This window comes from Arachis hypogaea, chromosome 7, assembly GCF_003086295.3.
Source record: "Arachis hypogaea cultivar Tifrunner chromosome 7, arahy.Tifrunner.gnm2.J5K5, whole genome shotgun sequence".
In the NCBI taxonomy this organism is placed as follows: domain Eukaryota; kingdom Viridiplantae; phylum Streptophyta; class Magnoliopsida; order Fabales; family Fabaceae; genus Arachis; species Arachis hypogaea.
The window spans coordinates 1,763,580-1,907,758 of NC_092042.1; the positions used below are offsets into that span (position 1 = coordinate 1,763,580).

Here is a 144,179-nt window from a genome sequence, read left to right on the forward strand (position 1 = left end):
TTACAATATAAGAGTGATCATAAAGCTTTAGACTTAATTATGAAAAGTTGTGATTCGTATTTAGTTTTATTTTAACGTGGATATATATAATAATATTGTTGGAATTTTTTATTTAGCTAGGCATACATGTTGTTTCGTTGACCAGATACAAGAGAAATATCAAAGAGTTGATTTTTTAATAAAAATTAATTATTAAATATTTATGTTTTTTTTCAACAATACATACATACAAAATAATAAAAATATATAAAAAATAAATTAAACAATACAATAATTAGTTCTTATATCAATTTTTTTATGAAAGATTAACAGAAATTACTAATATATCATTTATTTGGGATTGATTAGCTCTTTTCTGATAAAATTATATATATATTACAATTTAAATGCATTAAAAGTTTTGACTATTTAATTTTTTATAATTTTTTCTTTATACTAATAAGATTATTAACTCCTTTAACATGTTTGTTAGCAAAACCTTTATTATAATTAATTCATTTGCAGGATATATTTGCTGGTGGTGGAGAAACATCTTCAGCAGTTGTGGATTGGGCAATGGCTGAAATGACTAAGAAACCAAAAGTGATGGAAGCTGCTCAAGCTGAAATTAGAAGAGTTTATGGTAGCAAAGGGTATGTGGATGAATCAAAATTGCACCAATTGACATACCTTAAGTCTATCATCAAAGAAACCTTAAGGTTACATCCATCTTTGCCATTGTTAATTCCTAGAGAGAACAAAGAACCATGCCAAATCAATGGATATCAAATTCCAGCCAATTCTAGAATTATTATCAATGCTTGGGCAATTGGAAGAGATCCAAGGTATTGGGTTGATGCCATGGATTTTAAGCCTGAGAGGTTTGTTGATAATTATTCAATTGATAATAGAGGCACAAACTTTGAGTTTATTCCATTTGGTGGTGGAAGAAGAATGTGTCCCGGAATTGCACTTGCTACACCAAACATGGAGTTGCCACTTGCTCAGTTGCTTTACTATTTTGATTGGAAGCTTCCCAATGGAATCAAGAATGAGGAACTTGATATGAGTGAGTTGTTTGGGATCACTATAAGAAGAAAAAATGATCTCTGCTTAATTCCCATTATTCATCATCAACCATAATTAATATAAATTATCCCTAGAGTGAGAAAATTAAAAGAGTGATTTTATATAAGAAAAATATAAGTAGACAATAAAAATACTAAATAATGTAAACAATAGATATATCAGATGTTTAATTTACTAAGTGTGCGGATGATTATTCTAATATTAAGATTTAGGTGGATAATTTGGGGTATAGTGTATTTTTACTTTATTGAGCTAATTTTAGAGTCCATTGTTCACAAAAATCATTGTCTACCTAACAAACTCTTTTTATATATTATGTTTTATTTATCACATTTGATCATTTTTCTATTACAAATTCTATAACCCTAAAGATAAAGCCTATAAATAATTCAAAAATATAAAATATCTCTCATTTCATAAATTAATTAATTTTGAAGTTGAGTTAAGTCTATTAAATTTTAATTTTGATAACTTATAAGCCCATTGTTATTACACTATTTTAAAGTGGAGTATATACTCAACAAACACTACAACAAAAATTGCAAGCGACGGCGATTTTTCAGTCAAGTCATGACGGCTTAATTTAAACTACCGTTAAATGTCATCCATGACGATTTAAAAAATGATAACAGATAAATTATCGGCATAGAAGTGGCAGCGATTTTATATATAACCGTTAGAATAACTACTATATTAGGCACATAGCAAACAATCGTAGTTTGAAATTGTCATTATATATGGTTTAAAATTACAAATTAAAGTTCTTTGTCATGGTTTGTAAAAGCTGTCAAAAAATATTCAAAAAATGGGTATAAAAATATTAAGGTAAACATATATTTACATATAAGTATATTCATATGAAATTAATAATTAAAAATTATTAGATAATAATTTAATTAAATTTATCAAATTATCTATCGAATGTCAAATATAAATTTCACATTTGCATGTAATAAATTTTCACCAAATATTTTATATATATGCATGGGTTATGGAGAAGCAGAAAAATCAAAGAATGCATCATCTATACATTACTATACCAAAGTCAGAAGTTAGGTATAATTAAGTAACCATCTTAACTAATTGGCAGCTAACAACTTTAACATATAACGTGTAAAGGCTTATAGTTTGAAATTTTTTTTAAATATATCTAAAATAATGATATTTTAATAATTTTAATTAATATATATTATATAAAATTTTTATAGTTGAGATCAACGGTTAAAATTATTAAAATATTGATGTTCAAAAAATATTTAACATTCTTGCGTGTGACACAATATATGTATGAATTCCATTAGAAAAATAATGAAAAATTTTGACATTGTGTACAATAAACTTATTATTTAGCCCAATAAGAATAAATAATAAAAATCACTCCATAAATTATCCAAATTCAAAAACTTTCGTATAATTATTTTACATTAAATTTCAAATTTTAAATCTCCCAATTTCAAATTTCAAAATTTTAAAAAATTTAGTTAGTTATTTTTAACCATCCGAAATCCTAATTTAACAAAGCATTTCATTTCAATATTCTCTTCTTTTTCAACCAACAACTACCCCACATTCATCAATAATCATCCCACTTTATCATCGCTGCTTGACTTGCCACACGTCACTCACTTTTAGTAAAAATAACTATCTACTTACGGATAAAAATAATCATCATACCTAATGAATTGAACATCCAACATATTTTAATTATATAGAATTAAATCCAATCCAATCAAAATAATTATCTACATAAAAATTAAAATAACCATCCGCATACCTACTAAAATGACCATCCTAAATTCACCATTAAAATAGAAGAAAAAGAGATGAATAAACAGAAAAAGCAACTATGATCATCCAACAATTTAATTTTTATTAAAAAAAATGTATAATTTGACACATAAATCTTATGATTTGATGTAACCATAAAACTGAAAAAGTAAAAAATGAAAAAAAGCTTGAACAGATGAAGGGAGATGAGTGAGAATCAAAAGTAAGCAATTGAGTGTTTGATTTGATATTGCGTGTTTGATGAAGGGAGATGAGTGAGAATCAAAAGTAAGCAATTGAGTGTTTGATTTGATATTGCGTTCAAACACGCGTGTGTTACATCTACTATACTCACGGTTAATTCAAACAGCGACATTGTTAAACTTTTGGCGGTGTATGCGAGAACCCGTGGTGGTGTCAGCTGGATTCTGCGGTAGCGTCGGCGACACGGTCGACCGAGAGGGATTACAACAACGTAAGTGAGGCTGCGGCAGCAAAAGAGGCACCGAAAACTAGGAACATATGATGAGAATAGGAGTAACTATCCGTATTGTGAATGAGTTTAATTGTTATGGGCGACGGCAGAGCTATGGGCAACGGTAGTTGCTGTCGGTAGTGGTGTGACACCAATAAAATAAAAAGAAACTGGACAAAAAAAAATCACGTCATATGAGAGAAAAAATTATCATTTTTGCAGTATACATAACTATTACAAATCTTTATTTATTTTAAATTTTAAATTATAAATTATTAAAAATTAATAATTTAATTATCATTTGATATTAATTTTAATTTTATCTCTATTATATATATATTGTATACTAAATTTATTCGCTCTCACGCTTTCTCTATATGTATACATCTAGCTCGGTCTAAAATATTTTTACATGATCAATAAAATTCTATAACATTTATATTTTAACCCAGTCTCGATAACTGATAGTATATTTTTAATTTTATTAGGGATACTTTTTAAAATCTCCTAACAAATATCTTAAACGTACTAGTAGTCAAGAGTACTATATAAAAAGACAAAGTTTACTAATTATTATATATTATTAAAAAGGTAAAATTGTTATATTTTAATACATTAAACACATAAACATTTGCAAATAATTTCTATCATTATCTTTTTACATAATGTTATTAAAGGACCTTTTAGCTAAATCTTAACTTTTTTCTCAAAATATTTTTATATTAATTACTTTGAACAATAAAAATTAATAATTTAATTTAAAATCATCTGATATAATTGATGCATATATAGGTTTTGTTAACCTTTCTAAGTTGATGTGGAGAAACAGCAGTAGCACTAACCAAGAGGTTTTAAAAGGCTCTACTTATATCCAAACAATTTCACTAGCTAGAGAACGGGTCAAAACAGTAAGTTCAATTGGTTCTTAATAAATGTCCATATCTAATAAGTGGGGCCTGGATTAATTATCAGTGGAAATTAAGAGAATTCAGCATACCAAGCAATCTCATCAGTGCCCGACTCACTCCGCCGATATATCTAGTCACCACCAATCTTTAACTGCATAAATATTTTAGCAACAAAATACGGCTTAGTTTGGTAAAACTTTTGCTTTTTAAAAGTAACTTATAAAAGCTATCTTTTAAAAGACAGCTTTTTAAAAGCTGCAGCACTTACATTTGGTAAAATCAAATTAAAAATGACTTTTAATAAGTACAAGCACCATAATTGTGTTTGGTAAAACAATTTTTAAAAGTTGAAAAAATTATAATAAACATGTTTATAACAAAAAAATAATTTTTTTTTTCAAATTCTTTAAAATTTTATATAATATTTTAAAATAAAATAATGTTAAAATAAAAAATTCATAATAAACATAAATATAATAAATAAATTCTTCTATTTTTTAACTTTAAAATTTTATATAAGTATCATAAAAATTTATTTTATCCTAAACATCATTACTAAAAATATTAAATTACCTAAATTACTATAATCTAATTTTTTTCACCAATCAAACTTAATGCTATATTATTTCGAACCATCTCCATAGTAGGCTAATAATAACACGGAAATCGGATATATTATAAAAACAAAAGAATCATAGAATAATTAATTAACATTACTTGAAAAAAAATCACAAGAAACAATAAACTGATAATATGATTCATGAATCAAATTTTGGAGTTCTAATTGAATCAATTAACACTTTATTTTGATACTAACTCAAATTTTAGAGACTAATAATTAACATATTTACTTGATTTATTCTCTGTACTAATATAAATAGATTTATCATTAGTCAATAATAAAATTTGTATGTAATCCAATGTTAGTACTGGGTACGTCCATTACCCACCTATGTATATTGGCTCACCTTTACAGATCATAAAAAATGGGACACATATCTCAAATAAACTACTCTTATGATTATATATCTATATTTACATATGGATATACATGTTGTTATTATAATTTGGACTAATGCTCATACAAAAAAAATTTTATGATTGGTTTTCATCAACCTCTTCCCGTTTCAAAGAACAGAAAAAAACAAACAAACATAATAGATCTACTGAAAAAATACAAAATTAACGCAAAAAAAATAATATAAATAGATAGAAGTTCATACCTAATATGTGATAGAGATGTATTTGTGTTGAAATTTGTGAAGATTAGGTTGAAAAATAAAAAATATATGAAGATTGTGTTAGATTTTATGAAGGTTAGGAAGAGAAGTTAGAAATATATGAAGATTTTAATGGCAATATAATAGCGGGAAATCGCAAGCACAAGCACTTGAGCTTTTTAATTTACCAAACGCAAAATGACGTGAAGCACCTCCTGAAAAAACTTTACCAAACCCAGCCTACATTTGATTTGTTTCGTTAATTTATTTATATATAACACTTTATGTTGCCACTAGCAAGAATTATCTACAGTAAAAAAATTTATAAAAAAATATAATAAATATATAATCGATCAATATTAAATTTATAACTTTTATATATAAATTTTATTATCCTAATTTAGAAATAATTAAATTTTTATTTTTTAAATATAATAAAATTAATCCTCTTTAATAATTTTAATATTATTAATTTTTTTTAATAATTAAATTTTTCTAACAATCATTTAGAAGAATTTTTCTATTATATAATGGTAGGCAAATATATCATTCTACCAAGCATATCATGGATCTTGGAAACCTTTTGTTTATTCTCACCACCTTCCTGTTTCTCTTTGTACTATTCAATTTAGTTATTAAGAAATCCACTTGTAATAAGACGAATTTACCCCCAGGGCCATGGAAACTACCACTCATAGGAAATATCCACCAATTTGTTGGTTCTTCACAACTCCATGAAACCCTAAGAAACTTAGCATCCAAATATGGACCCTTAATGTACCTTAAACTAGGAGAAGTCTCCCACATCATAGTTACATCACCTGAAATGGCACAAGAGATTTTGAAGACTCAAGATCTCAACTTTTGTGATAGGCCAAACCTTCTCTTTGCAAGAGTCATGACTTACAATTGCACAAACATTGCCTTTGGCCCCTATGGAGATTATTGGAGGCATGTACGAAAGATATGCACCATGGAGTTATTAACAACAAAGCGTGTTCAATCTTTTAGGCACATAAGAGAAGCAGAGGTTTTAGAGTTGGTCAAAACAATATCTCAAAGTCAAGGCTCCATTTTCAATCTCTCTCACAAGATTTTATCAACAACCTATGGAATAACGGCTAGAATAGCATTTGGTACAAAAATAAAATTATGCTCTCATCATATACGTATTATCTTATATTCTTTTGTTTATAATTAACTACTATAGGCTTGTTTGGGTGAGCTTTTAATAAAAGATCTTTTTTCGAGTTATCTTTTTTTAAAAGATCTTATAAAAAAGTAAAAATAATTTTATATTTGGATATCTCATCTAAAAAGGTCTTTTTATCTATCAATTATGTTTGGGTATAACAATATAAAAGTATTTTTTTGTTTATTTATTACATGAAAAACATCTTTTTTTTTAAGAAAAAAAGATCTTTTAAAAAAAGATATAAATTACAGCTTCTCAAAAAAGATCTTTTTTTTATTTTATTAGTGCTTTTACTTTTACTACTAGAAATTTGCCAAACACGTTAAAAAATTAAAAAAGATTTTTTTTATTAAAAAAAATCTTTTTTAACAAAATAATGGCGCCCAAACATGCACATATTTGATAAAAATGTTGAGTAAAAAAAATAGATAAAAACAGTTAAAATTTATCTTATTTAATATTTATTAATTATTTAATAAATTAATAAATATTAAATAAATAAATTTAAATATTTTTTATCTTTCTAACATTATTGATATTTTAAGATTGTTTAATTAATCTGCCAAAAAAATAGTTTGTTCATCCTATATATCTATATTTGTATATATATAAGCTACATGCTATGCCGGTGGTTATTATATTACGAAAGATACAATAGTTATATAGTTTTGATAATATTTAAAAATTATTATTAAAATAAGGATTATATTCTATTTATATTTTTATAACTCTTTTATTTTTATTTTTAAATTTAAAAGTATTTTAAATATGTAAAAGATTTTATTTTGATTTTAAAAATATTAAAAGTGTTTTAAAGTTATATAACTATCATAATTACTGTAATAATAGTCATCGTTGATACATGTCATGCTGGCAAAACTATTATTTACTTTAGGGGCATATTTCTAAAGGTGAAAATTAACTGTACTTAACTTCACGTCAAATTGATAATTTTAAATAATTTGACAAATTTAATTAAATTATCATCTAACAACTCTCATTATCAACATCGTATAAAATTAACTGTGCATTTGAGTTTTTAACTTTTTTAAAACTACTGAAAAAAAACCTCGTAATTTGTTGGAATTATTGTGGTGTCATTCCAAATATAATTATTAAGAAAATTTCTTATAACTTAATACATATTTTAATATTTGTATTTTATATTTAATTTTTATTGTTATTTTATTGTACTCTATCATATTTACTATCTAATAATTATATGTTTTTTATTTGACAATATAGGTAAAAAATATAGCTACCAGAAAGATTTTATATCATGTGTTGAGGAAGCAACACAAATAGGAGAAGGAAATTGTATAATGACCCTCAGTTTTAAAAATATAAATATAAATAAATTATAATTTATTTTATAAAATTAGAATCTCCTTATTTTAAAAAAAAATTAAAAATTATTCAATTATCAGAAATCGAACTAATAATTTTAATTTAATCAAATTCATATTATTATTATTATTATTATTATTATTATTATTATTATTATTATTATTATTATTATTATTATTATTATTATTATTATTATTATTATCTTCTGACTTTCCTATTTTGATTACCTATGCTTTCGTTTATATATATATATAATATACCTTATTATTATTCACTAAAGTTCGTTCCTGTATTATTATTATTATTATTCACTATTTAACCTAATACTTCAATCATTATATATATATATATATATATATATATATATATATATATATATATCCACTAAAATTTATCATTATCGATATGTATACATATACATATAATATTAAGCTTTGTAATATAAATTATGCTATTATAATTCATTCTTAGCTTCCTTCTATATAAGTATAATTTATTATTACAATTCCCTTTCATAAAGTGTGTATATAATATAAAGGAAGCTAAGGCGGCGTACTAATTATACATATATATATCATTAACGCATGCGAGGGGAAAGAACAGAAAGAAAACGGAGAGAGAAGACCAAGAGAGAACGTAAAATTCTTCTGAACCTCCGGCTTCGATTTTTTTGTAATCCGTAACTCCAATCAAAAATCTAATCCGGAGGCATAAACGATTCTGGACATTTTCTTCTTCAATAGCTCAGCCAAAAAGCTTCTCCGGAGCTTTGAATATTTTGATTCCGTACGAAGGTATAGTTTTGGTTTCTCGTAGTTAATGTTTAATGTTACGTGAAAACTTAGGCTAGAAGACCTTAAGATAGGAATGAACTGAGTGAATAATTGATGGATTGTGTATATGGTATAAAATGTGAGGTTTAGCTGTTGTCAATAATTTGTTGTTGAGGTTGGTCGGTTTGGAAAAAGATTTAATATTGGTATTTGTTTGATTATGAAATAATTTGTTACTGGAAATGATTTGAGTGACTGAGAGGTGTTTGGTTTGATAGTTGGGACCCTTGAAGGGTGGCAGAAATTTGAGTCTTAGAGGAGGTATTGCCAAAATTTCTTTAAGAATTGGAGTTTGATTTGAGGTAATATTTTAAAAGAGAAAGAGATTATTATGTGGCTTGTATATTTGAGACTATTTGTTGACCCTCTGTCGCAAGATGTGACCGGGCACTTTAACTCCCCGGATTCCCCCATGGGCATGCATAAATATGAATATTGAATATTATTGAGCTTGGAGTTTAACTCCATGGAATACTATATTATTGAGCTTGGAGTTTAACTCCATGGAATACTATACTATTGAGCTTGGAGTGTGACTCCATGGAATATTATATTTGAGCTTGGAGTTTGACTCCATGGAATATTATCGAGCTTGGGGATGCGCGCACAGAGGGACTGTCCAATGGTTAACTACCAGGACTTGTCGGGTTGGCTGTATAACCGACAGATGAGACTCATCAGCCATAGGACAGGCATACATCATATGCATTTGTTTGCTTTGTTTGGGTGTGCATTGCTTTAGTTTGCTTAACTGTTAAATTCTGTTTATCTGCTACTTGTTCTACTTGCTGTAAATGTTTCTCTATTTGTGTTTTCCTTGTCTGTAATGTTTGTCTATGTAATTAAGAGGCCCCTCGTCTGGCGAAGGAATGACGAGGGTTGTTCCACCAGTGATTCAGAGGATTAGAAGTGACAGAAAGTAGAATGTTGGGTTAAAGTTAGATTCAGAACTAGAATACCTTAGACAATTTACCTAACTTTCGGTTTAGTTGAATTCTTAAGCTGAAATCTGAGTGTCGAAGTTCTAGGAATGCCTCTGGCTTTCCCGAGACCTTTTATATTAACTATGCGGGCACCTTTACCATACTGAGAACCTCCGGTTCTCATCCCATACTATGTTGTTGTTTTTCAGATGCAGGTGGAGACACACCTCGATGAGCATTTGGGTATCCTCCTTACGAGCGAAGAACTGTCTTTTGGACTGTCATATTTTGTTTTAGGCTATGTATATATGTTTATAGAATCTCCGCATGTATATTTTGTGTTTTGTCCCTCCTAGAGGTCGACTTGGAGATACAGGGGTTTATTTTGTGGTTTGAGTTTTATTTTGGGTTGTATATATACATAATTATATACTCTGGTCGGCCTTAGCTTCGCAGGTCGAGTCTGGAGCTTGCTATCTGAGTTTTGGAACTCTGATATGTATATATATGTGTTCAGTTATCTTTCGATTTTACCTATCCGTTTTACGAATATCCATGCGAGTGTGTCACGATCTTTCTGTTTATCAATTTGTTTAGCTTGTTCTTCAAGGCTCCTAGATATGATTTCATTTAACTATATCTATGTACATATCCTTTTCTTTTAGAAGTCGTAATACCTTGCCACCTCTGCTTTACGACTTAAGCGTAAGGCCCTGTGTGGTAGGGTGTTACAAATTGTATTGCTGATCTGTATCCTTCAATTAGAGTGCTGCTTGAAATGATGAGTAGAGGCAAGACTAAGCTTGAAAAAGTGCACAGAAAGTCTGATAAGATATTGCAAGACATTATAGATGATCATAGAAATAGTGGCAAATGTGACAAAGAAGGAGAAGATCTAGTTGATGTTCTTCTTAAATTTCAACAAAAAGATTCCGAATATCTTTTGACTGATGACAATATCAAAGCAGTTATTTTGGTTAGTCTGTTAATTATATATAGATTGATCTTATTAGGAAAAATTATATAATTAAAAAAAGTACAATTTAACATTGTTAGAGATATAATTATTTATATTACTTCTTTATATCAGCTAAATTTTTTGAAAAAAAAGGTTATACAGTATAAATACATTAAAAGTTTTAACCATCATTATTTTTTCATGAAAACTTTTTCTATTAATAAACACATAAATTAATGTCATTAAAATATTTTTGTTAACAAAATAATTTTCATAATTAATCCATTTGCAGGACATGTTTGCTGGTGGTGGAGAAACATCTTCAGCAGTTGTGGAATGGGTAATGGCTGAAATGATAAAGAAACCAAGTGTGATGGAAAGAGCACAATCTGAAGTTAGAAGTGTTTATGGTAATAAAGGGTATGTGGATGAATCAGAATTGCACCAATTGAAATACCTTAAGTGTATCATCAAAGAAACCTTAAGATTACATCCATCTGTGCCATTGTTAGTTCCAAGAGAGAACAAAGTACCATGCCAAATCAATGGATACCAAATTCCAGCCAATTCTAGAATTGTTATCAATGCTTGGGCAATTGGAAGAGATCCAAGGTATTGGGTTGATGCTATGGATTTTAAGCCTGAGAGGTTTGTTGATAATTTTTCAATTGATAATAGAGGTACAAACTTTGAGTTTATTCCATTTGGTGGTGGAAGAAGAATGTGTCCCGGGATTGCATTTGCTACACCAAACATGGAGTTGTCACTTGCTCAATTTCTTTACCATTTTGATTGGAAGCTTTCCAATGGAATCAAGAATGATGAACTTGACATGACTGAGTTGTTTGGGAACACTGTAAGAAGAAGAAATGATCTCTGCCTGATTCCCATTATTGTCAAGGATATGCATAAAAATAACAATGTAATCAGCAGTTAGGATTATTAGTTACATGTAGTTAGCCTTGGTGGTCTTATTAGGTAATTCTGCTAGTAATTCTATTTGATTCTGTTTTCATTCTAATATTGTGAGTAACCTATATAAGCTCTTTATAAGGCTAAACATATGATCAAATAGTTCTTTCTCTCTAAGCCTTCACTTATTTCTTATACACACTGCATATTCTTTAAGATCACTTTATGATATCAAGATCATAGGTTTAGATCCGAACAGCACTTCAGAGAAACAGGGCTTAATTGCATAGGAATATATCTCCAAGATTAAATAAGTTGCAGATATTTTTACTTTTCTTGGTATCTCTGCCACCTCTGAAGAAGACATCGATGCAATCTTGAGAGATTGAATATGGATTAACAGATGCTTATCACTACAATCATGTATGATTAAACAAATCTCCCTTCTTGCTTGAATAGATATTCTTTATATAGCTAAAATCACTAAATACCTTCATTATGAAATATTAAAAAATTAACATAATTAATTATTTTTATTCATCAGTTAGTCAATAATATTTAAAAATATAGACTAAAATATATCATTAAATTATTATATTAAAAAAGTTAAATTGAGATAGTTAACAATACTAATAAAAAATAAAAATTTTTACTGATTCTTAAACTTTTTTCAATTTTATTAGTGATCCAAAAATTTTAAATTTTTTTAACAAATATTTAAAAGATACATTAAGAGTACTATATGAAAAGACAGTTTACTTAATATTATTAAAATAATAAAATTATGACTTTTTGAATAATACAAATTAACCATTTGATTCATAAACATCATATATATCTAAAGGATCCCGCTAGGAAAACAATGAAATTTGTATACAATAGCTACAATGGGCTCTTTATTAGGCCCAAATTAATATTAAAGCAGAAAATTAATCCTAATCCTATTATGGTTGTTTACTTTAACATACTACCATATTTTTACTATTTACAATTTTCTCCCAAATCTTCAATCCCCTTTATTTCGCTGATTGTTTTCCTATATCCCCAATCCCTTTAGTTTCGCTGATTGTTTCCCCATATTCCCATTTGCCGTTTTTTCTCCCACTATTCAAACCCTCCTAATTCCTTGCAGAGACCCGTGAGAAAGTTAGAACCCTGAGCCCCGCAACCTGCAAGCAAGGAAGGTCACAGGCGAGCAAGTGACCTGTTCGTTGCCCACCAACACGGCGCCGTCGCTGAACAACCTGCATTCGCTGCAACCCACCTGCCGGGCGAGAAGCCGTCGATCAGAACAGTGGCGTGGGAGATCTCACCGCTGAACTAAACATCTTCTGAGTATTCCACGACCGGGCCCCGTTGTCTCTGAGCAAAGAAGCAACCGACCTTCAAGAAATACCCGCCTGCTACTGAACGGGTCACCGGAAAGACATCAAACATCTTGACCGGAAGAATCCTAACCATCCAAGGTAAGTGGGTGAGGTTGTTCAGTTTCTGATTAGTAATTGTGGTTCCATGTTTGATTAGTGATAGATTTTGTTGATGAAATACGTGATTAGCCATGGTGGTATAGCAGTAGGAGCCATTTTTGTATTTAGTTTATGTTGTTGAATTTCTTCATGATTTTATTTTAGCGCGGGAAAGGTCAGAAAAGTTTGGAATCGTGTTTATATATGAGTTAATTTTGAATATTTTTTGTCTTTTTCCGTATGGACCATGTACATGTAACGTGACGTATAATGGCTGACCATCGTTGAATATTGGTTGATATTTGTTAGATGGTTACTTTAATAGAAATTTGGATGGTTAGTTTTGCAAATTTTTTCCATCTTTTGATCAGGATTAATGTTATTTTTATATATGAATGAGTGGAGATTACTGTAATGGTTTATTCCAATTTTATCAACTTTGACAACAATACCAATAAATGCTAATTTAAAATTTCAAAATGTGAAATTGTACTGGGGAGTGGCTTTGATAAAAGTAGTATTAGTATTGGGAAAATGCAATAAGAATAAAGCACGTATAACCAAAAATTAAAGGATAGAAATTGTGAGTTGGTCTAATTGCATTTTGGATAAAAAAATATTTGTGATGAATAATACAAATTGTGTCTATTTATTAGATAGTAGTGGTCTTTATATATTAGTTAGTTTTGTTTTAATTGATTTAATTGTGAGTGTTTTCCTAATTTTTAATTTTGTGTTCGCTTCCTAGAAATGGATGCCAATTTGTTAGTTGTAACCCACTTTGATTATTGTGCCCTCTTTGTTCTTTATCTCGCTAAACTCTATCATTTTCTCTCTAGTTTCTAAATCAATAAAATGGTGTGCCATATACTAGTCTTGTATCTAGAGAATCCAACAATAGAGAATCATTCATTATTGTTTTGGAGATTTTACTTTCTTTTATTAAGATTTTGTGAATTGTGAATGCTGTGGTTAAATGGGGTCTGATGAAGCACTGCCAAACTGAAATAATGTGATGGGAGTTTCTTGTGGATATATATATATATATATATATATATATATATATATATATATATATATATATATTTGGGAGTGTTAGGGAATGTTATATCAGCCCATTGATTTTTGTTGCTCATGATTCACTATATACCAGAACTACCACTTCATGAGAGTCATTATTTGATCATGTGATTGACTCTTGAGAATTGTGTGGTGTATATGTTTACTATATACTTGCTCCTTCATATTACCTAATCTTATTCTTATGATCATTTTGTATGCTGTTGATCTTATTTATTTATTTATTTATTTATTTGTTTTTTCATATTCATTGGTCCTGGTTATTGGATAAAATTAATGTGGCTGGCCTTGTTACTTACTTTGGATGAACAATCAGTGTGTGATCTTACATGGCGACTTTGGTATAATTTTTTTCACAATGTGAATTCAGCACGACAGAGCACTACTAGATGCTGGCATATTAAATTACATGGCTTGCATTATAAACAGAATTGTTTTCTTTTCTGCAATACGAAAAATTATATATGTATTTTTTTTATGGCTTTCTGAAGTTAAATTTTATCCGCAAATTTATAAATTTGTTGGTGTGCTTGATATAATTAATGATCAGTCTATGCATAAATTTAACCAGTGTTATCCATATATGCCACTATACCAAACATTTAGAGAATGTCTACCAATTCAGTTTGCTTGGAATTCGGTTATCTCTGTATCAGGACTTCACATTTCTTAGTTCACTCCCTGTATACCATGTTCTTAATTCGGTTATCCTTATTACATGGCGACTTTGGTAGAATTTTTCTAATGGAATTCTATCAATTGTGTAACTTTATTCATATAAAACAGGTTGAATGTTTAATATCATTTGGTCCATAAAATAATTGAGTGCTCATCTTTGAATTTTTTTATGTCACTATATATATAGTATTAACCATTTTTTTATTATTAACTGCCCTTGGAATTGATTTTGAGACCATCTTAGATTGTTGCTCGAATTGAGGGTAGAACGAGAGTCGAGTGTTAGAAGTGAGGGAATTTTGTTTTATTTCTTTTCCTGTAAGTAATTAGTGATTGCAATAATGCAACAAGTTGAAAACAGCAACTATAGCTGACCAAGCAAAAGACAAACCTATCTCTAAACCGGCCGAAGACAAAATCAGATGGGTAAAAAGGTATCCCGTTGATTACAAGATTAAATGACCATATATGGGTATTTATTACCACCTTCTGCTGATCCATATTTGTTTTGCTCAACAGAAACTAGTGGAGACGCGTTGCTCATCTTGCTACATTAACAACTTATTTACCCAAGGGGCAATGCGCAAAGGCAGGAAGAAGTTGCTTACTTAGGATTAGTTTCAATGAATTGAACTACCACATTATACTGAGTTTACCTACTGCTGAGATGCTTAGGGATTTGTTTTTGTTAAATTAGAAAGACTTGATTCCAAGACATCTTTTGTTTTTCTACAGTACAATGATTTATTGGTTATGTTACCTAAAAATTATCTATCTTTTTCTATATATTAGAATCCCGAATTTATCAAGGTTTTTTGGTACAGTTGGCATAATTGTGCATGTTGAAATAGGTGACAACTAACCATCCACCAATATAGCTAAACTGAACATCCCATACCTTACTATACTGAACATCCAGTTTAACTAGATAAAATTCAAAACATAACAACCAAGTGCAACATAGACAAGTACTAACGGGTAACTATCCATGCTTAGAGTAAAAATGAACATCTGATTACCTATGGGAATGAACATCCACTTTGGATCATTAAAAATACTTGTAAACAGTGTATATAACAAACAACTACGCACCGAAAAACTATACAGTGAAGCATGTAGAAATAAGGTACAACTTTATTAAACTATCTGGTATATTACAAAATAACCACCAAATATACTCGTTATGCATTAAGTATACACGAAATAAAAATAGTAAAATGGTTTGTTCTAACTAATGAAAAAAGGGTTCTTGCAATTAATAACATATGGACTTTTGCAACAGCTGCCTTAGAACCTTGAAACTAACATGAATCCTAAAAACACAGAGATGAGAAAATATACAATCTCACAACCTCGTCCAACTAATCCCACTTTTTGTTGAAGGAGCTTAACAAAGATATGAAACCACCGGCTTGTTCGGGACCATTCAGGCCAGAAACAGCACAATGGTTTATATCTTGAAGTGTGTGCGGACGAACCACCTGCCAAAAAAAAAAGAAAAAGTCCAAATAGTTATGTTCTAGGATAGTACTATACCAAATAAACAATGAACGTTGAGATTAAGCCAAAGATATACCGGGGGTGAATTCTTTTGTTTTCTCCGTCTTGAATTCTTGATGGACTTCTCAAGGGCAGAGTCAAGCCTCTTACTCTTTGGTTGCAAATGCAGCTTTCTTTGCATAGGTCACATAAAAGTCATGCGCCATCTGTAACTGAGCAAACCGCATTTCAACTCTTGGTATCTCGTCTTCTTGTAGGTTACCATGATCTGGTAACTGTATTTTATATTAATCCAAAAGAAAAATTAAATACCATTAGTTATCAAATCAAACATGAACATTATAACTACACAAAAGTAAGCTATTTTACAATACCTCATCTCCAAGCTCCTTCTCTTCACTTCCAACATCTGTAACATCCGACAACTGCGTGGCCTAAAATTCCAAAACAAACAGAGTAACCAAAAGGAGGAAGATCCTTATCAAAACTCATTTCAATAAAATCTCTAAAATAATCACCGAAAACACATCAACAGCTACAAATCCAGCTAAGAGAATTATTTTTTCATTTCATGTATTATTTAATTAATTTCTCCCCTTTATTTGTTTTTTTCTTTATCCAATGAAAATCATGAGGAATTATTTACTCCATTTTGGCTATTATTTAAAGGCTTTAATCACCTTTTAGTGGCTTCTTTTTTCACTCCATAAACAAAATTATTTTAATGTATATTTACATACACACACTCTTTTCTTCGGATGCAGGAAGAACATAAGCACATCATTCATTATAAACCACTCAAATAACTTCATAATTAGTTAATCTATGCAAATTTAGCATAAACATAACCATATAATCCCATAAGCATAAAAAATATTAAAATAACATGCAGGAAGCATATGAGCATATAACTAAAAAATATGTAGTGAGCATATAACCATATCATTAAATGATTATAACACTCATATAAGCATTCCATGGTTAGCATGTTGCAAATACAAGTAGCATTCACTTCAATTCAGTAAACAAATTTAGCCACTGCATCACCCTATGGTTATCTATTTTATATACTTGCATGATCATCATGTAGGGATAATATACGCACACTTTAGATAAAAATGAATTCATATAAGCATACCAAAAAATTAAATTATGATATCCCATCATCTATATAAGCACATAAGTCCCAGATAGAATGATTAGCAAATAAAGATGCCATTTAACATGAAGACAGCTACATTCATATAAAAAAACACGTACGAAAATATGCTTCCTGGATATAATCATATAAACATGCAATAATTAATTAATTTCATCTAATCCTTAATGCATGTAATGATACCATTAAATATAAAACAAACATAAATTTCTTTGCATCTCAACTCATCGATTACACTTGCATGTTTCAATAACCATACAATTAAAGAACTCATTTACATTGTGACTAAACATAAAAATTACACTCAAAATAAACATCCATGGCAGAATTTGAGGATCCTAATTGCTCACCTTGTTCGACTTGTGACCGTGGCCTGCGACATCATCAGCTAAATTTTCTAGTTCGTCTGATAAATTTTCTGAAATGTCAGAGGCTACACAAACTAACGGTTCAACTATATCGACCTCCATTAATGAATTTTGGCAAGGTGATGTGCATAAAGGAGGACCCTCGCTTGAAACACGTTCTTCTTGCGATTCTGCCATTCTGAAGGAGTCAAAACCGGGTGCATTCTGTGCGGAGGAGAGGGCGGCGTTGGTTGTGGACTGTTTGATGGTAGACGAAGGAGAAAGCCAATCAAAGGGACGCAGTGTTGGGCAGTGGACTGCTATGGGAGCTGGAAAGATATGTATAGGGCAGCCGCTTGATTAAGGAGGAGATGACGCGGGGAGAGAGATTCTCGTTCTAACCTAATTATCTGATTTGTTTCTATAATTAAGAGTAATTCTATTAATTTCAAATTTCAAATAAAAGATAATATAAAATTAATTAATAACCCATAATTTATTTTTAATTTCAATTAAACCCCATTGTATGCATTGTACAATAAGTCTATTGTTTCCTCATACTTTTCCATATCTAAAACAGTAGAGTAGTGTGATCATTATTGTATTCATATGGAATTATTCCGCACGCCAAGCAATCTCATCAATGCGTCACCCATCACTACGGTGATATATCGAGTCACGTATCTTTAATTACCACATAAATATTTTAGGAACGAAATACTTTTGATTTGTTTCATTAATTTATTTATAACACCTTAAGTCACAACTGAAAAAAAAATTATGTAAATTCTAAAGTTTGAATATTTATAAAGAAATAAAATAAGAATTAACGGTTATCGAATTTATAATTTTTATAATGTATAAATTTTATTATCTTAATTTAAGAATTTAGACACTCGTTTTATTACTTTTTCTATTTTTACTTTAAATGAGTCTAATCGATTGTAAGTATATTTTGAATTTATTATAAATTTTAAGATAATTCACATTCGTCCAATAATTTTATGTGAATCACCTAAAATAAAAAATATCATGTGTATCACGCCAATTACATTTCTATACAAATCGAACAAGTTAAATTAGTTTTAGCTCTCTATATAATTAAATCGAAAAGGTTTGGTTCGATTTATACATCTTTACATGATGTCCTAGTAAATCTAATCAATATATTTCAATTTATGCATGCATGCATGTTATCCTAATAAATCTAAGCACACTGTTTCGATTTAGCCATGCATGTGAGCCCATAGTAATTCGAAACAATCTATTTCAAATTACACCCTGATATTGTCCTTATATATTCTAATAGGACTGATGATTAGATTTACTGTAAGGCCAACCTATATAAATATGATATGAACGTTAATTATGTATGAGAGTAAAACACAATGGCTAGTGAGGATGGCATAGACGATGTACTATGGGATGATGATGAGGATGACGATGTGGAGCCAAACATAATTGCCAATGATAGTGATGATGACATAGCACAGAATAATCCAATTGAGGGTGGTGCAGCGTCTAGTTCAGGGACTCAGCAGTATCCCCTAGACTTTTCAAATTTAGACTTGGATGCCATGAGATAACAGGGGGTTCCTGGGGAACCTTTTGAATTTAGTGCCAGAGACACACAAGATGCTGAAGGACTAGTGAAGTTTCAGGTTGGTTAGCAGTTTTAGGATAAAGAGGAGGTCGTGTTAAGCGTGAAGACTTATAACATCCGACGCGGTGTTCAGTACAAAGTGGTGGAGTCTGATTATCGCAAGTACTACGGAAAGTGTAAGGAATTTGGCAACGGGTGCGCATGGTTGATTCGGATCAGTCTCCGCCAGCGTAGAGGTATTTTGAAGGTAAAATGGTACAATAGACTTCATACTACCGTGCATTTTGTATTCGACATGTGGCCGCTAATTTTGCCTTAAACTTTAAGGGCAAGGATGCACGAAGACTTTTGATAAATGCGGCTTATGCCAAGACTGAGGTTGAATTTGACTACTGGTTTGATATTCTCCATTCCGAAGATCCTGCCATGAATGATTGGGCTAAAAGGATTGACTATGTAATGTGTATAGAAATAGTTTTGAAACTTCATCATTAGATATACAGTGTTGCCAAGCTGACATTAGATATTAACTATTTAGATTTGACAAATTGTGACATCCCTAATCTGTAGGAGATCTATCCTAAGCTTACAATGAGCAACTCGAGGTCCTTTCTCACTCGCAGTTAGGTTGTGACTTGACCACCTGCACCCCAAACACACGTTATCACTAAATGAAAATAACTCCAAATAATAAAAGAGAAAGATAGTACATAAATAGAACATCACCTCAAGGCCAAAGGCCAGCCAAAAGTATCATATCCTGCGGGCCTGAAACCAGAAAACTGTTAGAAGATCCATGACTGAAGCAGCTGTAATGGACCAGCTAACTTCACAACGTTTCTGTTTGCCACACGGCACATGCACCATTATAACTATGACAGAGCAGTTAATCCCCAACTGTACCCATTCATGTCCTCAAGCTTGGCTACGTATGGCAGCCATTGAATGTGCAGGTGAGTACCGGACTTGTCACCAAATAGCAGAGTTTCCAAAAGCATCACGATATAGGCCCAGGCATATCTCCTAATAGTGGCGTCGTCAGTGCCATCAGGAATCTCTCCGAATGTGTCCTGCATCCAACTACATCTCATTGTAAACTTGTCGATGCAGTTCGCATGAGGCAAAACACCCAGCAGCTCCTGGAACCACATCCAAACTGGGCGACCACCCTCGATGTATTGCTCAAACTCCATCAGGCATCCAGTGACGTACTGTCCAACAATCGGTAGCCCTAATTGGTACGCCACGTCCTGCAGTGTAATCGTGTACTTTCCGAACGGCATATGAAACATGTGCGTTTCCGGATGCCATCTTTCCACGAATGCATTCACTAACGGCTCATCCAACTTAAATCAAGTTTCGTTCAGCCTCGTAAGATGGTATAAATCGGCCATCTACAAGTACGAAACGATCCTCTCATCCAGGTACATACCTTACTATCATCTCATGCTACCGATACATCGGTGGGGCTATATAAACAACATAACAAATTGTCTCTTACGACCACATCAAAACATATCTATTCTATCTATTCTATTATATAAAAATCGGATTTCTGCACTTAATGATGGAGCTGACGTGACATGCTTCTAAGAGTGTTTCCCAATTTATTTCTTTTAACTCATTAAATACAAGTTATTACGATAAACTAACTATATCAACTAATTAATTTGATTAGATATTTAAATATCATATAATTTATTATAATTTATATCAATTTGATTTGGTAATATTTCTTAATTCATTTATTTTAATTTTCTATTAGTATTTTTTAATTTGATTCTTTTAATTTATTAAACCAAATTTATTGTGTGTACTAATTAATTAATTTGATTAATTTATTAGTCATTAAATAATAAATTTATGAATAAAATAGACAATTGAGATATTTTCAACTAATAATTAAATCAAATTAAATCAAATAATATATATTAAGCTAAATTCAAATCATGTGAATTAAAGACTAAATATGTTAAAAAAGTAATTTATAATAATAATGTGATTTACATATTAATTTTTTTGAGTAAATTCATTTCAAAATGTAGAAATTAGACTCAATTATGCTAAAATTTTAAAGGAAATATAGAATTTGACAATAAATTTAACACTCATTAAGGAAATAAATTTATTTATGGCTATTTCCTAATTATAAATAATAACAAGACTTATGAAAAAATATTAATGCCATCATTCTTATTAATTAAATCATAATATTAGGTAAATGGTAGTTTCATGACCCGACAAAAAAAGGGGAGTTTGGCTGAAAATTTGAGACTGTCAAACTTAAAAAGCCCGCCTATCCCGCATCGCCTAATCCATGAGCTTTGGCGGGCTTCGGTGGGACGGTGCAGGTTTTTCCACTGGGCCAAGCTTTTATTTTGTCAAGACCATTTTTTTACAAATTTCTACGATGTTATTAATCTATAAGAGGATGAAGATGATAATTGAAGATGTTCTAAGTTATATTTTAGATTATGTTTTTATGTTTGATTGATTATAAACTTGAAGATGTTTAATTATATATTTTGGACAATATTTGCTTTGCTTTGGACAATATTGATTTTATTATTTTATTTCAAAAAATTTGGTTTATAATTATATTTATTACATATTTATAATTATAATATCTTTTTATTTTTTTAGAAATTATAAATTTATTGAAATTAGTGTGAAATTATATATATTGTTTAATATTTAATGATTTATAAAAAAAAAGGGCCTGCCAACCCGCCAGCCTACCATTAGGCAGGGTGGGGGAGAAATTTAAGATCACCTTACTAGGCGGGGCGGGGCAGGCTACCCCACCAGATCGCGAGTTTTTTGCGAGACAGGGCGGGTTTTCCTCTTTGCCAACCCTAATGGGGACACAGACATAAGTACCCGCCCCATGGAATAAAATTATTAATTTATGCTAATTTATATATACATAAATTCATTTTTTGAATTTAGTAACCCTAATTTCTGCCTCTAATTCGAATTCTTCCTTTTTCTTTCAGACTCATTCTCAGCCTCGATCCCCTCTCTCTAACTCACTTTCTCTGCCTCTCAAGTCCGCCACTACGTCGCTCAGTATCGTCCCAAAAAATTATGATATTATGTTGGAATATGTTTTTATGTTTTCTCCTTTTGAAATGTTATTTTTCATAACAAATATATTATAAATTGTGTTGAATTATATTGAACTGATTATTTTATGATTATTATATTATGTCTATTTGTGTTAATTTTTTCCAAAAGTTTACCGAGAAGATCTGCAATCCCTAAAGGGTAATTAAACAAGAACTTGCAATGACAGAGAAGGAATAGTGACATTTTTTTTTTAAATAGGAGTGAGAGATGGGAAGGGGACTTCTCACTCTTCTTTGAGTACTCGTTACCATATCTAACTAGCAATAGAGATCTAATCTGAGTCGATTTAAGAGGGAACGCGTGGATTTCATCTGTATTGGGCCTTTAAGATAATGAACATAAACCGGATTTGGGACCTAACAATGGATTTTAGTTGATTTTTCTTGCATTGAAGTTTTACTAGGCCCAAATATATGTTGGATTAATATTTTGAGTCATTATTATAGCAAATACTATACTATTTAATATTATAATACTTAGTATATGTAAAAGTTGAATATATTTACAAGACATTTTTTTAATTCAAATTAAAAAATTAATTATCTCTTTTTTAGTTTTAAATATTATTTTTTAATGTAACAAAAAGGTAAAAATAACAATAATAACTCACATAATTAAAATAGATAATTTTAATATATACATGACACTATATATATCAATGATTATTATATACGATATATAATTTTTTTTTCTGTGATGACTATTTATATAATTTATTGAACATTTTTTATCTTAATATTTAATAAATTAACATACAAAATATTATTTAACATACAAAATAAGTAACTTAAGTTATTATCTAGGACAATAAATATAATAGGGTAAATATTTATTTATTTATTTATTAGTAATAAAAAATATGTAAATAGTATAAACTGATATTTTTTTAGTATAAAAGCAATAATAAAGATTATTAATTAAGTTAATTACCTAATTAAAAATTATGAAAAATTGTTTAAATAATAATAACAAATAAGATCACTATTTTTACATATTACAAGGTTGATGAAAAAAATTTTGGATAATAAATCAATCCTCAATAGATTATTCATTAATTCTGTCAAAAAAAAAATAACTAATACATTAAATATTATTATTTACGTACTAATATAATATATATTATCGATTATTAAGTTTATAATTAATTGTTAATCCAATTTTTGGTAATTAAAATTTAAATGATTAAAATTATTAAATGCTAAATATTTTACGTTTAACCAATTTTATTTATTGAAATTTAAAAAATGAGTCATTAATCAATTCTAAATTTAAATTTAAATTTGAGTAAGAAAATAAAAAATATTTTAAATTTTATCTCACTAACCAGAATTAATTTCAAGACAAAAAATTATTTTGCACATCATATATATATATATATATATATATATATATATATATATATATATATATATATATATTATGGGATAGTATGGTCATTTGTTATTTTTTAATAGTAAATATTGTCAAATAAAATGAATATATATATTATGGGATAGTATGGTCATTTGTTATTTTTTAATAGTAAATATTGTCAAATAAAATGATGTAAGAAATTAGAAGAAAATGTATTTATAAATTTAGGAAATATTAATTTATTTTTTAATAGAATAAATTATATATTGAATAACAAAAGTTATTATTGGTTTCTCTTCACAGTAGTTAATACTCAACGATAATGTTTCGATACACCATATTATCAAGAAATATTAATCAATCTAATAATTTTTGTAATGACATAAGTTTATGAATTTGAAAATTTAAAAATTATTTCATAAAATGTGAAATTTTAACAAGTTACAATGATGATCATACTATTTTGACTTTAAGAACGAATACGATACCAACAAATAAAATTGTCCTAAGTAAATTTTAACAAAGACAAAAGTCCATAAGTATTGCTATTAATAAAAAATTAATCTATTTTAAAGACAAATACAATTTTTCTCTACGGATTTTCTAACTCGACAAGTCGATGATTAATCAACCACATATTGATGCTCTATTTATTAAGGGTGAGATTCGAACTCCAAATACTTGCTTAAACAGACAAATAAAATAACCATTCAATCAATTTAAATTGATTAAAATAAATATTAATTATTTTTAATATTTTTAAATTATAAAATATTTCTAATAATAATTAATATATATATTTTTCATTTAATTTTTAATAATTTTTTTTATATAATTTTATGTTTTAATTTATCCCGTACAGAGTACGGGAACATATACTAGTTTACATAACAATATCAACTAATGCATATTTTAATCTAAATAATGCCATAAATACAACTAAATAATGTTACAAGTACAAACACAAAATAAATTTATATATTCATCAAACTGGCCGAATAAAAATAAGTTTAATACTAATAAAACATTTTTACTAACAACCTAAATCACAACATCAAATTCATTGACTAGTCTTACTCTAACTAAGTTTCACTACACATTATCTTCACTACTCATATTCTTCTACTTATTTGTAACTACTATCCAAATTAAAACTTGCTCGGTCAAACCTTTAGAGATTATCAAGCGACTAATCTAACCACTCTATTTAGTTTAACAATTGTAATAATGACCAACATTAAAAAAGACAAAAAAGCATTAACGTAAAACATTATACTATTTTTGAAAAAAAAAATTGTATACACCAACCTTTTTATTGATGATATATATACCAGTAATATGGACAACTCTGTCCAAACAATAAAGACGATCTGAGTTATCTCTCATCACGTTATTTATCAAATGTTGGAGTGTTTGGGCTCAGGCTTCTCTGAGCGTTTTGGATTCGTGGTTCGAATGAGTCCAATTCGAACTCTATTTATAAAGATCCTCCTAGTAAATCTAATTAGATTCATTCAAATTATCATGGCACAAAACCGTGGATAATTCGAAACAGCCATAATCGAATTACTATGGGCTTTCCAATGCTCGTAAATTGAAGGTTTGTTTTGAATTACTATGGGCAAACGTCCAAGGCTAAATCGAAACAGTGTGCTTAGATTTACTAGGATAGCATACATGCATATATAAATCGAAACATGGTGATTAGATTTACTAGAACAGCATACAAATATGTGTAAATCGAACTAGATTGTTTTGATTTATATAGAAAGTTAAATCTAGTCTAGACTTCTGGTTAATTCGATTTGTATAGAGATATAATTGGGGTGATTCACGTTACGTTTTTCATTTTGGGTGATTCACATCAAATTGAACGAATGTTGGTTTATTAATGTGAATTACCTTAAATTTTATATCGCTTTAAAATATCATTTTTAAAGTGCTTATAAATAAAAATTTCATCCACTTATTTTTTAAATTAATTTTTAAAATTGAATTAAATCTACTTAATTATTAATCTGGAACTAAAGTTTATACAATTTAATATTGTTGGACCAGAGTGTATATATATATATATATATATATATATATATATATATATATATATATATATATAATCTAACGGTAATACTAAAAAAAATTATTTAATTATATATATAACATCTATATTGATGTATTTATTATATTTAAAATTAACTAATTATTCCAACCGTTAAATTTGAGCTATTTTGGTCGATTGCTGAATCATGTAAACTACTTGAGTTTTTGTTAGTGTTGATGCACCCTTACTAAGTTGTTGTTTTCGTAAATGACAACTTATAATCAATTATTGAGCAACATATAATAGTTATTAATTTATAGATTTTGTTAAATAAATAATAATTTTTGTGAATAATATGAACAATTGACTCTAAAATTAGCTTAATAAAATAAAAATATACTATATTCTCAAATTATCTACCTAAATCTTAATATTAAGATAATCATTTGCACACTTAATAAATTAAATATCTGATATATTCATTATTCACATTATTTATTATTTTTATTGTCTACTTAAATACTTTTTTTAATTTATTATATAATGGTACGCAAATACAACCTTCTACCATGCATATCATCATGGATCTTCAAAACCTTATCTCTATCTTCACCACCTTCCTCTTTCTCTTTATGCTATTGAAAATAGCCATTAAGAAATTTAGTTCTTCGAAGGATATTACCAATTTACCCCCAGGGCCAAGAAAACTACCCATCATAGGAAACATGCACAACCTTGTAGGATCAATGCCCCATGAATGCCTAAGAAACTTAGCATCCAAATATGGACCCTTAATGCACCTTAAACTTGGAGAAGTGTCCCACATCATAGTTACATCACCTGAAATGGCACAAGAGATTATGAAGACTCAAGATCTCAACTTTTGTGATAGGCCAAACGTTCTCTTTGCAAGAGTCTTGAATTACAATGGAACAGGCATTGCTTTTGCCCCCTATGGAGAGTATTGGAGGCATGTACGAAAGATATGCACCATGGAGTTATTAACAGTAAAGCGTGTTCAATCTTTTAGGCACATAAGAGAAGCAGAGGTTTTAGAGTTGGTCAAAGCAATATCTCAAAGTCAAGGCTCCATTTTCAATCTCTCTCAAAAGATTTTATCAATGACCTATGGAATCTCGGCTAGAATAGCATTTGGTAAAAAGAAATTTATTCACAGCGCAAATACTTTTTTTAGGAACAAGGTTCAAGTCTACCGGTCTGTTAGGATGCCTCAGCTGCATACATCACTGCACTTTCACTTGACACTTATCGTTAATAAGAAACGGCTCGTCTCGCCGTGACCTTCTCTTGAATTCTCAAAGCTTCTTTCGCTCCATCTCCGCAGGGGCAGAGAACCCATCGCTGTGTATTGTCAAGAATATCATGGTAAAAAAATCCTAGGGAAGCCACTATATATTAAAAATAAATTTATAAGATCTTAGATTCTTTCATCATAATAGTTAATTTTTGTGGTGATAATTTTTTAATATTTACTCTTAAAAATATACTATACATGTTAGGAGTCTCATAAGAGAAATATTAAAAAAAAAAGTCTTATATTAAAAATTAGGGTAAAATATAATTTTTATTTCTAAAATTTGACACATTTTAAAAATATTTTTAAGTTTTATTTTGTTTTAATTTTGTTCGAAAAATTTTTAATTTGTATCAAATATATCATAAACAGCTAAATTTTTAAAAAATTTAAGACCAATCTAATAATAATGCATCAAAATGATGCTTGATTTGTTTATGTTGAGTGTTGTTCTTATGAAATTATTGTTGAATTGATCTTAAATTTTTGAAAAACTAACCATCAAAGATATATTTAATGCAAATAATAAATTTTTAAGACAAAATTAGAAAAAAAGATAAAATTTAAGAATATTTTTAAAATTTTTATCAAATTTTAAGGACAAAAAATATACTTTACTCTAAAAATTAACAAATAAATAATGTTGTAAGATTTTAGACTCTTTTAATATAATAATTAATTTTTACTATGATAATTCTATCAGGATTTTACATCTCATTACATATAACTTTAACATATTTGTTATTTAATAATTGTATTTTTTTATTTGACAATATAGGTAAAAAATATAGTTACTTGCAGGAAGTTTTTATATCATCTTTTGAAAAAGCATTACAAATAGCAGGAGAAAATTATATTGCTGATCTGTATCCTTCAATTAGAGTACTGCTTGAATTGATGAGTAGATACAAGACTAAACTTAAAGAACTGCACAAAAAATCTGATAAAGTATTGCAAGACATCATAGATGATCATAGAAATCGAAAAAGTGGCAAATGTAAAGAAGAAGGCAGTGAAGATTTAGTTGATGTTCTTCTCAAGTTTCAACAAAAAGATTCTGAATATCCTTTAACTGATGATAACATTAAAGCAGTCATCCAGGTTAGTCTAATCAAGACAATTATTATTAATTAATTTATTAATTGTTTTTTGTGAACTAAACAAGCCACGTGTTCAGAAAATTTTGCCGGTATTTATTTTCTTAAATTTTTACAATATAAGAATGATCATAAAACTTTAGACTTAATTGTGAAAAATTGTGGTTAAGGTGGATATAATAATATTGTTGAAATTTTTTTGTAGCTAAGCATACATGTAGCTTCGTTGACGAGATACAAGAGAAATATCAAAGAGTTGATTTTTTAATAAAAATTAATTATTAAATATTTATGTTTTTTTTTTCAACATTACATATATACAAAATAATAAGAATACACAAAAATAAATTAAACAATACAATAATAATTGTGATAACCTATTTTTAATATGTACATATAATAATTTTATATTTTCTTTATTTTTTTAAAACACTTGTCATAATAACTTGCATATATATATATATATATATATATATATATATATATATATAGGATTTGGATCCTCTAAAGTTTAAATTTTACTTTAGAGAGTAAAGTGTGATCTCTCACCATTGATTTCATAAGTGGGACCAATAATAAATATGAAAGAGAAATTATTCAAGGATAGAAGATCATACTTTACTCTCTAATATATATATATAGAGAGAGAGAAGTGGTCTCGGTCCCTAAAATTATAAAAAATTATACTTACATATGAGATGTGTATTTAAAAAATAAAAAAATATTATGTAATTTTATAATTTTATATGTATTATTTTTTATTATGTAACGAATTTATGTCTTAATTATTTAATTCATTAATATTTTTTATTTAATTATTTTAATATTATACCTTCAAGTCTTTGTACTTTTTAAATTAGTTTTTATATAATAATTTTTATATTTATTTAAAAAAATTTATTTTTTTATATTAACATATTTAACATTTATATTATTATATTAATAATGACTTACGTAGTTATATTTTAGTAATCACATTATGTATTTTAGATATTCTTTTTTATAAAAAATATTCATTTTTTTCTAAATTTACATTATTAAAAGAAAAAATTGTATACTGATATCTTATATCTTGTATTCTATAAAAGTACTGTGTCTTTCAAACAATTAATAATTTATAATTAATTTTCAAATTTTTTAGAATTTTTGAAAGAATTAATTTGAATTAATAAGATATATGATAATTTTTAACTAAACACACTATAACTTATTGGTATTTTATAATTTTATAATAATATTAAAAATAAAATTATAAAAAAAATTTATAATTATATATATATTTTAATAAATCTTTTAAAAAATTAACTCTAATAATTTTATGTTAATTATTTTTATAGAATGAAACAAATTATCTAAAATCCAGCCCCTTCATATTAAAATTTATGAATTCCTTATTACAAAACTCAATTCCATTGATTTAACAATTTTAGTACAACCCGTCTCTTAATAGTAAATTTTTTTTTATTTTTTTTATTAGATAAATTAGTTCTTATATCGAATTTTTTATGAAAAATTAACAGAAATTACTAACATATCATTTATTTGGGATTAGTGACCTCTTTTCTGATAAAACTATATAATATTTATATAAAACTTTATATATATATATATATATATATATATATATATATATATTACAAAATGCATCAAAAGTTTTGACAACTTAATTTTTTATAATTTTTTTTACTAATAAAATTATTAATTCCTTAACATGTTTGTTAGCAAAACTTTTATTATAATTAATTTATTTGTAGGACATATTTACTGGTGGTGGAAAAACATTCTCAGCAGTTGTGGAATGGGCAATGGCTGAAATGATAAAGAAACCAAAAGTGATGGAAGCTGCACAAGCTGAAGTTAGAAGAATTTATAGTAGCAAAGGGTATGTGGATGAATTAGAATTGCACCAATTGACATACCTTAAGTCTATCATCAAAGAAACCTTAAGGTTACATCCATCTGTGCCGATGTTAGTTCCAAGAGAGAACAAAGTACCATGCCAAATCAAAGGGTACCAAATTCCAGCCAATTCTAGAATTGTTATCAATGCTTGGGCCATTGGAAGAGATCCAAAGTATTGGGTTGATGCCATGGAATTTAAGCCTGGGAGGTTTGTTGATAATTATTCAATTGATAGTAGAAGCACAAACTTTGAGTATATTCCATTTGGTGGTGGAAGAAGAATGTGTCCCGGGATTGCATTTGCTACACCAAACATGGAGTTACCACTTGCTCAACTTCTTTACCATTTTGATTGGAAGCTTCCCAATGGAATCAAGAATGAGGAACTTGATATGACCGAGTTGTTTAAGATCACTATAAGAAGAAAAAAATGATCTCTGCTTAATTCCTATTATTGTCAAGGATATACATAAAGATAACAATGTAATCAGCAGTTAGAATTATTAGTTACATGTAGTTAGTCTTGGTGGTCTGGTTAGGTAATTCTGTTTGGTTCTGTTTTCATTTTAAGATTGTGAGTAACCTATGTAAGCTCTTTATAAGGCTAAACTTTCCTATGGTCAATAACACAATTTTCATTTCCTTCTTTACTAATATATGATCAAATAGTTCTTTCTCTTATTTCTTACACACACTGCATATTCTTCGAGATCACTTTATGATATCAAGAGCATAAGTTCAGATCCGAACACCACTTGAGAGAAACAGGGCTTAATTGTATAGGAATATATCTCCAAGATTAAATAAATTGCAGATATTTTTACTTTTCTTGGTATCTCTACCACCTTTGAAGAAGACATCGATGCAATTCTTGAGAGATTGAATATGGATTAACAGATGCTTATCACTACAATCATGTATGATCAAACAAATCTCCCTTCTTGCTTGAATAGATATTTTTTATATAGCTTAATTCATACCTCTAAAATCACTAAAAATATTTATTATGAAATATTAGAAAAGGGAAAGTCTCGAGGCCAGTAGCCAGCATTTAACCATTAAAAGAAAATTGAATGATTTCAGTTTTATACCATTGAATTTAATCTCACACAATTAAAAATACTATTAATGACTAATTGATTGTTACAAAACACAAAAGTGATTGGTCTTCTAGCACTCCTCATTAGAAAATTAATATAATTTATTATTTTTGTTCATCAGTTAATTAACAATATTTAAAAATATAGACTAAAATATATCATTAAATTATTATATTAAAAAATTAAATTAATAGTTAACAATAATAATAAAAAATAAGAAATTTTACGAATTCTTGAACTTTTTTCAATTTTATTAGTGATGCAAAATTTTTAATTTTTTTAACAAATATGTTAAAGATACATTAAGAGTATTATATGAAAAGACAGTTTACTTAACATATATTATTAAAATAATAAAATTATGACTTTTTGAATAATACAAATTAACCATTTGATTCATAAACATCATATATATCCAAAACAGTAAGGTTTATTGGTTCTTAATAAATGTCCATATCTAATATAAGTGGGGTTTGATTTAACTAGGGTAATTTTTTTTTATATTGATTAAATATATGTAATATATTGTTATTAAAAGGTTAGATATTTTTTTATATAATGTTTTATTCAAATTGGAGAGTTTAATTTATTTAAAAATAAATAAATTATAAATCAAAAGGTTCGATTTATATTTTTTATTTTTTTTTATTTTTAAAATAAAAATCAAACTGTTCGATTTTAACATTAAATTTTTTTTATTTTTGAAATCACAAATCAAATCATTCCATTTGTAATTATTTATTTTAAAAAATAATATAAACAAATTAGTATCTCCGATTTATATATCTCATACTAATGTAAAATACACCTTTCCTCACAGTTTTTTATTATTCACCTCTCTTTCACACACATACAAAATAATAAGGGACTTAACTATCACTGAAAATTGAGAGAGTAGAGTACTGTGATCATTATTGTATTCATATGGAATTATTCCGCACGCCAAGCAATCTCATCAATGCGTGACCCATCACTACGGTGATATATCAAGTCACGTATCTTTAATTACCATAAATATTTTAGGAACAAAATACTTTTGATTTGTTTCATTAATTTATTTATAACACCTTAAGTCACAACTGAAAAAAAAATTATGTAAATTCTAAAGTTTGAAGATTTATAAAGAAATAAAATAAGAATTAACGGTTATCGAATTTATAATTTTTATAATGTATACATTTTAGTATCTTAATTTAAGAATTTAGACACTCGTTTTTTTTACCTTTTTTTATTTTTACTTTAAATGAGTCTAATTAATTGCAAGTATATTTTGAATTTATTATAAATTTTAGGATAATTCACATTAATAAATCAGCATTCATTCAATAATTTTACATAAATTACCTAAAATAAAAAACGTCATGTAAATCACCCCAATCACATCTCTATACAAATCGAACGAGTCAGACTAAATTTAGCTCTTTATATAATTAAATCGAAAAAGTCTGATTCGATTTATACATCTTTACAGGTTATCCTAGTAAATCTAATCAATTTGTTTTAATTTATGCATGCATGCATGTTATCCTAGTAAATCTAAGCACACTGTTTTGATTTAGCTATGCACGTGAGCGCATAGTAATTCGAAACAATCTATTTTGAATTACACCCTGATATTGTCCTCATATATTTTAATGGGACTGATTAGATTTATTGTGAGGCCATATAAATATGACATGAACGTTAATTCTGTATGAGAGTAAAATATAATGGCTAGTGAGGATAAATTTATAGTATTAGTGCACTATAGAGGGTCGATTAAGAAAAAAATACGTTCTTGAATTAAGTTTACTGATAAGGATCCCCGTAGTATTTTTTTGAAACCTTCAACGAGTTTCACTGAGTTCCTGAATTCTATAATCCAAAAACTGGGGTTGCAAGGCGTGAAATGGGTTAAGAAATCATCCTATAGAATTTCGATTTCAGTTTTACGGGATAACATGAAGTACGATTCGTTTGTCATAGGGAGTGACGAAGATTTGGAAGTTCTATTCCATTGTCGTTGGCAGTTTTCCGAGGTCAGGACCCCGAGCTGTTGGCCAAGCTTATAGATGTGGTCTCCAACTCAAGCGGTTCGAACTGGGCTCCCCAAGCTCCAGCAACGGCAGCCTGTTCTAGTTCGAGACCTGGTGGTGCCTCCTCATCCGTGCCTGTGATTGTGCCTAAGGCCAGGGGCGGAGCTAGATTAAATTTCAGGGAGAGGCCAAAAAAAACTTTATAATTAACAAAGAATAAAAGAAAAATTTAAAGGGGGGGACTAAACTAAAATTTATGCATAACTTATAAGGAAAACTTGATAGTTGGGGGAGCCCATTGCCCCCTTGGCTTGTACGTGGCTCCGCTTCTGCCTAAGGCAATGTTGGTTGCCTCCCCGTCCTTCGCAGCTGATCTAAACCGCAGTGGTGACAGAGAAGTAGGTATTACTGATACGACACCGGTTTCATTACAGGGTAGAGCACCGGATGGTATAGACGATGTACTACGGGATGATGATGAGGATGACCATGTGGAGCCGAATATAATTGCCAATGATAGTGATGATGACATAGCAGGGAGTAATCTAGTTGAGGGTGGTGCTGCGTCTAGTTCAGAGACTCAACAGTACCCCCTGTACTTTTTAAATTTAGACTTTGATGCCATGAGATAGCAAGGAGTTCCTGGTGAACCTATTGGATTTGGTGTCAGAGACACACAAGATGCTGGAGGACTAGCAAAGTTTCAGGTTGGTCAGCAGTTTTAGGATAAAGAGGAGGTCATGTTAAGCTTGAAGACTTATAGCATCCAATGCGGTGTTCAGTACAAAGTGGTGGAGTCTGATTATCGCAAGTACTACGGGAAGTATAAGGAATTTGGCAACGGGTGCGCATGGTTGATTTGGATCAGTCTCCACTAGCGTAGAGATATTTTGGAGATAAAACGGTACAATAGACCTCATACTTGTATAACCACATTGATACCGAGTGATCACAGGAGTCTTGATTATTATGTGATCTCAACATTCATACTGCCAATGGTTAGAGCTGATGCTGTCGTGTGTATTAAGGTACTTCTGAATGCGACAGAGGCACATTTCGGTTTTAGGCCGACTTACATGAGAGTTTGGTTGGCTAAGCAGAAGGTCATGGCACAATTTTACGGAAATTAGGATGAGTCATACAACGAGTTGTCGTGATGGGTACTAGGTGTCCAGATGACGATGTCGGGTAGTGTTGCAGTGCTGAGGACAAGTCTTGTGTGAGTGGTGAGCAAGTGGATTAGTTGCATTCCTATTTTCACCGATTTTTTTGGACATTTCTGCCATATATTGAGGCCTTCCGACATTACAAGCCATTGGTCAGTATTGACGAGACCCACTTGTACGTTAAATACGAGAGGACATTGCTCGTTGCAATTGCCAGAACGAGAATTCCAACATCCTACTTGTTGCATTTGCACTTATAGAGGGTGAGAATTCTAAGTCATGGTTATTTTTTCTATCCCATATCTGCCAGCACATCACTCCGTAGTTGGATCTTCTAGTGATACCGAATTGACACAACGGTATCATCAAGGCTGCACTAGAAGCTCCTGACGGAGGTTGGGTAGCACCCGCTTTCTACCGTGCATTCTGTATTCGACATGTGGCCGCCAATTTTGTCCTAAACTTTAAGGACAAGAATGCATGAAGGCTATTGGTGAATTCAGCTTATGCCAAGACTGAGGTTGAATTTGACTACTGGTTTGATATTCTCCATTTCGAAGATCCTGCCATGAGTGATTGGACTAAAAGGATTGACTATGTAATGTGCATAGAAATAGTTATGAAACGTCATCATTAGATATACAGTGTTGCCAAGCTGACATTAGATATTAACTATTTAGATTTGACAAAATAGTGACATCCCCAGTCTGTAGGAGATCTATCCAGAGCCTCCAATGAGCAACTCGAGGTCCCTTCTCGCTCGCAGTCAGGTTGTGACCTGACCACCTAACCCGAAACACACGTTATCACTAAATGAAAATAACTCCAAAAAATAAAAGAGAAAGATAGCACATAAATAGAACATCACCTCAAGACCAAAGGCCAGCCAAAAGTATGATATCCAGCGGACCTGAAACTAGAAAACTGCTAGAAGATCCATGACTGAAGCAGCTACAATGGACCAGCTAACTTCACAACGTTTCTGTTTGCCATGCAGCACATGCACCGTTATAACTATGACAGAGCAGTTAATCCCCAACTGTACCCACCCATGTCCTCAAGCTTGGCTACGTATGGCATCCATTGAATGTGCAGGTGAGTACCGGACTTGTCGCCAAATAGCAGAGTCCCCAAAAGCATCACGATATAGGTCCGGGCATATCTCCTAATAGTGGCATCGTCAGAGCCATCAGGAATCTCTCCGAATGTGCCCTGCATCCAACTGCATCTCATTGTAAACTTGTCGATGCAATTCGTAGAAGGCAAAACACTTAACAGCTCTTGGAACCACACCCAAACTGGGCGACCACCCTCGATGTATCGCTCAAAATCCATCAGGCATCCAGTGACGTACTGTCCAACGATCGGTAGCCCTAGCTGGTACGCCACGTCCTGCACTGTAATCGTGCACTCTCCGAACGGCATATGAAACATGTGCGTTTCCGGATACCATCTTTCTACGAATGCATTCACTAACAGCTCATCCAACCTAAACCAAGTCTCGTTCAGTCTTGTAAGATGGTATAAACTGGCCATCTGCAAGTACGAAACGAGCCTCTTATCCAAGTACATACCTTACCATCGTCTCATGCTACTGATACATCAGTGGTGCTACATAAACAACATAACAAATTGTCTCTTACGACCACATCAAAACATATTTACATAACAATATCAATTAATGCATATCTTAATCTAAATAATGCCATAAATACAACCAAATAATGTTACGGATACAAACACAAAATAAATTTATATATTCATCAAACTGGATCGAATAAAAATAAATTTAATACTAATAAAATATTTTTACTAACAACCCAAATTACAACATCAAGTCCATTGACTAGTCTTACTCTAACTAAGTTTCACTACACGTTATCTTCACTAATATTCTTCTACTTATTTGTAACCACTTTCCAAATTAAAACTTGCTCGATCAAACCTCTAAAGATTATTAAGTCACCAATCTAACCACTCTATTTAGTTTAATAATTGTAATAATGACCATCATTAAAAGAGACAAAAAAGCATTAACGTAAAACATTTAATACTTTTTTTGAAAAAAAATGGTATACACCAACCTCTCCATTGATGATACCAGTAATATGGGCAACTTCTCCAAACGATAAAGACGATCCGAGTTATCTCCCATCACGTTATTTATCAAATGTTGGAGTGTTTGGGCTGAGATTTCTCTGAGCATTTTGGATTCGTGGTTCGAATGATTCCAATTCGAACTCTATTTATAAGGATTCTCCTAGTAAATCTAATTAGATTCATTCAAATTATCATGGGCACGAAACCGTAGATAATTCGAAACAGCTATAATCGAATTACTATGGGCTTTTCAATGCCCGTAAATTGAAACGGTTTATTTCGAATTACTATGGGCAAACGTCCAAGGCTAAATCGAAATAGGATGCTTAGATTTACTAAGATAGCATGCATGCATGTATAAATCGAAACGTGCTGATTAGATTTACTAGAACAATAAGTAAATATGTATAAATCAAACTAGACTATTTCGATTTATATAGAAAGCTAAATTTAATCTGAACTTTTGGCTAATTCGATTTGTATAGAGATTGGGGTGATTCACATTACGTTTTTTATTTTAGGTGATTCACATAAAATTAAATGAATACTGGTTTATTAATGTGAATTATCCTAAATTTTATATCGCTTAAAAATATCATTTTTAAAGTGCTTATAAATAAAAATTTCATCCACTTGTTTTTTAAATTAATTTTTAAAATTAAATTAAATCTACTTAATTATTAATCTGAAACCAAAGTTTATATAATTTAATATTGTTGGACCAGAGTATATATATATATATATATATATATATATATATATATATATATATATATATATATATATATATATATATATATATATATATATATATAACGGTAATATTAAAAAAAATTATTTAATTTAATATTCATAGTTATATATATAACATCTACAATGATGTATTTATTATATTTAAAATTAACTAATTATTCCAACCGTTAAATTTGAGCTATTTGGTCAATTGCTGAATCATGTAAACTACTTGAGTTTTTGTTAGTGCTCATTTACCTATACTAAGTTGTTGTTTTCGGAAATGACAACTTATAATCAATTATTGAGCAACATATCATAGTTATTAATTTATGGACTTTGTTAGATAAATAATAATTTTTATAAACAATATAAGTAATAAATTTTAAAATTGGTCCAATAAAATAAAAATATATTATATTCTCAAATTATCCATCTAAATCTTAATATTAGAATAATTATTTACACACTTAGTAAATTAAATATCCGATATATCAATTATTCATATTATTTAATATTTTCATATCTACTTATATTTTTTCTTAATCTATTCTTAATATATTAAAGTAGATACATAAGTTTACTCATATTACTTTTAAGACATTTTTTTCTTCTACTAATGCCATGTAGCAACATCGCTTACTTGACAAAATTTTAGAATCAACCACTTAATTTTTGCCAAATCATCTATTATTTTCAAATTAGTAAAATAAAAAAAACAAAATATACAAAAAATAATACAATAATTACCAACGGCAATAATTAGAAATAATTAGAAATTAATAGCATCTAACCAAATTTGTAATTTACAAAGACATTAAATCCATATTTCTATATTTATTATATCTTATCGTTGTAAACAATACAATAAATTTATAATTCTAATAATTAATTTATTAATTTCTATAAATAACTCATTCAATGTAATAAATATCCATATTACAAATGTCATAATAATATTATTAATCATAATAAATTTTACGTTACAAATATTTAAATTCCATACTATTTGAACTACTTATATAAGTCTCTTATTACTATTCCTTCAAATAACATCATATTTAGCACAAAAAATTTATTTTCAAACTACACACCATCTCAAACTTACTCAATGGAAATAATTATGTTAAATGTGAAAAGTGTAAGAAGAAAGCATATGAAAAAGGAGATAACTACATTTGTGGCACATGTAATAATCAAACACCACGCTATCCAACAATAAGGCAACTCTATATATTTTTAATAATCTCATCTATCAAATTATTAGTTACTAACTTAATACTTATTTTAGGTTCGAAACTCAATTAAAGGTTTCAGATCAAAGTGGTACAACTACTTTTGTACTATTTGATGGCGAAGCAAAAATTTTTTTGGGTACAACTGTTTCAAATCTAATGATACTTCAGAAAAGTAATGACATTGAAACACCACTCCAATTGAAAATTTTGTGCAACCTCACTTATATTTGAAGTCAATGTAAATTATTTTAATTTTAAAGAAAGTTCTAAACGATACACTAGATAAGACATTTGTTCCAACAAAAAATACTGAATCTCAACACTCATTACAACAAATAAAACAGGTAATACTAAAAAAAATCACTTATTTTAGTTAGTTTAGACATCATTTTTATTTCTAATTTAAATTATTCATTGATTATAGGAACTAATTTCGTCAACACTAATATCATTAGACGAAGATCACATACCCATCAAGAGATTAAGGAGAAAGAAAATTATACAAATTCAAGACACATATTCGGAAGAAGAACATACTTGCGAAGATGGAACAAACAACATAATAGAAAGTACATATAACTCAACAATTCATAAAGAACACGTCTTCACAAGAACCTACACAGAAAAAAGAAAGTAACAACTCTAACAACAACCAATAAAAAAAGGAGGACGAGCACCTTATAAAAAGACTAAGTTTATCAACTAAAACAAATACAAAAATCAAACCATCAAATAAAAATGTTATTTTGTACATACAACTTAGCTTTAGTATTCAAATTTTTTGTACTACAAATTATTTTAAATAAAATACTTTTTAAATTTAACTTTAGTTTACACATTTAATTTAATTTTACAAAATATAACAATTTTTAATATTTATTATATACTATCATTAATTTACTATTCCGCGCGTCGCGCGAGTCTCGTTCTAGTTTATTATATAATGGTACGCAAATACAACCTTCTACCATGCATATCATGGATCTTCAAAACCTTATCTCTATCCTCACCACCTTCCTCTTTCTCTTTTTGCTATTGAAAACAGCCATTAAGAAATTTAGTTCTTCCAAGGATATTACCAATTTACCCCCAGGGCCAAGAAAACTACCCATCATAGGAAACATGCACAACCTTGTAGGATCAATGCCCCATGAATGCCTAAGAAACTTAGCTTCCAAATACGGACCCTTAATGCACCTTAAACTAGGAGAAGTGTCCCACATCATAGTTACATCACCTCAAATGGCACAAGAGATTATGAAGACTCAAGATCTCAACTTTTGTGATAGGCCAAACCTTCTCTTTGCCAGAGTCATGAATTACAATGGAACAGACATTGCTTTTGCCCCCTATGGAGAGTATTGGAGGCATGTACGAAAGATATGCACCATGGAGTTATTAACAGCAAAGCGTGTTCAATCTTTTAGGCGCATAAGAGAAGCAGAGGTTTCAGAGTTGGTCAAAGCAATATCTCAAAGTCAAGGCTCCATTTTTAATCTCTCTCACAAGATTTTATCAATGACCTATGGAATAGCAGCTAGAATAGTATTTGGTAAAAAGAAATTTATACACAGCGTAAATACTTTAATTTTACATTTATTATCAGGTGAAAACTTAAGTGCAATCGACTTCACCTGAAGTTAATAGATGAGAACCGTTAGATGAAAATTTAGTCAAATCAGTTAAATTATCTAACAGCTCTCAATTATCAACTTTACGTAAAATCGACTGCAACTGAGTTTCATCATCATCATCATCATCATCATCATCATAGTTAATTTTTGTGGTGATAATTTTTTAATATTTTATATTTTATTACATTAGTATTTTTATTAAAAATCGATCAATTAAAAAAAATATTACTTGCCAAGAGTTTCGGCCAACAAAAGGCTAAATGAAATATCATAAAATAAAACTGTCGGTATATTAACTCTTAAAAGGATATTATATATGTTAGGAGTCTCATAAGACACGAATATTAAAAAAAAAATCTTATATTAAAGACTAACACATAAAAAATATTGTAAGATTTTAGACTATATGTCAATATAATAATTAATTTTTACTGTGATAATTCTATAAAGATTTCACATCTTATTACATATAACTTTATCATATTTGTTATTTAATAATTGTATGTTCTTTATTTGACAATATAGGTAAAAAATATAGTTACTACGATGTTTTTATATCATCTTTTGAAGAAGCATTGCAAATAGGAGGAAGAAATTGTATTGCTGATCTGTATCCTTCAATTAGAATAGTGCTTGAAATGATGAGTAGAGACAAGACTAAGATTGAAGAACTGCATTTAAAGTCGGATAAGGTATTACAAGACATTATAGATGATCATAAAAATAAAAAAGGTGGCAAATGTGAAGAAGAAGCTGATGATGAAGATCTAGTTGATGTTCTTCTCAAATTTCAACAAAAAGATTCTGAATATCCTTTGACTGATGATAATATCAAAGCAGTCATCCAGGTTAGTCTAATAATATATATAGATAATTATTATTATTTTAATTGTTTTATGAACCTCAACATACAACTCACGTTTTTAGAAAATTTATTTCTTAAATTTTTACAATATAAGAGTGATAAATATGCATACAATTTTAGACTTAATTGTGAAAAGTTGTGGTTCGTATTTATTTTTAACTTTAACGTGGATATAATATTGTTAAAATTTTTATGTAGCTAGGCATGTTGCTTCGTTGACAAGATACAAGAGAAATATCAACGAGTTGATTTTTTAATAAAATTAATTATTAAATATTTATTTTTTTCAACATTACATATATACAAAATAATAAAAATACACAAATAAATTAAACAATACAATAATATATGTGATAACCGATTTTTAATGTGTACACATAATTTTTATTTTTATTTTTTTTTAAAACACTTGTCATAATAACTTGTATACTTATATACTAGTAGTACATTCAGGTAGCATTTGATGAAAAGACAGAAACAAAAAGATTGAAATTAAGAGACAGAAATTGAAATAAATCTGAGTATTCTATTTGGTGCAAAGCGGAAGACAGAAATTGAAACAAGAATAAAATTCTAATTTAATTTGCACAAATAGTAAAATTAGAATTAATTAATTGAAATGAGAATATTTTGAGTATAAAATATTATTAAAGTTTCAATCTTCATCTTTAAAAATTTTAGTCCCCTGTGTCCCTACGTTTTGAAGGTACTAAAATATTGAAATTTTGAAGACAGAGACAGAAATTTTAATATCAGTCTCTGAACTAACAAACATAATATTGAATCTCAATCTCCCAATCTCTATCTCAATACCTCAAAACAAAAACTACCTCAAGAATACTGACACTATTACAAGTTTACAACTTACAAGAGCTCAATTCCACCGATTTAACAATTTTAGTATAATTAAAAATAAACATAGTCCCGTATCTCGCACCATTTGTAAATTAAACAATCCTTCTTTTAATGATAAAAAATTATCCATCTCTTAAGATTTAGGATTTAAAATTATTATACAAATTAGTTCATATATCATTTTTTAATAAAAAATTAACAGAAATTATTGATATATTACTATCATTTATTTGGAATTGATTTGCTCTTTTCTTATAAAACTTATATATATAATATTATAATTTAAATGCATTCGAAATTTTAATTAATTAATTTTTTATAAATTCTTTTCTATATATTAATAAGATTATTAATTCCTTAACATGATTGTTAGCAAAATCTTTATTATAATTAATCCATTTGCAGGACATGTTTGCTGGTGGTGGAGAAACATCCTCAGCGGTTGTGGAATGGGCAATGGCTGAAATGATAAAGAAACCAAAAGTGATGGAAGCTGCACAAGCTGAAATTAGAAGAGTTTATGGTAGCAAAGGGTATGTGGATGAATCAGAATTGGACCAATTGACATACCTTAAGTCTATCATCAAAGAAACCTTAAGGTTACATCCATCTTTGCCATTGTTAGTTCCTAGAGAGAACAAAGAACCATGCCAAATCAAAGAGTATCAAATCCCATCCAATTCTAGAATTATTATCAATGCTTGGGCAATTGGAAGAGATCCAAGGTATTGGGTTGATGCCATGGAATTTAAGCCTGAGAGGTTTGTTGATAATTATTCAATTGAGAATAGAGGCACAAACTTTGAGTTTATTCCATTTGGTGGTGGAAGAAGAATGTGTCCTGGGATTGCATTTGCTACACCAAACATGGAATTGCCACTTGCTCAATTGCTTTATCATTTTGATTGGATGCTTCCCAATGGAATCAAGAATGAAGAGCTTGATATGACTGAGTTGTTTGGGATCACTATAAGAAGAAGAAATGATCTCTGCTTGATTCCCATTATTCATCATCAACCTTAACAATTAATATAAATTAGATAAAAATTCAAATACAGTTAATTTCATATGAAATTGATAGTTAAAAGTCATTAAATAATTTGATAAGTTTGATTAAATTGTTATTTAGTAACTTTTAACTATTAACTTCACATGAAATTAACTGTATCTGAGTTTTCATTTATAAATTATTTCCAACATAAAAAAATTAAATGAGTGATTTTATATATTATTTTTTTTCGCCTTTTTTTTTTATCATTTGTCTATTTCTATTACAAGCTCTATACAACTTAAAAATAAAGTTTATAAATAGTTCATAGATATAAAACATCTCTCATTTCATAAATTAGTTTCGAAATGGAGTTAATTAAATTTCAATTCTAATAACTTATGAACCCATTGTTATTACAATATTGTAATGTGAAATATATAGTCAACAAACATTGCAAGCGATGGTGGTTCTCGGAGCAAGTGGCGGCAATTTGAGAAACTACCGCTATGCATGGTTTAAAAATACAAAGTTCTTGCAACGGTTAGTAACGGCCGCCAAAAAATAATTCAATTGGACTTAATTTAAAATTATTTGATCTCTAATTTTATTGTGATATAAATATTTAATTTTCGTCTAGGTGAATCATATAATATTAATTTTTCTTTAATTTATATATGTTAAAAAAAAGCCTTAAATGATATAAACATTGAGTTTGAACCTAAAATATCACTCTTATAGCTGAAGCTGCATCACACATTATTAATCGCACACCTGAGTGATGAGTAACACTATATATATTCGAAAACTCCAAATTTTATATGGACCTCAGATTGTTGTTGCTATGGAAAAATCAGTGAGCAATGGTTATCTTTTTCATATAAAAATCAATCAGTAGTGATCATCATCTTTAATTTGTCCATTTCCTCTGATTTTTTTTTTGTGTCCGTCCACTTCCTCTGATTCAGGCTTCGCCACATATTATTTTCTGTACCTTAGCTTATATTGAGATAAAAATATGTTATTACTGTGTGGTTTTCATAATAGTGGGTTAAGAGTAATATCTTAAAGAGAAGTTATTGGGGAAGTAATTTTCAGTATTTTAATTATAATTTGTCTAGTATAAATATTAAATTATTTTTAATAAATTAATTTTATTAATTTATGTGTGTAAATTTTAAGAAAATATGAATATAATTATATTAATTTATGTGTATAAAATTTAAATTTGATAAATATAATATAAATTATATGTTTTTTGTATGCATAATGTATATAAATATTGGTGTATATTATTATTATTGACTAAATACTGATAAAAAATAATAATATTTATTTGTCATGTAGTATTACTCATATCTTAAATCAGTCTTTCAAAAAATTTTAATAAAATAATTTAATTTTAATTATTAAATTATTTTTTAATATTTTATTTTATTAAATAAATTAATTTTTATATTAAATTTTCATTAAAAATTAGATAAATTAGTTTTTATTTTATTTAATAAAAAATATAATAATTTAAAAATTTTTTAGATAAATTCTTCCATAAAATAAATAAATATGATATGTAAATTGATTTGTCAAACAAAATACAAATTTAAAAATTAGAATATTTAACTAATTTTTTTATTTTAAGAATTGATCTAGAATATTATTACTCTTAGTGTTTGACGAGACATAATATTGATAAAATAGAAATTAAATCAAAAGCATATTTGCTTTTATTTATGTTCAAAATTTATTTGTTTTATTAAAAAATACAAAAATTATCTCAAAATACAGATATTTTATCTTCTAAATAAATCTATATTTTTATTTTAGTAAAGAAAAGGATTATGAATACATGTGTCTAATCTCTCTCTCTCTCTCTCTCTATATATATATATATATATATATATATATATATATATATATATATATATATATATATATATATATCTCCAATTATTAATTCCTTCTTCCTCAATCTATACATTATTCTAGCACATACCATGGACCTTCAAAACCTTATCTCAATCTTCACCACCTTCCTCTTTCTCTTTATGCTATTGAAAATAGCCATGAAGAAATTTAGTTCCTCCAAGGATATTACCAATTTACCCCCAGGACCAAGGAAACTACCCATAATAGGAAACATGCACAACCTTGTAGGATCAATGCCGCATGAATGCCTAAGAAACTTAGCATCCAAATATGGACCCTTAATGCACCTTAAACTAGGAGAAGTGTCCCACATCATAGTTACATCACCTGAAATGGCACAAGAGATTATGAAGACTCAAGATCTCAACTTTTGTGATAGGCCAAACCTTCTCTTTGCAAGAGTCATGAATTACAATCGAACAGGCATTGTTTTTGGCCCCTATGGAGACTATTGGAGGCGTGTAAGAAAGATATGCACCACGGAGTTATTAACAGCAAAGCGTGTTCAATCTTTTAGACACATAAGGGAAGCAGAGGTTTCAGAGTTGGTCAAAGCAATATCTCAAAGTGAAGGGTCCATTTTTAACCTCTCTCACAATATTTTATCAATGACCTATGGAATAGTGGCTAGAACAGCATTTGGTAAAAAGAAATTTATACACAGCGCAAATACTTTAGTTTTACATTTATTATCAGCTGAAAACTTAAGTGCAGTCGACTTCACGTGAAGTTGATAAATGAGAGCCGTTAGATGAAAATTTAGTCAAATCAGTCAAATTATCTAATAGCTTTTAATTATCAACTTTATGTAAAGTCGACTGCAATCATCATCATCATCATCATCATCATCATCATCATCATCATCATCATCATCATCATCATCATCATCATCATCATCATCATCATCATCATCATCATCATCATCATCATCATCATCATCATCATCATCATCATCATCATCATCATCATCATCATCATCATCATCATCATCATCATCATCATCATCATCATCATCATCATCATCATCATCATCATCATCATCATCATCATCATCATCATCAATAATAAGATCTTAGACTCTTTCATCGTAATAGTTAATTTTTGTGGTGATAATTTTTTTAATATTTTATATTTTATTACATTAGTATTTTTATTAAAAATCGATCAATTAAAAGAAATTATTACTTGCCAAGAGTTTTGGCCAACAAAAGACTAAATGAAATATCATAAAATAAAACTGTCGGTATATATATTAACTCTAAAAAGTATATTATATTATATATGTTAGGAGTCTCATAAGAAACGAATATTTAAAAAAAAAGCTTTTATTAAATAGACTAATACATAAAAAATATTGTAAGATTTTAGACTATGTCAATATAATAATTAATTTTTACTGTGATAATTCTATCAAGATTTCACATCTCATTACATATATAACTTTATCATATTTGTTATTTAATAATTGTATGTTCTTTATTTGACAATATAGGTAAAAAATATAGTTACTACGAAGTTTTTATATCATCTTTTGAAGAAGCATTGCAAATAGGAGGAGGACATTGTATTGCTGATCTGTATCCTTCAATTAGAGTACTTCTTGAAATGATGAGTAGAGACAAAACTAAGCTTGAAGAACTGCATTTAAAGTCGGATAAGATAGTACAAGACATTATAGATGATCATAAAAATAAAAAAGGTGGCAAATGTGAAGAAGAAGTTGATGATGAAGATCTAGTTGATGTTCTTCTCAAATTTCAACAAAAAGATTCTGAATATCCTTTGACTAATGATAATATCAAATCAGTCATCCAGGTTAGTCTAATATAGATAATAATTATTATTTTAATTGTTTTGTGAACCCAAACAACTCACGTTTTTAGATATTTATTTCTTAAATTTTTACAATATAAGAGTGATTAAGTATGCATAAAACTTTAATTAGACTTAATTGTGAAAAGTTGTGGTTCGTATTTATTTTTATTTTTAAGGTGGATATAATATTGTTAAAATTTGTATGTAGCTAGGCATGTAGCTTCGTTGACGAGATACAAGAGAAATATCAAAGAGTTGATTTTTTTAATAAAAATTAATTATTAAATATTTGTTTTTTTCAACATTACATATATACAAAATAATAAAAATACACAAAAATAAATTAAACAATACAATAATATATGTGATAACCGATTTTTAATGTGTACATATAATTTTTTATTTTTATTTATTTTTTTAAAACACTTATCATAATAACTTGCATACTTATATACTATTACAAGTGTACAACTTACAAGAGCTTAATTCCACCGATTTAACAATTTCAGTATAATTAAAAATAAACATTGTCTCTTCTCTCTGACTATTTGTAAATTAAACAATCATTTTCTTAATGATAAAAAATTATCCATCTCTTAGGATTTAGGGTTTAAAATTATTACACAAATTAGTTCTTATATCAATTTGTAATAAAAGATTAACAGAAATTATTGACATATTATTATCATTTATTTGGGATTCATTCGCTCTTTTCTTATGAAACTTATATATATAATATTATAATTTAAATACATTAGAATTTTTAACTAATTAATTTTAGAGAAAAGGACAAATAGGTTCTTGACTTTTTGATTCGTAGACATTTTTGTTCCTGACTATTGAAAAATATTTTTAAGTCCCTGACATTAACAAAACTTGGACGGATTAGTCCCTCCGTCTAAATGCCTCCATCAAGGACTGATCCGTCCAAATATCTCCGTCAGAGACTGATCCATCCAAATTTTGTGAATGTCAGGGACTTAAAAGTATTTTTCAATGGTCAAGAACAAAAATGTCTGCGGGGCAAAAAGTCAGGGACCTATTTGATCTTTTCTCTTAATTTCATATAATTTTTTTTCTATATATTAATAAGATTATTAATTCCTTAACATGTTTGTTACTAAAACCTTTATTATAATTAATCCATTTGCAGGACATATTTGTTGGTGGTGGAGAAACATCCTCAGCGGTTGTGGAATGGGCAATGGCTGAAATGATAAAGAAACCAAAAATGATGGAAGCTGCTCAAGCTGAAGTTAGAAGAGTTTATGGTAGCAAAGGGTATGTGGATGAATCAGAATTGCACCAATTGACATACCTTAAGTGTATCATCAAAGAAACCTTAAGATTACATCCATCTGTGCCATTGTTACTTCCAAGAGAGAACAGAGAACCATGCCAAATCAAAGGGTATCAAATTCCATCCAATTCTAGAATTATTATCAATGCTTGGGCAATTGGAAGAGATCCAAGGTATTGGGTTGATGCCATGGAATTTAAGCCTGAGAGGTTTGTTGATAATTATTCAATTGAGAATAGAGGCACAAACTTTGAGTTTATTTCATTTGGTGGTGGAAGAAGAATGTGTCCCGGGATTGCATTTGCTACACCAAACATGGAGTTGCCACTTGCTCAATTGCTTTATCATTTTGATTGGAAGCTTCCCAACGGAATCAAGAATGAAGAGCTTGATATGAGTGAGTTGTTTGGGATCACTATAAGAAGAAGAAACGATCTCTGCTTGATTCCCATTATTCATCATCAACCTTAACATTTAATATAAGGTTTAATTACTCTGTTGATCTCTAAAGTATCACAAAATTTTTAAGGGTAATGTTATTAGGTAGACAAAAAAAAACAGCCAGAACTTGTCTTATTAGCATTCATTAATTGTCACGACAATTAATTAATGAATGCTAAATATGACAAGTTTTGGCTGTTTTTGGCTAATATTTTTTTGTTACCAAATATTTTCGAATTTTTAATTAGGTTTTTATAAATTTTTTCTTTTAATTAGGTTTCTGTACCAATTTTTTTTTTCAATTAGATCCCTCTTGATAGTAATTGACTTAATTTTATAGGGACCCAACTAAAAAAAATTAGTGCAAAGACCCAAATAAAAGTGTAGGGATCTAATTAAAAAAAATTTGGTGCAAGAATTCAATTAAAAAGAAAAAAAGTATAAAAACCTAATTAAAATTTTTGCAAAATTATAGAGACCAACAGAGTAATTAAACCTTAATATAAATTAGGTAAAAATTCAAGTACAGTTAATTTCATGTGAAATTGATAGTTAAAAATTATTAAATAATTTGATAAGTTTAATTAAATTATTATTTAATAACTCTTAACTATTAACTTCACATAAAATTAACTGTATATAAATTTCTACCTATAAATTATTCGCAACGTGAAAAAATTAAATGATTAATTTTATATATTATATTTTCTTCACTTTTTTTTTGTCATTTGTCTATTTCTATTACAAGTTCTATACAACTTAAAAATAAAGTTTATAAATGGTTTACAGATATAAAACATCTCTCATTTCATAAATTAGTTTCGAAATGGAGTTAAGCTTATTAAATTTCAATTCTAATAACTTATGAACCCATTGTTGTTACATTAATGTAAAGTGAAATATATAGTCAATAAGGTGAATTATAAGGTACAGATGTAAGTTTAAAGATGTTTCCTTTAATAGGATGAAAGAGAAATTGATAAAAGTAGGATTCACATTTTAAATAAAAATAAAATAATAAAAAATAACTATAAAAAAAATTTATATTCTCTCTCTATACCATTCAATTTGTATAGTAGAGTGCCCTAGTCAACAAACACTACAACAAAAATTGCAAGCGACGGTGGTCGGTGGTTCTCGGAGCAAGTGGCGACAATTTGAAAATACCGCTACCCATGGTTTAAAAATACAAAGTTCTTGCAACGGTTAGTAACTGCCGCCAAAAAATAATTCAATTGGACTTAATTTAAAAATTATTTTATCTTTAATTTTATTGTTATATAAATATTTAATTTTCGTTTAGGTGAATCATATAATATAAATTTTTCTTTAATTTATATATGTAAAAAAAAAAAGCCTTAAATGATATAAACATTGAGTTTGAACCTAAAATATCACTCTTATAGCTGAAGCTGCACCACACATTATTTATCGCACACCTAAGTGATGAGTAACACTATATAATATATATATTCGAAAACTCCAAATTTTATATGGACCTCTGAGTAGGGATCATCTTTAATTTGTCCATTTCCTCTGATTTTTTTTTTGGTGTCCGTCCACTTCCTCTGATTCAGGCTTCGCTATATATTATTTTCTGTACCTTATATATATTGAGATATCAATCTGTTATTACTGTTTGGTTTTCATAATATATAGTGGGTGAGTAATATTTTAAGAGAAATTTTTGGAGATAATAATTTTTAGTATTTTGGTTTATTATTTAATTAGTATAAATATTAAATTATTTTTAATAAATAAATTATATTAATTTATGTGTGTAAATTTTGAAAAATGAGTGTAAACTGTATTAATTTATATGTGTAAATTATATGTATTTTGTGTAAAAAATGTACGTAAATATGAGTGTAAACTATTGTTTGGTAAGTGTTGGCAAAAAATAATAATATTTATTGGTCATATAACATTGCTCATATCTTAATTAAATTGATCTTTCAAAAAATTTTAATAAGATAATTTAATTTAATTATTAAATTAGTTTTTAAAATTTTATTTTATTAGATAAATTAATTGTGATTGTTATTTAATAAAATATATAATAATTTTTAAAATTTTCAGATAAATTCTTCCATAAAATAAATAATATGATATAAAAATTGATTTGTCCTTGACTAATTTTTTTTTAAGAACTGATCTAGAATATTATTACTCTTAGTGTTTGAAGAGACATTATATTGATAAAATAGAAATTAAATCAAAAGCATATTTGCTTTTATTTATGTTCAAAATTTATTTATTTTATTAAAAAATACAAAATTTATCTCAAAATAGAGATATTTTATTTTCTAAATAAATCTATATTTTTATCTTACTAAAGAAAAGGATTATAAATACATGTTATTATAGTTTATTTAGTCACATGTATGTATGTGTCTCTCTCCAATTATTAGTTCCTTCTTCCTCAATCTACACATTATTCTACCACACATACCATGGATTTTCAGAGCCTTATCTCCATCTTCACCACCTTCCTCTTTCTCTTAATGCTATTGAAATCAACCATCAAGAAATTTAGTTCTTCCAACGATATTACCAATTTACCCCCAGGACCAAGAAAACTACCCATCATAGGAAACATGCACAACTTAGTTGGATCAATGCCGCATGAATGCCTAAGAAACTTAGCATCCAAATATGGACCTTTAATGCATCTTAAACTTGGAGAAGTGTCCCACATCATAGTTACATCACCTGAAATGGCACAAGAGATTATGAAGACTCAAGATCTCAACTTTTGTGATAGGCCAAACCCTCTCTTTGCAAGAATCATTGCTTACAATCGCAAAGACATTGTCTTTGGCCACTATGGAGATTATTGGAGGCACGTACGAAAGATATGCACCATGGAATTATTAACAGCAAAGCGTGTTCAATCTTTTAGGCACATAAGAGAAACAGAGGTTTCAGAGTTGGTCAAAGCAATATCTCAAAGTCAAGGCTCCATTTTTAATCTCTCTCAAAAGATTTTTCCATTGACCTATGGAATAGCGGCTAGAATAGCATTCGGTAAGAAAAAAAAATAGATACATAGTTCAAATATTATTATTATTATTATTATTATTATTATTATTATTATTATTATTATTATTCTACAAGATTTTGTATCGCATTAAATATATTTCTATCATATTTGTTATTTAATAATTGTATGATTTTTATTTGACAATATAGGTAAAAAATATAGCTATCAGGAATTTTTTATATCATCTATGGAGAAAGCATTGCAAATAGGAGGAGAAAATTGCATAGCTGATCTGTATCCTTCAATTAGAGTACTGCTTGAAATGATAAGTAGAAACAAAGCTAAGCTTGAAGAACTTCATATAAAGATTGATAAGGTATTACAAGACATCATAGATGATCATAGAAATAGAAAAGATGACAAATGTGAAGAAGAAGGCAATGAAGATCTAGTTGATATTCTTCTCAAGTTTCAACAAAAAGATTTTGAATATCCCTTGACTGATGACAACATCAAAGCAGTCATCCAGGTTAGTCTAATAAAGGCAATCATTATCAGTTTAATTGTTTTTGTGAACCTAAACAGGCCACGTGTTCAGAAAATTTTGCAAGTAATTTCTTAAATTTTTACAATGTATATTGGTCTAAAGCTAGATGCTATTACTTACTTTTAGATAATATTTGGTTAAATTCATCAAGTGAAATATATAAGCATATTAATTTAACAAAACCTTTATTATAAATTTATAATTAATCTATTTGCAGGACATATTTGCTGGTGGTGGAGAAACATCCTCAGCAGTTGTGGAATGGGCAATGGCTGAAATGATAAAGAAATCAAAAGTGATGGAAGCTGCTCAAGCTGAAGTTAGAAGAGTTTATGGTAGCAAAGGATATGTGGATGAATCAGAATTGCACCAATTGATATACCTTAAGTCTATCATCAAAGAAACCTTAAGGTTACATCCATCTTTGCCATTGTTAGTTCCTAGAGAGAACAAAGAACCATGCCAAATCAAAGGGTATCAAATTCCAGCCAATTCTAGAATTATTATCAATGCTTGGGCAATTGGAAGAGATCCAACGTATTGGGTTGATGCCATGGAATTTAAGCCTGAGAGGTTTGTTGATAATTATTCAATTGATAGTAGAAGCACAAACTTTGAGTTTATTCCATTTGGTGGTGGAAGAAGAATGTGTCCCGGGATTGCATTTGCTACACCAAACATGGAGTTGCCACTTGCTCAACTTCTTTACCATTTTGATTGGAAGCTTCCCAAGGGAATCAAGAATGAGGAACTTGATATGACTGAGTTGTTTGGGATCACTATAAGAAGAAGAAATGATCTCTGTCTGATCCCCATTATTCATCATCAACCTTAACAATTAATATAAATTAGGTGAAACTCAGGTGCACAGTTAACTTCACAAGTTGATAGTTGAGAATCGTTAAATAATTTGACAAGTTTAACTAAATTGTTATTTAGCAGCTGAGTTTTCAACTATAAATTATCTCTAGCGTGAGAAAATTAAAGGAGTGAGTTTATATATTATATTTTAGAGTAATTCTCCACATTCAAGCAATTTTACATCTAAATTCATCCAAGTGATTTGAGTTAAGTGTTTTTTTCCCCTTTTTTTGCTCCCTTTTTTGCGCTTCTTCTTCTTCTTTTTCCCTTTTTTCTTTCTCCCTGCACTTCTTCTTCTCCTCCTCCTCCTCTTTCTTATTAGAGGTAAGTATTGTTTTGGTTCCTAACGTTGAGGCTGAAAATCGAAACTGTCCCTCATCTAATTTTCGATTTAAAATCATCCTTAATGTTTTTTTTTCGTATTTAAATCATCTTTTTTATTTTTTTTTGGATAAAAATACCCTCACAACTACCAACACAATTACCTCCTCCACCACCACCACTACCAACACCAACACCACCGCCACAACCAGCAGCACCACCACCACCAACGCTGCCGCCCTCCCCTTCTCCCTTCCCCCACCCCCACCCCGCGTCCCCTTCCCTTCCCCCTCCCCGTCTCCCCTTCCCCCACCCCCACCCCCACACGCGCTGTTTTATTTTTTAATTTTATAATTTTTTTAAAGCAGGGGTAGTTTAGGAATAAAATTAAAAATTTAAATAAAAAGTACGATTTAATATAAAAAAACGTTTAGGACGATTCTAAATCGAAAATTAGATGAGGAACAGTTTCGATTTTCAGCGTCAACGTTAGGGACCAAAACAATACTTACTCCTTCTGATTATTTTTCAATTTTGTTACCGTCGTCACCAACAACACCTCCTCCTCCTCCTCCTATTGGAATTTTGTCTCCTCCTTCCTTTTCATCCATCTCCCCCATCATCATCATCATCATCATCATCATCATCATCATCATCATCATTGTCTTCTTCGAATACGTATCGTCATTATCGTTATCATCGAATTCGAATTTATATAATGAATAATTTCTGGTTCATTTGATATTATACAATGGTTTTATTTTGAACTAATTTTTGGTACATTGGAGATGCAGGTGTTTCTGAAACGAATTTATATAACGTACAATTTTTTGTTCATTTGGTATTATACAGTGGTTTCGTTTTGTAATATTTTTGGTTCATTCGAGACGCAAGTGTTTCTGAATTCGAATTTATATAATGTATAATTTTTGGTTCATTTGGTATTATACAATGGTTTCATTTTGATAATATTTTCGGTTCATTCGAGACGCAGGTGTTTCTGATTTGAATTTATGTAATGGATATTTTCGGTTCATTTGGCATTATACGATGGTTTTATTTTGATAATATTTTGGGTTCATTCAATCGCTACAGAGAATCAGAATCCATAAAAATGTTAGTAAATGTTGGTGATGATAATAATGATGATAGAGGAGGAAAAAGAAAAGGAAGGAGGAGATCAAAGAAATTCAAATAAAAAAGAAACAGGAGGAAGAGGAGAAGGAGGAGAAGGAGATGAATGTGGTGGTATAATGGTGGTGACGATGACGATAATGAAAAAAAGATGAAAGAGGAGGAGGAGGAGGAGGAGGAGGAGGAGGAGGAGGACAAAGTCCCACAGCGTAAACTAAATGACTTGAATGAACTTACATGTAAAATTGCTTGGATGTGTAGCAAAATTCTATATTTTATTCACCCTCTTTTTTATCATTTGTCTATTTCTATTACAAGTTCTATATATCTCTCAAAAATAAAATTTATAAATAGTTCATAGGTATAAAGCATCTCGTTTTTTAGATATTCTCCACATCCAAATAATTTTGGCATCCAAGTTCATCCAAGCAATTTTAGGTCACGCGCTTCTTTTTTTTTCCTCTCTTCTCCCCCGCGCTTCTTCTTCTTCTTCTTCTTCTTCTTCTTCTTCTTCTTCTTCTTCTTCTTCTTCTTCTTCTTCTTCTTCTTCTCACGCTCGTTTACGTACAGAGTGTCTTCTTCTTCGCTTTCGTCCTCCTCCTCATTCTCCTCCTTCTTTTTCGCGTTCCTTCTTCTTCACGTGTTTTCTCCTTATCGTCATTCTTTTGTTGTTGTTGTTGTTGTATTTTTCTTGTCTTTTTCTCCTTCTCTCCCTGGTGAAGAAGCAGTGGAAGGTGAGGAGGAAGAGTTTTGAATTTTGTAGAATATAAATGAACCGAAATGACCAACACCCCTGAACCGAACACCAATCATGTGCTGAATAAAACGTGATAAACATTCAATCAGCAAGAAAAATATTTCTGCATATACAAGGACTCAACTGAACACACTAACAATCAAGTGAATCAAAATGAGCAACTCCACTGTACCAACACTATTGATGTTCTGAATAAAATGTGATAAACATTTAATCATCAAGAAAAATATTTTTACATGCACAAGGACTCAACTGAACACACTAACAATCAAATGAATCAAAATGAGCAACTCCACTGAACCGAGCAACATTCATGTGCTGAATAAAACGTCATAAACATTAAATCATCAAGAATAGCATTTTTTCATGCAAAAAAGTCAACTGAATACATAACAATCAGGTGAACCGAAATGACCAACACCACTGAACTGAACACCAATCATATGCTGAATAAAACGTGATAAACATTCAATCAGCAAGAAAAATATTTTTGCATGCACAAGGATTCAACTGAACACACTAACAATCAAATGAATCAAAATGAGCAACTCCACTGAACCAACACTATTGACGTTCTGAATAAAACGTGATAAACATTTAATCATTAAGAAAAATATTTCTAGATGCACAATGACTCAACTGAACACACTAACAATCAAGTGAATCAAAATGAGCAACTCTACTAAATCAAGCAACATTCATGCGTTGAATAAAACGTCATAAACATTAAATCATCAAGAATAGCATTTTTTCATGCAAAAGAAGTCAAATGAACACATAACAATCAGGTAAAACGAAATGACCAACACCACTGAACCGAACACCAATCATGTGCTGAATAAAACATGATAAACATTCAATCTGTAAAAAAAATATTTCTGCATGCAGAAGGACTTAACTGAACACATTAACAATCAAGTGAATCAAAATGAGTAATTCCACTTAACCGAGCAAAATGTTGGTGTTGTTGGTGATGACTATAACGAAAGAAGAATTTGTGTGCGCAAAGAAGAAGAAGAAGTAAAAGAAGAACCTACGTGCGCAAATTTGAAAAAAGAAAGAGGAGGAGGAAGAGAAGGAGGAAGAGGAGAAGGAGGAAACGGAAAAGGAGAAGACAAAAACGAAGACGAAGAATTACGTTATGAAATGCGCGTGTGATCACGCTCTTTTAATGAGAGTGATTTTTGTTGGTGTTGCGCCTATTTGGATGAACTTGGATGAAAAAAATACTTAAATGGGTAGCAAGTCACTTTTCATAAATTAGTTTCGAAGTGGAGTTAAGCTTATTAAATTTCAATTCTAATAACTTATGATCAACCAACACTAGAGCAAAAATTGCAAGCGATGGTGGTTCTCGGTTCGAGTCACGATGGTTTAAACCGCTGTTAGATGCCAACCGTTGTGGTTCGAAAAACGCAAATAGATAAACCATCCACAATAGAAACGGTGGTAGTTTTGTGTATAACCGTTAGGATAACTATCGCACAAGACACATAGCAAGTGGCGACAGTACAAAACTACCGCTATGCATGCAATGGTTTTAAAAAATGCAAAGTTCTTAAGACGGTTGGTAACGGCCACCAAAAAATAATTCAAATGGACTTATAATTTAAATTATATTAATTTATGTGCGTAAAATTTTGATAAATATAGATGTAAATTATTATATGTTTTTTGTGTATAAAACAATAAAACATATATAAATATTGGTGCAAATTATTATTGGCTAAGTATTAGTCAAAAATAATAACATTTATTGGCTATATAACATTGTTCATATCTTATATCGATCTTTCAAAAATTTTTAATAAGATAATTTAATTTTATTGTTAGATAAATTATCTTTTTTATTGTTATTTAATAAAATATATAATAATTTTTAAAAATTTTAGATAAATTCTTCCATAAAATAAATAATATGATATAAAAATTGATTTGTCCTTGACTAATTTTTTTTAAGAATTGATCCAGAATATTATTACTCTTAGTGTTTGATAAGACATTATATTGATAAAATAGAAATTAAATCAAAAGCATATTTTCTTTTATTTATGTTTAAAATTTATTTATTTTATTAAAAAATACAAAATTTATCTCAAAATAGAGATATTTTATTTTCTAAATAAATCTATAATTTTATTTTAGTAAAGAAAAGGATTATAAATACATGTTATTATAGTTTATTTAGTCACATGTATGTGTCTCTCCAATTATTAGTTCCTTCTTCCTCAATAATCAATACATTATTCTACCACACATACCATGGATCTTCAGAGCCTTATCTCTATCTTCACCACCTTCCTCTTTCTCTTAATGCTATTGAAATCAACCATCAAGAAATTTAGTTCTTCCAAGGATGTTACCAATTTACCCCCAGGACCAAGAAAACTACCCATCATAGGAAACATGCACAACCTTGTAGGATCAATGCCCCATGAATGCCTAAGAAACTTAGCATCCAAATATGGACCCTTAATGCATCTTAAACTAGGAGAAGTGTCCCACATCATAGTTACATCACCTGAAATGGCACAAGATTTTGAAGACTCAAGATCTCAATTTTTGTGATAGGCCAAACCTTCTCTTTGCAAGAGTCATGACTTACAATCGCACAGACATTGCTCTTGGACCCTATGGAGATTATTGGAGGCATGTACGAAAGATCTGCAACATGGAGTTATTAACAACAAAGCGTGTTCAATCTTTTAGGCACATAAGAGAAGCAGAGGTTTCAGAGTTGGTCAAAGCAATATCTCAAAGTCAAGGCTCCATTTTCAATCTCTCTCACAAGATTTTATCAATGACCTATGGAATAGTGGCAAGAATAGCATTTGGTAAAAAAAAATTGATACATAGTGCAAATATTTTAATTTTACATCTATTATTATTATTATTATTATTATTATTATTATTATTATTATTATTATTATTATTATTATTATTATTTTATCAACGTAATAATTAACTTTTATGATAAGAATTCTACAAGATTTTATATCTCATTACATATATTTCTATCATATTTGTTATCTAATAATTGTATGACTTTTATTTGACAATATAGGTAAAAAATATAGCTATCAAGAATTTTTTATATCATCTATGGAGAAAGCAATTCAAATAGGAGGAGGAAATTGCATTGCTGATCTGTATCCTTCAATTAGAGTACTGCTTGAAATGATGAGTACAGACAAGGCTAAGCTTAAGGAACTGTATATAAAGACTGATAAGGTATTACAAGACATCATAGATGATCATAGAAATAAAAAAGATGGCAAATTTGAAGAAGAAGAAGAAGGTAGTGAAGATCTAGTTGATGTTCTTCTCAAGTTTCAACAAAAAGATTCTGAATATCCTTTGACTGATGACAACATCAAAGCAATCATTCAGGTTAGTCTAATAAAAGCAATTATTATCAGTTTAATTGTTCTTGTGAACCTAAACAGGTCACGTGTTCATCAAGTGTAAATATATATGCATATTAATTTAACAAAACCTTTATTATAAATTCATAATTTAATCCATTTGCAGGACATATTTACTGCTGGTGGAGAAACATCCTCAGCGGTTGTGGAATGGGCAATGTCTGAATTGATAAAGAATCCAAAAGTGATGGAAAGAGCACAATCTGAAGTTAGAAGGGTTTATGGTAGCAAAGGGTATGTGGATGAATCAGAATTGCACCAATTGACTTACCTTAAGTCTATCATCAAAGAAACCTTAAGATTACATCCACCTGTGCCTTTGTTACTTCCGAGAGAGAACAGAGAATCATGCCAAATCAAAGGGTATCAAATTCCATCAAATTCTAGAATTATTATCAATGTTTGGGCAATTGGAAGAGATCCTAGGTATTGGATTGATGCCATGGAATTTAAACCTGAGAGATTTGTTGATGATTATTCAATTGATAATAGAGGCACAAACTTTGAGTTTATTCCATTTGGTGGTGGAAGAAGAATGTGTCCCGGAATTGCATTTGCTTCACCAAACATGGAGTTGCCACTTGCTCAATTTCTTTACCATTTTGACTGGAAGCTTCCCAATGGAATCAAGAATGAGGAACTTGATATGACTGAGTTGTTTGGGATGAGTATAAGAAGAAGAAATGATCTCTGCTTGATTCCCATTATTCATCATCAACCTTAACAATTAATATAAATTAGATGAAAATTCAGGTATTGTTAACTTCATGTGAAGTTGATAGTTAATAGTTGTTAAATACTTTGACAAGTTTAACTAAATTATTATTTAGTTAAACTATTATTTAGCGACTAAGTTTTCACCTATAAATTATTTCCTGCGTAAGAAAATAAAAAAAGTGATTTTATATATTATATTTTGTTCAACTTTTTTTTTTATCATTTATCTATTTCTATTACAAGTTCTATATATCTCTCAAAAATAAAGTTTATAAATAGTTCATAGGTATAAAGCATCTCTCGTTTCATAAATTATAGTTTCGAATTCAAGTGGAGTTAAGCTTATTAAATTTCAATTCTAATAACTTATGAATCCATTGTTATTACATTATTGAGTTAATACCCAAAATCATTCCTGAAAGATCACGCGATTTTCATTTTCGTTCTTGAATGATTTTTTTAATCAAATTAGTCCCTGAATGATTTTTTTTAAAATCACGTTCATCCTTCCGTTAACTTCTTCACGCTACGGTTAACAATCTGCTGATCTGAAACGTGAAGTGGCAATACGAATTGCACCTGACATGCCGTGTGTGTTGCTGATGAGATATGTTTAGCAAAATGTATCAATTTAGTTCCTGAATCTCAATTAAATAAACCCTAATTCCCATCTTCCCATGAATATGATGCATTTCTTGAGTGTTGTTGTAGATCCAGCAACTATTGAAGGAGGAAAAAATCAATTTCGGCACCATGATGGAAAGCGGAAGTGGAGGACTCGATGATGGGTTGCCGTTGCACTCACATAATAGCTATGCTTCGAGCTCGTCCATGCGAAAAAGAAGAAAAAAAGATGAGAAAATCGTTGTATTAGCAACCACTGCAACTTTTTCTTCAAGTAAATAGTTCTATAATTCAACTACTTCATACTTTATTGTATATGCTTTCTCACTCACTGATCAAATCCCATTAAGATGTAATTACAAAAAATACCTTCCTTTTCTATCATTAATTATGTTTTGGTCATTAAGATCTTTAGTTTCTTATTTTCATGTTTTCTTTTTTTTAAGAAGAAGATTGATGCCTTTTTATTAGAAACTGCATAACATAAGCCAGTGCAAAGTTTTAAGGTCCTCAAGTTTAGTGCAATTAGTTCCAACTTATTACTTGTATGCTTAGCAACCATTTTGCTACTATAAGATAGAACACATCCAGATTAGGATAAAAATTAAAAAGAGCAAACAGACACTCACTCTATGATTGAAAAATTAACTGATTTAATGATACATGAAAATGTACAACTTGCTTCATTTACAATATTGTTATTATTACATTTTAGCAAATATCTGATATTTTTTTCATTTTGTGCATACTTTATAAGGAGTCAAGAAAAATACTCCTACCTTTAGCTTGGGCAAAGTTTAAGAGGGTAAATATGCAGTTGATTTCCATGCCCAGTTATTCATGTTACAAGCCTTATCCCGGTTATCTCAATGTAATTCACTGAAAATGCTTATAAGGGAGGAAACAGAACTTTTTATGTAATCAAAAGAGAAGAACAAGATTCTACCTTATGTAATGATGCCACTCTTTTCTCCTGTTGCATGAGTATAACAGAAATAGGAGCTACAGATTTTATATATCTAAAGTATAAAGAGAGTTAGAGACAGAACAGAACAGAATGTACTGCTCTATGGGAGAAATTGAATAATTCTTTGTAGTAACTTAGTTGTATTTATTCTATAGTCTGAAAAATGTTAATGGAATAGAGTTAATTTTGTCCATGTTAGAAACAGAGATTAAACTGGAGAAAGGATGGTATATTATTGAGTATATTCAAGTTGTCTGGTATGATACACTATAAAAGGGTATTTATAGAAGCTAAGAGAATCGTAATAATAAAGACGTAATATTCTATAATAAATATTTAGATATACTAATTGATCCTAATTATATTCTAACATCCTCCCTCAAACTCAAGTGATGAAACTTATTTAAAACAGCGAAATAAAGAGAAAAAAATTGCAAAAACAAATAAAACGGGTGCAGATGGAACTATCGGAAGGAAGCACAGATAGAACTGCTTGTCTGAAGGAAGCACAAATGGAACTGCCGCTAATTTGAAGGAAGTGTAGATGGAACTGCCGCTTGTATGAAGGAAGTGCAGACAGAACTGCCGCTTGTCTGAAGGAAGCGCAGACGAAACTGCCGCTTGTCTAAAGGAAGCGCAGACAAAACTGCCGCTATCTGAAGGAAGCGCAGACGAAACTGCCGCTTGTCTAAAGGAAGCGCAGACAAAACTGCCGCTATCTGAAGGAAGTGCAGACGAAACTGCCGCTAGAAGTGTAGAAACATATTTCTTGGTGGTGGAGAAACATCCTCATCAGTTGTGGAATGGGCAATGGCTGAAATAATAAAGAAACCAAAAGTGATGGAAGGAGCACAATCTGAAGTTAGAAGTGTTTATGGTAACAAAGGCTATGTGGATGAATCAGAATTGCACCAATTGACATACCTTAAGTGTGTCATCAATGAAACCTTAAGGTTACATCCACCTGTGCCATTGTTGATTCAAAGAGAGAACAAAGAACCATGCCAAATCAAAGGGTATCAAATTCCAGCCAATTCTAGAATTATTATCAATGCTTGGGCAATTGGAAGAGATCCAAGGTATTGGGTTGATGCCATGGATTTTAAGCCTGAGAGGTTTGTTGATGATTATTTAATTGATAATAGAGGCACAAACTTTGAATTTATTCCATTTGGTGGTGGAAGAAGAATGTGTCCCGGGATTGCATTTGCTTCACCAAACATGGAATTACCACTTGCTCAATTTCTTTACCATTTTGATTGGAAGCTTCCCGATGGAATCAAGAATGATGAACTTGATATGACTGAGTTGTTTGGGATCACCACAAGAAGAAGAAATCATCTCTGTTTGATTCCCATTATTGTCAAGGATATGCATAAAGACAACAATGTAATTAGTAGTTAGGATTATTAGTTACATGTAGTTAGCCTTGGTGGTTTGTTAGGTAATTCTGTTAGTAATTCTGTTTGATTCTGTTTTTATTCTAATATTGTGAGTAACCTATGTAAGCTCTTTATGAGGCTAAACTCTCCTATGGTCAATAACAAAATTTCCATTTCCTTTTTTTACTAATGTGTGATTAAATAGTTCTTTCTCTCTAAGCCTTCACTTATTTCTTACACACACTGCATATTCTTCAATATCACTTTATAGTATCAAGAGCATAGGTTCAGATCCGAACAGCACTTGAGGGAAACAGGGATTAATTGCATAAGAAAATATCTCCAAGATTAAACAAGTTGCAGATACTCTTACTATCCTTGGTAGCTCTGTCACCTCTGAAGAACATATGGATGCAATTCTTGAGAGATTGAATTAGGATTAACAGATGCTTATCCCTACAATAATGTATGATCAAACAAATCTCCCTTCTTGTTCGGATTACACAGATCTAAAATATAAATATACATTAAAAATAAATGAAATTATATATGTATTTATATGTAAATATTAGTGGTTAATTTTAATATACAGAAAATATTTTTAATTTTTTTATTAGATTGGTCTAGTGGTTAGTTTGTGTAAATAAGTGTTGGGAATTCGAATTTTGTATTGTGCATGTAGCAAAGTTAACATAAACTCTTAAATGAAGCTCTAATCTGTGAAGGATTAGTCCTTGGTCTATTGGGTTAAGGAATTCTGTGAAAACAAAAAAAATCTCTATCTTAAATTAAAACTTTATAATTAAATCCTTTTTAAGTATTTTTTTTCTGTTAAAAAGTATATATTTTTAAATATTTTTTTGTTTACCGATACATTAAGAGTACTATATAAAAAGACAATTTACTTAATATTATTAAAATAATAAAATTCTAACTTTTTGAATAATACAAATTAACCATTTGATTTATAAACATCATATATATCCAAAACAGTAAGTTCTGTTGGTATATATATATATATATATATATATATATATATATATATATATATATATATATATATATATATATATATATATAAAACAGTTGGACTACACATCTAAGTAATTTTTCATTCAAGTCCATTTAAACAGGTTCAAAAAAAAAAATCGATCTCATTAAATGAAACGTATATACACCCGCAAACCCCCCCTGGTGCACGAAATTGCAATCACACTTTTGCAATCCCGCACAACTAACCAGCAAGTGTACTGGGTCGTCCAAGTAATACCTTGCGTGAGCAAGGGTCGATCCCACAGAGATTGTCGGCTTGAAGCAAGCTATGGTTATCTTGTAAATCTTAGTCAGGATATCAGAAATTATCAGGATTGATTGTGAAAAGCAAAAGAACATGAAATGATTACTTGTTTTGCAGTAATGGAGAATAGGTTGAGGTCTGGAGATGCTCCATCTTCTGAATCTCTGCTTTCCTACTGTCTTCTTCTTCAAACACGCAGGTCTCCTTCCATGGCAAGCTGTATGCAGGGTTTCACCGTTGTCAATGGCTACCTCCCATCCTCTCAGTGAAAGCGATTGCATATGCTCTGTCACAGCATAGCGGAATTCATCTGTCGGTTCTCAATCAGGCCGGAATAGAATCCAGTGATTCTTTTGCGTCTGTCACTAACGCCCCGCCTTCAGGAGTTTGAAGCACGTCACAGTCATTCAGTCATTGAATCCTACTCAGAATACCACAGACAAGGTTTAGACCTTCCGGATTCTCTTGAATGCTGCCATCAGTTCTAGCTTATACCACGAAGATTCCGGTTAAAGAATCCAAGAGATAACTACTTAATCTAAGGTAGAACGGAGGTGGTTGTCAGGCACACGTTCATAGTTGAGAATAATGATGATTGTCACGGATCATCACATTCATCTAGATTAAGAACAAGTATTATCTTAGAATGGAAGCAAGCATGATTGAATGAGAAACAGTAGTAATTGCATTAATCCATCAAGACACAGCAGAGCTCCTCACCCCCAACCATGGGGTTTAGAGACTCATGCTGTAGAAAGTACACAAAGAAAACGTGTAAAGTGTCATGAGGTTCTATGGTACAGATACAATGTCAAAGGATCCTATTAATAGTAAACTAGTAGCCTAGGGTGTACAGAAATGAGTAAATGACGTAAAAATCCACTTCTGGGTCCACTTGGTGTGTGCTTGGGCTGAGCAATGAAGCAATTTCATGTAGAGACCTTTTCTGGAGTTAAACGCCAGCTTTCATGCCAGTTTGGGCGTTTAACTCCAAGTTTTATGCCAGTTCCGGCGTTTAACGCTGGAATTTCTGAGGCTGTTTTGCCACGCCGGTTTGGGCCATCAAATCTCGGACAAAGTATGGACTATCATATATTGCTGGAAAGCCCAGGATGTCTACTTTCCAACGCCGTTGAGAGCGCGCCAATTGGGCTTCTGTAGCTCCAGAAAATCCACTTCGAGTGCAGGGAGGTCAGAATCCAACAGCATCTGCAGTCCTTTTTGGTCTCGGAATCAGATTTTTGCTCAGGACCCTGAATTTCAGCCAGAAAATACCTGAAATCACAGAAAAACACACAAACTCATAGTAAAGTCCAGAAAAGTGAATTTTAGCTAAAAACTAATAAAAATATACTAAAATCTAACTAAATCATACTAAAAACATACTAAAAATAATGCCAAAAAGCATACAAATTATCCGCTCATCACCCCCCCTCAAACGTTACCATTCGTGCTTGAATATGAAATAATGTTCATTCTTTACACTCGAAACCGCTATTGAAAAATTTCAAAATCTCTCAAACCACGTTCGTCTCTACAAAAACTGCTGCTATCGAAGAATCACGTGAAGCTTCCGAAAGGAAAAAGAAAAAACAAACAAAAACAAGAATGCATATTTCACAAGGTATGAGAAATACTATTATTATAATGTTAATTTAATTTCTCGCATATCTTGCGTTTCTCCTAGTTCGATTTAAGGTTTAATGGATTGAGTTGTTTTGTTTAGTAGATCGACTTATTCTGATCCTATTTTTTTCCGTAACTAGGATATACGAATGAAAATGTGGTTCTAATATTTTATATTGGTTTTGATATATAATTCGGTTCATCATTTACTTTAATTGAGTTCATTTGCATGCAGAAATATTTTCCTTACTGATTGAATATTTATCACATTTTATTCAAACATGAATAGAATTCGATTCATTGGGGTTGGTGATTTACATTTACTTGATTGTTAAGTGTTCACTTGAGTTCATTTGCGTGCAGAAATATTTTCTCTTAATGATTGAATGTCTATCGCATTTTATTCAAACGTGCATAATATTCGGTTTATTGGAGTTGGTGATTTACATTCACTTGATTGTTAAGTGTTCACTTGAGATCATTTGCATACAAAAATAATTTAAAATGTACTTTTCTTGCTGATAGAATATTATTTATCAACTTTTATTCAAATATGAATAAAATTCCGTTCACTGGAATCTGAGTTAGGTTCACCTTATTCAAATGTGCATACTTGTGTTTGTATTGAGTAAAGTATAACCAATTTTTGTATCCTTACAGCAAAAATAAAAAAGATGATGGTGACAAAAAAAGGAGAATCCGCACTATAATGTTGACTCGTTGTAATTAAAACACTAATTTGTTTGACTTGTTTAAAAAAACAAACACTTCTTTAATGTATATATATGAATATTATCGTAAATGTTAATGAAAATCTAATGTTAATGTACATATGTGAATGTTAATCGAAATTAATATTAATTTATATATCTGTTGGAACTATCTGTGTTGCTATTTTTTTAGGTTCACAGTGAATGGATTTAGTATATTTATCAAACATCAAGAGTCCCAAAAACACAAATGAACGAACCGAAATTAATACACTGAATGATTCGAAAAAGTGTATATATCTATTCACTTTCAGAAATATCTAAACTCTTTTGACATAACACAATTGCAGAAAGCTAATTTAAAAAACAAAAAATGACTATTTAATAAAGAATAACATCAATAAAAAATTAACCGTTCTATAACTTCAATGAACCAAATTTTGTTCATACATGAATGAAAATTTATGTTAATAAAAACTAAAACTCCTATAATCCTCTTCGAAATCATATCATATGCATTATAAAGGCTAGAACTTGACTGAATCATTAATCCACCATCTAAAAGGTTCAACTGCAAAAAACAAAATATTATTTTATCAACTTCTTCCAGTGTCTTGAAAGTCATCCCAACCTTTGAGACAAATTGTTCATCTACAACCCACATGGATTGCAAAATGAACCGAAAATGTTATTAAAGCGAAACCATTATATAATACCAAATGAACCGAATATTTTCCATCATATAAATTTAAATTCAAACACCTACCTCCATGGTGAACCGAAAATATAATTAAAACGAAACCATTGTGTAATACTAAATAAACCAAACATTGTCCATTATATAAATTAAAATTCAGATCACTTGCGTCTAGAATGAACCGAGAAATACTCTCTAAATGAAACTAATGTACAATACTGAATGAACCGAACATTGTATATATAAAATCAAATTTGAAAGACCTGTGTCTAGAATTCAGAGATTGCATTCCATTCAATTCAATTCAATTCAATTCAATTCAAAACACCTGAGTCTAGAATTTAGCAATTGCATTCCATTCAGTTCAATTTAAAATTGAATAATTAAAACCTCCTCCGCTTTATTCGATTCAGAAGAATAATCCAAATCGCTTTCATTCAACTAATTTGAAGTTGAATCATTCATTGTTTTGACACAACTAGAAAATGGATTAATACAGACAGATATACAGACAGATTTAGTCCTTATTACAGATAGATTTTTTATTACCGACGGATTTTGTCCCTCTGTAAAAGCCTCATCGAAAATTATTTACCGACGGATTTTTTTCCGTCGAAAAATTACCGACGGATTTTTACCAGTTACCGACGGATTTTCTCTCTGTAAATTCTCCATCCATTTCCCGAAGGCGACAAACATTTCGACGGATTTTTCGTCTGTAATTACAGACGGATTTCCGATAGATTTTTCGTCTATAATTACAGACGAATTTTTCGACGGATTTTTCGTCTGTAATTATAGACGAATTTTTCGACGGATTTTTCGTCTGTAATTACAGACGGAATTACAGACGAATTTTCTGTCTGTAATTACAGACAAATTTTTTGACAGATTTTCTGTCTGTAATTACAGATAAATTTTCCAACAGATTTTCCGTCTGTAATTTGAACCTTGGAAAATCATCTGACACTCTGATTATAGACAGAAAATCCCTTTGTAAATCCGTCAGTGAGGTAAAATAGAATTTTTTTATTTTTCCAATTACAAAATAAACTTATTTTCATACAAAATAATTATAAATTTAATACAAATTTTTATCTAATTTGTATTCAAATAATTATAATATTTCAAAAAATAAACAAATTCATCATATTTATCAAGCAAGTCAATATAATTCAAAACATAGACAAAATGTATTGATACATTAACTACAATCCTCAGTGTATTATTCAACTAACCATACTAAATTTATCAACTATAATTCATAACATTTATTATATGAGAAAAATTACATTATGCAAATCTTTACAAGCCAATCAACCAGTATCCCGCACATGCTTTGAGTAATGTCGTGTTGCTTTATATCTCTTAATGCAATTGGAAGGTGCTCGTTCCTTTCTTCCAATTTCTTTTGCAATCTTCCAATTTCAAACTCCATGCTCTTGGCTTTAGTCTCTGCTTCCTGCATGATTAAAGAAAAATTCCATTAAAAAAAAACATGACCCCACAACTCAAAAAGTAGAAACGATTGATATCAGAATTTGAAAAATTTTCACCAAATATGGCCAAAAAGTAAACCCAATTTTTGGGGTTTTTTTTAATTGCAACAAAAAGGACACAGAAGGTAGCAACTCAAAAATTGAAAATAAAATAATCTTAAGTTCATAACCTTGTACCTTTCTTGTTAAGGTTTCTTTGGCATAAGATTGTTCATGTGAAGCAAGATGGTTCCGAATATCCCTCAACTCTGCAGCCAAAGACACCACGTTGCGCTTGAAATTCTGCTTCTTTTCGTTTAAATCCTTCAATGGTGGATCAATATCTCTTGCTAATGCTACAGTACTCATCACTGAAGAAGATGATGATGGTTTCTCAGATGCTGACATGACCAATTTTTTTAGGTTCTTCAACTATGCACGTCTCTGCTATAACAATAATAATAATAAAAATAATATGTTACATATATGGTGTAATGAAATCGTGTTTTGTATTGTTTATGAACAAAAATAAGATCTTATGGACCAAAGATTAGAAGTTTACTTTACTGGTCCATCGTATGAAAATATTTACTATGCCTAATTCGCTCTGCCATGTGAAATGAACATGGTAGTTGGTACAATTAATATATAATCAACAAAACAAAATGGAAATAGCAAATTTATTAAAATAAAATGATAATAACAATAGAAAACACAAAGTGGCTTAGAAAGTACTATAACCAAATTTGAATTGGTCTAGTAATAAAATAAAATAAAATATACCAATCAGATGCCACAAAAATTAAAAAGAAAAAGGGCTTCAACTTAATTTTCCGATTCACAAAAAGGTTGCTACTGTATTCAAATTTTAAAGTTTTCTTTTCTACAACTATATACTAGATATAATCCATCCGTCGACAAAATTCAAATTTGCCAAAGGGGCTGCATCCATTATCAGGGGAACCAAGCTTCAACGCAACGCATTACAATAATAAACAGCTCCAATTGAAAAAATTTAAAAAAATTAGAACTATAGTTACATACCATCTTGTTTCGTAGTACTCTTTTCTCCAGCTGTGACAGCCTGATTCTCAAACAGGAATAGTTCATTACTAATTAGATAAAAAAAAGTTCATTGGCATCAAATAACTTAATAAAATTTAATTACAAATTATATAAAACCACTTCAACTGCTAGGAAGTGGAGAAGGACGACTCACCAGAACAGAACCGGCCAAATAGCTGGTGGGGAGGCCAGTGGTGTATGACTCTTCCATGGAACGCAATATATCACAGTCATCAATAAGTGGTAAATGAACTTAGATTCCCAAATCCTGAAAATAGAATTATGTAGCCATTACATAAAAGAAAACATTTTATGCACTTTCACTTTCATGTTAGAGAAAGTGTACTAAATAAAAGATTTATACCGTTTCAGAAAGCATTGCTACTTCAGCTTGAACTTGTTGGTTCATCTCAAATGAGTTTTACGAGTTTATAAGAATATGGATTACTGCACTTGACCACACCTTCATTTCCCCACACACCAGGCCTGAAAATGTTTTAATTTGAGAGGGAGAAACAAGTAAGCAGTTAATTTGAGAAAATGTCCAAAATGGTGCAGTCACAGATGGAAATTGGCATTGATTGTATGAAATACCACAGTTAGCAACTTACGCATCAAGAAATAGCCCAGCATCACTGAGACACTTCACTTTTGACAAAATGCATTCCTTTCGACATCAGATCCTCCATTGCAGCCATCCAAATGCGCTGTCCTCGGAATTGTAGACGTCCAGCCTATCTCAGTAGACAACATTCACTTAGTTTTGTGTGGTAACCCTTATTCTATGAATGTCGTTACCAATGTGTTGTCTCTGAGATTCAAACTCTACCTTATGTTCACTGTCCCTATCAAAAGAGGCACCATCACAATAACAAAATTTCACTCTGTTCCAGTTGAAAAAATCTACAATCACAAACGAACAAGAAGTCAAACGAGATGGTTAACTCTATAGGTAGAAGAACAGAAAAACACAAAGGGAGCAGCAATCAAAGTAGTTTAATTGAATGGAATCCTGGATTTTGTTTAGCCTTATTGCTTAATATTCCTGTCAAAGGTATCTCCTTTTCCATGAATGCTGAAGATCCATGCCGAGTTTTCTTGCGATAAATGCATGTCCTGACAATATATTCAGACAAAAAATTCTGTTTCAAATTTAAATTATACAAAAATAAAATTTGAATTTCGACACTTAATTAAAGAAATAAATGAATTATTAACTCGACTTCGTTAATGCGAGCGCCTTTTTTTCAGTGCTTCTTCCCTTTTAAAGAAATAATGGTTAGATTCAAACATGACCATTGATGGCATATTCGTAGTTAATCAAGCATTAAATCACTACAATGACAATACCTGTTGAGTTGCTATTTCTTGCAGATATCAAAATCATGTTAAGGGCTGACTATGATGCTCAACACTAACCTGAAAATTGGAAACTAAAAGCCCTTTATCACAGGTTGAAGCTTATCAAATCCATTTATATTTTCCTTCACCAAATTTCAAAAAAATGAACCAACAAAAAGTAGAATAAAAATTTGAACCTCTATTTGAGAACCTAGGTTAGTGTCACAATGATAACTAGAGCAGCTTGCTAAAAAGATGCAAAACTTCATAAGGAGATTGTGAGAGTTAGAAACATTACTTTTGAACATCAAGGCCTATTCTATAAAACAGCAGTAACACATTTGAAGGAGTTTTTAACAACCCAGGGTTCCACATAGGAACATTTGGTTCTTCATCAGCAATTACAGGTGATTTTCATTTGCCATTCTGCCAAATCAAGTCAAATAAGCAGCCAATAGTTTAGAGGAAAGTAACATCTCTCACCAAAGTTTCAAATTCAAAGTTACTATGATTGCATTAGAAATCCCATTCTCTTATGAATTGAAAAGCTAGGTGTCAGAGTAGCAATTTATGCAACCTTTAAGTTTTAACTATTTACATTATTACCTTGTAAGTTTGCAGCCATATTTTGACATCAGGCGCCCCCTCAGATGTTCCCCCATAATATGCAACCAAAAAAGACCCTTCCCAACCTGGTGGAATTCAAAATAGACATCAATGTAATATGCTTCTCATCATGACAAAAACTTCAACTTTTTTGGAAGGAAAAGAAAAAGAAAAAGTGATGTAATTTTGTACCTCAACAATGGTGGAAGCATGGCAGCTGTTGAAGGGAGCTGATTTTTTAGGAAAAGTGAACTCCTCCAAAAGAGGCCCTTTTATGTAGCTATTGCCTAAACCATCAACTCCGGAAATTGTGGAGTTTTTCCCTGCAAAACTTTGCTACTTGCTTTTAGTTCATTACTTCTGAGTTGTCACTTGCAGTGTCAAGAACTCATATTTCTATAGACACAAGGACAAAACATCAATAATATAAAAGACATGTAATCATATACTGAACCATTCCAAAGAAGATAACAATATAGGTCACAAGTGTAGCAGAAAAGCAAATAGTGGAATGGTAATGGGAATGTGAAAGTAGTAACTGGTAAGTAGGGGTGGAAAAAGGCCAGGCGACCTGCCAGGGGTCTGCAGCCTGGCCTGTGTTTGGCTTGGCCTGGCCTGGCCTGTTATAAAATAGGTACAGACCCAGGCTCTTTTAAAAGCCTTAATACATTAATAGGCCAGGCCCAAACTTACTAATTAGCCTTATAGGCCTATCAGGCCTGTCTGGGCCTGTTAAAATATAATTAAATATATAAATAATTATTTATTATTAATAAAATTATGAGATATTTTAAATTTATTATATTTTATTATAAATATTTTTGTATATTTTAAATATGTTAGAAGTTTAAATTTTTTATAAATATTAAATATATGACATATTACATATAACTATTTTTATTAAAAAATAATTTTTTTAAATAATATTTTTATTTTTGTAAAAAAAATTATCTGGCCTTTTAACAGGCTTTAGGTCAGGCCAGGCTGAATAACAGGCCAGGCCTAATACTTTATAAAGAGCCTATAACAGACTGCAGGCCAGGCTCAGGCCAATCAACTGTATGACAGACCAGGCCTATTAAGAGCAAAGCCTGACTTGACCTGACCTGTTTCCACCCCTACTGGTAAGGCATGTCAGTACCTAGAAAATGAGTGAACTCTATGGCTATGAATGATAATAGAGAGCAGGAGCACAAAATAGACAAAGGAAGAAGAAAACAAGGACATGGTTTCATCCTCTAATATCTGCAATGAATTATATAGCCTGCAAAGCAAAGCAAACTGTGTAAGAAAGAAGTAAAATAAGTAATTCATTTTTTTTCACTTGACTAAATATCAGCCCTCAAATGTACAAATTTCATCATTTACCGTTTATACACCACAATGAAAATCTAACCAGAGAAGATTCTAATCGCTGCATTTTCTGAAGACAAAAATCATTCAAAATTAAATTGAAACAGGGAGTGAATAAATAAATAAATACATAAGCCGTCTTGAAAGAAAAGTTAGGGTTCGAAGAGACAGACAAGTTTACAAAGTGAGAGTAAGATTGATAATGTTGTTGCTAGGGTTTGTTGGTTTGTTAGTGTGTAATGGTTTCGATTCCTGAAGCCATACCTAAACAGCACAGAAACTATGATTTCAAATGAGAAGAATTCAAAAATTGAAAGTCATGCAAAACCATACCTGAACTGGTGGATGAGGATGACCAGTGAATGGCAGTTGCTGTCAGTGATGAGATCGTGGACGGAGCGATGGAGAAAGCGGCGGCGGTGAAAAAAACTCCTGTGATAGAGAGAACGTGGACGGAGAGAGGAAGAAGCTCTAAGAGGATAGGATATGAGAGGATGGGTTCTGATAGAATAGGAAGCAGCTCCTATGAAGGAGAGTGTGGAGTGTGAATGCATCGAGAGGATAGGATGTGAATTAGGTTAATTCAATATTTTCGAGGGAAAATTTTAAATTACAGATGGATTTTCTGTCGGTAATAATTTAATAAAACGCATCGTTTTGTCTATTTAATTACAGACGAAAAATCTGTCTGTAATTATTTTTCACGAAAAAAATTAATTTTTCTGACAGAATTATCGACGGATTCTCTTTTCCGTCTGTAATTTATGCTAATTCATTTTTTTTGTTTTCCGACAAAAAATCTTTCTGAATTTCTGTCTGTATTTCCGTGGGATAAAATTTGTCAGAAATATCTGTCTGTAATAACTAATTTTCTAGTAGTGTGGTACGTTATTAAAATCTGAAAACGAAGAAGATGAATCTTATGCAGATCGAAAAAAACAAGAAAGAATAGAAAGAAGATCAATGAAATACAGATCGAAAAGAAAAACAAAAAACAACGACAAAGAATAGAAAAAATAACGAAAAAGAGAAGAGAAGAACGACGAGAGCTTATATTATTATGTTGAAGAAAATTTCAATGCAAATCAAAAAAGGTTTACATTGAATAAAAAAACCTTACATGTAATTACGTTAATAAGGAGGGAGGGAGGCGTACATGTACCACAAATAACTTGGGAGTTGGAGGAAGCTAATCGAAGCACGTAAATGCAAATTACTTGGATGACTTAATTAAAGTTATTGCATGGATATAATGCATTATTGTATATATAAACATCATAGATAAATGTTATGGTTCTTAAAAAATAGTTTCTATTTATTAAAAAGGATTAAAAATTATTATTTAATTTAAAAAATATAAGAATAAATAATTTTTAAAAAATTAAAATTTATTATAAAAAATAAATTAAATAAAATTTAAATAAAAATTTATAAACACCATAAAATTGGCCAACATCATATGTATCCAAAACAGTAAGTTTATTTTATTGATTCTTAATAAATGTCCATATCTAATAAGTGGGGCTGGGCTTAATAATCCCTGGAAATTTAGAGAGTAGAGTAGGGTGATCATTAGTGGATTCAAATGGAATTATTCCGCATGCCAAGCAATCTCATCAATGCGTGACTCGTCACTACGGCGATATATCTACTATCTAGTCACGTATCTTTAATTACCATAAATATTTTAGCAACAAATTAAAATACTTTTGATTTATTTCATTAATTTATTTATAACACCTTAAGTCACAACCGAAAAAGAAATTATGTAAATTCTAAAGTTTGAAGATTTATAAAGAAATAAAATAAAGAATTAACCATTATCAAATTTATAATTTTTATAACGTATAAATTTTATTATCTTAATTTAAGAATTTAAACACTCATGCATTTTCTTACTTTTTTTATTTTTTACTTTAAATGAGTCTAATTGATTATAAGTATATTTTGAATTTATTATAAATTTTATATCGATTAAAAATATCATTTTTAAAGTATTTATAAATAAAAATGTCATCCACTTATTTTTTAAATTAATTTTTAAAATTGACTTAAATCTACTTAATATTATTAATCTGGAACCAAAGTTTTATAATTTAATATTGTTGGGTCAAAGTATATATATATATATATATATATATATATATATATATACTCTAAATACTAAAAAAATATTTAATTTAATATTTATAATATTATATATATAATATCTATAATTATATATTTATTATATTTAAATTAACTAATTATTCCAACAGTTAAATTTGAGCTATTTGGTCAATTGCTGAATCATCTGAACGTGAGTTTTTGTTAGTGTTCATGCACTTAAGGATGGTAATGAATAAGATATGGTAAAATTTAGAATCAATAATCTTAATTTTAGTTATTTGGTTGAAAATATTCTAACATTAATCTTATCTATTTTTAATCTGTGGTATTCAATTTTACTCGCAGATAAAAAAATGCAATATTATTATTGATAATTTAAAATAAAATTAATTTTTATATTAAAAATATTAAATTATTAATTAATATTTTTTTAATAGCTAAAAATCTTTTAAATTTAATAAGAGATATTTGATTCAACATCCACTTAAAACATATATATATATATATATATATATATATATATATATATATATATATATATATATACGTGTGTGTGCGCGCACGCGCGCGTGCAGGTGCAGGCTAGGCAAATAGAGTTGAGACTACTCAATCGCACGAGAACCCTAGCCGCATCCTACTCTATCAACTACAGATCGAGTTGACAATCCTATCTAATCGAGTGGGATCGGATTGGGTACCTGCGAGTAGGGTGTATATTGCCATCTCTACATGCACCCATATACTAAGTTGTTTTTGTAAATGACAACTTATAATCAATTATGAACTATATTACGTGTACACTAAAATCAATTACTAAAGTCAGCTATCAGTATAAAATATATGTTATATATACAAATATACATTGAAAATAAATTAAACCACACATGTATTTATACACAAATATATTAAAAAGCTAATTTTAATAGTTGAGTTTAGCGTATAAATAGCATTTTTTTATCAATTATTGATGAGCAACATATCATAGTTATTATATAATGGTAGGCAAATACAACCAGCTTCTACCATGCATATCATGGATCTTCAAAACCTTTTGTTTATTCTCACCAGCTTCCTGATTCTCTTTGTACTATTCAATTTAGTTATTAAGAAATCCACTTGTAATAAGACGAATTTACCCCCAGGGCCATGGAAACTACCACTGATAGGAAATATCCACCAACTTGTTGGTTCTTCACAACTCCATGAAACCCTAAGAAACTTAGCATCCAAATATGGACCCTTAATGCACCTTCAACTAGGAGAAGTCTCCCACATCATAGTTTCTTCACCTGAAATGGCACAAGAGATTATGAAGATTCAAGATCTCAACTTTTGTGATAGGCCTCATGAAACTCTTTTTGCTAGAATTATTACTTACAATGGAAGAAGCGTCTCCTACGCTGCCTATGGAGACTATTGGAGACAACTAAGGAAGATATGCACCATGGAGTTATTAACAACAAAGCGTGTTCAATCTTTTAGGCACATAAGAGAAGCAGAGGTTTTAGAGTTGGTCAAAGCAATATCTCAAAGTCAAGGCTCCATTTTTAATCTCTCTCACAAGATTTTATCAACTACCTATGGAATAGCGGCTAGAATAGCATTTGGTAAGAAAAAATTATGATACACAGTGCAAATACTTTTTTAATAATAATAATAATAATTATTATTATTATTATTATTATTTTTTATTATTATTATTATTATTATTTAGTGAATTATATTGTTAATAATAATAATATCATAATTATTATTATTATTATTATTATTATTATTATTATTATTATTATTATTATTATTATTATTATTATTATATCACTCATTATATATTTGTGCTTTTATATATTGAGAGCCGCCAATCTAAAAAAAATACTAACTACAGAAAATTTTGAACCGACGTAAAATCGAATGAAGTACTGTAGAATGAAGCCATTAAAATGTTGGCTCTGAAAAGAGATACTAAACATTTTATGAGTCTCTTCAGATCAATACCTAAAACAAAATTCTCATATCAAAGACTAACACTTAAAAAAGAATTTTATAAGATGTTATAAGCCTTAGCTTGTAAGTTGTAACTCATTACATATACTTTATCATATTTGTTATTTAATAATTATATATTTTTTAACTGACAATATAGGTAAAAAGTATAGCTACCAGAAAGTTTTTATATCATCTATTGCGGAAGCATCTCAAATAGGAGGAGGAAATTGTATTGCTGATCTGTATCCTTCAATTAGAGTACTGCTTGAAATGATGAGTAGAAACAAGGCTAAACTTGAAGAACTGCACACAAAGATTGATAAGGTATTACAAGACATCATAGATGATCATAGAAATAGAAAAGATGACAAATGTAAAGAAGAAGAAGGTAGTGAAGATCTAGTTGATGTTCTTCTCAAATTTCAACAAAAGGACTTTGAATATCCCTTGACTGATGACAATATCAAAGCAGTCATTCAGGTTAGTCTAACTATATATGAGTTATGTATTTATGTGTTGTACTTATTTATATTTCTAGACATATATAGACAATTATTATATAGATTAATGTTTATGTGAACCTAAACAAGTCACGTGTTTATTATCATTATTCTGCTAGGGAGCTAATGAAGTATTTATACAATGAATTATTTATTTGGCCTAATATGAGTTAAAAAATGAACATTTAGAATAAAATACTACTAATTTTTCAAACATACATAATATACTCATACTATCCAGAAAAGATAATAAATATCTGATATCCTACTGAATCGAACATCTCTAAACTACCATTGTACATATTGTACAAATATTCCATTGACTCCCTGTACTTCCTCATATATAAAACGTGTTTGGATAGAGAAACATGGACATTAGATACAATATCTCTGGGATACTTTTTTTATTTTTGTGTTTATGAAAGATACTGACGGACACGGAAATAGGAAGGTGGACACAGAATTTTTAATAAATATTTTTTCCTTTTCTGTTCATAATTATTTTTTATTATTCTCCTATTGTTCCTTTTTATTATGTAAAAAATTCTATCTATTTTATTAGATAGGTCTATTTTAGTAATTTTATATTATATTTTAATTTAATTTATATTTATTTAAATATAATATTAGACATTACATTAGTATCTTGTTTATTGTATTCAAACACAATATATAAAAAATAATTTTTAGTGTCTCTATTTTAGTGTCATATCATATCCTGTATTTACAAAAACAAATGCAGCCTATTATAATAATATATATCTTACGTGAAGAATCATTAATTGCTTGGGACTATTGTTTAGTCCTTTTTAGTAAAATTTTTATATTTTGTCTTAAAAATACGTTACAAATATTTAGTTATTTTTATTAATAAGTAAATTAATGGTTTATTCTTAAATGCTTTTTATTAAATAATAAATATTATATTTTTTATTAATTAAATAAATCTTAATTCTTTATTTATTATATTTTATATCAATAGTTTATACTAGAATTTATAATTTACAATTTATAATTTATAATTTAAAAATTTAAAATTTAAAATTTAGAGTTTAGGGTTTAAATTTATGCTTTAAAGTTAAAAAAAACGCTGCACTTACTTATTTTTGCTGGAGGCTGAAGCACATTAGTATTTATGTACATCAATTAGCATTTTTAAGACACTTGTTAGTTAGCGAAAATCTTTATAATAATTAATCAATTTGCAAAACTTTTATTATAATAATTAATAAATTTACAGGATATGTTTACTGGTGGTGGAAAAACATCTTCAGCAGTTGTGGAATGGACAATGGCTGAAATGATAAAGAAACCAAAAATGATGGAAAGAGCACAATCTGAGGTTAGAAGGGTTTATGGTAGCAAAGGGTATGTGGATGAATCAGAATTGCACCAATTGATATACCTTAAGTGTATCATCAAAGAAACCTTAAGGTTACATCCACCTGTGCCATTGTTAATTCCAAGACAGAACAGAGAACCGTGCCAAATCAAAGGGTACCAAATTCCAGCTAATTCTAGAATCATGATCAATGCTTGGGCAATTGGAAGAGATCCAAGGTATTGGGTTGATGCCATAGAATTTAAGCCTGAGAGGTTTGTTGATAATTATTCAATTGAAAATAGAGGCACAAACTTCGAGTTTATTCCATTTGGTGGTGGAAGAAGAATGTGTCCCGGGATTGCATTTGCTACACCAAACATGGAGTTGCTACTTGCTCAATTGCTTTATCATTTTGATTGGAAGCTTCCCAATGAAATCAAGAATGAGGAACTTGATATGACTGAGTTGTTTGGAATGGCTATGACAAGAAGAAATGATCTCTGCTTGATTCCCATTATTCATCATCAACCTTAACAATTAAAAAAAGATTATCCCTAGAATGAGAAAATTAAATGAGTGATCTTAGTATATGCTCTTTTTTTTTAAGTGTGGTTTTATTATGCGTGCTCTACTTATCATCACCCTTGTTTGATCGTTTGCCTACTCCTCACCCCATTGTAAATTTACATTATTAATAACCATATTATATAATGGTGTTTAATTTATATGTTTTTTGTTAAAAAGATAAAATTTTAAAGTTTTCTATATATTATTATAATCTATTAATTAAAAAACATTTAAGTTTTTTTAAAAAAAAAAAAAAACATAAATGTCTTTAGGAGCCTTGTTAGCATAAGATTTTAATTATATCTTTGAAAAACAAAATTAGGTGTTTATTAATTGACTTCATGATTACTACGTCAAATAAAATATAGGACAATTTACGTAAATAAATTGTTACACTTTTAAAATTACGTAAATATATTGTTTTCAAAATAAAGACGCAAATGCATTGTTTCATGTATTTATAGAAACTGCTACTGGTAGTAGCGGTTTACACAAATACAAAATCCGCTGCTGCCAACCGCAGATTATGTTAAAATGTGGCAGCATGGAAACCACTGTAGCCTGTCGCGATTTTTGCTTGATTTGAGCTGGTCATAAACCGCTACTGGCAGTAGCAGTTTATGTGTATTGGGACACGTGTGTAAACCGCTAGAGGCAGCAGCGGTTTACATTAAGTATGGGTTGTGTTCTTTGCTGTTGATTTGCATTTGAAGTTCTAACTAAATGAATTTTTTTTATTTGTGCAACTTTGTTGTCTTATGCCAAAAGCTAATGTAATGGGAAAATAAAAGTTATAGCTAGTGCCTGCTTAATTTTGGTATGAGCTATTTGGTGCACTTAAAATTTTGAGGAGGATAATTTATTAAGCAAGTTTAACAGTATTAAGATCAATATGAATCACTTTTCAGTTTTCACATTTCATCGACTCAATAATAGTTTGATTTGTCACCAAAAAATACTACTTTCAAAAAAAATCTCATAAAAGAACTTTCTAGTAAGAATTTCTTAAAAAACCATAACAATTCTAGTTAAGTTGAGGACTCTATAGAATTCGCGCTATATTAAGTATCCGATCAGCAAATACTTTGATAAAATAGGCCATCTTCCGCTGCATAATATCGAGGTGAAGCAAGCATGAAACTTTGTCCAAGTAAAATATTTGCATTCTCAACATTACTATCAGCTATATGGTTTGCATAAGTAAAAAGCAATGGATTAAGAATAAACCCCTTTTCTCATATTTAGTTCCTTAAAATGGGACGTGGAGATCCCAAATTAGATGAAGTTGATATCATTGAAACGAATTTATTATGATTATTATAACACAAAAATATACACACCTTGAAATCACAACTAATCTATCTCGCACGAGAAGAATAAAGTGAAATTAAGCCGTTTTTTCTATTATTTTTTAAAGAGATATATATTTTCTGTAATTGTAGAAGCTTTTTGTTAAAATTATATTTTATTTAAATATTTAAAAATTAAAATAAAATTAATTTTATATTTTAAAATTTAAAATACAAATTTTTATATATTTATTAAATCTATGTTGATAGAGAAGTATAATTATTCTGATAGGTATTAGTAATTTTGCTTTTTTCAATTTATAAAAATAAATCATAAGAATATAAAATTTTATCAATTAATATGTACTTAAAAAATTATCTTTAAATCTTAGCCATTACATTAGCTTTTGGCATAAGACAACAAAGTTGCACAAATAAAAAAATTCATTTACTTAGAACCTCAAATATAAATCAGCAGCAAAGAACACAACCCATACTTAACGTAAACCGCTGCTGCAGCGGTTTACGCACGTGTCCCAATACACGTAAACCGCTAATGTCAATAGCGGTTTATGACCAACTCAAATCAAACAGAAACTGCGACAGGCTAGAGCGGTTTTCATGCTGCCACATTTCAAGGTAATCCGCGGCTGGCAGCAGCGAATTCTGTGTTTGTGTAAACCGCTACTGCCAGTAACGGTTTCTATAGATACATAAAATAATGTATTTGCGTCTTCATTTTGGAAATAATGCGTTTGCGTAATTTGAAAGGTGTAACAATTTATTTACGTAAATTGCCCTAAAATATATTGTGACATTTTACAACCGTGATTAAATATAACAAAAAATCAACTTCAAAGCCACTATAATTTAATAACGAGTAGACATTTTTTAAATCGCGTCAAATAATTTTGTGGCAGTTTTATCAGCAATAATCTAAAATCATCGCTAAATTCTTTTCATAACTGTTGTAAAAAATTATAACAGTGGCTAAAATCATAGCTAGGTTGGTGTTTTGTCATAGTGAATCTAAAATGGGGCTTAAAATAATGTGAAATTTTGTAGTTGTGAATTATATATAAACCATATGGTTAGATTGAAAACACTAACCTTTCTTGTACAAAAACTAATTAAATGGTATAGAAATTGACGAGTTTGAATTGCCCATAAAAGTATCATTCATCAATATATAGATGAAGCTGCATCACACACATTATTTATATCTCACGGCAGTGATCGACTAACATCTATCCACCGATGTGAACCTTAACATGCATGTGTGGTTGCAATTATTTAACTTGTTTCCTTTTTTGGTTCGGATATACATTTGTAATATGGACGTGGTTGTAGTTTAATACTTTAATAATTAGTGGCAGTATGTATAATACTAGTTTTTATTTTGTCCATTAGTGACACTAAAGAGACATGTTATAAATCTATATTTTTATTGGTGAAAACTCAAGTGTAGTCGACTTTACGTGAATTTGATAACGGAGAGCTGTTAGATGAAAATTTAGTCAAATCAATCAAATCATCTAACGGCTCTCAACTATCAACTTTACGTGAAGTCGACTGCACATAAGTTTTCACCATTTTTATTTCAATACAGAAAAGGATTAACATGTGATATATATATATACATGGAAACATTGCAAGTGCACCGGGAAGTACCGGTGCATCAGTTATTTTAACCGTTGATTTCAATTAATATATATATTATATATTTTTTATAATTCAAATCAACGGTTAAAACAACTAGTACATCGGTACTTTCGGTGCACTTAAAATATTTCCTATATATATATACATAGACATGTTATTTATACATTGTTGAGTTTATATGTCTCTCTCCTTTTAGTTCGTTCCTTCTTCCTTTCTACCACACCCCATGGAATTTCAAAACCTTTTGTTTATTCTCACCACCTTCGTCTTTCTCTTTGTGCTATTCAAAACAGTTATTAGCAAATTCAGTTCTAATAAAAAGACCAATTTACCCCCCGGGCCAAGGAAACTACCACTCATAGGAAATATCCACCAACTTGTTGGTCCATTACCCCATCAATGCTTAAGAGACTTAGCATCCAAATATGGACCCTTAATGCACCTTAAACTAGGAGAAGTCTCCAACATCATAGTTTCTTCACCTGAAATGGCACAAGAGATTATGAAGACTCAAGATCTAAACTTTATTGATAGGCCTCATGAAACTCTTTTTGCTAGAATTATTACTTACAATGGAAGAAGCGTTTCCTTTGCTGCCTATGGAGACTATTGGAGACAATTAAGGAAGATATGCACCATGGAGTTGTTAACAGCAAAGCGTGTTCAATCTTTTAGGTTCATCAGAGAAGAAGAGGTCTTGGAGATGATTAAAACAATATCTGAAAGTGAAGGGTCCATTGTTAATCTCAGCAAGAAGATTTTCTCATTGACATATGGGATCGCAGCTAGGGCAGCATTTGGTATGTAATTATAATTAGCTTTAATTAGTTTCGTAATCTTTATAATTTTATTAAATTTTTATTAAAGTTTTTTTCTGTTTAAAAAAATTTTATTAATTTTTTATTGAATTGGTCTAATAATTAATTTATTAGTTCACTTAAATAAGTATTAGAAATTCAAATTTTGTAGTGTATGTAGCAACTTATTAACTCCCTTAAATAAAATTTTGATCTGCAATAGATTAGTTTTTGATTTGCTGAGTTAGGACTAACATGGATACCAAAAGAATTTTTTTTATATTAAATTCAAACTTTTTAATTAAATCTTTTTAAGTATTTTTTTGTTAAGAAGTATCATTTTTTGTTTACCATACAATGAATTATAAAATATTTTTAAAAGAATATTTTTAAATTATTGTATCTCTTTAAAAAAAATGTACAAACTAACATATAATATAAAGATTCAATTATATACTTTTAAATTATAAATATTTAATTAAAAATTTAAAAAATTTATAGGGACTAACAGTATATAATTAAATGTTATAATGATTATTATACATATTATTCAATACTATATAATTAAGTATATTAAATATATTTATATATTTTTTAATATACAATTTTCTAATAACCAATACTTCTTTTTTTGTAACATAGGTAAGAGGTGTAGTTACCAGCAAGCTTATATATCAGCTATTGAGGAATTATTGCTACTAGCAGGAACAAATTGTGTAGCAGATCTCTATCCTTCTGTTAGGGTGTTTCAAGTGATGAGTACAACCAAAGCCAGGATGGAAGAACTTCACAAAAAGACTGATAAAATATTACAAGACATCTTAGATGATCACAGGAATAGAAAAAGTAGTCATCACTGTGAAGAAGTTGAAGATCTAGTTGATATTCTTCTCAAGTTTCAAAAGGAGTCAGAATTCTCCTTGGATGATGACTGCATCAAAGCAGTTGTTCAGGTAATAAAAAAATTCATACAAAAATAGAGAAACAGAAATAATAAGATAAAAAAAATTTTGGAAACAAATAAAAAAATAAAAAAGTCATATACAGATGTTTTTAAATAAAATTAATAATTAAAAATTATTAAAAAAATTAGACAATTATATTAAATTATCTTAATAATTTTTAATTATCAATTTTAATAAGTAATAATATCTGTATATGTGTGACTCACATAGCTACACACCAGTAGCTAGTATACACAAGATGCCAAAGATTTTTGTGGATATTGAATTAATGAATTTCAATCACACACTATTAAATCAAATGATATCTTTGGATGTGTCCTACTTAATTTACCCCTGGTCTTACTATATTGAACTATTTTATTTATTAGGTTTCTTAAGGGTTATCCTTTCTCTATTACTAAAAGATAAAAATAAAAGAAAAAGAAACTCTAATCTCAATTTTCATTGTTAAACTTCGTTTTATGATAACGGTTTTATTGTTAATAAAAAAAATTTAAAAATAAAAAATTAAACATCTAAAATTTATTATGTTTTTTTTTATTGTTCCTTCAATTTTTTTTGGTGACTATTGTTCCTTCAAATTTATTCTTAAAGAAATGTATTTTAATTTGATTAGGTGGAACTCAGGTGCAGTTGACTTCACGTGAAGTTAATTAATACTTGAGAGTCGTTAAATGATTTGACTGATTTGATTAAATTTTCATCTAACTTCACCTGAAGTCGACTTTATCTGAGTTTTCACCTAAAAATATATAAATATACATAAGTGCGTAATTATTGATTTAATAACTGTTTAAATTGCATTGCATGTAGGACATGTTTGCTGGTGGTGGCGAAACATCATCGGCGGTTGTGGATTGGGCAATGGCTGAGATGATAAAGAAACCAAAAGTGATGGAAAGAGCACAATCTGAAGTTAGAAGGGTTTATGGTAACAAAGGATATGTGGATGAATCAGAATTGCACCAATTGACATACCTTAAGTCTATCATCAAAGAGACATTAAGATTACACCCATCTTTGCCTTTCTTAGTTCCAAGAAGGAACAGAGAGACATGCAAAATCATGGAATATGATATTCCAGCAAATTCTAAGATCATGATCAATTATTGGGCAATTGGAAGAGATCCAAGGCTTTGGGTTGATGCTGAGAGTTTTATGCCAGAGAGATTTTTAGATAGTTCAATTGATTACAAAGGCACAAACTTTGAACTTATTCCATTTGGTGCTGGAAGAAGAATCTGTCCCGGAATTGTATTTGCTACACCAAACATGGAGTTGCCACTTGCTCAATTGCTTTACCATTTTGATTGGAAGCTTCCCAATGGAATGAACAATGAAAAACTTGACATGACCGAATTGTTTGGGACTACTGTAAGAAGAAGAAATGATCTCTGTTTGATTCCCATTATTGTCAAGAATATGCATAAAAAATAACAATATAATTAGCAGTTAGGATGATTAGTTACATATAGTTAATTAGCCTCGGTGTGTTTGGTTAGATAATTCTGTTAGTAATTCTGTTTGATGCTGTTTTCATTCCAGCATAGTGTGTGTTATCTATGTAATTAAGCTCCATATAAGGCTAAACTTTGCTATGGTCAATAACACAATTTTCCATTTCCTTCTTTTACTAATATATGATCAAATAATTCTGCTATGTTATCAACAATATTTCTACTAACAATATTTTTGCCAATTTCTACTAACTCTTATTTATAATTGTGTTTAATGGAAATGTCTTTGTGGATGTGTCTAATAAAAATATCTTTTTTATAGTTATGTCTAATAGAAATGTCTTTATATATGTATTTCCTAAATATATCTTTTTATATATGTGTTTAAAATATAATAATTAATTATTATTAGTAATAAGTTGACAAATAATATATTGATACCGTATACTTTTTCATGATCAAATAATAATTCCACTCTAAACCTTCACTTGTTTCTTACACACACTGCGTATTAAGATTTAGTAGGAGGAGTGATACTTCAATATCCTTTTATAATTTACAAAATTTTTAAAATTTAAAATTTAATAAATATAATTTAAGTTGCACAAAAATTTATATATATTTAATTTTTTTATTTTTTTAGGGTAAAGTATATTTTTTGTCCTTGAAATTAGCAAAAGTTTCAAAAATATTCTTAAGTTTTATTTTGTTTCAATTTTGTTCCAAAAGTTCTCGATTTGCATTAAATATATTCTCGATAGCTAAATTTTTAAAAAATTTAAGACCAATTCAACAAAAAAAGTATAAAATTATACTTGATTTGTTTGTATTAGAAGGTTATTCTTATGAAATTATCATTACATTAGTCTTAAAATTTTTGAAAAATTAGCGGTCATGAGTATAATTGATACAAATAAAAGATTTTTGGGATAAAATTAAAACAAAATAAAATAAAATTTAAAAATATTTTTAAAATTTTTGTCAAACTTTAAAAATAAAAAATATATTTTAATATTAATATCTTCTATATCTTTATGTGAAGATGTTTTTATAAAAATACCATTTTAATTTTATTAGCATGGACTATTGGTTGGCTCTTTTTTTTTTTTTTTGGTTTCTTATTGGTTGGGTCTTTAAGGGGTGTATATGGTCTTTGTTTGAGTAATGGGCTCTTTAGTAAATATATAAATAATATTAATACCAATAAATATCAATATATTACAGTAATACGTTCTTTAATGATTTAATTATTTTTCTCAACTCTAAATATTAAATTAATATTTTTTATAACTCTTAAAAAATCTGTAATCAATAAAATTATTTAAAATTTAATATTAAAACACAAAACAAATACTCAAGCTATTGAATTAAATAAAATATATATAAGTTTATAGTTTATTTAAATAAACAATGAGTAAGTCCAACATTTAGCATATTGGTGTATAAATTAAAGAAAAAAAACACTGAAGTGATAGTATTCCATGTAAATGGCAAAACAAAAATTTAAGTATATGAATAAATGCTTCTACTAACAAGAAATTAAGAGAAGTAATCAGTTTAAAATTCAAAGGTTGTTACGTATTTTTCGACACAGGTAGTTACTAAATTGTATTACTTTAAATACTTTAATTTATATATTTATTTAAAAATTAAAATTGACATTAACTAATTTATAGGAATAAAATAGTCATAATAATTAATTATATGAAGACTAAGATGAATCCACTTTAATTTCTAAAATGCCTATTGAGCCATTTTCCTATACAAATTCTTTTCAAAACATTCTATCAAATTACTATTTGTTTCCAAAAGTTATGATAAACGATGAACAATAAACGTAATTTTATTATTTCATTTCTTTTCCCACAAAATCATTCTAGCATAAAAATTACACAAACTAAAATAAAAAAAAAACAAAATGATAATAACAAGAGAAAAATGTTAAAAATTTTATAAAACCAGTAATTTATGTACCACCAGTCATTATCAATAAATTCTTTGATTTAATTTGAAAATTTTCGATTCTAAATCACAAACTTAGATGAAATTAAAGTGTGTTTGTTTGTTATATGTAATTAAAATTAGAGACCCAAATTTTATAAAATTTATGAACAGTTGTATTTTTTTCATCAAAAATCAGACCAACTCCTAGTATAATTAATTAATAATTATAACACCACCCAAACTAATCTCTATATTAACAAATTGGACCATAATTAGAATAAAAATTCTAACAAAAAAAGGTACGTGAATGGACAAAAATTATTTTATAGAAAAAAATAATGTCTGATTAATATACTTAATATTATACCTTAAACTTATATTAGTATTATTATTATTATTAATTAGAGATGAGAATGAAAAAATAATAAAAAATACATGAGTTATATGTCCTTTTTAAATATTTTTCCAATCAAATTAAAATTAAAAATTTCGAAATAAAAAATAAAAAATGAATTTCAGTTAGAAATTCTTTCAACTACATCACAATCCTTATGGAAGAAATAGTGTAACATGCGAAAAATAGGTGCTTGTCACTTCTCTTAGCGTCTCTTTTCTAAAGTTGATTCACCATTTTTTTCTTTGGAACAACCTTAATTAGTTTCCATCACTTTCTTTGATAACTTCGTTACACAATGTATGTTCCTTAAACTATGATGTCTTATGTTTCCTCGTACCTTTCCCTCATGCACTCTCACATAAGCTTTCTTCTCCAACCCATTTTTCTTCATGCATTCTCAGCCATCATCCACCTCCTACTGCTGGCTATAGTTTTGGTTTCATGGCTTTGGAAGAAGATCATCACTGTTGGAGAAACTGGAGATGACTCCAATAACAAGCATCAGAAGCCTTTGAATAATGCTGTGTTAAGAAAGACTACTTTGTTTTGTTCTTTAGGTACTTCTGCTTTCAACCTTATCCTCTGCCTCTATAGTTACTACTTCTTAGGAGAAAAAGAAAAAGAAGAAGAAAAGCTCGTGACCCATTTGGATTTAGGTCTAAAAACTCTTGCTTGGGGTGTTATTAGTGTTTGCTTGCACAAAAGCTTGCTCTTATTTAGTTCAGGTGATGATAGAAGAAGATTCTCTTTCATGTTCAGAGCATGGTGTGTTTTCTACTTTTTTGTTTCATGTTACTCCTTTGTAGTGGACTTTGTTCTTCATTTTTATGAAAAGCACGTGACTTTACCAGCTCAGGACATAGTTTCTGATGTGATTTCAGCTTCTGTGGGTTTATTCTTTTGCTATGTGGTGTGTTTTGTGAAGAAAATTGATGAGTGTGAAGAGGGTCATATCATTGATGATCTTCAAGATCCTTTACTATTGGATAATGGCAATGCAACTGTTTGTAGTAATGCCTCTGGGGCTGACACTGTTACCCCTTTCTCAAATGCTGGCATCTTCAGCATTCTAACATTCTCTTGGGTGGGCCCTCTTGTTTCTCTTGGCAATAAGAAAACCTTGGACCTTGAGGATGTTCCACTACTTGATAAAAGAGATAGTGTAGTTGAAATTTTTCCAACTTTCAGAGAAAAAGTTGAAGAAGATTGTGGTGCAATTAATTACATAACCACTCTTAAGCTGGTGAAGTTGTTAGTACTATCAGCATGGAAAGAGATTCTCTTCACTGCATTTCTTGCATTGTTGAATGCCTTGGCTTCTTATGTTGGTCCTTATCTTATTGATGCTTTTGTTCAATACCTTGATGGTCAAAGGGTTTATGAGAATCAAGGCTATGTTCTTGTTTCTGCATTTTTCTTATCAAACCTTGTTCAGTCCCTATCACAAAGGCATTGGTTCTTTAGGTTGCAGCAAGTTGGGATTAGAATCCAAGCACTTCTTGTGACTATGATCTATAACAAAGCCTTGACCCTTTCATGTCAATCAAAGCAGGGTCATACTTCTGGTGAAATGATCAATTTCATGACTGTTGATGCTGAAAGAGTTGGAACCTTCACTTGGTATATGCATGATTTGTGGAGGGTAGCTCTGCAAATTGTCTTAGCCTTGTTGATTTTGTATAAAAGTGTTGGTCTTGCTTCAATTGCCGCGTTTGTGGCCACTGTTGTCGTCATGTTGGTAAATGTTCCTTTGGGAAAAATGCAACAGAAGTTTCAGAAAAACTTGATGGATTCAAAGGACACAAGAATGAAGGCAACATCTGAGATTCTAAGGAACATGAAGATCCTCAAACTACAAGGATGGGAAATGAAGTTTCTATCTAAGATAAATGAGCTTAGGAAAGCTGAGGAAGGGTGGTTAAAGAAATCTGTATACAATTCAGCTATCAGTGCTTTTGTGTTCTGGATTGCTCCGTCTTTTGTATCTGTTGTTACTTTTGGTACATGTATGGTTATGGGGATTCCACTTGAATCAGGGAAGATCTTATCAGCACTTGCTACATTTAGAATTCTTCAAGGTGCCATATATAATCTTCCAGAAACAATATCAGCTATAGTACAAACTAAGGTTTCTCTTGATAGGATTTCTTCTTTCCTTCGTCTCGGTGACTTGAAATCTGATGTTGTAGAGAAGCTTCCTTTAGGTACTTATGATAAAGCAATCGAAGTAACTAATGGAAACTTCTCTTGGGATTCATCTTCTCCAAATACAACATTGAAGAACATAAATTTTGAAGTTTTCCATGGCATGAGGGTTGCTGTTTGTGGGACAGTTGGATCAGGAAAATCTACATTGCTATCTTGTATATTGGGAGAGGTACCGAAGGTTTCAGGCACTCTAAAAGTGTGTGGAACAAAGGCCTATGTTGCTCAATCACCATGGATACAAAGTGGAAAGATAGAGGATACTATACTGTTTGGTAAAGAGATGGATAAGGAAAAGTATGAGAAGGTTCTTGAAGCTTGTTCCTTGAAGAAGGATCTTGAGATTTTATCATTTGGGGACCAAACAATTATAGGTGAACGTGGGATAAATTTGAGTGGTGGACAAAAACAAAGGATTCAAATAGCACGTGCTTTATATCAAGATGCTGATATATATCTGTTTGATGATCCTTTTAGTGCTGTGGATGCTCATACAGGATCTCATCTCTTTAAGGTAACTCAATTTTCACTCTTCTGTTTGTGTCTAATATAATCTAGGGTCATATATCTTTTTGTGTATATCGCTTTTAGTTTTTTCAATTGCATGGCATTTGTATAACAATGCTAAATGATTGACATTTTCAATTTCTTTTGTGTATGACAGGAATGTTTGCTAGGCCTTTTAAGATCAAAGACAGTGATTTATGTTACTCATCAAGTTGAGTTCTTACCGGCTGCTGATCTTATATTGGTGAGTATTTATAATAGTTAATTGCCATTAATTGAAAAAATGATTTTTATTAATATGATGTTATTATGCCTTGTTGGTATAGGTAATGAAAGATGGGAAGATTACTCAATGTGGAAAGTATGCTGATCTGCTTAACAATGGAACTGATTTTATGGAACTTGTTGGTGCACATAAAAAAGCTTTGTCTACACTTGATTCAGATGAAGGAATAATATCCAATGAAATAAGTACCTTGGAACAAGATTCAGATTTTCCTATTTCTCAGGGTGGAGAAGAAGAAGAGGAAAAGAAAGATGAGCAAAATGGTAAAACTGGTAACAAAGGTGATGAGGCAAAAGGCCAACTTGTTCAAGAAGAAGAAAGAGAGAGTGGTAGAGTTGGATTTTCAGTGTATTGGCAATATATTACTATGGCATATGGAGGTGCTCTTGTTCCTTTCATTCTGTTGGCTCATACTCTCTTCCAAGTTCTTCAAATTGGAAGCAACTATTGGATGGCTTGGGCAACACCAATCTCACAAGATGTTGAGCCACCTGTTTCTGAAACAACTCTTATAGCAGTCTATATTGCTTTGGCTGTTGCAAGTTCTTTCTGCATTCTTGCAAGGACTACATTATTTGCCACTGCTCTATGCAAGACAGCTACCATAATCTTCAATAAGATGCACTTCTGCATTTTTCGCGCTCCAATGGCATTCTTTGATTCCACTCCAAGCGGCCGAATTCTTAATAGAGTATGTCACGCTCATCCACAAATCCATTCAGTTTTTCCTATTTTGTGATATAGTTAGCTTCAATTTCGATAGCTATGCGATAGAATGCCTTTGACATTTTTTGTTTCTTACTGGTCTGTTCTGTTCTGTTTCTCATGTAGGCTTCTACTGATCAAAGTTCAGTGGACACTGAGGTTCCTTATCAGTTTGCTTCATTTGTTTTTCCACTGATCCAACTTGTGGGAATTATAGCAGTGATGTCTCAAGCTGCATGGCAAGTTTTTATTGTCTTTATACCTGTGATTGCAATCAGCATTTGGTATCAGGTATTAATTAGACCTTAATGATAATAACAATAGAGACACATTATGTACCAAGAATTGAATCTTTTATATTATTCTTCTTTTTTTGGATCATAACATATTTGGCTCATACTTGTAATGCTGCAGCAATATTATTTGCCAGCAGCTAGAGAACTATCGCGTTTAGTTGGAGTATGCAAAGCCCCAATCATTCAGAACTTTTCTGAAACAATTTCTGGTACACCAACCATCAGAAGCTTTGATCAGCAGTCCAGATTTCAGGAAAAGAATTTGAAACTGATCGACAGATATTCGCGACCAGAGTTCAATAGTGCTGCTGCATCAGAATGGTTGTGCTTCCGTTTAGATATATTGTCTTCTATCATCTTTGCATTTTCCTTGATATTCTTGATATCCATTCCAGAAGGATTCATAGATCCAGGTACATAATCCAAATGTATGAGACTTGTTTAACAATAAAAAAATTACCCTTTTGCTAACTAATTGTTACACCCTTTTGCTTAATTCTCTCATTGAAGGCCTTGCTGGTTTATCTGTTACCTATGGACTAAATTTGACCACAATAAATGCTTGGGTGATATGGAGTCTTTGCAGTTTGGAGAACAATATTATATCAGTGGAAAGAATACTTCAGCATACTTCCATTCCTAGTGAGCCTCCCCTTGTTGTCGAAGAAAATCGACCGGATCCTTCTTGGCCTTCACACGGCGAGGTTAATATACATGACTTGCAGGTAGTTAAAGATACTAATTTGTTTGATACCATACATGCCTTTGAATTTATGCAGTAAAAATGGTTAGAACTTAGAGAGAACTTATGCTATGATATTTGTAATGAACTTATTGTTCATTGAACATGATGAAGGTTAGTTATGCTCCACACCTTCCACTTGTGTTGCATGGCCTCACATGCACATTTCGCGGAGGATGGAGAACTGGAATTGTTGGTAGAACAGGAAGTGGCAAAACAACTCTCATACAAACTCTTTTCCGAATCATTGAACCAGCTGCTGGAGGAGTTGTGATTGATGGCATCAACATCTCTTCAATAGGACTTCATGATTTGAGGTCTAGATTAAGCATTATTCCTCAGGATCCAACCATGTTTGAAGGGACAGTGAGAAACAATCTGGATCCACTAGAAGAGTACACAGATGAACAAATTTGGGAGGTTAGTTGGTTTTAGTTAAACAGATTCACTATCTAAAATATTACACATGAAATTATTTTTCTAACTCGAGTATTATTTTGACACATTTATATTACTTTTTTTATATAGGCCCTTGATAAGTGTCAACTTGGTGATGAAGTTAGAAAGAAAGAAGGAAAGCTGGACTCTCCAGGTTTGTATTATAGTTTTCTTGAAACATATAATATCAGACTCTATTTTCCAAATTTAATTACCAAATAGAATTTATGAGTTGAGTTTTACATTTAAATTTAACTCAGCTCCATGAGTTGATTACCTTTATTGCAGTTAGTGAGAATGGTGAAAATTGGAGTATGGGACAGAGGCAATTGGTGTGCCTAGGTAGGGTGCTTCTGAAGAAGAGCAAGGTATTGGTACTCGACGAAGCGACTGCATCAGTTGATACTGCCACGGACAATTTAATTCAACAAACTCTTAGGCTGCATTTCACTGAGTCCACAGTCATAACCATTGCGCATAGAATCACTTCTGTTCTTGACAGCGATATGGTCTTGCTTCTTCGTCAAGGTAAGAACTAAGAAGTGCCTATTATTCCTAGTTAAACTCTATTGTACCTTTTTTCTTTTATCTTCCATTTTTGATTTTTCATTGTAAATTAATCTAATGCAGGACTAATTGAGGAGTATGATTCACCTTCAAAATTGCTAGAGGATAAGTCATCATCTTTTGCTCAACTTGTTGCAGAGTATACAATGAGATCTAAGTCCACTTTTCAGAAATGATTGAAATCTCCCAGAGGAAAAATTTCTTAAAAAAAATGTAATTAGTAAAACGATCAAATTCAATTAGACGCATTAATATATTTTGTGTTGACCATTCACCAATGACTTCCAAGTCAATGTGAGTAATAATGGAGTATTTTCTAAAAATTTTCTATTATGACCAGAATCACCATTTGATGATACGCTAGTTAAGCAGATAAATTTTCTGCGAACTTGATCATGCAATTCAAATTAAGCTTAACATTTAAGAATTAAAATGGCATTTTTTTTATTTGCAGTTGTTGCTACAAGAATCATGCTTTATAGCACGCACGAGGGACACTACTTCAACACCTAATCAAGTTCATTGTTCATATCCAGATTTTATTTATTTATTTATTTTTTGTTGTTCATGTTAACATTCAAAATGCAATAAAAAATATTCCATACATTCTATATATCTCTATAAATACTAGGATTATTAACGACTAGCGCACTAATATATATATATAGTGGAAACTACCTGCAGTTGACTTGTTTCTGGATCGTTGACACGTATTACTGTATGGTTTAAAAAAAATCGATTTATTTTATAGAAATTGTTTATTTAAAAAAACCGGTTTAAATAGATCAAATAACTACTTTTAAAATAATTTAAATGTTTTCTGCGTGTTATTCCTAAATTCCTACAGATAAATTTGATATGTTCTTTCTCTTCATTCATATTCACCAATTTTTCTTTAAATTTATTTGAAACTTTTTTTTATTTAATTTTTGTCAAATATATGTATACAAATTGTTTGAAAAAGTAAAATTTAGTATTCTAAAAAAAAAACAAAATTTACGATTTTTTTTATAGGAATGGCATAAATGATATCATCTGTCCTTTTTTGTGTGTCTCTATTTCTATTTTCTTGATTAGTTTTGTTTTGTTTCCCATAACTTACATTTTCAGTTACTTTTAAATTAAGCTGTAAACAGATTTTAAATTAAGTTGTAAAAATATGTTCAATTGCAAATTTATTCGTTAAATTAAATTTTATGGTAATCAATCAATTAACTTTTATTTTACTAATAAACTATTTTCATACAAATTATTATTGATTTTTCAATATTATTCTATAAATAAATTATTTTTTTAAGATAATAAGACTATAATTTACTTATCTAGAAATTATGATTTCACTGTCATGCACGTTTTTGTGTTTTTACTTATCAACTAGAATTTATTTTTTAATGAAATTAGAATTTATTTTCAATAAAACAAAAGTATCTAATCAAAATATTAATTTGGTCTCCTTAAATAATTGAACATAATATTATTAATTTTGTCTACAACAAAAATTTTTAATAATTTTTTTCAAAATAAAATTGATTCAAAAATAGAGAAAAAAAAAAGAACTAACTAATGAAAATATTTATTTTGACATTGTCATCAAGAATAGGATAACTATAGAAAAAATTCAACCAAATAAAAAGGACCTAACTCATACAATTAAACTACCATCATATCATCACAATAAACTATAACATCACCAACTAAAGAGACATATAACAAATATGAAAGAGATCATGCCAAAATTTCAACAATGCTCATGCTATTAACTAGTCTACGTTATACCATAATTACATTTTTATCTTCCATCACATAAAATTGCCATGAATTATCTTGGCATTTATGATTCTGAACATCAAAATAGTGTGATGACATAAATATGTACGTATTTATTAAATAATTTTCATCATTCACAGTGGAATGAATAAAAACATAAATTAAAAAATACATTTAAAATAATAAATTTGATTAAGAAATATAAATAAAAGGAACATACCTAATTGAAAGTTTCATATTAGTTCTGAAAAAGGAATTGAAAGAGAACGAATTTTACGTGCGAAACAAAGAAGAAAGGAATAAAAGTAACTGCTTCATCCAATTCAAACCGAATTTTTAAAATAAATCATTTATATAAAATAAACCGATTTTTTTAAACCATATAATAACACGTGTCAGCCATCTAGAAGCAACTTCACCTGTAGTCGACTGGAGCTGAGTTTCTCCCTATCTATCTATATATATATATATATATATATATATATATATATATATATATATATATATATATATATATATATATATATTGGGATGAGACTAAGTATTTACAAGTTTGTTAATTTAACTCTTAGTGACTAGTTGTAGTAACCGGGGTAGTTAATTAGTTGGTAGCAGCTTGTAGTTTTAGTTCACACTATGCATATTATAATTTAGTGACGCAAAATACTAATATTTGTAATTAGCGAAAAAAGCATTGGTTGTTAGGCGATAGATAATTTGTCACATTATATTTTGTGTCAGATTAGCGATGATTTTACAACTCTTTTTGTGGTAGCTAATCGGTCATATTCTTGTAGTGCTCGTTGTTAAAGATAATGAATTATTCAAGTTCAAATTGTTAATCGAACCAGAGTGAAGTGGATTATTGTTTTAAATCCAATCAAGTGGCTGAAGTGTGGTTCGATTCTAGTTAATGTTTTTGTTAGTAGTTTATGATTCTATGAAGTGAATAATGTTATTTTTCTTTGTGAAAATTGCTATTCATGGTTGATATTTTGAATTGAATGTAATATAAGAGTTCTGCATTAAAGGAAATATTTTTGTGTATTTGTAACAAATTTAGGTGTAAAACTAAGATATTTATATGTATTGTTTAAGGATTTTCGGTGTATGTATACTGATAAATTCTGCATAATTCAAAATTTTTCTTCCTCTTCATCTTTTGCTTCTTCTTCTTTTTTTTCATCATCATCTTCATTTTTTTTTCTTATTCATCTTTTTCTTCTTATTTTACCTTTTCAAGTTTCTTTTTGTTTTACTCTTTTAACAAGGATAAAAACAAAAAAATCAAACAAAGAAGAAGAAGAAACACATAATGCTACAAAATTATTTGAAAGATGATGAACTTACATTCATTCAACTAAAAAAGAAAGAAATAAAAAAAGAAGAAAAAAACGTAATATTAAAAAAAATATTTTTATGTATTTGCAGCAAATTTCAATGCAAAACTAAGATATTTATGTGTATTATTTAAGAATTTTGTGTGTTTTTGTACTGATAATTTCTGCATAATTCAAAAGTTTTTCTTTTCCTCCTTCTCATCTTCTGCTTCTTCTTCATCTCCTTATTTTATTTTTTCATAATTCTTTTCGAATTCAACTTTAAAACTTCCTTCACTTTTCGTGACGCTTTTAAAAGGTTTTTAAAAATTTTGATCATTGTTTGAATTTTGAGGGTGGCAATTTTGATTGAGGGAGAAAAACTGTTTGCGCTATTCAAAAGTTGAAAAAATATGTGTTTAGAGTTATTTTTGTTAAATTTAAACCAACTTATATAAATTTATATATCAAAAAAATTTATATGTGTAACAAATCTATAATAATAATGTTATGGGTTGGAAGTTGTAAGATTCGAGTCCTAACTCCTAACCCAAAACATATTTTACCAAGTTTAAATTTATTATTTTATTCAATAATATTTTTTAGTTAAATTTTAATTATATTTCGAATCAATCGATTCACCTCAACAAAAATTATATTACATAATTAAAATATATATTTTATGATAAAATTAAAATAAAATATTATGTTTCATACTTTAATTAAAATATTTTTATATATTATATAATATTATTTTATTTATTTATTTTAAAAATAAATAAAATAATTTATTTTAATATAAATACATATAATATTTATTAAATTTATTTTTTAAAATTATATTTTATTAATTTATTGTATAAAACTTAAAAAATCATATATATTTCGAATCAACTTAGTTAATTGAATATTTTAAATTAATTAAAAAAATAGATCCGATAAGATATTAGAATGAGATTCTGCTCTAACCCATCTTAATCTGAGCATGCACACCTCTGTTACGGGAATCTTTGAATTCAGTAATTCAGCCAAAACACTTTAAACAAATAATGGACTCAAATTTCCAACACACGTATTTGACTCTGTTCTTTCTCTTCTTTTTCTCAGTTATGCTGGGACCATCACTATACATTTACTCTATAATAATATACAATTTCTTAATCATTTTCTTTATTTTTAAACAATATAAAGGATAATTATTAATATTTTTCCTTTTTTAATGAAAAAGATGATTACTAGATTAATCTAAGAGAATATAATATATATAATTAATAGATAGAATTTTTTAATTAAAATATCACTGTTTTAAAAGTTATTTATCAAATTATCACTCTTTTAAAATATATTATTTAATTCTCACCACCTTAATTTTTTTTTTACGTCAGCGTGTAGATTTGTGCTTATTTAAAAATTCTGTGTGAGATGAAATTCAAATCGAAAATTTGAGGAACAAAAAGTAGTTTAGCTATTACTGACCAAGCTGTTTCTTATTATATATTACGCCTTTTTAAAAATATATTAGATAATTATATATTATATTTTTTAATTAATATATAATCTAAAATATTTAATTAAATATTATTTTTATATTTATTTTATATTCATTCATTCTTAAATTAACCATTTTTAATTTTATAAAATTATTAAAATAAACAGCAAATTTTTTTAAATATTTATAAAAATCAAATAAAAATATTTTTATTAATAATAAATATATTTTAATGATAAATATATTTGAATAAAATTAAAAAAAAAAGCCTAATAGATACATAGAATTAGTGTCTAATGACTAACACATTGTAGATTGAAATGGGTTGTTCCTATTTTAATTCTACTCAATTTTCTTAATTATTCAAATTATGAATATACAATAATGAATAATCTATGTAATTTTGGTCATTTTTAATTTTAGGAACCAAATTACTTACTTTACAAATAAATTTATTTTAAACTAATGTCTCAATTTTGTATTTAAATAATAAAGAATAGATAACAAATAAGTCTATGTTAATTCTTTTTTTTGTTCTCCGGCATATAAGTCTTTTATAATATATAAGTCAAACTACAAAGTCTTTAACAATGGAAATGTGTTTTTAATATAAAAAGAAAGGAAATTGCTGCTATCCTACAATCCAATATCCATATATATACCTCACGTTTTCTTCTTTCTTGATCATCACGTAATTTTATTCAAGTAGAGCCACTCCTTTGATTGATACACAACACAACACACTTCACTTTTTGACTTCATAACACAACACACCTTCTAAGCAAGTCTCACTTCACTATATGTATAAATATAACCTCAAAAAACATCATGTTTCTCAAACATTAATTATGTCTCAAATTTCCTCGTACCTTTCCCTCACTCACTCTGACATGAGCTTTCTACTCCAACCCATTTTCCTCCATGCATTCTCTGCCATCATCCACCTCATACTGGTGGCTATGGTTTTGGTGTCTTGGCTTTGGAAGAAGATCACAGTTGGAGAAGCTAGTGATGAGTCCAACAAGCATAAGAAGCTCAAGAATAAAGTTATGTTAAGAAAGACTTTGTTTTGTTCTTTGGGTGTTTCTGCTTTCAACTTTGTCCTCTGCCTCTATAGTTCTTACTTCTTAGAGGAAGAAGGAAAGCTTGTTACCCTTTTGGATTTAGCTATCAAAACTCTTTCTTGGGGTCTTATCAGTGTTTGCATGCACAAGAGGTTTTTCTTCTTCTTGATCAAACCTTGGTGTCTTCTCTATTTCTTTTTTTCATGTTACTCCTTTGTAGTTGATATTATTGTTCTTTTGTATGAAAAGAACGTGGCTTTACCAGCTCAGTACTTAGTTTCTGATGTTGTATCAGCTTCTGTGGGTTTATTCTTTTGTTATGTGGTGTGTTTTGTGAAGAATATTAATGAGTGTGAAGAGGATCATGTCAGTGATGATCTTCAAGATCCATTACTATTGAATAATGTTAATGCACCTGTTTGTGTTACCCCTTTCTCAAATGCTGGCATTTTCAGCATTCTTACATTCTCTTGGGTGGGCCCTCTTATTGCTCTTGGCAATAAGAAGACCTTGGACCCTGAGGATGTTCCTCAACTTGATAAAAATGATAGTGTTTTTGGAGCTTTTCCAACTTTTAGAGAAAAAATTGAGAAAGATTGTAGTGGTGAAATCAACCACATAACCACTCTTAAGCTGGTGAAGTTGTTGGTACTCTCAGCATGGAGAGAGATTCTCTTCACTGCAGTTCTTGCATTGTTGAACACTTTGGCTTCTTATGTTGGTCCTTATCTTATTGATGCTTTTGTTCAATACCTTGCTGGACAAAGGGTCAATGAAAAGCAGGGCTATGCTCTGGTTTCTGCATTTTTCTTGTCAAAACTTGTTGAGTCCCTTTCACAAAGGCATTGGTTGTTTAGGTTGCAGCAAGTTGGGATTAGAATCCAAGCACTGCTTGTAACTCTGATCTATAACAAAGCATTGAACCTTTCTTGTCAATCAAGGAAGGGTCATACTTCTGGTGAAATGATCAATTTCATGGCAGTTGATGCTGGAAGAATTGGCAACTTCACTTGGTATATGCATGATTTGTGGAGAGTAGCTCTGCAAGTTGCCTTAGCCTTGTTGCTTTTGTATAAAAATGTCGGTCTTGCTTCAATCGCTGCGTTTGTGGCAACCATAATTGTAATGTTGGTAAATGTTCCTCTTGGAAAATTACAAAAGAATTTTCAGAAGAACTTCATGGACTCGAAAGATACAAGGATGAAGGCAACATCTGAGATTCTAAGGAACATGAAGATCCTCAAACTACAAGGATGGGAAATGAAGTTTCTATCTAAGATAACTGAGCTTAGGAAAACTGAGGAAGGGTGGTTAAAGAAATCTGTATACAATTCAGCTATCAGTGCTTTTGTGTTCTGGATTGCTCCTACTTTTGTATCTGTTGTTACTTTTGGTTCATGTATTCTTATGGGGATTCCACTTGAATCAGGGAAAATTTTGTCTGCACTTGCAACATTCAGAATCCTTCAAGTTCCCATATATAATCTTCCAAATACAATTTCAGCTATACTACAAACTAAGGTTTCTCTTGATAGGATTTCGTCATTCCTTCGTCTCGATGACTTGCAATCTGATGTTGTAGAGAAGCTACCTTTCGGTACTTCAGATAAAGCAATTGAAGTAACCAATGGAAGCTTCTCTTGGGATCTATCCTCTCCAAATATAACATTGAAGAACATAAATCTTGAAGTTTTTCATGGCATGAGGGTTGCTGTTTGTGGGACAGTTGGATCAGGAAAATCTACATTGCTTTCTTGTATATTGGGAGAAGTACCAAAGGTTTCAGGAACTCTAAAAGTGTGTGGAACAAAGGCCTATGTTGCTCAATCACCATGGATACAAAGTGGAAAGATAGAGGATAATATACTGTTTGGTAAAGAGATGGATAGGGAAAGGTATGAGAAGGTTCTTGAAGCCTGTTCCTTGAAAAAGGATCTTGAAATTTTGCCATTTGGTGACCAAACAATTATTGGGGAACGTGGGATAAATTTGAGTGGTGGACAAAAACAAAGGGTACAAATTGCTAGATCTCTTTATCAAGATGCTGATATATACATGTTTGATGATCCTTTCAGTGCTGTGGATGCTCATACAGGATCACACATCTTTAAGGTAACTCAATTTTCATTATTCTCTTTATTATGTGTAACATAATCTAGGGTCTTATATCTTTTTTGTGTATATCTCTTTAGTTTTGACAACATCATGGAACTTGTATAATGCTAAATAGTTAACATTTTCAATTTCTTGTGTATGACAGGAATGTTTACTAGGCCTTTTAAGATCAAAGACAGTAATTTATGTTACTCATCAAGTTGAGTTCTTACCTGCTGCTGACCTTATATTGGTGAGTATTTATCATAGTTAACTGCCATCAATTAAAAAAAATTAATAAGATGATGTTATTATGCCTTGTTGGTATAGGTGATGAAAGATGGGAAGATTACTCAATGTGGAAAGTATGCTGATCTTCTTAACAATGGAACTGATTTTATGGAACTTGTTGGTGCACATAAAAAAGCTTTGTCTACACTTGATTCAATAGATGAAGGAATAGTATCCAATGAAATAAGTACCTTGGAACAAGATTTAGATGTTCCTGTTTCTCGGGGTGGAGAGAAAGAAGAGGAAAAGAAAGATGAGCAAAATGGTAAAATTGATAACAAAGGTGATGAGGCAAAAGGCCAACTTGTTCAAGAAGAAGAAAGAGAGAGAGGTAGAGTTGGATTTTCAGTGTATTGGCAATTTATCACTATGGCATATGGAGGTGCTCTTGTTCCTTTCATACTATTGGCTCATATTCTCTTCCAAGTTCTCCAAATTGGTAGCAACTATTGGATGGCTTGGGCAGCACCAATCTCACAAGATGTGGAGCCACCTGTTTTGGAAACAACTCTTATAGCTGTCTATGTTGCTTTGGCTATTGCAAGTTCTTTCTGCATTCTTGCAAGGACAACACTTCTTGCCACTGCTGTATATAAGACAGCTACCATAATCTGCAATAAGATGCACTTCTGCATCTTTCGCGCACCAATGTCATTCTTTGATTCCACTCCAAGTGGCCGAATTCTAAATAGAGTATGTCTTCTTCATCTATTTTGTTGTTTGCAGAAACTATGCAATACAATGCCTTTGAGGCTTTGACACTTCTTGTTTCTTGCTGTTCTGTTCTAATGCAGGTTTCTACTGATCAAAGTGCAGTAGACACAAACATTCCTTATCTAGCTGCTTCATTTTCCTTTCTCTTGATCCAACTTTTGGGAGTTATAGCAGTGATGTCTCAATCTGCATGGCAAGTTTTTATTGTCTTTATACCTGTGATAGCAATCAGCATTTGGTATCAGGTATTAGTTGAACTAATTTCCAAAAGCTAGACTATATTTCATGATATCATAGGATCATATTTAACTAGAACATTACAACCTTATAATGTTGCAGCAATATTACTTACCACCAGCTCGAGAGCTATCGCGCTTAGTTGGAGTATGCAAAGCACCAATCCTTCAGAACTTTTCTGAAACAATTTCTGGTACATCAACCATCAGAAGCTTTGATCAGCAGTCTAGATTTCAGGAAAAGAATATGAAACTAATCGACGGATATTCGCGACCACAGTTCAATAGTTCTGGTGCATCTGCATGGTTATGCTTCCGTTTGGATATATTGTCTTCAATCACATTTGCATTTTCTGTGATATGCTTGATGGTTGTTCCTCAAGGAGTCATAGATCCAGGTAAACAATAATCAAATCATGATATTTGTTTAACTAAAAAAAATAACACTGCATATATAATGAGGAACTAAGTGCTCTACTTATTCTTGATTCTCTTATTGAAGGCCTTGCTGGTTTAGCTGTTACCTACGGACTCAATTTGAACTCACTAAACGCTATGGTGATTCGACTTCTTTGTGAATTGGAGAATAAGATGATATCAGTAGAAAGAATACTTCAATATACATCCATTCCTAGTGAGCCTCCCCTTGTTGTGCAAGAAAATAGACCAAGCCCTTCTTGGCCATCATATGGAGAAGTTGATATATGCAACTTGCAGGTAATTGAAGATAGAAATTAGTTTGACATCTTACACAATTTTGAATTCATGTTATGATTTTGTCTTCTTAAAGTTCACTTTTCCAAAGTGATTAGTACTTAGAGAGTTTATGCTATGATACTTGTAATGGACTAATGATTCTTTGAACATGATGAAGGTTCGTTATGCTCCACACCTTCCACTTGTGTTGCATGGCCTCACATGCACATTTCATGGAGGATTGAAAACTGGCATTGTTGGTAGAACAGGAAGTGGCAAAACAACTCTCATACAAACTCTCTTCCGAATCATTGAACCAGCTGCTGGAGAGGTTGTGATTGATGGCATCAACATCTCTTCAATAGGACTTCATGATTTGAGGTCTAGATTAAGCATTATTCCTCAGGATCCAACCATGTTTGAAGGGACAGTGAGAAACAATCTGGATCCCCTAGAGGAGTACACTGATGAACAAATTTGGGAGGTTGGTTTGTTAAACAGATTCATTATCCAAAATTCCAAATATTTGACTTATAATTGTTCTTCTGACTCAAGAATATTCACACATTTACATTCTCATATATATAGGCCCTTGAAAAGTGTCAACTTGGTGATGAAGTTAGAAGAAAAGAAGGAAAGTTGGACTCTCCAGGTTCGCATTCTATTTTTCTTGAATCAATAATTACATATCCTCCTAGTTTATAACTAGGAAAATTTTGATTACTCTATATGAATATAGTGATATAGTAACCTCTGAACTTATTGCTAAGGCAAAACTTGATGCTGCAGTTAGCGAAAACGGCGAGAATTGGAGCATGGGACAGAGGCAATTGGTGTGCCTTGGTAGGGTGCTTCTAAAGAAGAGCAAGGTATTGGTGCTTGACGAAGCGACTGCATCAGTTGATACTGCCACAGACAATTTGATTCAACAAACTCTTAGGCTGCATTTCGCTGACTCCACAGTCATAACCATTGCACATAGAATCACTTCTGTTATTGACAGTGATATGGTCTTGCTTCTTCATCAAGGCAAGAACTTAGAAATGCCTATTATTATTTATTATTCACTAAATGTTTATTATAACTTGATTTTCCATTTTGTATCTTTATTTAATGCAGGACTAATTGAAGAGTATGATTCACCTTCAAAATTGCTAGAGGATAAGTCATCATCTTTTGCTCAACTTGTTGCAGAGTACACAAGGAGATCCAAAACCAGTTTTGAGAAATCTTCTGATCACTGATTTAGACATATTATAGCTAGTTTATTTAGTAGAATAATGTTTTGAATTTGATGTGGTATACCATATCAATTTCAATTGGATGTATTACTACATTACTAGTATGTTCTAGCAGTTGCAGAGATTAATAATCTCATATGATCTAATGCTTTATGATAGGAATAAAAAGTTTTAATTTGTCATATAATTAATCAATTGACATGATAAATAAGATTTAGCTTCAAGAAGAAGAATCCACCCTATACTGTTATATTTTGCAGTTACTAAATTATAATATGCATAGTGTGAACTAAAAAGAAGTCTTTAATCCTCTCAATCTGTAAAAAGAAGTCAGCAAGAGTAATAGATTTTCCATTTTCCAATATTCTTGGAGCTCAAGAAATGAAAACTAGAAGCCAATATGCAAGATATCGAAGACAATAATTTCAGAGATATACTTAGGCAAAATAGGAGGTAGTAGAATTTCAAGCTAAACTTTGATAAGCCTTTTACTTTAAAGTAAGGGACCATTCATCTCATAATTTCTATGGAGTTATCTGACAATATGAAATCTAAACAACTTAAAAGAGTTTTCTGAACTGAGAAAACAATATTTTGATTCTCCTTCTCACAAATCAATCTAAAGCTCAATTATAGGAATATTGGATAGTAGCAATAGCAAGTTATAAAATGATCAAAACAGAACGCAAAAAGAATAACAAAACAAATTATGCTTGATACAAAATCTGCCAGAGGACTCAACAAATGAAAACAACACATGGCAGCCACCAAGAGTTAAATCAAGCAGTGAAATCTAACAGTAAATCCTAACAATAACCTTAAGCAGCCTTCTTACTTTTCTTGGCCCTCACTTTCTTTTTCAAATCAGCTTCTTCTGACTGCAATTGAGATAGTTTCTTCTTGATATTCTTCCCCTTTTTTCCTGAATCTCCATCCTCAACAGATAATTCACTATTCTGACTCTTCTTGATGGAATTTTCCTTCATCACTTTCGCAGATTTATCCTGTTTACCACTTCTCTTAACAGATTTTTTCAATTCTTTGACACTGCTCAACTCACTCAATGCCCCTTTCTTCCTCTTCTTATTCGCCAATTCTCCACTACCTTTTCCAGCATCCTTTAAATCTTCCTCCATAACAACACCACCACCATCATCTTCACTACCTGCCACATCTTCAACATTATCCTCACCAACTTCGCTATCCATATATCTAACTTCATGAATCCTCCCCTTCTTCTTCTTCTTCACCGCCTTCGCGCCACTATGGTCTTCGCCCTCTTCCTCCTCCTCCATCTTCTGCTTCTCTTTCTCAGCCTCCTCAACCTTACTTCCCTCAATCCTCAACTTCACCTCCGGAACAGCCTGGAAAACAGGCAGCGCCAGCGACTCGTAAAGCTTAACATGCAAGGACCTCACATTCGCCCACTTCTTCGGCACAACCTCAACAACCCCCTCAATGGCAGCCATCATATTCTCAACAATCTGCTCGCTCTCCATGGAAACCTTGGCAACCTTCACAACACAACAAGTCCCCGTTCCAAGAAACAGAAGCGCCGACGAACACGCCTTATCCACCTGCTCCTTCCAATTCTTCTTAGTCAAGTCCACCTGCACCGGCACCTTCTTCTTCTTAAAGAATTTCTTCCCCAACAGCCTGGGCATCAAAGGCACCACTCTCTTATCAGCGAAAAAAAGATCATATGAATCACAGAGCTTACGCTTCGCCTCAAAAGGGCGGTAATCGGAGGCCAGCTTCGACAACCTGAGGACCTTGGAAACGGCGACGTTATCGGCCTTGATCTTCTTTTGAGCTTCTTGTTTAGTGGGTTTGGATTTGGACCTGTCGTCGATGATGAGGCAAGTTTCGTTGAAGGGAGAGAGGAGAGAGTGGGGTAAAGGGACCTTGTAAGGGTTAACGCGGGATTTGTGAGGGATGGTTTTCAGAGTGACGACTAAGTAAACGAATTCTTCGTCGGCGTCGAAGAGTTTGGGTTTGTGAGACTCGGAATTGGAATCTCGCCACTTCAGGAGAGCCTCCACGGCGTTCTTCACCGTCTCGGTGGGTATTCTTGGAGAGGCTGCGGAAGCCATTTCGGAGAGAAGAGGAAGAAGGAGAATGGGTGCGGGGCGGGTAATTAGGGTTTTGGATTTTTGCCTTTTGAGGTTTTAGAGTGTCGGAGTTGAGCTGGTTTTTTTTTTTTTTTTTTTTAAAGATCAAATTAATTTTTCTCAGTTTACTTGAAAAACAATTTGGGGGGAAAGGGACTGAAAAATTTACTCACATATAGTTTTGTAAAATTTTTATTTTTAAAATTATAAATTTTATAAAATAATTTAAAAATTAAGAATAACAAATATTTAAAAATAAATATAAAAATTTATAAGTTATTTAAATTTTAAAATGTACAAAATTATAAATTTAAATTAAATAAGATATTAAAAAATTATTATATTATTATTATGTATAATAAAATCAAGATAAATATTTATAAATTAATTATTTATAAATATTATATAAGTTTATTTATTTATTTTTTAACAATGTTTAATTTAAAGTAAAGATAAAATATTATATTCAAAGTATTTTTATCTTTATGTATATTCTAAATTTTATATTTAATTTTTAAATTATCTATAATTTTATTATTTTTTTAAAATTATTTATTTATACTTTTATTATGTTTTTTTATTGTATCACACTATTATTTTCTCTTATTATTATTTTCTATATACATGACTGTTATTATTTTACCGTAATTGTTATATTGTCTTGTTTTTTTTTTCATTTTTTTTCTCCTCTCACCTTCTCTTTAATTATCATCAAGTACCATATTACAATTTTATATCTTATCTATCACTTTGATCTATAATCATTGGTTCTGTTAACTTTTATGAGTTGTTAAAATGTTATTAAAAGAATTTATTTTTGTCTTTTAAATATCTATATGTATAAAAATAATAATTTTTTTCTTGATGTGCGTGTTAAGTAATTTTATTGATCAATTAAAAAAAATTAAGACATAAAATATTAAAAGTTTTTGTTCAAATTATCAAAATTTAATGTTAGTAGCCTTAAATAAAAAATAGTATCAAAATGTATTATTTTTAACTGATATAATAAAAATAGTATATTATTGTAAATTTTTAACTAATAATTATAAATTTAAATTACAATTTAATATAATACTTTAGAATAGAAGATTGTCACTACTTTTCATATTTGACTGCTATTATATAAGTTTTATATTTGTTTTATTGTGCACATTAATTAAACTATATTTTATTATTTCATGTTGTATGTTTTGAAATAATGTGATCGTACTATAAGAATGATATTAGTTTTCATAACTAATGCAAATCTTCTCACTATTTTATTTGTTATTTAAATACTATCCATAAAAAGTAATTACTTAAAGTAAAACACTATATAAAAGAAAATAAAAAAAACTTTTAAATTTATCATTCTGGTTTATTTCTTAATTATCACTTGATATTACTCAAATTTAATAGGTTGACGGTGGTGATTTTTTTTATTAGTTACAAAATTTTAACTCTCTCTCTCTTAATTTTATTAAATAATTTTTTTAGGTCAGAATATTTTTAACTTCCTTTATAATAAATATTTTTTAAATTATCTAACGCATATAATGTCACATCTTTTTATTTTATCTTGAAAGTTTCATATTTTTTTTAGTAAAGTATCATTTTGTCCCAAAAGTTTGGGGTAAGTTCCAAAGTTGTCCCTAACGTTTCGATCATTCTATTTAAGTCCCTCACGTTGACTCAATATTATCCTGCCGATAGAAATTCGTTAACAGAATTGACGGCGGGACAAAATTAAGATGATTTTGAAATGTTAGGAACTTAAATAGGATGAAAATGTTGGGGACAAAAACGATACATAAAAATAAATTTTAGTTTTATCCTTCAATAATATTAATTTTTTTAATGTATATAGTATTCAATTATTTTTTAATCATATCTAAGTAAATTACACTTAATCACATTACTTTCATTCTAAATAAATTTACTTTTTTATAATTTTATATTTAAAGTTATAAGTTAATATAAAAATATAAAAAAATTATTTAAAATGAAAGTAGCGTAAAAAATTAATTAAGGAATTTTAAAATTAAATTATATTTTTCTTACTTATTTTATTTTATTTTGATTATCTAAATTAGCATGTATATTATCTACTTATTTTCTATTATTTATGCAATATTCTTATAGAGATGAAATGTGAGTATGTAATCAAAAATTATTTTTTAAAATTAAATTTATCTATTCATAAGTACGTTATGTCGCCGAAAAAAAAAATATTATCCTCAAACTTATGTGAAATATAAACATAATAATAAAGTTGTAATTTGAATATGTAAAAAATCTAAAATAAAAATAATTTTATACATAAATAAAGAAGTAATATAATTTATTATTTTAAATTTAAAAAAATAACAAAGTAAGTATTGATTGAAAAATCTCAAAATAATTATAGTAAAATAATCAAATATTACAATGTCTTAAATAAACATAAAAATATTGTAGTTTGGTTGTATTTAAAAAAATATAAAAATAGTTTACAGAAAAAATGCTAGTAGTAGCAAACTCTCAGTTAAAATATTAGATTTAGTTACTTATTTAAAAAGTTTAAATTACACCTTCACAGTTTTTAACTGTTATTTATGCAAGAAAAAAATATATTAGAAAAAGAAACTTTGATTATTATTACAACTTGATCCTTGATATATTGGATTTTTTACTATAATTCCTTTTCTCCTTCTTGCTACATTTTTATTTTCAAACATTAGGGTCATAATCTTATCACAAAAATTAACTACATATACAATTTTTAAAAATATAATTACAGTAAAATTAATATATTTATTTAAAAAAATACAAAATAAATAATTAATGGTATATATCAATTAAATGATATTATAAATCATAAATTTAATTTATCATTTCATAATTTTATTTTTTAAAAAATACATATATGCATATAATGAATTCTCTATTTATGCTCTTTAAAAGTCGAGACTGAAAATTAGAATACAGTATTAAAAAGTACGTAGTGAGTACTAAACTATATAAACTAAAACTAATTTTTTCTCTTGTCTTTATCTGTTTTAAATCTCACAAATGATAAAACAATTTATTTTTCAGTTAAAATTTGATTAAGCATATTTTTTCTCTTTAGAAAATTGATTCATTCTTTATTATCTATGTAAACCATATAATTACAAAAAATGTATATTCCATTTTCTCTCAATCTTACTTGACCATGACTTAATATAGCTAAATAGTTCTTCACCTATATCTTCAACTTATTAGGTGCACGCAATAATGTCGAAATTGGATATTTTGGTTGATGCTGCCATCAACCATGCTGATGAGGTTGAGGCTGAGGCCGTTAATCTTGATCGCCCAAGAAGAAACAACAGAAGGAGGCCTAATCGCAAAGAAACGTGTATATGCCAAGGAAGTTGTGCCATTAGCTGCTCCTGCAGGGATATGGCGCTAGATTGCACCCCAATTGTGCCTGCCACGGCAACTGTCGAAACAGGAAAGATCCACCCCGGCACCACCGAAGAATGTTAGAGTATCCCGAAAGTGCAAATGCAAGGTTAATTATTGTGAAGGGAACGAATGTAAGTGCCATCAACTTAAAATACCGTGTAGTGCTCAGTGTCTATGCCGGATTGGAGAGCGTTGCAGGAACCCCACAACTGAGGGGGGTGTGTTCTGCTGGTTGCATTGGGGTGTGATATTACAATACTCTCCTAATGTTTGGAGTTTTAAAACTCCTTTACAACATTAATATTGTAATGTGTGTTGTCACAGTATTCTAACAGGTATTCAATTAATAGAGCTTTTATTATATATTGATAACATCGTTAAATAATTAATATCAACAAATTATATTTTTTAAAAAGGTTAATATCTAAAAAATTAACACTAACTTAGAATTATACTTTTAAATAAAAATTATAAAATAATTATAAAATATTAATCTTCTATCTTTATTTATTAAGCAATGTTTTTTTTAATTAGTGTTTTATTAGTGTTAATTTTTTTACTGAAATAAAATAAAAAATTATTATTTTCCATAACAATTTTTTTATATTTATCTTTTAAGATTTATTTTGTTTTAGAATTTTATAAACTCATTATAATACGATCTAAATTGTACTGGTATATTTTTATTTTTATTTAATTTAGTTTTATTCACATAATTTAAAATTTAAAATTATAAATTTTTTAAATTAAAGTTTAAATAAATATAATTAATTAATAACTTAATTTAATTTAATAAAAATAAACGTATTCGTATTATTATATTTATATGATTAATTATATTTATTCAATTTAAAAAAATAACTATTTAAAATCGTTAATTATAAATTAAAAAAATTAATATACTCATATTGTTTTTAATACGATTATGTTTAGGGTACTCTTTTATAGTTTGGTTAATTAACAATGTATAAAATTTTTAATTATTTAATGAACCAATACTTCATATATTTTTATTTTTAAATTAGTTCTCTGTAGCTGAAATTTCTATTATTTTCTTTATACTTGTTTTACCTCTTTTGCTTTAAATTAAAAAATTATTTATATTTATTTTACTTGATAGCTCTCTTTTTCAAATCTCACTTCTAACCAAATCCATCGTTCAACGTTATATCTCATTCATTATTTTTATTGTAGCGTCACCGCCTCGGAGCCACTTAACTTCACTGGCTTAATTAAATTTAATTTTAGATTTTTATAGTTAAACTAAATTTAAAAATAATTTAAAAAAAGTAATAACAAATTAAAAAGTAGAATAGTGTTACATTATCATCAGATTTGTAACTAGAGTTGTTCCTTCTGATGTTTAATTCATGAAATTAGAGTGTAAATATGTTTTTCTTACTAAATCCGGACTGATCATATCATTTTGTATTGATTTGAATATCGAATTAGAATTAAATTTCTAAAAAAATAAGAAAAGGAAAAAAATTTTACAACTAAAAAAAATAAGAATAAAAAAAATGTAAATGATGGTTAAAGTTTGATTAAGGTTATATAAAAGTTATATAAATTATATATTTTTATTTTTTTAATATATAAGATAATTAGCTCAAATCGAGTTCCAAACTTTAAAAAAAATATTCTGTTAAATTTAAATTTTTTTATTTTTTCAATAAAATTAGTGGTGATTTCTAGATTTTTTTTAAAAAGATATTTTTGTCTCAAACTTGTATCTTCCCCTCTTTAAAAAATATTAGAGAGTTAAATCTATTTAATTAAATTATGTATATAAATTATTTAAATTATATTTATTTTTTCTTTAAATTTCAATAATAATTTTAAGAATAGTTTTATTTTTGTGAATAATATTCTCTTTATAATACTTAAATAAATAATTTTTTTATTATATATTTATGTTTATTTTTATGAATTGGTGTTTAAATAAGAAGATACAGAACATAAAAAAATCACAATATAAATATGTTTTAGTATGTATAGTATAATAAAAATAAATTTTGAGTATAATAGAATGAATTAAGTATAAATCAGTAAAATTAAGATACAAAATGCTTAATATAATTAATTTTTTAAAATTAAAAAGAAAAACAATAATTAAATTCATTATCTTTATACGAAGTATTTATTTTATGTTATATAGTATACATATAAATTTAAATTTTTAAAATTAATGTTAAATTCATAAATATTTATAAAAAATTAATGGCATAGAATTTTTTTCCCTTTTAATATGCTTCCACAAAATAAATGATAGTTTGGTCTTTTTATTTTAATACATTTAAATAATATTAATACTAAAAGAATATTTTTGTCTTTTTAATTAAATTAAAATTAAAATTAAATAATTTTAATATTAAAGGGTATTCTTTAGTCTTTTAAAATTAATACTAAAAATATGTTTTGATTTTTTAATCTTTTAAACTTTTTATTTTTTTAATTATAATGTTATAATAATTTTTTTAAATGTTATAATAATCTAATATGGGTAATATTAATCAAAAAGTGTAATAAGTTCAAACTGGCCTTTTAAATCTAACGGATCCAATGTAAAATTTTAATCATAGCCCAAACAAATTTTAAATAAAAATATAAAAAAACAATCATAAATGCTAACTTTTTTTTATTTTTTAACAGGAGTTTTAGTACTCCAAAGCTTTAGAGAGTACCCGATTAAACAAAATAAATAACAAAGTTGTATTTTGTTTGTTTTTATCATTATTATTTGCATTTATTTTTGTGTTGGGCTAATGGATTAGTATACTAAAAACAAATCAATTTCGGCTAGGGGTTTTTCATGATTTTGTGCGATAAAAAAATCTGGGCCATTATTATTTTGATTTGATATTAGATTATTATAAAATTATAAAAAAATAAAAAGACAAGAGTATTTTTTAGAGTTAATATGAAAAGATTAAAATATCATTCAAAAGTAACAGAAAATTTAATTTAATTTCAAAAAAGTAAAATAAATTTGTAATAAAATTTAAAAAGACAAAAATAGTAAAATGTTTTTTTAAGATTAGAGTTATTTAATTATTTTAAAAATAAAAAATTTATATTATATTTTAAAACGATAAAAGTACTTTTTTTAAAGAATAACATTAAAATTTAAAAGTCTAAAATATTTATTTAGTATTAATGGTCTTTTCAAATGCTTTAAAAATTAGAAATTTGTCCTACATATTAAAAGAATGAAAATATACTATTTAAAATTAATCTTGAAAAGACTAAAATATCCTTTTAAGATTATTGTTTTTTAATTAAATTATAATGTTAAAATTTAAATTGAATTTTAAAAAATTACGATACATTTTTAGATCATTTTAAAATGACAAAAATACTAGTTATATAATCAAGGCTGTTTTATCAATTTAAAAGAAGAAATTTGTATTTGGTTTTAATAGATCCAAATACATTATTTAGTATTTATTTTAAGGTTAAATCACTTTGTCAGCTTTTATAATTTTACTACATTTGTAGTTAAGTATTTATAATTTAAAAGTTTTCAATTGATTTCTTACATTATTTTAAAATAGAATACTAGAACAATTAAAATAGAGACAAAAATTGAAGATAGTTTAAAAACATATCAAGAATAGAAGAATAGAAAATGATGAAGGACATATAACGTTGAATAAGACATCGGTGACGGTGGTAAATAGCGGTGATAGATTTGGTTAGAAGTGAGATTTGAAAAAGAGAGCTATGAGATAAAATAAATATAAAGAATTTTTTAATTTCAAACAGAAGAGGTAAAATAAATATAAAGAAAATAATAGAAATTTTAATTGCAAAAAACTAATTTAAAAATAAAAATATATGGAATATTAATTCATTAAATAATTAAAAACTTTATATACTGTTGATTCACCAAACTATTAGAGAGTATTATAAACGTAATTATACTAAAAATAATATGAGTATATTAATTTTTTAATTTATAATTAATAATTTTAAATAGTTATTTTTTTAAAATCGAATAAATATAATTAATCATATAAATATAATAATAGGAATACGTTTATTTTTATTAAATTAAATTAAGTTATTAATTAAATTATATTTATTTAAATTTTAATTTAAAAATTTTATAATTTTAAATTTTAAATTTTAAATTATGTAAACAAAATTATATTAAATAAAAATAAAAATATATTAGTAAGATCTACTGTAATGAGTTTATGAAATTCTAAAACAAAATAAATCTTAAAAGATAAAAATAAAAAAATTGTTATGGAAACAATAATTTTTAAATTTTATTTCAATAAACAAATTAACACTAATAAAACACTAATTTAAAAAAAATCGTTGCTCAATAAGTAAAGATGGGAGATTAATATTTTATGATTATTTTATGATTTTTATTTAAAAGTATAATTTTATGTTAGTATTAAATTTTTAAAAAAATATAATTTGTTGGTATTAATTGTTGGATGGTGTTATCAATATATAATAAAAGCTCTGTTAATAGAATATGTGTTAGAATACTGTGCCAAATACACATTACAATATTAATAATGTAAAGGAGTTTCAAAACTCCAAACATTTAGGGAGTATTATAACATCCACCTAGAATCAGGTCTCGGGTAGGAGTTCGAAAGTCAGGGAGTTCTGGTTTGGTAAGAGTTCGAGTATTGTGTTGTCCGTTGACAAACATTAAATTTCTAATTTTTAGCGCATTTAAATAACAGTAATAATGAAAACCCAGATTCAATACAAAAATAATTACTGCAATAGTGTGCTCCACTTACAAACATCTATTACTGATCTTTTTTCTGCGTCTTGCTGTCTTTTGATTCTGACATGCATTTATTAAGAAAGAGAGAATTTAACAAATCAATAATTATGTTGTCACCGGAGCACAAATACAACGGCACTTCGCTAGAAGGCGTACAAATCATCGCGAGATGATTTGACAAGGGAGTTGATACAACTCCCATGCCAAACATAGGTATTTATATTTTGCCTTTTGAAAAATATAGAGATAAAAACATGATAATAGAACAGGTCCAAATAATAGACGTTATGATAACTAGCGGCTCAACAGGCACGTTAGTGCCTGCTCAGCCGCTCTTCTATTGTTTTGAAGAAACTAATTTTATTTTGGCAATATATTATTCATTCTTCAAATTTATTAGATTACCTGTTTTTAATTTTAATTTTGACGTGATCTTATTTATATCATATATTTTAGTGTCGGTGTTAATATACCATTTACCTTTTAAATTTGTCAGATAAGTATTTTTTCATCATTTTAGAATTAACGTAGTCTTATTTAGATAAAATTTTGTTGAGAGTAAAATTATTATAGAAAATATTTAAAATGCTAAATTATAAGAGCACACAACAAAGATACATGTAAATATTATCAGAAAAATGCATAGTTCAAGAAATAACGAAAAAAATGTTATCCTAATTTAAAAAGAGTATATCTATATCTATAAACCCAAATGTATGTTAGTTATTTACAAAAGATTAATTTTGCCATAATATCATGGATATGCAGGTTTGTCTTCTTCTTTTTTAAGTGGTAGGCCAAAATATGATTTTGAATCTGAAGAGGCCTTCATTTTCCTACAAATAGCGGAAGGATAAAGGAAATGAATATGCTTATTTTTTTCGTTTTTAAATATCAAACAATAAGAGTATTAATGAAATAATTAGGAAAATACAAAGATTGTGTACCTGAAAAAAATCTTTCGTAATTCATCATACATCTCTTTGTCAATAACTTCTTACATCTTAAAAAATTGTCAGATTTTGTTTACCATAAAAATAACCATATAAGCGCTTCAGGTTTATTCCATTAAATTGATTGCATTGAACTTTTTGAAAGAACAAAAAAAATGACATTAATCCTTGTTTATCATTGACAAAATATAAATTAAATGATATTACATATTTTGTTGTTAGGAATTTTTTTTATTTTAATAACAATTACCTGTAATGATATTGTTTTGTATCGAAATGAGTTATTTGTGTTCTTCTAAGTTCATGGCTGAAAAAAAAGAGTTAAATTTTTAACATAATTGGTATAAAGGACGAAGTAGACGGAAATATTTATTATGTAAAAAAAATTATTGCATTACCTTTTATTTTTTTTATCCAATATTTCTCTTTTTACCAACTTCTATAATTGAGTTTTGTCTGCTTTAACTGTACCTCCCTAACCAATAGAATAAATTTTGATTGGATGAACCTGAGTCAATTTTACGTTTGATTACTAACACTAAAACCAAAATATGTATCATCAGTGCAGTTGTCATTATCATTAATGCTGTAATCCTTACTTTATTGTTGATTGGTCTCATTGATGCTATTGATTGCTCATCCTTCTATGTACTCCATAACAATTGGAATTATGTTTCCTGTAATTTGTTGCATATATATATCACAATATATTTTAATAGTGTTTTATATATTACTTTATAATTAATTAATGATACATTCCAAATAAGACATACCTCTACCTTTTATTGGTTTTAAAATTTTAATTTCTATAATTTTATCGCTAAAATTACAAAATTGATAGCAACATTTAAAGAAATCAAATTTTGAAGAGTTTTTCAAAGTAAATATAAACATTACAAACTATAATTTCTTAAAAAACCAATAATGATACATATTTTAAGGATGTATGATATAATTTTTTATAATTTATCTAAATTGTAGTTGGTGCATACTTGTTCGGTAAAGTAGAGGTTCCAGTTCCTTTCGCTTATCTCTTCTAATATGCTGATGAGCTCTCTTGATATCAATTTATTTGTTAAAAATATTAGTCATTAGTTGTTAAAATTAGTGAATAAAATTATCTAATGATAAAATTACATAATATACGGATTATACTTATAAAAAGGCTCACGTATTTGCCAAGCACATAAATTACCTGAGGTGCAGGTAACAAAATTTCTTTGAACACCACATTTCTTGTGAATTGTCCACTTTTTCCATCTACTGTTCCTTCTTTGACTAAGAATTTTGTGGTTGACTGAGAAACACTTCGAGATAAAGCAACGTATAATTGACCATGGCTGAACACATGTTTAGGAAGATAGATCCCTACCTTAGGGATAGTTTTTTCTTGTGATTTATTTATCGTTAAGGCAAAACTCAACCTTACAGGAAATTGCTTTCTAATAAGCACAAAGGGTAATCCTGAGTTCTCAGTTGTTTTGTGTTTTATCCGAGGCAGAAAAGCTCTTTTTCCAGAGTGATGGCCTGTTAAGATTTTCACGTCTAACATGTTTCGAAAAGTTTCTCGACACAGTAACCTTGTACCATTGCATAAGTCTGCTTTAGGATCTATGTTTCTCAGTAACATCAGAGGAGCACCTTTTTTTACCTTCAACATATGAGGTGGCAATCCACTTGTGGAGATCGAGTTAAGATATTCTTGTTGATACATATTATTTGTATCTCCTTCTACTTCATCAAAGGATGCTAAAATCCATTCGTCTCCCGAAAATTGGTTGATGACTATATCATTAAGCTGTTACACATCATGATTCTTGGGTGTCAATATCGCTCTCTCCACCATATAAGATGCATCCCACCCATGATATTGCAAATTTGGAAAGATTTCTTCTATTAATTTGTGTAATGATGCTTCACCTTCACATGGTATTGCCATGTATTCTTCTATTTGTACCAAGTCTTCACATATGGTAGGTTCAATCCCATCCCCTATGCGCATAAGATACTCCGCAAAATCACGATCATTAAGAGATCGCATATTTTGTCGTAAGTGGAGAATTTTGGTGAATGCCCACAAATGTGATTTAACAATAGAAGCTGAAATCATTTGCGACTTACTTCCTTTTGGCACAACAGGTAGTACTTGGCGAAAATCCCTCCCATAACCATCACCTTCCCTCCAAATGGATTATTGTTTTCTAAGATGTCTCGCAATGTGCGGTCCAATGATTCCATTGTCTCTTTATTAGCCATTGGCGCTTCATCCCAAATTATCGCTGTTGTCTGCCTAATCAGTTTTGCGAGATTAGATTGTTTACTTATATTGCACGTGGAGGATGGCTCTGCATTGATTGGGATCTTAAATCTAGAATGAGCTGTTCGACCACCAGGCAGTAAAGTTGCAGCTATTCCTGAGGATACAGTTACCAAGACAATATGCCCTTTACTTCTTAAGTATGCAATTATAGCTCTGTAAAGAAATGTCTTACCTGATCCTCCTGGTCCATCAATGAAGAACACTCCATTTTTTCTTCGATCAATTGTATTCATAATGCACCTGAAAGCTGCAGACTGGTCATGATTCAATCTTTCTATAGAACACAGGTCTTCTTGAGGAACTTCGATGGACATTTCTTCTTGAATAATTATAGGCATGAAGTTGTCGTTGTCGTTGTTCGAGATTAGAGCTGGTAAATCGTATTGTGCAATATGTTTTCCATGCTGTAGGAGGATGTCATTGAAATCACTAAGCAAACGATTTATCAACCCATTGGAGGTTGTAGTGCCTGTTGATGCGTAATCATCCACCATATATGAAAGAAACTCGTCCCACAGACTACTTACATCTGTTGGCTCACAAAAAATTAAAATGGTGGCAAACAACCTTCTTAAAGCACATGGCATTCTTAAAATGGATGCCTCAACCAAACATGATCTTGTACTACTATCACTCTCCAATAGTCTTTGATGCTGAGCAGATTGCTTGAAGGATGAATATTGGACACCATCGACTGTTAGCAAATCATCCCAACCAGTTGGGCCCTTACATTTGACAATAGAATACGCAAATAGAATTTTTCACCTTCTATTGGCGACACGGTATAGATCCGATCGATAGCTCTCTTTTGTGACCTGCGCCGACACCATTCTTTTTCCTTGCTGTGCCAACTGTAATATTCTGGGATTTTCCTGTACAAAAGATGCCTAGATTGTTGGTCATCGGCCCGATTAAGTGCAAAGAATTCAGTGAGCATTGTTCTTGAGAAATAGTCATTATTAACTATTTCAGAAATAGTTTGGTGCTCATAAAAGCTCACTTGATGCTGATTTGGCAAATGAACTTGCAACCTTTTAATTGATGGGTACATTCGGTAAAGGTTGAATCGAAATATCCTCCAGCATGCCTCTGGAGCGGCAATCCATCTTGCATCAATAAACTGTTGCACCTCATCATAATGAGAACTTCTGTGAACCTCCATTGCCACACAGTCTGGTCCCTTATAGCAATACTTGTATAGATATTTTATGCTCTTGATACTGCTACATATCTCTACATTGATATGACAATCATACTTCAGTAGTAGCCAAGAGTTGTACGGAACCACCCATCTATTGTCAATTGTGACATTTTGGTTGATAGGGATTGGAGCATCGAATCGCCTCCTATATTGAGGGTATGAGTCATCACCTCGTCGTGTCTCTGGTACGAACTTTTTTGGGTAGTTGTGTTTACATTGACCGTTCTTCATGCACGGTGAAGATTGATTTTGTGTTCCGCAAGGACCATGGACCATATGCCTTAGCACTGCCTCATGTAAGTGTGGTTCTGTTTCTTTACATGGTATTTCTGCTCGGACCAAACTATCATATTGGTCAGGATCACTCAACTCGTCATTGTTTTCTAAGATTAGCAACATATGTACGTGTGGCAATCCTCTTTTTTGAAACTCGGTGACATAAATATAACTTTTCACCTTTCCCAATACACCTTTGGTAATAACATCCTGCTTTAATTGTTCGAACTTGGCTTTGAAAATTCTAGTTGTTAGATCTGGACGATCCTGTGGAGTTTGAGTAGGACTGAGTTCTGAAGCTATTTCTGACCATGATGGATTGCATGTCATAATTAGAAAAATATCTGGTTTGCCTTCTCTAAGAACAATAGCCATGCCATCCTCGTACCGTTGAGTCATGTCTCGATGACTTCCCACGAACGATGATGGTAATATCGTTCTTCTGCCAACATTTTCTAAAATCGATTTTAGAGAAAAGTATTATTAGTTCTAAAGTTTAAATTCAGCAACACGTAATGATGAATCATGTGGCCATTAAGTTGAATAATTACCAGTATTATTCTCTCCTGTGTGCAAAGCATCTTGTAAACCTTGATACAGTTCAGCTCGAAGTTCCTTTTGTCTTTGTCGAACCCATCTTAACTTGCCTGTTTCCATTTTCACATAGTTGTCAACAACATATTGTTGAAGAAGTCGCCCCGCTTGCAAAACTGTTGAGTGATCATTGGGGCGGATCTACGAATATTGAGGATTATAGAAAATTGTTAGAAATTGTGAAATGATGTATTGGTACAAACTATCATCTACGGAAGTCTATAACTAATGTAACAAATATAGGAGTTTGTACCTGGAGCATATAGCTATACTATGTCCGGCATGATACTTTGTTTCCACGTTGAGCTCGAGTATTTATATCCCATCCATGGGTTCCAAATGGAAAAAGAAGAGGATATTGTAGTGGATCGTAATACCCAACAAACTCTTGAATCCTTCTGAGGTTACCAGCATGAGTTTGAACCTTGATATCTCGTCCGCGCACCATTGTTTCAATATCATCACCGACTATTATGGCTACTACTTGTGAAGCAGTTGGGAGACTGTATTGTGGTTAATTAGCAGGTCGCTCTCTGATCACCAAACTACACTCTTGCACATCTAGTCGTTGTGTAAACTGGCGGAATACATGGATAAAAGGATTATATCGGTGCAACAATTGTTGTAGCTTCAAAACTAAACTTTCATGCAGTTGTGTGTTTTCCAGCATTCTATTTTGTAACTCGTGATCGGTATCGTATATATATAGTTGCAAAAAGCGTGGCCGCGTCCCCTGATCCGGATGAATCCTCCTATACTGTGGTACATTGATCCTTGAGCATGGAATGTATATATACCATGATTTGCTGAAGCTAATTGTTCGTCTATGTGTACACCACACGAAGTGAATGAAAAAACATGATTGTAACCACGAATGTGTTTCCTGAAATGGTTTCTTTCTGCAGAAGAGTCTAAGAAGATGTTTAGTAATTCTTGAGGAGCATTTACTTGAGGCAAAGAGACTTTTCCTCCATTGCAACACATGTCAAATGTTTCATGGTGAAACAGACGTGCATTACAGTGTGTACATGTCCTTGTAGAAGGCAGTGTAGTTTGAAGCACTGTTGTATTCTCTTGAAAATTTCGAGTACAATTGTGGGATGCTCGGACATGGTGTCTAATTTCTGCACTCGCATAGGAATATTAAAATATTATGATATAGATTTCTTTTTTTACATGTGCCAATAATTGTATGGTTAGGTACTCGGGTAGAATTCATTAATTATTTCATATTATTTTAGATAGTGAAATCAAGGGTGAACAAAGAATATGTATACAACTTTTCAATTGAGGTTTGTGTTTTGAAAAATAAACGTAATTTTTAAAGATGTCGTGTCTTTTTCTAGAATTTTCTGTTGCCTAAACTCATATAAGATTGTCAAAGTTTGAAGTTTTAGGTAATATATGAGGTTAAATATATATTTAATAGAGCAAATTTTTATTCTAAGTTATACTGAAATATACAAATAATATTTTTAAAATGATATGATTCTATTGTGTATTCAATTTTATGAAAGTTTTGAATGTCGCCCAGTAATTTTTAAAGATTCTAATTATATTTTTTTAAAATTATTATGATAAATTAACGATATAATAAAAATTTTGTCCATTAAAATTGCATAAATATTTTTTATGGTTAACATGCCTGGTGTACTTTTATTTTGTTATTTTTGTTGGTGTTTATGTTTATAATATTTTATACATTATTAAATTTTAATTTGATAATCTTGTTATCATCAAGGGTTTATTCCCTAGTTACTGTAATGATGTTAAAATTTATTTTGCATCACTAAATAATATTATGTGTCTCATAGTTTTTGCTATTGGACAAACGTTGTAGTAGCATTTTTTTGAGTTAGTACTTAAATTAGTGATTCATTAAAATTTTTATGATAAATTTGTCTATAATTAGTGATTCATGTTTATATTTTAAACTCTCAAGTGATTCATGTTTATACTTTTAGTTGATGTAAAGTCTATCGGTTGTTAAGCAGTCGCTAATTCCTCACTAAATAAGCTTTTGATTAGTGACTCAAGACCACTTACTTCTAACATTTTCTCGGTTAGTTTTGGATTTGTTATAACTCTGCGACAAATTTCCAACAAGATTAGCGAGTAATTTGCTACAAAATAGATATGATATAGCTTTTGCTTTGCAGCGAAATTGCAGTTGTCAAGTCGCTCGCTAAACTAAACTTGTGACAACTTAGCGAGAAATATATTTATCCCGCTAATCAGCAACTTGAAATCAGTGAAGAAAGTATGTCAGTTGTTAAACGGTCGCAAATTTCTCGCTACTTAGGTCCTAGGTGCTCAATATCCGTATTTCTACTTTAGCGACTAATTAGCAAGGAACACTTCCCTAGTTGAATGATTTATACATTGCGACGAGTTAGCGACGACTATTTTCTGTCGCTATCCTAATTTTGAATTTGACAATATTATGCGATAAATTAGCGAGAAACTAGTTGCTCGCTAAAAATAAAAATTTTGGTGACAAATTAGCTAGGAAATTTTCCTTCGCAAAATGTATTTCAAGTCTTTGTGATGGATTAGCTAGTAACATTATTCCTTACTAATTAGACTTTTTGCACAAAGTTTATTTAGCGACGAACTAGTGTGTGAATTATTTCTCGCTAATTGTATATCAAACAATTACGACGAAATAGTGACAATAATATCCCTCACTACTTTACTTTTATTCGATTGAATCCCTAAGTGACTGATTTGTTAGAATATTGTCACTCGCTAATTAATTTGTGACAAATTAGCGAGAAAATTTTTCTCGCTCTTTTTTTAGCTACAAAAGTCAATTTGCGAGAAACAAACTTACTCGTGAATCTCTCGCTAATCATTCGCTTTTCTCAAGTTCGGATATTTTGTGACCACTCATTAATTTTGTCGTTAATACCTCACTAATTTCTCGCAAGTTAGTGACGGATTAGTGACAAAAAATATTTCTCACAAAAATCCGTCGCTAATTTATCAAATTCTTGTAGTGGAGATAACTGTTCAGAACTGATTTCAGAACTTGATTTCAAAAACATAGAGAAGAAGGAAATCACGAAGAGAACGTAGATCGAAAATGTTGAGGAAATTCGAAAAAGAAAACAAAATTCTTTCAAAAAAAGGCAGTTATATATATTCGTGCGTTGATTAAAAAGTTTGTTAGATAGTGGTGTGGGAGGTGAATTAGGTTAAAGAGATTTGTTTGAACTTATATTGTGTAAATGATTTGTATGTGGAAAATATTTATTATTATTATTATTATTATTATTATTATTATTATTGGCAATTAAGTTGATAAAGGCTCCACCAGCTCTTGTTATGCAAGCATACTTAGCAACTAAGATTATACTTAGCAACTAAGATTACATATATGTGTACTTGTGTGTAGTGTCCAATGAAAGAAAATGTGCCATGAATGAAAGAAAATGACTTGAGCTGATAAGAAAATAACTTCCTCTGTGTTGCTTGTGTCCGAGAAAATATCACTATATCAGACAAAAATTATACTGAATTGTTTAGAGTAAGTGAATTTTGGACTAATTAATTGTGAATTTTAAATTTATATACAGATATATTCTTTTATTTGTATAGAAACATTTAAAAAATAGGTGGAGTCTATATTAAATTTAATTATTTAAAATATAAAAATATATGTTGAAGTTATTGTTAGTAAGAGCTTTTAATTTTTTTAATAAGTATATAAAAATATATTAAAAAATTTAACCTTTTGTATTTTTTTATAAGCTTTTTTTTTTTAAATTAGTAACTTAAATCCTAAAAATAAACTATAGATGAATAAACTTTCATTTTGATCCACTAATCTACATATGAATAAATAAAATAAATTATTATTGTCTATGAATATTCAGAGCATTGTCAAATCTATAGATATATTGAAACAACATTTTGTGATTCAAAACTAATTTTGTTCACTTTTATATTATGATGCATAGACACGGGATACGACACGACACGGGATATACGAACACACGAATTTTAAAATCTTATAAGATACGGAGATACGGTATATATATAGAATATAAAGTATTTTTTAGATAAATTACAATAAATTTTTTATATTTTATTGCTGTTAAAATATAAAATAATTTTTTAACTATTTTTAATGTCTTTTTTTAATTATATAAAAGTATCTAAAATATTTTTTGTTTTAATAAATAATAATATATATTATTTCTAAACTCATTTCAATAATATATGTTAAAAATAAAGTTGGACACGCGGACACATGATGATATTTAGGTGTGTCCAAGTGTATCCGGAGAAGAATTTTTTATTTTTTATTAAGATACAGTTGGACACCGGACGAGTGTCGATAAGTATCGTGCTCGAAATGTGTCCGATACGAAGATACAGCAACTCAACGAAGTGTCCGTGCTTCATATAACTGTTTTTCTTTTTTTTTTTACTAAAAAAATAATTAAATAAAGAGATATCAAAATTCGAGCTATATATATATATACAGAAAGTGTCCTTTAACAAAAGCAATGGGTCAAAACTCCAACATTTTTAATCAAAAACGTTAGGTGACAACCAATGCAAAGAAACCCCCTTTTTTTCCGATTAAACTAAAGCATGCAAAGAATCCCTTGAGCCTCTTTATACTATGTCACTTTTATTATTACTACTACTATATGATATACAAAGTATATTTAACCAAAAACTATAAGAACCTCCTATAATTATTATACAAATGTTTATTTAATATGTTCTTATAATCAATGTGAAACTTTGACGTATATATAGCTTTATCCATGCATGGGGCAGCACCTTTATCAGTTATCACCCTCCTTTTCTCCTTTAACCCTTTAACTCTCTTTGCTTTCTTTTTCCCTTCTATAATTCACCTTTTCATTTCACACGAGTTTCACATTTCTTAGAAGTTAGAACTGCTTTATATACCTCTATAGAGTTTCTCATTTTTCCTCATAATAAGCCTCATTCCTTTTTTGTGTTTGATTGCTTCATACAACTAAGCAATGTGGTTTGTTTCATCTTTATTTTCTTCTCTCATGCACTCTCCCACTTGTTTTCTACTCAAACCCATTTTCCTTCATGCCTTGTCTTCCTTTTTCCATCTTCTATTGTTGGCAATGGTTTTGGTGCCATTGCTTTGTAAGAGAATCATCACAGTAGAATCCAAAGATAAGAAAACTAATAATAATAAAGCTTTGTTTCAAAAGACTCTGTTTTGTTCTGTTGGTTTTTCAGTTTTCAACCTTTTCCTCTCTCTCATCAATTACTTCATTTGGTATAGAACTAGTTTGACACAAGAAAAACTTTTTACCCTTTTGGATTTGGGTCTTAAAACCGTTTCTTGGGGCGTTCTTGCTATTTCCATGCATAATGATCATAGAAGATTTCCCTTACTACTATTCAGAATTTGGTGTGCCTTCTACATGTTTGTTTCTTGTTCTTCCTTTATAGTGGACATCATTGTTCTTATTCTATACAAAAAACATGTTCATTTACCACCTCAGTGCATAGTTTCTGATGTGGTAGCTACTCTTGTTGGCTTGTTTTTCTGTTATGTTATGTGTTTTGTGAAGAATGATGAGTGTGAAGATATCAGCACCATTGAGGAACCTCTATTGAATGGTGATGATCATGCTTCTTCCATGGAGAAAAAAGAGACTAATAGAGGGGGAGAAACCGTTACGCCTTATTCGAATGCTGGAATTTTCAGCATTCTAACATTCTCTTGGATTGGTTCTCTTATAGCTCTTGGTAATAAGAAAATCTTAGACCTTGAGGATGTTCCACAACTAGATTCCGGAGATAGTGTTGTTGAAGCTTTTCCAGCTTTCAAGGAAAAGGTTGAAGCAGATTGTGGTGGAACTAACCACATAACCACTCTTAAGCTTGTGAAATTGTTAGTAATTTCAGCATGGAAAGAGATTCTGTTCACTGCATTTCTTGCATTGTTGAACACTTTGGCTTCTTATGTTGGTCCTTATCTTATTGATGCTTTTGTTCAGTTTCTTGATGGAAAACAACTCTATGAAAATCAGGGCTATGTTTTGGTTTCCGCATTTTTTGTAGCAAAGATTGTTGAATGTCTTTCACAAAGGCATTGGTTCTTTAAGTTGCAACAAATCGGAATCCGAATCAGAGCACTGCTTGTGACAATGATCTATAACAAATCATTGACCCTTTCTTGTCAATCAAAAAAGGGACATACTTCAGGGGAGACAATCAACTTGATGACGGTTGATGCCGAAAGAATCGGTGTTTTCAGTTGGTACATGCATGATTTATGGCTAGTAATATTGCAAGTTTCATTAGCATTATTGATTTTGTATAAGAATCTTGGCATTGCTTCAATTGCTGCATTTTTTGCAACAGTTTTTGTAATGTTGGCAAATATCCCTTTAGGATCATTGCAAGAGAAGTTCCAAACAAAGTTGATGGAATCAAAAGATACAAGAATGAAAGCAACATCAGAGGTTCTTAGGAACATGAGGATCCTCAAATTACAAGGATGGGAAATGAAGTTTCTATCTAAGATAATTCAACTCAGAAAAACTGAACAAATGTGGCTAAAAAAATTTGTTTACACTTCAGCCATGACCACATTTGTGTTTTGGGGTGCTCCAACATTTGTTTCTGTTGTTACTTTTGGTACCTGCATGCTTGTAGGGATTCCACTTGAATCAGGGAAAATCTTATCAGCACTTGCTACATTCAGAATTCTTCAAGAGCCTATATACAATCTTCCAGAAACAATTTCAATGATTGCACAAACTAAGGTTTCTCTTGATAGGATTTCGTTGTTCCTTCGCCTCGAAGACTTGCAATTCAATGTTGTAGAGAAGCTTCCATTAGGTACTTCTGATAAAGCTATTGAAGTAACTAATGGAAACTTCTCTTGGGATTTATCTTCTTCAGTTACAACATTGAAGAACATAAATCTAAGTGTTTTTCATGGCATGAAAGTTGCTGTTTGTGGCACTGTTGGATCAGGAAAATCTACATTACTCTCTTGTATATTAGGAGAAGTACCAAAGGTTTCAGGAACTCTAAAAGTGTGTGGTAAGAAAGCATATGTTGCTCAATCACCATGGATACAAAGTGGGAAAATTGAAGATAATATATTGTTTGGTAAGAAGATGGATAGGAAAAAGTATGAGAAGGTTCTTGAAGCTTGTTCCTTGAAGAAGGATCTTGAGACTTTGTCATTTGGGGACCAAACAATAATAGGTGAACGTGGGATAAATTTGAGTGGTGGACAAAAACAAAGGATTCAAATAGCACGTGCTTTATATCAAGATTCTGATATATATCTATTTGATGATCCTTTTAGTGCTGTTGATGCTCATACGGGTTCTCATCTCTTTAAGGTAACTCTTTTTCTGTTATTTATCATGTGCACTATGATCTGGTCTCTTATGCATAATATAAAAATATGAATAACTTTTTTTAACTAATCTTTTTCTAGTTTATTTGTGGATTGACAGGAATGTTTGTTAGGCCATTTGAGTTCAAAGACAGTAGTTTATGTTACTCATCAAGTAGAGTTCTTACCTGCTGCTGATCTTATATTGGTGAGTATATGTTCTTATAATCTTATGAGCTTAATTTCTAGGAACATAATATTGTAAGACAATTTTTATGCTGCTAGTTAATTGAATAGTAGGAAAGTGAATAAGCATGGTTGGAAATTGATTCTGGAATTTTATTGCCATTTATTCAAAAAGTGTTTTTTATTAGTTACCACCCTTGATGTTGTTATGCCTTGTTGTTAGGTCATGAAAAATGGAAAAATTACTCAATGTGGAAAGTATATTGAATTGCTTAACAATGGAACTGATTTTATGGAACTTGTTGGTGCACATAAAAAAGCTTTGTCCACACTTGATTCAACAAGTACCTTTGAACAAGATATTAATGTCTCTAATGCTCATGTTGTGAAACAAAGAGAGGCAAGAAAAGATGATCAAATTGGTAATAAAATAGACATCAATGATCATAGTGAGCCAAAAGGCCAGCTAGTTCAAGAAGAAGAAAGAGAGAAAGGTAAAGTTGGGTTTTTGATATATTGGAAATACATCACCACAGCATATAGAGGGATTCTTGTTCCATTCATATTGTTGGCTCAGATTCTGTTCCAAACTCTCCAAATTGGAAGCAACTATTGGATGACTTGGGCTACACCAATCTCACAAGAGGATCCATCACCTGTTGAAGGATCAATTCTTATAATTGTTTATGTTGCTTTGGCTATTGGAAGTTCTTTCTGCATTCTTGCTAGAGCTATGCTTCTTGTTACTGCCGGTTACAAAACTGCTACACTGCTATTCAATAAGATGCACTTCTGCATTTTCCTCGCACCAATGTCATTCTTTGATTCTACTCCAAGTGGTAGAATTCTCAATAGAGTATGTGATGTTCCATTCTTTTGACCCTTTATCTTTTTCTCTTCCTTCCATGGTTAATTTTTGAGGTATAATTTGTGTACTTATATCTCATTATAACATTTCATACAACATTTATTAATGCAGGCTTCTACTGACCAAAGTGCTGTTGATACTGACATTCCAAATCAAATTAGTTCAGTTGCCTTCACTCTCATACAGCTTCTTGGAATCATAGCAGTGATGTCTCAAGTTGCATGGCAAGTTTTCTTTGTATTCATACCTGTCATTGCAGCCAGCATATGGTACCAGGTAACATTATTTTGCAGAAAAACTTGATTTTACAATGTGATATTATGGATGATCTTGAACTAACATATGTGGTGCTGAACTTAAATTTTCTGCAGCAATATTACTTACCAGCAGCGCGAGAACTATCGCGCTTAGTTGGAGTATGCAAAGCGCCAGTGATTCAACACTTTGCTGAAACAATCTCTGGTGCATCAACCATTAGAAGCTTTGATCAGCAGTCTAGATTTCAGGAAACAAATATGAAACTTTCGGACGAATATTCTCGGCCGAAATTCAATGTTACTGGTGCTATGGAATGGTTGTGCTTTCGCTTAGATATGTTGTCTTCAATCACATTTGCAGTTTCCTTGATATTCTTGGTATCTATTCCAAAAGGAGTCATAAATCCAAGTATGTAACAACATAACTATGATATTTTGCAAACAATTCAAAGGTTACTCTGCATATTAATGAAGAACTTTAACTTCTATGTATCCTTTTTCACTTGTATCTAATTTTGTGATTGAAGGCATTGCTGGTTTAGCTGTTACCTATGGACTAAATTTAAACATGGTGCAAGCTTGGGTTGTATGGAATCTTTGCCGCTTAGAGAACAAGATCATATCCATCGAAAGGATTATGCAGTATACTTGTGTTCCTAGTGAGCCTCCCCTTGTTGTAGAAGAAAATAGACCAGATCCTTCTTGGCCAATATATGGTGAGGTTGATATACAAAACTTGCAGGTATTTTAAGAAATTGTTTTGTTTCTTGCTATACAAGTTATTGTTACTTCTCTTAGAAATTAGCTTCTAAGACATTATAAATTGTGTCATATTTGTAATGATTGATGAAGGTTCGTTATGCTTCACACCTTCCACTTGTGTTGCGCGGTATTTCATGCACATTTTATGGAGGACTGAAAACTGGGATTGTTGGAAGAACAGGAAGTGGTAAATCAACTCTCATACAAACTCTATTCCGAATCGTCGAACCAGCTGCTGGGAGAGTTATGATTGATGGCATCAACATATCATCAGTAGGACTTCATGATTTGAGGTCTAGACTTGGCATTATTCCTCAAGATCCAACCATGTTTGAAGGGACAGTTAGAAACAATTTGGACCCTCTTGAAGAGTACACTGATGAACAAATTTGGGAGGTTGGTTTAGTTTGTTAAACACTTAAAGTTTGTTATTAAATTATTAATTATCCTCTTAATCTATAAAAGTGTTAAAATTATTCTATTGTCTTCTCTTTTCATTAAAGATAAGTTAGTTTTACTACAAGTCTACAAGTTTCTTAATAATTGTACATTCAACCAAAGTGACAGATAAAAAGAATAGTCATTACATTCTCACATTTACATTCTTTTATGTATAGGCCTTAGATAAGTGTCAACTTGGAGATGAAGTTAGAAAGAAAGAAGGAAAGTTGGACTCTCCAGGTTTGTGTTCTAGTTCTCTACAACATGGTGATTTAAATTTACCTAACTTTCATAGTTTAGGTGATCTCTTGAGCTTGATTACATCTATATAGTACTTCAACTATTGTTAATGTGCAGTTAGCGAGAATGGCGAAAATTGGAGCATGGGACAGAGGCAATTGGTGTGCCTAGGTAGGGTGCTGCTAAAGAAGAGCAAGATATTGGTTCTTGATGAAGCAACTGCATCAGTTGATACTGCTACAGACAATTTGATTCAACAAACTCTTAAGCTGCATTTTGCTGACTCTACAATCATAACCATTGCGCATAGAATCACTTCTGTTCTTGACAGCAATATGGTTTTGCTTCTTCATCAAGGCAAGAACTATAAAGTGCCTATTATTCCTAATTAAACTCTTTTTTTTATCTGCTATTTTCTGATTTTTCATTGTCCATTTATATAATGCAGGAGTTATTGAAGAGTATGAGTCACCTTCAAAATTGCTAGAGGATAGGTGTTCTTCCTTTTCCCAACTTGTGGCAGAATATTCCACTAGGTCCAAGTCAAGTTTTGATAAATCTGTTGTTCAATGAAGATTCTTTTGAGAAATCTGTTAAATCAGTTAATGTAATTTGTTTCATAACTTGCACTCAGTTCATGTTAGATGCAATGAAGTTCTGATGGGCCTATAATGGGTCATATATTGGGCTGTCTCTTTCTTGGCCCATATCTAATCTACCCAACACACATAAATGCAAATATCTGAAAAGTGCAACTCTAAAAAGGTTTAATTTGAAAATTGAGTGAGATACTTAAGGGCAAAAGAAAGAAATAGATTTGGTGTTTTTTAAAGGGTTTTGTCCTAATTACACATTTAAAGTTATCAATTAGTTTTTTTTTTTTTATAAAAGATATACAAAGTTTAAGTTTACAATGTATTTTTTATATATTTATTAACTAAGAAATTAAAAACTTCTATTAATGATAATCATAATATATGCCATTATTTATAAAATTAAATAATAAATTTAGTTGGAGTTACGTTGAAGTCTTATATGTATTCTTTAACTTCTTAATTTTTCTTAATACGAAAATATTATATGTATATTAAAAAAATTAGCTATTAAATTAATCATTATGTATTTGTATATATTTATTTATTAATTTAATATATTCTTATTTGTATTTCTTATTTTAATATATATTTTATACTGATAAAAAAATTTATTTACAAATAATATGATTGTTCTTAGTGCTTTTAAGTTTGAATTTTTGGCATGGGAAAAGTTAATTTCAAAAGAGTCATATTGCATATAAAATATCCAACTATGAACAAAATCGTCAATAGTAATAACAAAAGATTGAAGATTTCATGATAGTATATAATACGAGGTTTAAATTATGGTGGGTACTCCAATGAAGATATTATAATTGTCTTTATGTGATAATTTTTCTTTTTGACCTTTGGATGATAGATTGTAGGGTTAGATTTTGATATGTTAAAAAAGTGTTCTTTCTATTTGAAGTGTGGCCAAATCAATAAATCACACTTTTATACAAAGGATCTTCATAAAAAGATCTTTCTATTTGATATGTTTTTTACATCTTTATTATTAACCAACTTGTAATAAACATTGGCCGAATTAGATTGAATTTGAGCACAACATCATTTAATTCATTTTATTTTTTAAATGACGAATTTGCTAGACGTGATGATCAAGGAATTTGGAATTTTTGGCCCTTAGACCACTGTTTTTAGTTGTGAGGCAAGGTTGTTAGCAGCCACAATTGTGAATATTAAATCATCTATCAGACTCAGATTGCTAGAAAAAGGTGACGCTGTGACCTTGCATTAATTGCGGTTTTCTATGATTTTTGAATAATTACTTATATATATACAAGATATCAACATCATGCTCAAAATATATTTGTTTTGAAGTCCAAACTACACTGCTACTTTTGGCTGTATTTGAGGGGACCATGACAACGAAAACTGAATCATATAGACTATAGTCCACTCACTTTACGATGATAAATTCATAAATTAATAATAATAATAAAATATTATAAGTTATAAGAATTTATTATTTTTAATTATTAATTTAATTTTTTTAATTTAATAATATAACAATATATTTTATTTCATATTTTTAAATATTAATGATTAAAAATAATAAATTTTGATAATCTTTTAATATTTTTTTAATAATAATTGTACTATTTATATATACAAAATTAGTCATGAAATATTCGTATAATAATGTCAACTATATTACGTTGTACACTAAAATTAGTTATCAAAATTAGTTATTAGTATAAAATATGTATTAAAATATAAATATATATTAAAAATAAGCTAAATTATATATGTATTTATATAAATACATTGACAACTAATTTTAATTTAGTGACTGATTTTAGTGTACGAATAACATTTTTGTATACCATAAATATTAAGCTTGATTATTTGTTTATTGCGTTAATAACATAATTATTAAGCTTGAATTCAAAATATAAATATTAACATTTTAGTTACTTTTATTGTTTGTGATATTTATAATATCGGTATTTTATCCTCTACAAAAAAAAAATTATTGATATCTAACAATTTTGATGAATTCATAGATTCAAATAATAATTATTTTTGTTGAGTATATACATCTTTAATACAACTTATTAGAATTCATCAACAAATTCCGGCTTTAAAATAAAGAAAAGTCTAAGAGTCAGTAATTTTGGTATTATTTGGTCAACATTTAACCATCAAAATAAAAATGAATGACTTTTTATTATTAGATATAATTTCACACTATTAAAAATATTATTAATAACCAATTAATAGTTACAACACACCAAAATTACTCACCTAACATTTCTCGTTAAATCGAAATTGACGAAGCTAAGAGTAAGGCTCCCTTTAGCTTTAAAACTTAAAAGTCATTAACAATAATCTTTTTTATATATAATCAAAGTCATTAATATTTAATAATCATTTTCATTTCGTGAGACAATTCTCCACGCATGCAGTCATGCAGACAGTGTCAATAACTTAATTAATATATACCACGTTAGGTAATCCAAAATAAATCCATAGTTATTCCTTCTGGAAGGATAATTCAGCAATCAACAGCAGCATCAAATGAATAAACTATATATAAACTACATAAATATTATGATTTATTCTGAAAGATTTGATGCTTCAATATATTATTATGGAAATTAATTAATATCATATGATACTGTATTGTATCATAAGCATACATGCGTGGCACGCATGTCACATGCAGCAAAAAGGAAATAAGATCACTCATGCATGAATCATAATCGCCAACCATTTACCATTCATCATGCATGCATGCATTATTGATGAGCTTCTGGCTAATGTAGGTGTTATTTTATTTTATTTATTTATTTTTCCGGAAATAATTAATATTTCACTCATAAATGTGAATTAGAAAATAGCTTTTTCTTATAAGAATGTTTAAACGAGTTTGGAATATTAGAAAAGAAATTGCTATACAAAAGTGTATTATATCATTTAAAATTCAAATTCATATCATTACTTAAATTTTAAAAATTCAAATTCATATCCTTACTTAAATTTTAAAAAATTTTATTATAAAATTCATATTCTGGCCGATAGATTTGTCGTACAGGTTTATTTAATTTAAGAGAAGTACTAGGACGGTAGGACAGTAAATTTTGTTATTTGTAAGTATTAATTAGTAATGAATTTATTATTAATATTTTTAATGATATAAAATTATATCTAATAATATAAAATTATTTACTTTTTTTACTGATTAAGTACTGATTAGATTTTAATAAAAGTGTTGTCTCTAAATTTTTTCTTAATTTAATAAACAATCATATTAAGTGTAAAAAAAATTAAAGGCTTATCAATATTATATATATAATATTTGGATTTAATTTAAATATAAGTTAAAACTTTTATATTAACACTCAATCTGTCAATCATACATTTATACATTATTTCTTAAAGAGAGAATTATTACTACTTCAAAATAATGACACTCATATAATAATAATAATAATAATAATAATAATAATAATAATAATAATAATAATAATAATAATAATAACACATATGAAAAAAATCCAATTCAGTTTTATTAAAGCAAATTTATCTACTTTGCATTTTTATTAGTAATAATTTAATTGAGTGTCTTATTTTAATTAATTAAAAAATTTAGCCAACATATATATCTTTAAAATACACTATAAGATTATTATTAATAAATAGGGCTAATATGGCAAATTTTCAGATTCAGATTTCAACATCATTTAATAATATTTTAATGGTGGGATTCTGAGAATTTGATTTCTTCACAACTTCTTAGTTCTCATAATCTAATTAATGTAGCATTCATTAGTTTTATATGTTTCCATCGGCGCCACCAAAACACACTCTCTCTGTTTGCATCTCTTTTCTGTCACTTTCTGAAACTGTTTTTTTTTTCTTTCTCTCTGTTTTTTTCCTGGGAAAATTAGCCACCACTGTTTTTCCTTTTCTGACTCAGTTCGAATCTCCTTCCTTGATTCCTTCGTTCTTCCTTGGCCACCACGTTTTCCCTTTTTCCAAGGAACCCTTCTTTTCACTCCTTTGACTCTCTCTCTCTTCATTCTTTGACTTCACACTATATGATAGCTGCTTTATTTATAGCCTCAAACAAAATCTTATTTTAGTCACCAAAAAAACAAAATCTTATTTTCTCAAAAACTCAGAAAATTTTGCTACTTTCTGACACCCTTTTGGCAGAGCTTCACAGAACTTCAATCAAAGAAGCAGCTTTCTTTTTTCTTGTTTTAATTCTATTCTTTTTTTCGTACACGTAATAAGTAACTACAGTATGTTTTCTGTGAACTCTGCCGCCGCTTCTTTTCTCCTCCAACCACTCTTTCTTCATGCTTTCTCGAGCTTCCTCCACCTCTTATTGGTGGTGGTGATTTTGGTGTTGTGGATTTGGAAGAAAGTCAGAGTGGGAGCTTCTGCTACTGGATATGAGTCTAATAAGACTAATTATAATAAAAAGGCTCTGTTTTGTTCTGTTTTTGCTTCAGCATTTAACCTTATTCTATGTCTCTTTAATTACTTCTATTGGTATAGAAGTGGTTGGTCAGAAGAAGAGCTCGTGACTCTTTTGGATTTGGCACTCAAAGCTCTGGCTTGGGGTGTTGTTGGTGTTTGCTTACAAAAAGGTTTCTTCTTCAGCTCAGGTGATAGAAGATTTCCATTACTCTTTAGAACTTGGTGTGTCTTCTACCTGTTTGTTTTTTGTTATTGTTTTGTAGTAGACATTGTTCTTGTGTATGAAAAAGATGTGGCTTTACCTGCTCAGTACTTAGTTTCTGATGTAGTTTCAGCTTGTGTGGGTTTTTTCTTTTGTTACTTTGTGTGTTTTGTGAGGAATGAGTGTGAATTTAGCACTCTTGAGGAGACTCTATTGAATGGTGATGCCCATGTTAGTGATAATAAGAAAGGGGCTGAAACTGTTACGCCTTATTCAAATGCTGGAATTTTCAGCATTCTTACATTCTCTTGGGTTGGTCCTCTTATTGCTGTTGGCAATAAGAAGACCTTGGACCTTGAGGATGTGCCACAACTAGATAGCAGCGACAGTGTGGTTCGAGCCTTTCCGAAATTCAGAGAAAAGGTGGAGGCAGATTGTGGTGCAGTTAACAATTTGACCACAATTAAGTTGGTGAAGTTGTTGATAATCTCGGAATGGAAGGAGATTCTCTTCACAGCAGTTCTTGCATTGTTGAACACTTTGGCTTCTTATGTTGGTCCTTATCTCATTGATGCTTTTGTTCAATACCTTGATGGACAAAGGCTATATGAGAATCAGGGCTATGTTTTGGTTTCTACATTTTTCTTGGCGAAGCTTGTTGAGTGTTTGACTCAGAGGCATTGGTTCTTTAGGTTGCAGCAAATTGGACTTCGAATGCGAGCACTACTTGTGACCATGATCTATAATAAATCATTGACACTTTCATGTCAATCAAAGCAAGGCCATACTTCCGGGGAAGTAATCAACTTCATGTCAGTTGATGCTGATAGAATTGGTGTCTTCAGTTGGTACATTCATGATTTGTGGATGGTAGCTCTGCAAATTTCTTTAGCCTTGTTGATTTTGTATAAAAGCCTTGGCCTTGCTTCAATTGCTGCATTTGTTGCAACCATTGTTGTAATGTTGGCAAATGTCCCCTTGGGATCATTGCAAGAAACATATCAGGATAAGTTGATGGATTCAAAAGATATAAGAATGAAGGCAACATCAGAGATTCTCAGGAACATGAGGATTCTCAAACTTCAAGGGTGGGAAATGAAGTTTCTGGCTAAGATAACTGAACTCAGGAAAACCGAGCAGGGCTGGTTAAAGAAATTTGTTTATACATCAGCCATGACCACATTTGTGTTTTGGGGTGCTCCAACTTTTGTATCTGTGGCTACTTTTGGAACTTGTATGCTTATGGGGATTCCACTGGAATCAGGGAAGATCTTGTCTGCACTTGCTACATTCCGGATTCTTCAAGAGCCTATATATAATCTTCCAGATACAATTTCAATGATAGCACAAACTAAGGTTTCTGTTGATAGGATCTCATCATTCCTTCGTCTTGACGACTTGCAGTCCGATGTTGTAGAGAGGCTTCCTTGCGGTTCTTCTGATAAAGCAATTGAAGTGGTAGATGGAAATTTCTCTTGGGATTTATCTTCACCGAATGCAACATTGAAGAACATAAATCTCACAGTTCTACATGGCATGAGGGTTGCTGTTTGTGGTACTGTAGGATCAGGCAAGTCTACCTTACTTTCCTGTATATTAGGAGAAGTGCCAAAGAAATCAGGTATCTTGAAGGTGTGTGGAACAAAGGCCTATGTTGCTCAATCGCCATGGATACAAAGTGGAAAGATAGACGATAATATATTGTTTGGACAGGAGATGGATAGGGAAAGGTATGAGAAGGTACTTGAATCTTGTTCCTTGAAGAAGGATCTAGAAGTTTTGTCCTTTGGTGATCAGACAGTTATAGGAGAACGCGGTATCAATTTGAGTGGAGGACAGAAACAAAGAATACAAATTGCTCGTGCCCTTTACCAAGATGCTGATATATATTTGTTTGATGATCCTTTTAGTGCTGTGGATGCTCATACAGGATCTCACCTCTTTAAGGTAACTCAACTCTTCTATAATTTAGTTCTTCCAACATGATTGCACATCATCCATCACTATTTAATAGCTGAGTTTTTCTATTTTGTTTGTGTATGGTAGGAATGCTTGCTTGGCCAACTAAGTTCAAAGACAGTAGTATATGTTACTCATCAAGTAGAGTTCTTGCCAGCTGCTGATCTCATCTTGGTGTGTATTTCTTAAGAATTTTGTTTCCTTAAAATCTGAAAAGTGTTTTTTTTTTTTTATAATTCCCCGACTCATGTTATAATGCCTTGTTGGTAGGTTATGAAAGATGGGAAGATTACTCAATGTGGAAAGTATAATGACTTGCTTAATAGTGGGACTGATTTCATGGAACTTGTTGGTGCACACAAGAAAGCGTTGTCTACACTTGAGTCTTTGGATGGAGGAACAACATCAGATGAAATAAGCACCATGGAAGATGGAAGTGTTTCTAGTGCTAATGGAAGTATTAAAGAAAAAGAGGCAAACGGATACGAGCAAAATGGTAAAACAGATGAGCCAAAAGGCCAGCTTGTTCAGGAAGAAGAAAGGGAGAAAGGTAGAGTTGGATTTTCAGTCTATTGGAGATACATCACGACGGCGTATGGAGGAGCTCTCGTTCCTTTCATATTGTTGTCTCAGATTCTCTTCCAAGTTCTCCAAATTGGAAGCAACTATTGGATGGCTTGGGCAACTCCAGTCTCACAAGATGTGGAGCCACCTGTTGAAGGAACAACTCTTTTGGCTGTCTATGTTGCTTTGGCCATTGGAAGTGCATTTTGCATCCTTTCTAGAGCAATGTTTCTCGCCACGGCTGGTTATAAGACGGCTACTATACTTTTCAATAAAATGCATTTCTGCATCTTCCGTTCCCCAATGTCATTCTTTGATTCCACTCCGAGTGGTCGAATCCTTAACAGAGTATGTGCTACACTGCTACTCCATTCTTTTAGTTTTCAAGATAGATATGATTTTTGTATCTTAATTGCTTTTAAAGTTTGGATATAATAGTGTTCTGCTATCTGTTCTATGCAGGCTTCTACTGACCAAAGTGCAGTAGATACTGATATACCTTATCAAATTGGTTCATTCGCCTTCTCCATGATCCAGCTTGTAGGAATTATAGCAGTGATGTCCCAAGTTGCATGGCAAGTTTTCATTGTCTTTATACCTATGATAGCAGCCAGCATATGGTATCAGGTATTAATTGAATCATTATGCTTCTGCTAATAAAGATGTATATATTACCAAATTTGAATTCGCAGAGGATATGACTCCATTAAGTGATCTTATATGGTCCTAACTAACCTGTAATTCTGCAGCAATACTATATACCATCGGCTCGAGAACTATCACGTTTGGTTGGAGTATGCAAAGCTCCAATCATTCAACACTTTGCTGAAACAATTTCTGGCACATCAACCATTAGAAGCTTTGATCAGCAGTCTAGATTTCAGGAAACAAATATGAAATTGACCGACGGCTATTCTCGGCCAAAGTTTAATATTGCTGGTGCTATGGAGTGGTTGTGCTTCCGATTAGATATGTTGTCCTCTATCACATTTGCCTTTTCCTTGATATTCTTGATATCTATTCCTCAAGGAGTCATAGATCCAGGTATATGATTCAAAAATTCTCTTTATTATCAATAAAAATAAATATCAAATTGCATAGGTGATGAAGGATTAAATGTAATTGTTTTCTTTCCATCTAATTTTGTGATTGAAGGCATTGCCGGATTGGCTGTTACATATGGTCTTAATTTAAACATGATACAAGCTTGGGTGATATGGAATCTTTGTAACTTGGAGAACAAGATTATATCAGTAGAAAGAATACTTCAGTACACTTCCATTCCTAGTGAGCCTCCCCTTGTTATCGAAGAAAATCGACCAGCTCCTTCTTGGCCATCATATGGAGAGGTTGATATACATAACTTGCAGGTAGTTAAAGAAAGATATATCATAATATTTTGTAAGATACCATGCAAGCTTCTAAATTTATGTTAATAGTTTTATTATTTTATAAAATGTTTGTGCCATAGTTGTAACAATTCATTGTCCATGATGAAGGTTCGTTATGCTCCGCACCTTCCACTTGTGTTGCGTGGCCTCACATGCACATTTCGCGGAGGACTGAAAACTGGGATTGTTGGGAGAACAGGAAGTGGTAAATCAACTCTCATACAAACACTCTTCCGAATTGTTGAACCAACGACAGGAGAAGTTATGATTGATGGCATCAACATCTCTTCAATAGGACTTCATGATTTGAGGTCTAGACTAAGCATTATTCCTCAAGATCCAACCATGTTTGAAGGGACAGTCAGAAATAATCTTGATCCTCTAGAAGAGTACACAGATGAACAAATATGGGAGGTGGGTTAGTTTTGTACTTTTATTTGTTAAATAGATGCACAAACAGAGTTCTATTCAAGATTAGACATTTGATTTCTCTTTTACAGGCCCTGGACAAGTGTCAGCTTGGTGATGAAGTTAGACAAAAAGAAGGAAAGTTGGACTCGCCGGGTTAGTATTCTAGTTTTCATGAACATGATGAAATAGTACCTCTATCCTGAACTTATTGCTAATGTAAAAGTTGATGCTGCAGTTAGCGAGAATGGCGAAAATTGGAGTATGGGTCAGAGGCAATTGGTGTGCTTAGGTAGGGTGTTGCTTAAGAAGAGCAAGGTATTGGTGCTTGATGAAGCGACTGCATCGGTTGATACTGCTACAGACAATTTGATACAACAAACGCTTAGGCTACATTTCGCGGACTCGACAGTCATAACCATTGCACATAGAATCACTTCTGTTCTTGACAGTGATATGGTCTTGCTTCTTCATCAAGGTAAGAACTAACAAGTACCAATTATTCATAATTAAACTCTATTGTACCTTGTTGATTTCCCCATTTTCTGATTTTTTCATTGTAAATTAATTTAATGCAGGATTAATTGAGGAATATGATTCACCTTCAAAATTGCTAGAGGATAGATCATCATCTTTTGCTCAACTTGTTGCAGAGTATACAATGAGGTCTAAATCCACTTTTTGAGAAATCTGCTGATCCCTGATTGAAAAAGGGTGCAAAATACCAAAACTTAGAAGTTTCTTGACAATGACGAAAATTCAGGGGGAATTACAATCTAACTAGTAGAGTAGTAGTGCTCATGATTCTTCTGTCATTTAGAAGTTGTGATAGAAAAGTGTATTTAGTAAAACAGAAATGTTTTGTAACCAAACATAATTAGCCAAAAATAGTTAGAACTTGCTTTATTTAATATTCATTAATTTGAGTAACAATTGATGAAACAAGTTCTTAAGCTTAATTTTTGTCATACATATCCATTATATGTTATTTTTTTTCAAAACAAATTGCATTGAATAGATACTCTCACAACAACTCTTTTTCTCCTTTGACTCATTCAAAGACTAAAATGAAATTATTTTCTAACACATCCATAACGCTATGTATTTTCATATGTAGTTTCCATTCATTGCATGCATGGATCTCTTTTGTCTTGGACGTCTTCTATATTTCCTATGCCCATTAATTTCCCCATATAACATTTTTGTATTATATATTGACTTAGGTTTCAGCTTGTATTATAATAATATTCCCGTCTTATATAATTTGTTCCTTAGTCCTCGGAAGAAACACAGGAAACAAACATATAACTATTAACGTGAACTAGAATGAGACTCACGCGATGTGCGGGACGATAAATTAATGATAGTATATAATAAATATTAAAAATTATTATGTTTTGTAAAATTAAATTAAATGTGTAAACTAAAGTTAAATTTAAAAAGTATTTTATTTAAAATAATTTATAGTACAAAAGATTTGAATATTAGAGTTGTCTGTACAAAATGACATTTTTATTTGGTGGTTTGATTTTTGTATTTGTTTTAGTTGATAAACTTAGTCTTCTTATGTGGTGCTCGTCTTCCTTTTTTTTTTATTGGTTGTTGTTAGAGTTGTTATTTTCTTCTTTCTGTGTAAGTTCTTGTGAAAGTATGTTTTTTATGAATTATTGAGTTATATGCACTTTCTATTGTGTTGTTTGTTCCATCTTTGCAAGTATGTTCTTCTTCCGAAGATGTGTCTTGAATTTGTATAGTTTTTTTTCTCCTTAATCTCTTGATGGGTATGTGATCTTCGTCTAATGATATTAGTGTTGACGAAGTTGGTTCCTATAATCAATGAATAATTTAAATTAGAAATAAAAATGATATTTAAAATAACTAAAATAAGTGCTTTTTTTTAGTATTACCTGTTTTATTTATTGTAATGGGTGTTGAAATTTAGTATTTTTGGTTGGAATAAATGTCTTAGTAACAAATGGGTGTTGAAATTTAGTGTTTTTTGTTGGAACAAATGTCTTGATAACAGTGTATTGTTGAGAACTTTCTTTAAGATTAAAATCATTTACATTGACTTCAAATATAAGTGAGGTTGCACAAATTTTTCAATTGGGGTGGTGTTTCAATGTCATTACTTTTCTGAAGTGCCATTAGATTTGAAACAGTTGTATCCAAGAATTTTTTTGCTTCGCCATCAAATAGTACAAAAGTTGTTATACTACTTTGATCTAAAACCTTTAATTAAATTTTGAACCTAAAATAAGTATTGGGTTAGTAACTAATAATTTGATAGATGAGATTATGAAAAGTATATAGAGTTACCTTATTGATGGATATTGTAGTGTTTGATTACATGTGCCACAAATGTAGTTATCTCCTTTTTCATATGCTTTCTTCGTACACTTTTCACATTCAACCTAGTTATCTCCATTGAGTAAGTTTGAGATGTTGTGTAATTCGGAAATAAATTTTTTGTGCTAAATTTGATGTAATTTGAAGGAATAGTGATAAGAGACGTATATAAGTAGTTCAAATAGTATGGAATTTGAATATTTGTAATGTAAAATTTATTATGATTAATAATATTATTATGACATTTGTAATATTTATAGAAATTAATAAATTAATTATTGGAGTTATAAATTTCTTGTATTGTTTATAACAATGTGTATATAGGGAGACAATAGATTATTTGTACAATGTATACATGAACATCCCCATACTATCTAGAATAACCATCCGAGTACTAGGGATAATAAATATCTTCCCGAAAAATTAAACTAATTTTGGGGTTCGACCTTTCAGATTTAGCGCTCTAATACCATGTTATGATACCACTCATCCCAAAAGATTCAACTGATGAAAAAAGGTAACACTAATGATTATATCTCTAATACTCTATAAACCTACATTGTACACATTGTATAAATATTTCATTGGCTCCTCGTACTTATAAATTGGGAGGGTATGAATATTATTTGGTACCGGTAGTTTTCAATATAGAAATCATGTATGTGAATGTGATGGGTTGGCTATAAATACATGGATCTTGATTTATGATCTGAGCCATATAAAACTATCAAGGAATAATCAATAATGATGTTGGTGGTTGTTAGAGTGGTGGTGTGTGTGCACATATTTATGCTGTTTCACTTTGCATGTTTGTCTTCTCATTCATGCCATCCAGAAGAGAGTTCTGCCTTGTTTCACTTCAAGATCCAACTCATTACTAACACTACTTTTTTTTATGGATGGTATGAGCATGAATGCCCCAATGCTTATCCAAAGATGAGTACGTGGGACAACGGGACAGATTGTTGTTCATGGATGGGTATTACGTGTGATTCTCTGTCTGGTCACGTGATTGGCCTCGATCTAAGTTGCAGTGCACTTGTAGGTATCATCCATCCTAACAGTACACTTTTCCATCTTACTCATCTTCAAACACTCAACTTTGCTCACAATCATATCTATAATTCTCAGTTGTCATCTCAGTTTGGTGGGTTTGTGAGTCTCACACACTTGAATTTATCTTATTGTCAGTTTAAAGGTGATATTCCTTCTCAAATCTCACACCTTTCCAAATTACAGTCACTTGATCTCTCTTGGAATTCTGGTTTAAAGTGGAAAGAAACCACTTGGAAGAGAATGCTGCAAAATGCAACTGCCTTGCGTGAGATTATATTGGATGATACAGACATGTCTTCCATTAGCATAACTCCAAGTCATTTGTCCAATTGGTCTTTCTCTTTGGTTACTCTTAGTCTTAGTTATACAGGAATAAGAGGACATTTGACAAGTCAAATTCTCTGTTTACCCAATCTTTATGAGCTCAATCTACATGGAAATAGCAACATTCAAGTCCATGTTCCAAAGTTGAATTGCAATACGTCTCTTAATTTTTTAGATCTTTCATGGTGTCAATTCTCAGGATCACAAATCCCTTCTTCCTTTTCTAACCTCACAAATCTAACTTCTTTGTACTTGTCTGGAAGTGAATCCAGTGGTTCAATCACATCCTGGCTCTCAAATCTTCAACATCTCACTCACTTGGACCTTTCAGACAATAGATTTAATGGTCAGTTTCCAAAAGTACTTGGTCAATTCACCAAATTACAAACACTCATTCTTGCAGGTAACAATTTAGGAGGAAAGTTATTGCTATCTTCATTAGCTAACTTAACTCAAATTTCTCGATTGGATTGTTCTCATAATAAGTTTCAGGGATCTCTACCTAGAAAAATAACAGGTTTTTTAAGTTTGACTGAATTGATTTTAAATGATAACTTATTAAATGAGACAATTCCGTCTTGGTGTTTCTCCTTACCATTTTTGACATCCTTAGATCTATCAAATAATCAGTTTACAGGAAATATAAGTACAATCTCATCCCATTCCTTGCAGTATCTATATTTATGCGGGAATAAATTACAAGGCAATATTCCAAAATCACTATTTAACCTTGTAAATCTCACTCACTTATGTTTGTCATCAACCAATTGGAGTTATTCCCTTCATTTACCACTTTTTTCCAAGCTTCAAAACCTTCAAGTCCTTTCTCTTTCAGGTTTTAATTCATTTTTATTAGATTCTAGAACCAATTCCAGTTATAATAGGTTCTCCAACTTAGTAGCATTGCAGTTGCTTCAGATCGATTTAACTAATTTTTCCAAAATCTCATGGAAATTTCCAAAGTTGCAAATTCTCGAACTCTCAGAAAATAAACTTGAAGGAAAAATTCCCAAATGGATACATGATTCACATTCATTAGGGCATTTGGAACTTTCACATAACCAGTTGTCATCAATAGGCCAATTCCCATGGTACCAACTTGTATACCTTGACCTTAGTTTCAACCTGCTAACTGATGACAATATTTCCTTCATTTGCAATGCA

General features: G+C 29.9%; 15 protein-coding genes and 3 pseudogenes across 21 annotated transcripts in view; 15 read left to right on the forward strand and 3 right to left on the reverse strand.

The window, feature by feature from the left end:
• The window catches only part of LOC112701846 (cytochrome P450 71D10-like), a 3,271-nt gene extending 1,922 nt beyond the window's left edge, over positions 1-1,349 (forward strand). Inside the window, exon 3 of the mRNA XM_025752629.2 lies at positions 505-1,349. Coding sequence (XP_025608414.1) covers positions 505-1,122 — 618 coding nt within the window. The 3' untranslated portion in view covers positions 1,123-1,349. The remainder of the gene's footprint in view (positions 1-504) is intronic.
• Positions 1,350-6,000: 4,651 nt separating this feature from the next.
• On the forward strand, positions 6,001-11,631 carry LOC112703864 (cytochrome P450 71D10-like). The gene is made up of 5 exons (XM_029288209.2): positions 6,001-6,574; positions 7,879-7,925; positions 9,016-9,030; positions 10,461-10,712; positions 10,987-11,631. Exons 1-5 carry the CDS (start codon positions 6,004-6,006, stop codon positions 11,629-11,631), a joined length of 1,530 nt encoding a protein of 509 aa, XP_029144042.1. The 5' UTR covers positions 6,001-6,003.
• A 14,901-nt stretch (positions 11,632-26,532) lies between these two features.
• On the forward strand, positions 26,533-30,932 carry LOC112701847 (cytochrome P450 71D10-like; annotated as a pseudogene).
• An 8,673-nt stretch (positions 30,933-39,605) lies between these two features.
• Positions 39,606-43,120, forward strand: LOC112701852 (cytochrome P450 71D10-like). Its single transcript, XM_025752632.3, has 3 exons — positions 39,606-40,179; positions 40,787-41,109; positions 42,387-43,120. The coding sequence occupies exons 1-3, from the start codon at positions 39,606-39,608 to the stop codon at positions 43,002-43,004; spliced, it is 1,515 nt and encodes a 504-aa protein (XP_025608417.1). The 3' UTR covers positions 43,005-43,120.
• Positions 43,121-44,911: 1,791 nt separating this feature from the next.
• On the forward strand, positions 44,912-48,520 carry LOC112701848 (cytochrome P450 71D10). The gene is made up of 3 exons (XM_025752630.2): positions 44,912-45,537; positions 46,388-46,710; positions 47,864-48,520. Exons 1-3 carry the CDS (start codon positions 44,964-44,966, stop codon positions 48,479-48,481), a joined length of 1,515 nt encoding a protein of 504 aa, XP_025608415.1. The 5' UTR covers positions 44,912-44,963; the 3' UTR covers positions 48,482-48,520.
• Positions 48,521-49,323: 803 nt separating this feature from the next.
• LOC112701850 (cytochrome P450 71D10) lies at positions 49,324-53,053 on the forward strand. The gene is made up of 3 exons (XM_025752631.3): positions 49,324-51,478; positions 51,644-51,963; positions 52,199-53,053. Exons 1-3 carry the CDS (start codon positions 50,905-50,907, stop codon positions 52,814-52,816), a joined length of 1,512 nt encoding a protein of 503 aa, XP_025608416.1. The 5' UTR covers positions 49,324-50,904; the 3' UTR covers positions 52,817-53,053.
• A 4,208-nt stretch (positions 53,054-57,261) lies between these two features.
• Positions 57,262-59,403, forward strand: LOC112701851 (cytochrome P450 71D10-like; annotated as a pseudogene).
• A 1,928-nt stretch (positions 59,404-61,331) lies between these two features.
• LOC112703865 (cytochrome P450 71D10 pseudogene) lies at positions 61,332-62,191 on the forward strand (annotated as a pseudogene).
• Positions 62,192-67,651: 5,460 nt separating this feature from the next.
• LOC112701853 (nuclear envelope-associated protein 1-like) lies at positions 67,652-71,492 on the reverse strand. 7 transcript variants are annotated; one of them, XM_072198937.1, is made up of 12 exons: positions 71,444-71,492; positions 71,182-71,312; positions 70,990-71,075; positions 70,682-70,809; positions 70,393-70,461; positions 69,872-70,158; positions 69,654-69,776; positions 69,407-69,528; positions 69,197-69,310; positions 69,022-69,061; positions 68,176-68,421; positions 67,652-67,961 (listed from the first exon to the last, which is right to left on the reverse strand). In XM_072198937.1, the coding sequence occupies exons 11-12, from the start codon at positions 68,383-68,385 to the stop codon at positions 67,788-67,790; spliced, it is 384 nt and encodes a 127-aa protein (XP_072055038.1). In that variant the 5' UTR covers positions 68,386-68,421; positions 69,022-69,061; positions 69,197-69,310; positions 69,407-69,528; positions 69,654-69,776; positions 69,872-70,158; positions 70,393-70,461; positions 70,682-70,809; positions 70,990-71,075; positions 71,182-71,312; positions 71,444-71,492; the 3' UTR covers positions 67,652-67,787. The 7 variants fall into 7 exon arrangements, with proteins under 7 accessions (XP_072055038.1, XP_072055037.1, XP_072055039.1 ...); XM_072198936.1 differs by lacking the exon at positions 71,444-71,492 and having other exon boundaries at positions 71,182-71,436; XM_072198938.1 differs by lacking the exon at positions 71,444-71,492 and having other exon boundaries at positions 68,176-68,424; positions 71,182-71,436.
• A 3,992-nt stretch (positions 71,493-75,484) lies between these two features.
• On the forward strand, positions 75,485-78,923 carry LOC112701855 (cytochrome P450 71D10-like). The gene is made up of 3 exons (XM_025752635.2): positions 75,485-76,058; positions 76,592-76,914; positions 78,175-78,923. Exons 1-3 carry the CDS (start codon positions 75,485-75,487, stop codon positions 78,790-78,792), a joined length of 1,515 nt encoding a protein of 504 aa, XP_025608420.1. The 3' UTR covers positions 78,793-78,923.
• Positions 78,924-81,776: 2,853 nt separating this feature from the next.
• LOC112701854 (cytochrome P450 71D10) lies at positions 81,777-85,175 on the forward strand. The gene is made up of 3 exons (XM_025752634.2): positions 81,777-82,576; positions 83,216-83,526; positions 84,352-85,175. Exons 1-3 carry the CDS (start codon positions 82,003-82,005, stop codon positions 84,973-84,975), a joined length of 1,509 nt encoding a protein of 502 aa, XP_025608419.1. The 5' UTR covers positions 81,777-82,002; the 3' UTR covers positions 84,976-85,175.
• Positions 85,176-87,649: 2,474 nt separating this feature from the next.
• Positions 87,650-93,405, forward strand: LOC112701856 (ABC transporter C family member 3-like). The gene is made up of 10 exons (XM_029287823.2): positions 87,650-90,055; positions 90,206-90,292; positions 90,375-91,025; positions 91,166-91,330; positions 91,454-91,748; positions 91,846-92,060; positions 92,192-92,497; positions 92,606-92,669; positions 92,804-93,043; positions 93,146-93,405. Exons 1-10 carry the CDS (start codon positions 87,650-87,652, stop codon positions 93,256-93,258), a joined length of 4,542 nt encoding a protein of 1,513 aa, XP_029143656.1. The 3' UTR covers positions 93,259-93,405.
• Positions 93,406-98,297: 4,892 nt separating this feature from the next.
• On the forward strand, positions 98,298-104,220 carry LOC112701857 (ABC transporter C family member 3). The gene is made up of 10 exons (XM_025752636.3): positions 98,298-100,833; positions 100,982-101,068; positions 101,146-101,799; positions 101,901-102,065; positions 102,160-102,454; positions 102,559-102,773; positions 102,931-103,236; positions 103,341-103,404; positions 103,542-103,781; positions 103,872-104,220. Exons 1-10 carry the CDS (start codon positions 98,458-98,460, stop codon positions 103,994-103,996), a joined length of 4,527 nt encoding a protein of 1,508 aa, XP_025608421.1. The 5' UTR covers positions 98,298-98,457; the 3' UTR covers positions 103,997-104,220.
• Positions 104,221-104,562: 342 nt separating this feature from the next.
• LOC112701858 (uncharacterized) lies at positions 104,563-106,246 on the reverse strand. The gene has a single exon (XM_025752637.3). It carries the CDS (start codon positions 106,084-106,086, stop codon positions 104,812-104,814), a length of 1,275 nt encoding a protein of 424 aa, XP_025608422.2. The 5' UTR covers positions 106,087-106,246; the 3' UTR covers positions 104,563-104,811.
• An 11,084-nt stretch (positions 106,247-117,330) lies between these two features.
• On the reverse strand, positions 117,331-120,063 carry LOC112703866 (uncharacterized). The gene is made up of 4 exons (XM_072199828.1): positions 119,905-120,063; positions 119,573-119,756; positions 118,310-119,476; positions 117,331-118,238 (listed from the first exon to the last, which is right to left on the reverse strand). The coding sequence occupies exons 1-4, from the start codon at positions 120,061-120,063 to the stop codon at positions 117,331-117,333; spliced, it is 2,418 nt and encodes an 805-aa protein (XP_072055929.1).
• Positions 120,064-124,491: 4,428 nt separating this feature from the next.
• LOC112701859 (ABC transporter C family member 3) lies at positions 124,492-130,425 on the forward strand. The gene is made up of 10 exons (XM_025752638.3): positions 124,492-126,982; positions 127,100-127,186; positions 127,388-128,020; positions 128,144-128,308; positions 128,404-128,698; positions 128,817-129,031; positions 129,142-129,447; positions 129,669-129,732; positions 129,850-130,089; positions 130,181-130,425. Exons 1-10 carry the CDS (start codon positions 124,622-124,624, stop codon positions 130,303-130,305), a joined length of 4,491 nt encoding a protein of 1,496 aa, XP_025608423.1. The 5' UTR covers positions 124,492-124,621; the 3' UTR covers positions 130,306-130,425.
• A 3,636-nt stretch (positions 130,426-134,061) lies between these two features.
• Positions 134,062-140,228, forward strand: LOC112701861 (ABC transporter C family member 3). Its single transcript, XM_025752640.3, has 10 exons — positions 134,062-136,911; positions 137,011-137,097; positions 137,194-137,835; positions 137,950-138,114; positions 138,237-138,531; positions 138,643-138,857; positions 138,987-139,292; positions 139,379-139,442; positions 139,525-139,764; positions 139,865-140,228. The coding sequence occupies exons 1-10, from the start codon at positions 134,584-134,586 to the stop codon at positions 139,969-139,971; spliced, it is 4,449 nt and encodes a 1,482-aa protein (XP_025608425.1). The 5' UTR covers positions 134,062-134,583; the 3' UTR covers positions 139,972-140,228.
• A 2,343-nt stretch (positions 140,229-142,571) lies between these two features.
• Positions 142,572-144,179, forward strand: part of LOC112701862 (receptor-like protein 9DC3) — a 2,763-nt gene continuing 1,155 nt past the window's right edge. Inside the window, exons 1-2 of the mRNA XM_072199829.1 lie at positions 142,572-143,418; positions 143,872-144,179. The exon at positions 143,872-144,179 is cut by the window's right edge and continues 1,155 nt beyond it. Coding sequence (XP_072055930.1) covers positions 142,572-143,418; positions 143,872-144,179 — 1,155 coding nt within the window. The remainder of the gene's footprint in view (positions 143,419-143,871) is intronic.

Coding starts and splice junctions, on each gene's coding strand:
- LOC112703864 (XM_029288209.2), top strand. CDS start 6,004: ATGGATCTTGGAAACCTTTTGTTTATTCTCACCACCTTCCTGTTTCTC. Junction 6,575..7,878: donor AACGGCTAGAATAGCATTTG/GTACAAAAATAA, acceptor TTGACAATATAG/GTAAAAAATATAGCTACCAG. Junction 10,713..10,986: donor ATATCAAAGCAGTTATTTTG/GTTAGTCTGTTA, acceptor ATCCATTTGCAG/GACATGTTTGCTGGTGGTGG.
- LOC112701852 (XM_025752632.3), top strand. CDS start 39,606: ATGGATCTTCAAAACCTTATCTCTATCCTCACCACCTTCCTCTTTCTC. Junction 40,180..40,786: donor AGCAGCTAGAATAGTATTTG/GTAAAAAGAAAT, acceptor TTGACAATATAG/GTAAAAAATATAGTTACTAC. Junction 41,110..42,386: donor ATATCAAAGCAGTCATCCAG/GTTAGTCTAATA, acceptor ATCCATTTGCAG/GACATGTTTGCTGGTGGTGG.
- LOC112701848 (XM_025752630.2), top strand. CDS start 44,964: ATGGACCTTCAAAACCTTATCTCAATCTTCACCACCTTCCTCTTTCTC. Junction 45,538..46,387: donor AGTGGCTAGAACAGCATTTG/GTAAAAAGAAAT, acceptor TTGACAATATAG/GTAAAAAATATAGTTACTAC. Junction 46,711..47,863: donor ATATCAAATCAGTCATCCAG/GTTAGTCTAATA, acceptor ATCCATTTGCAG/GACATATTTGTTGGTGGTGG.
- LOC112701850 (XM_025752631.3), top strand. CDS start 50,905: ATGGATTTTCAGAGCCTTATCTCCATCTTCACCACCTTCCTCTTTCTC. Junction 51,479..51,643: donor AGCGGCTAGAATAGCATTCG/GTAAGAAAAAAA, acceptor TTGACAATATAG/GTAAAAAATATAGCTATCAG. Junction 51,964..52,198: donor ACATCAAAGCAGTCATCCAG/GTTAGTCTAATA, acceptor ATCTATTTGCAG/GACATATTTGCTGGTGGTGG.
- LOC112701853 (XM_072198937.1), bottom strand. CDS start 68,385: ATGTCAGCATCTGAGAAACCATCATCATCTTCTTCAGTGATGAGTACT. Junction 67,962..68,175: donor AAGAAACCTTAACAAGAAAG/GTACAAGGTTAT, acceptor TTAATCATGCAG/GAAGCAGAGACTAAAGCCAA.
- LOC112701855 (XM_025752635.2), top strand. CDS start 75,485: ATGGATCTTCAAAACCTTTTGTTTATTCTCACCAGCTTCCTGATTCTC. Junction 76,059..76,591: donor AGCGGCTAGAATAGCATTTG/GTAAGAAAAAAT, acceptor CTGACAATATAG/GTAAAAAGTATAGCTACCAG. Junction 76,915..78,174: donor ATATCAAAGCAGTCATTCAG/GTTAGTCTAACT, acceptor ATAAATTTACAG/GATATGTTTACTGGTGGTGG.
- LOC112701854 (XM_025752634.2), top strand. CDS start 82,003: ATGGAATTTCAAAACCTTTTGTTTATTCTCACCACCTTCGTCTTTCTC. Junction 82,577..83,215: donor CGCAGCTAGGGCAGCATTTG/GTATGTAATTAT, acceptor TTTGTAACATAG/GTAAGAGGTGTAGTTACCAG. Junction 83,527..84,351: donor GCATCAAAGCAGTTGTTCAG/GTAATAAAAAAA, acceptor CATTGCATGTAG/GACATGTTTGCTGGTGGTGG.
- LOC112701856 (XM_029287823.2), top strand. CDS start 87,650: ATGATGTCTTATGTTTCCTCGTACCTTTCCCTCATGCACTCTCACATA. Junction 91,331..91,453: donor CAATCAGCATTTGGTATCAG/GTATTAATTAGA, acceptor GTAATGCTGCAG/CAATATTATTTGCCAGCAGC. Junction 91,749..91,845: donor AGAAGGATTCATAGATCCAG/GTACATAATCCA, acceptor CTCTCATTGAAG/GCCTTGCTGGTTTATCTGTT.
- LOC112701857 (XM_025752636.3), top strand. CDS start 98,458: ATGTATAAATATAACCTCAAAAAACATCATGTTTCTCAAACATTAATT. Junction 101,069..101,145: donor CTGCTGCTGACCTTATATTG/GTGAGTATTTAT, acceptor TTGTTGGTATAG/GTGATGAAAGATGGGAAGAT. Junction 103,237..103,340: donor CTGATGAACAAATTTGGGAG/GTTGGTTTGTTA, acceptor TCATATATATAG/GCCCTTGAAAAGTGTCAACT.
- LOC112701858 (XM_025752637.3), bottom strand. CDS start 106,086: ATGGCTTCCGCAGCCTCTCCAAGAATACCCACCGAGACGGTGAAGAAC.
- LOC112703866 (XM_072199828.1), bottom strand. CDS start 120,063: ATGGTGCGCGGACGAGATATCAAGGTTCAAACTCATGCTGGTAACCTC. Junction 119,757..119,904: donor GAGCTCAACGTGGAAACAAA/GTATCATGCCGG, acceptor CAATATTCGTAG/ATCCGCCCCAATGATCACTC. Junction 119,477..119,572: donor CACAGGAGAGAATAATACTG/GTAATTATTCAA, acceptor AATCGATTTTAG/AAAATGTTGGCAGAAGAACG.
- LOC112701859 (XM_025752638.3), top strand. CDS start 124,622: ATGTGGTTTGTTTCATCTTTATTTTCTTCTCTCATGCACTCTCCCACT. Junction 128,021..128,143: donor GTGGTAGAATTCTCAATAGA/GTATGTGATGTT, acceptor TTATTAATGCAG/GCTTCTACTGACCAAAGTGC. Junction 129,032..129,141: donor TTGATATACAAAACTTGCAG/GTATTTTAAGAA, acceptor TGATTGATGAAG/GTTCGTTATGCTTCACACCT.
- LOC112701861 (XM_025752640.3), top strand. CDS start 134,584: ATGTTTTCTGTGAACTCTGCCGCCGCTTCTTTTCTCCTCCAACCACTC. Junction 137,836..137,949: donor GTGGTCGAATCCTTAACAGA/GTATGTGCTACA, acceptor TGTTCTATGCAG/GCTTCTACTGACCAAAGTGC. Junction 138,858..138,986: donor TTGATATACATAACTTGCAG/GTAGTTAAAGAA, acceptor TCCATGATGAAG/GTTCGTTATGCTCCGCACCT.